The 144,179-nt window shown below is 37.1% G+C and overlaps 3 protein-coding genes across 3 annotated transcripts in view; 2 read left to right on the plus strand and 1 right to left on the minus strand.

The window, feature by feature from the left end:
- Positions 1 to 7,864: 7,864 nt before the first annotated feature.
- LOC140145016 (uncharacterized) lies at positions 7,865 to 8,815 on the minus strand. The gene has a single exon (XM_072166806.1). It carries the CDS (start codon positions 8,813 to 8,815, stop codon positions 7,865 to 7,867), a length of 951 nt encoding a protein of 316 aa, XP_072022907.1.
- Positions 8,816 to 44,029: 35,214 nt separating this feature from the next.
- On the plus strand, positions 44,030 to 101,897 carry LOC140145015 (uncharacterized). Its single transcript, XM_072166805.1, has 5 exons — positions 44,030 to 44,165; positions 75,392 to 75,471; positions 79,528 to 79,635; positions 84,061 to 84,153; positions 101,328 to 101,897. Exon 5 carries the CDS (start codon positions 101,343 to 101,345, stop codon positions 101,874 to 101,876), a length of 534 nt encoding a protein of 177 aa, XP_072022906.1. The 5' UTR covers positions 44,030 to 44,165; positions 75,392 to 75,471; positions 79,528 to 79,635; positions 84,061 to 84,153; positions 101,328 to 101,342; the 3' UTR covers positions 101,877 to 101,897.
- A 4,758-nt stretch (positions 101,898 to 106,655) lies between these two features.
- Positions 106,656 to 144,179, plus strand: part of LOC140145017 (uncharacterized) — a 44,835-nt gene continuing 7,311 nt past the window's right edge. Inside the window, exons 1-6 of the mRNA XM_072166808.1 lie at positions 106,656 to 106,725; positions 107,267 to 107,320; positions 108,740 to 108,793; positions 128,748 to 128,801; positions 137,341 to 137,394; positions 143,680 to 143,721. Coding sequence (XP_072022909.1) covers positions 106,656 to 106,725; positions 107,267 to 107,320; positions 108,740 to 108,793; positions 128,748 to 128,801; positions 137,341 to 137,394; positions 143,680 to 143,721 — 328 coding nt within the window. The remainder of the gene's footprint in view (positions 106,726 to 107,266; positions 107,321 to 108,739; positions 108,794 to 128,747; positions 128,802 to 137,340; positions 137,395 to 143,679; positions 143,722 to 144,179) is intronic.

Raw genomic sequence — 144,179 nt, forward strand, 5'->3', positions numbered from 1 at the left:
TTCCCAGTTCCAGGGGTCTGGGAGCCAACGACAGCATCTTGCCATGGTCTCCCAGCCCCACCAATCTCCATACAAATTAGGGTATTAGGCAGGTGCAGTGTTTTGGCATCCTAATATTCATGTCCATGATTGCCGTATAGCATGTATGGCTCCAATAATAGTCTAGTATTAGATGAAATATTATTGGTTAACTAAATCTAGTGAATGGCATGTGAAAGTGAAATCACCACTTTTTTTTCCACACAGTTTTTTTTCTTCATGTGCAAGGACAGCATAACTATATAGAGCCATTTCTCCAGGAATTGGGGCTAGTCCATGTGTACTTTGTTTTGAAATCCTGAATTTGATTGTTCACTTTCAAATATTATTAAATAACAGTGTACCTTTAATGATTGTTAGTGGGATTGAAATGGATCTAATTGTCAAAATAAGTTAATTAAGTTTGGTTGGCATGGTAAGCTAAAGACTTTCAATGCACACAATATAATGTCAACTGTAAAGCCACTTACTGTAAAGGAATTATGTATCGGTACATTGATTTTTTATGATTGGTTCCCACATTTTTGGCCTCTGTTGATCATGTAGAAATAAAAAGGCACCAGAAATTTCACGAATTGTTTTCCATACAATTTGTTTGTTTCATCACCTATTCATATAAGAAGTAGAGAATTCTATAGTTCATATGCCAAGAAGAAATCAAAACATGACTCGCATACAAGCAACTGCACAAAGAAAGGAACATTTTCAAAATGTGGATTTAAGAAAATTAACAAAGGACTAAATGCATGTAAATGAAAAAGAAGGGGTTGATTAGTAATACTGTCTGCTCATGAAGGTGCAAAACAATTGATCCAAGGTGAACTGAAGACTGGCAACATTATTTTTTTCCGGCTGACAGGTAGCCATCTTCATTCTTCAAAAAATAACAGAACATATTCAATATTCAATGGCAAAGAAGAACAAAAAAAATTGAAGCCAACCAGCGGTGTTTTGTGTACAAAGCACGAGCAAGAGATAATGGAGCAGACTAAAACACTGATAATTGTCATTCTACAAAAATGACATAAAAGTCTGACTACTAACAAAAGCCAACAGAGAACAACACAAACACACAACATACAAACAAAAATACCGCTTCATTTCAAAGTAGGGAGCCATATAGTAGTGCTTCACATGATATAGATGGAGAAGATACAAGAAGTGATGATGGGAATTTAAGCACTGCCAACTGACTTCCCATACAACATGTACAATTCAAAAGTCAGTCACACAAGCCCACACAAAAACCAAAAATCAAAACATGAAAAACGACTCATTCACTCACACATTCAAACAAACTAGCCAACCATGTTATGAACATAATAAAACTTACTTGAAAAAAAGCAGCAATCAAATTTTACCAATGTTGAAAGAAATTTTTGTGATGACAATTATGACAAGATTGCCATTTTTCTCAGCAATTTTGTACTCAATGTTGAATTTAAGCTTAACAAAATTATACAAGTTCTAAAAAGAAGGAGCAACCTGTTGAAATTTGCATTTATGAAATTCACTTTTTATTTCTCTTTTATATTCATAATATGAATATAAAAGAGAAATAAAAAGTTCATGCAAAGTACTATGAGGAGAAACGCCCTTAGTAACTCCAAATAATCTCTCAAATGTGGAAAAGGTTTGATTCCCCTTAGTGATATCATTGAGGGAAACCCAAGATATCATCCCAAAGAGGAGTGATAATAGTACAATCACAAAATAGGTGCACAAGGGTTTCAGTAGACCGCTCACAAAAGCAGCAATTGGGAGAGATGATTTGGTCAATCTGATGCAATTCATTAGTACAAATAGCCCTGTGGAATATTTTGAAGTAAAATGATTTGATTTTAGTATCCATTTGAAACAACATTTGAAATTGTTGGCATGAAATATATCGAATCAATATCATCCTCAGATATATCGCAGGACTGTGTCCAAAGGTTTTCAGCATGTTCAGCTTTACTGCTTTAGTAGCAATGATGATTTGTCTTGTCAGCTTTAGAAGGATTGTAGAATATTTAGAACCAGTCAAGAAGGATACCATTCATTAGGGAATTATACTTTCTCCTGTGTTTGATGAGGACATTAAAATTGATCACTAGATCCTCAAATGTCTTAACAAAGTTAAAGCCCGATCCAGATCAGCAAGCGTATAAATACCCTTATCAATCCATTCAGGATAACAACAAAGCTCCTACTTTTAAGGCAAATATCTTTATTCCACCCCAGCAGATCCTGCAAGTGATAATTATCAAAGTCCAAATTATGCTTAATTTTATCCCTGTAAATATACCAAGTCCTGAGGGTTTCAGAGAGCTGGCAGTTTTTCAGAGAGGACAGAACAGCTTTTGGGGGCATCAGCTCTCCATAAAGAGAGATGTATTTTCATGGAATTTACTGAGAATGTTACGTTCAATACGTTTCCAAGCAGAGACTAGTTTTCCCCAAAAAAGTTATTGAGCTTGTGAAAATGCTTCAATGTCCACCTTTCTCAAGCCAGCTTTCTCATAGACACTATAAATCAAGTTACGTTTGATGCGATCATCCCCTTCTTTCCAGATAAATTTAAAAAATAAAGTGTTTACTTTTTTGAAGAAAATAGGTAAAGCACTTGGGGAAGCAATTTACTTTACCAAGCAGAGACAAATTTCCCATTCTCCAGCAATTCACAATCTGTTCGAGTTGATGAAATTTGGGAACAAAGTTGAGCTCATAAAGAGCATAATTTGTATTCAGAGAAATGTTAATACCAAGACTTTTAAAAGTGTTTGACTTCCAAAACAGACCATTGTCCTTAAAAGGTCTAAAATCACTGCTTTTGAGAGAACCAACATGAATAGCCTCAGATTTAGTCAAATTGATTTGTAAGGCTATCAAAAAGGGTCTCAAAGGAAAGCAGGATACCATGAATAAAACAAGTGGTATCATCAGCCACCATTCACTCGGTCGGACATCCGGGAACATTGTCCCCTTCGTCCCCTTTGCACAAGCGCGTGCATGGCAACCAGGTCGAGAAAGGGGAACTGCACATGCGCTGCACATGCGCACACTGGTTTTACAAGGCTATTTCTCCTTTGTGACGTCAGCCCGACCAAGAGAATACTGACCTTTTCCTCAAAATCATCAATAATGCCCTTGATGTTAGTATTACTACGAATCAAAATAGCCACAATCTCAATGGCATATAAAAACAAAAGTGGGGAACTCGGACAACCCTGAAAAATGCCATGAGTCATTGGGGTGGCTTCTGATAGGAATCGATTATATGACATAGCTGGATTGATTGAGTAATAAACCTCTCATCCACTGTATGAAGGTTTCACCAATATCAAAACCTCAAAGAGATAATTGTGTTCCACACTATCATGCCTTTTTGTGCTCTCTGAATTCACATCAATTTGACCTGCTTTTTGATAGATTTTGTGCTTCATTTTTATATCATTTTACTGCTTGTAACACCAGGATGCTTTCTGTATAATTTATTTCATCAAATTGTTTCCAGTTTTGATGTATTTTGCAAGAATTCATATTAAATTTTGAATTCTGGACATACAACTTGAACAGTATATTGGGGATCATTATTGATTTTTCTGAATGGTCACTTCCTGTGTGTTGGATACAATGGCTGATATACACAATTCAACTGATCTTGACTCTTCTTCAATTTTCTATGGATTCACCAATGAAGAAATTTGCTATGTTTCTTCTGATGTATGGAAAATTCAACCCAAACTGAGATCCTGTTCAATTAAGGTTCATCATGATGATACTTTTGACAACCTAGAAGCGGAAGTGAAAGACTTGTATGGATCGCCTCAAAATATGGCTAATAATGGGAACATTTACAGAGGACTGTTAGATACAACTACTGGAAATATGGCACAAGTGACTATCACCTTTTATAGGTCAACCTTGTTAGTACGTGTTCAAGGTTCTGCATACGCCATGTGGATTAACAAGGTACTTCCATCACTTGCAGACAAGGTTGTATCTTCCTCCAAGAATTCTCAATCCAATGATGGGGATGTGTGTCCATCAACTCCAGTGTTACATAATTCAACGCCATTATTACATACTTCAACTCCATTCAATAGTCTTAGGTCTGCAATATCTACACCAGCAATCTCATCAGATCATTGCAGCCTACATAGTGATCTACTCCGATCAGCTTTGAATGCTGCTGAACTTAAAGCAAGAACAGAGAAGGAAAACCAAATGCTAAAGGACAGAATAAATGAACTCAAGGATGAGAATGCAAAGCTGCACAAAATGCTAACTGAAAAGACAGTTCAAACAGAAATGATGATGACAAGGATAGCAGATGTGAACTTGTTAGAGTTTGAATCTGCCAGTAACCTGCAGCTACTGAAGCCAAATTTGCTGACGAGCGGGAACAATTGCTAAAACAAATCCAGGACTTAAATAACAACTCTAAACAGGATTGTGTAAATTGCAGACTATCCACCTCTGTTGATCTCCCTCCTGTACCTACTTACAGTGAGGTTGTTAGGTCCACAGTAAAACCTAGGAGACAGAGGTCAGTTGAGCCTAATACTACATGTACACCAGTTGCCAACAGATATGCAGCCTTGGAAGATGAATATAATTCGCCTGAGTCCTCAGAGAGTACAGCACTGCCTGCAGAAAAAACAGCTCCTCAAACCGGTGATAAAAGAGACAATCGCGCACGCAATCATGCTACCGGTAGCACTCGCAAAAGAAGAGCTGAGAGTATATCATGCCCCAAAGTTGTGTTATTTGGAGACTCCATTGGAAGGAGGATTGATCCTCAAAGTCTCTCTAGAAAAGCTGAAATACAAAATCTTTGTGCTGGAGGTCGCAAAATAGAACGCACATCGCAGGACATTAAGGAGAGTAATTTATCAGATGTGGACTCTGTGATAGTGCATGTGGGCACTAATAATTTAGTGGCGGATTCTGAAGATACCATTTCACAGAAGTTAGATGACATGTGTGATCATCTCAAGCGCAAAGTGCCAGAAAGATGCGAGGTTGCTCTTTCTTCTATCATTATTAGGAATGATAGACCTGCACTTCATTCTAAGCTGAAGGCAGTAAATCGAAGATTGGAAGATATTTGTTCGCGTAATAATTGGACATATATTGACAATACAGCTGTCACAAGTCTTGGTACGGATAAGTTGCACCCTGATAGAAAGGGAATGAGCTTCCTGGCTCGCAACTTCCAGGTTTTTCTACGCTGCGCACATCCTTCGATTTTTCAACAAGGTCGCAAGCAGTCTTACCCGGGAAGAAGTGTCTCAAGTCGGCATCACTATCCAGCATGGTTGAAACACCTGATGTCGACAAGGATGCAGGCATACTAACATTTACTTTCAGTGATTCAGTTATAATTAATGCGAATGCTTTTTCTAATAACAATGATGTTAAATATGATAATGATTCTCCCTGTAAACATGATGATCTAAATGTTGTTGGAAATTCTAGCATTGCTGATTGTAACGTTATATGTACCTGCTCTTCAAATAGTAACACATCTGTTATTTCATTGCATGATGTCAATTCTGGTTCTAATACCAATGATTATGTTTTATCAGACACCAGTCCTTGTCATAATGATCTTTTGTTTTCTTGTAAGGATCATTTAGTAAATGATACCTTGTCTACTGAAGGTGATGTTCAAAATTATGCTCAAAATTATGGTCATAACAACTTTGATAATCATTCATCTGTTCATGATTTTCTTGGTAATAATAATAATATTGATTCTGATCAAAAAAGTTCTGGTATTATGTATAGGAATGTTACCACCAAAGTCAATGACTCACAAATCCCTATTGTCATCAATCCTATTCATTCATCTCATCATCTTGTCTCAAGTGCAATTAACAATAATGGTGCTCTTGAAGTCTCTGAATCTACTTTTCATCCTTCTACTCATCCTATTCATTCTTATTCTGATGTTGATGATGTTATTGACAGTGGTAACCAAATTGAAAAGGCAAGTGTGTTCAAATGTGACGCTGAAAATTGTTTGTTGAATGACATAATTGATATTGCTGAGGAGTCAAGTATTGTAAATAACAATTTTGATGTATATATAAGTACAGATAGTGTTGATTCAAATTCAAATTGTATTAATATTCCTTGTAATGTTTCAGATTCAAATTGTAGTGATATTTCTTGTTTGCCATGTGATATGTCAATTAATTCTATCAGTAATAATGTGAATGAATTCAAAGAGTCAAGTCATAATCAAACTCAAAGTACTGCTTTCTGCATCGATGTTCACATGGAGTATTCAAACGATGATAGTATAGATACTCACAGAATTTTTGATGCAAGTGAAGATAATTTTGATTCTGTTTCAAATTGTTCTGTTATTGCTGCTCAAAATGATTTAATTTGTGAAAATGTTGCCTTGGTTTCAAATGTAAATAATGTTTCTTCTACTTCTACTAGTTCTCATGTCAATTTCCACGATAATTCACATGAGTGTACTAATAATGACTCTAGTGTTAATATTGATTTATCTGATTGTTCTGTTGATAATCATCAAGCTAAAAGTAACAATAGTAATAGTAACTTGTCTATTTTGTACTTTAATGCACATAGTATAAAGAATATTTTTCCATGCTCGCGTGGCTTTTGATAAACCAGACATTATTGCTATTACTGAATCTTGGCTTGATGATTCCTTTAATGATGGGGAAGTGTTTCCTTCTGATTATAGTATTTTTCGTAATAACAGAAATAGGCGTGGTGGCGGGGTCGCTCTAGGTATTAAAAGTAATCTTAATGCTACTTTGAGATCTGAGTTTTTATCCAAAGATCTGGAAATTGTTTGGGCAGAGTTTAATACTGATCAAGGGAAATGTTTATTTGGTGTGTATTATAGGCCTCCATCTGAAAATAAGTGTGGTTTGGAGATTTTGGATGATAACCTGAGCAAAATTCAAGCTTCAAATAGATCCTATAAATTGTGTTCTCTTGTTGGTGATTTTAACATTCATATTGATTGGATTAATGAGCATGCAACAAAGGGCTCTCTGCCAAATAGTCTTCTTGATGTAATGCACTCAAGTGGTTTCACACAAGTTCTTAAAGAGCCTACTAATAAGACTCTTAATGGTATTGATCACTTTCTTGATTTGGTATTTGTATCTGATCCATCATTTGTATTATCCTGTAACTCCACTTATAATTTGCATGGTTGTGACCACTCAGCGGTTAATTGTATATTGAATATGTCTCCTCTTAAGAGTAAGCCAATTAATAAGGCTGTTTATTGTCTTAATAAGGCTGATTTTGATCAAATGAAGTATATGCTTGTTAATAGTCCCTGGTATTCATGTTTAGATGATAATGTTAATATTATGTGGAATAAGGCTGAGTCTATTATTATGTCTTGTATAGACAACTCTGTTCCAAAGAAAGTGGTTAGAAGAAACAATTCACTACCTTGGATCAATAGGGATATTAGAAAGCTATGTACTAAGAAAAAAGATGCTGTATAAAAGGTCTAAAGTCAGTAAATCTCCTATTGCGTTGCAGCAGTTTAAGGACTGTAGTAATAAGTTAAAAGCTGCAATTAGAAAGAGTCATAGAAATTATACTTATGATATTTCCAAAAATGTTAAAAGTAATCCTAAGAAATTTTGATCTTATGTTGCTTCTTCCAAAAAGTGTTTTGAAAATACTTGTTTTACTGTTGATAATGATGTAATTACTGATCCAAAGGATATTGCTGATTGTCATAATTGGAGTTGATCCCTTAAAATAAAAGTGGATTGTTTTCTGGGTATTTCACCTTAATGTCATGATCCCTTAAATCTAGTTGCAGTTGAACTTACATGAACTTACATGAAGTGCCACACCATTCCTCCCTCTTCTCACTTGGTCGCGAGATCCTTTTTAGGGGAGGGTCATAATGTGGCTTGGGTGAGTGGGCTTTTTCGCCCTTAGTAACCCAAAAGGTTTGGAGTTTGCTTTTGAAGTCGTTGATGGTTGGAGCTAACACTGTAGAATTAGGTAGCCTATTCCAGTCTGTTATAACTCGTTGGCTGTAGAAGTATCGTCTTGTATCTACTCTCATGTGTTGTTTTTGAAGTTTCATTGGGTGGCCTCTTGTACCTTGGTATTCTGCTAGTTGGAACATGTCTGTCGGTTTTATGTTGTCAATTCCTGTGAATATTCTGTACGTTTGGATCAAGTCTGCTCTCCTCCTTCTATCTTCTAGTGTCATAAGATTCAGTTCCTTTAGTCTTTCATGATATGGTTTGGATTTCAATTCTGGTATTATCTTTGTCGCTCTTCTCTGCACACCTTCAAGCAGCTTGATGTCTTTCTGTTGGTATGGTCGCCAGGCTTGTATACTGTAGTCTAAATGTGGTCTGATGAGGGACTTGTAAAGCTGTAAAACAATTCTCTTGCTCCTGTACTTGAATGTTCTTTTTACCATCCCTAGTGTTCTGTTCGCCTTCTTTGTTGCTTCCGCTACCTGCTTCCCTACTTTAAGTGTATTTTCCGTCCAGACGCCCAAGTCTTTTTCTTCTGTTGTACTTGCTAACGCTTTATTCTTCATTTGGTACTGGTGTTGTGGATTGTTGTGTCCAATGTGCATGACTGAGCATTTGTCTACATTAAAGCTCATTTTCCACTTGTCAGACCAGTCCATGAGCTTGTCTAAGTCATCTTGCAGTTTCTGGATCTCTACATCTGAGCCAACCTTGCTTGTCATCTTTGTGTCGTCTGCAAATTTACTGATCTCTGAGATGATGTTTATTTCCAAGTCATTCATGAATATGAGGAAGCAGAGTGGGCCTAGGACGGATCCCTGTACAACTGAACTTGACACATCACTTGTCTTGGATTTTGCTCCCTGAACTACTACCCTCTGTTTTCTATCAGCTAGCCACGCTTGTATCCATCTCAGTACTTGGCCTTCTATGCCGTGAGCTTTTAGTTTTGCAACAGTCTTTTGTGTGGTACTTTGTCGAAGGCTTTTTGCAGGTCTAAGTAGATGACGTCAACAGGGTGCTCTTCAGCAATATGCTTTGTTACCGTTTCTAAGTGCATTAGTAGGTTTGTAGTACAAGATCTGCCTTTCATAAAGCCATGTTGAGTGTCTCTGATGAGGTTATGTTTGTCAAGATGGGTAGTTACTTGGTCTTTGATTAGTTTCTCCATTGTTTTGCAGACTACTGATGTGAGACTAATCGGTCTGTAATTTCCAGCTGATGATCTTGGCCCCTTCTTGTACACCGGTGTTACATTTGCCATTCTCCATTCTTCCGGTACGTAACCTTCTTTGAGGGAGAGGTTGAAGATTATTGCTAACGGTTCTGCTAGCTCACTTGCAAGTTCTCGTAGCAGCCTTGGGGAAACGTTGTCTGGTCCTGCGGCTTTGCTGGGGTTTAGCCCAAGCAAATGTTTTTCAACTTGTTCTGGTTCAATTGTCATAGTTCTGAGTATTTCACTTTCTTCACCATTGAACATTCTTGGCGCTTCTGGTGGCTCGTCGCCTTCTTCTGTGAATACTGATGTGAAGAAATTGTTAAGTTCTTCAGCCGTTTCTTTGCCTGGTGGTATTACATTTCCGTCTTTATTCTTCAATGGTCCAACAGTGTCTTTCACTTTTCTTTTAGATCTGGTGTATGCATAAAATCCCTTGGGATTTTCTTTGATTGAGTCAGCGATACTTTTCTCATACTTGTACTTTGCTTCACGTATTTTCTTCTTCGCTGCCTTCTCACAATCTCGGTAATGCTCTTTGTCTGTTATGTGCACTGAAGCTTGCAATCTAGATGTGGTGTGTGTATTGTATGTAGTGGTCAGACCTGGATCCTAGGTCAGCCCATTTCTTTTGTGGACAATTCTTTAGGTATTGTCAATATTCAGATTTTTGTGTGTCATGTAAATTAGTCTTTGGCTTGGTGGATGCATGTTCACAGAAATTCTGGGCATTCAATTTTAACATCCGATTGAGATAAGATCTGCGGCCCATTTCACTGAGGAAAGTGAAATGTTGTTTTATTCAGCATGATGGATAGTTCTCTTTTCTAACATCGTATGGCTAAAAAGGCTTTACCAGTTTGCGATGCTTCATACAGAAAGATATACCAGGTCTTATGGAAGCTAGAATCAGCAATAGAAGCTAATTTGTGCCTTGTGTTGAGTCGGGTTTGGCGAAGTTTAAAATGGTCGTCGTGGTTGAAGCTGACATTTTAACTTTTCCAACTTTGTGAGAACCATGCTGGTTTAAGACATTGTTCGTGTAAGTAAAATAATATTGTTTGTAAATTATAAAGTGGATTTAATGATGAATTAGTTATTTAAAGAAAGCTTTGCTTGTGATAGTTTAAATTATTGTTTTGGCGGGAAAATCAAATTTAGATTTTCATAGTGTGATAAATTTTGTATTCAGCATAAAGTTCCATATTGAACATAATTAAATTGGTGCTGAACATATCAGGTAATTTTGTGTCGAGATTGACAATTTAAATCATCCTGCTGTAGAGACATAAACTTCAGGAATTTAAAACATATCTTGTGGAACTAGCCGTGTGTGAATGTTGTAAAGAAGTTCCATATCTTTCATTAATCAAAGAAAGAAGTCAGTAGTAAATTCTGTGGCTCATTTGGAAATATGAAAGTCTTCCAGATAGAATATTGTGTGAAGTTTATCATATGAACTTGAAAACAAATCCTAGTCACGGATTCATTAATTGTATTTATACAGCCGTATGTGTGTGTATACTCTACTCTTGGACTTGGACGTTGGGAACTGTTGTTTTCGTCGACATTCTGCATTCCATGTAATTAACCGTTGGTTGAACTAGGCGTGGCTACGTGTGTGGCATCATTGAGAATGGATTCAACGCACTGTATAACTGCCAACGTTGTGATGGAACTCTAGTCATGTAACAACGTTTAAAACGTATCCTTTCCAAGTGCACTTGGTATATTTTTTTTATCGCGAATGATTAAATTGAGTATACTCATTAATTAGTTTCATCTGACTAGTCATAATATATTTAACCGTTATTGCCATTGTGATATTTATTTATTTTTCATGCGTATAAAAGAACTTTTTTTTTGAAGTATTTATTATAATCCTTTTGTTGCGTGACATTATTTCGTCTCTTTGTTGTTCACATTATTTGCTGCGTGGCTTAGCTTAGCGTCGGTTGGGAATTTCAGTCCAATCCTGACACTGATGTATTTAATAATCATTTTTCAAGCAAGTTTGATAACATGTATGATCCTATTAATCTTGATTCTTTGCCCAATTCTATTCCTTCGCATGGTGCAGCCCCCCTTTCTTTTGAGCCTATTACAGTAAGCGAAGTGGTGGATATTCTTAATAATCTTGATTCATCCAAATCTCCTGGGCCTGACAGCATTCTTCCTGTCTTTTTGAAGGTCTGTTGTAATGAGTTAGCTCCAGTGTTATGTAATCTGTTTAATATTTTTCTGCAACATGGTCAAGTACCTAGTTCTTGGAAAAAGGCCAATGTTGTCCCTATCTATAAGGGTTCTGGTAAACCCAAGGATGATGTTAGTAGTTACCGCCCAGTTTCTTTGACAAGCATTGTTGGGAAGGTTATGGAAAAGATAGTTTCTTCTCGTATAATGAATTATGACAATGGAAATGGTATTTTGTCTGATAATCAATTTGGTTTTCGTAGTGGCAGAAATTGTGAGCAAATATTGTCAAAATTTTTCCATCTGCTTAGTAAATCATTGGATGATCGTAAATGTTGGCTAGTTGATGGTATCTTCTTAGATTTTAGTTCTGCGTTTGATAAAGTCGATCACAATCTTTTGCTTGGTTAACTTCATTCTATGGGAATTAGAGGTCAACTTCTTCGGTGGATTCAAAACTTTTTGTACATGCGTAAGCAAAGGATTATTTTCAAAGGTGTAGTTTCTGAATGGTGTAATGTAACTTCAGGTGTTCCTCAAGGCTCTGTTCTTGGTCCAATTTTATTTCTTCTGTTTGTTAATGACTTAAATGATGTGGTTTCTTCTTCTCTTTTCCAGTTCGCTGATGATAATTCAATTGTCCGTCCTATTTATGGTGATTTAGACCATAAGATTCTTCAGCAGGACATTGAAAACATTTTCAGTGGTCAATTTGTAACAAACTTCCTTTGAATCTTTCAAAGTGTTCCACCATGCACATGACTAGATCTAAGTCTCCCAAATTCTGTAGTTCTTATATTATGGGCAGTGATGAGCTTAAAGAAGTTGATGAATTCAAGCTGCTTGGAGTTAATTTCAGTAAGGACCTTTCCTTTGACTCTCATATTAGTAATGTCGCTAATAAGATTTCCAAACTCTCTGGTTTCATAGTTAGATGTACCAGGAATATGACTTCTGATGCTTTACTCAATCTTTACAAATCTCTTATTTTGCCTCACATTGTTTATTGTGTTTGTGTCTGGTCTCCATTTCAAAGGAATCATATTGATAGGTTAGAAAAAATCCAGAGGAAAATCACTGCGTACTTTGTTCTACAAAGATTTTCCTGAAGTTGATTTTGAAGATCGTCCATCTTATTCTGAGAGGCTTGTAGACCTTAAATTGATTAAGCTTGAGGATGTTTACAAGTGTCAAAGATTAGCCTTTGGATATAAAATAATCAATGATTTTGGGCCTGCTTCTTTTAGTTCTCTGGTTCAAAGAAGTATTTTGGATAATTCTAGACTATTGCACCAAACTGCCAAATCTTCTTCTTTCTTTAATTCCATGTTTGTTTCACTTCCACGTCTTTGGAATGGAATTCCCTCCGAATTACATCATGTTAACAGCCTTGTCGTATTTAAGTCTGAATGTAAATCGTTTTACTTGAATATGCTTAAATGATTTTATGGTGTCACATGTTTTGGCTTATGTATTTTCAAATGCCTGTATTTTTCATATTTATAATATTGTTTCAACATTTCATAATGGTTTTATTTTCCAAAATGTTGCTTTTCTCTATTTTATGATGTATTTTATGATTTAATTTTAAATTATTCTTTTATGTACGGGATGAGTGGGCACTTCTGTGTTTGGACTTTTCAGCCCATTCACTCATCCTGAATTACTTGCTTTTGTCATGTGTAAGAAATGTAGAGTGTGTTTAAATCTACTGTTATTTTGTTACTTTTGTATTGCAAGTAATTCAAATAAATATTATTATTATTATTATTATTATTATTATCAAATGCCTTTTCAATGTAAAACATTTGAACCAGGCATATTATTGATATCACAATAGTCAATCAGATCAATAACATTTTTTTCCTGAAACCATTAGCCTTCAAATAAGACTTTTATTTAATATCAAAAACATCAATTGTAATGAACATTTTTGATGCAAGGAAATAATACAAATTATGTAAAAATGTGTATTTTTGGTTTTGAAACAAAATTGGTAAAATTACCAAAATTATGCATGTTATGACAACCTTCGATTTTCAAGGAGTCTAAGATTGATAGTTCAAAAACTGTTGATCTCAAGAAAGATGTCACAATTGGCTTTTGTGATGCAAACATCCAAAGCAATAATACAATACTTTCTATATCAAATATCCAAAAAATATTTATATATATATTTTTTTTTGGGGGGGGGGAGTAACAAAACCACCAAAATGATCCATTTTCCAAATACAGCATTGAGGTATAGCAAGATGCATATTTTTTATGATACAAATTTTGAATATAGTAGTCTTGTTGTATGTATTCTAATATTAAGTTTGTGTTCAATTTACTTTTTAGGCTATATGTAAATATTGACATATTTGACATTCACCTAAAAATTATGTTACACCATTGTGGTGTCTTCATTCAGCGTAGTGTTTACAATATCCCCTGATATTTTGATAAGGGGATGGTCCATAACAACCCCCTCCAATGCTGATGCCTATATGCGGTTTCTGACTAAATTAACCTCATATTTGGCCATTTTAGCCTAAAAAGTACCAATTTTGGCACTCTTCGCACACATTTGTTCAACTTTTGCACGATATTTCACTATTTTAGCAACAATATGGCAATTTGTTTCACATAATTGGTGCGCATTTATAACAAAACATATTCTGTTGCCAAAAGGTGCTATACATGCATCATTTTCAGGTCGTCCAGAGGAAAATACCATATGGCATCAAGAGTCGTGTGTCAGGAGGAGTGTCTGTCAGTGTGTGTCGGTTGGTCGGGGGGTGTGCGTGTGTCTGTCAACAATGTAAGCACTGTAACAACTGTAAGCAAATTATAATTTCTAAGCATCGCAGAATAATAAATTTTGGCTCTTTTGAATTACTTTGGAGTGTAAAAAATTAATATAAATTAGAGCAGCGTAATTTAGATGTTGTAGTATGGAAGAATTTTGGGTACCCCACAAGTTACCTGATTTACATATTCAAAGTTGGAGTCGTAGAATGACCCAGTGGCGGAATCGGAAGTGGGGTGGAATCCCCCTACAGAAATTTTCAGGGATGAAAATGGGGACGGCAATGATTAAAGTGTCATAAAAATATTGACAAATGGGGATGAAAATTTGGCTTTGCCCCTCACACTAAAAGGCTGGCTACGCTATATACTGGAAGGGCCCATATTTGTTGTCCATGTTACATTTTTTGAATTTCCGTATTTTGACCTCATGATGTTGGTACATTATACCTTTTTAACATGAAATACCAAATGAAAGTTAAAGTTATTACAACATGTATTTTTTTTAAACCCACTTTTTGTGAAAATTACCGGATATGATAACTTTTTTAAAATTGGGTCGTACATGTATATACATGTACACAAAACTCAAACTTGAAGGTATGTTGATCTGTGATGGGGTGTGGGCTATTAGTGTGTTAACAGTTTAGCACCAGAGAGATTGCAAAATTTACGTGAAACGTGACACGGGAACGCCAACGGCAAGCTACATTAGTCGAAAATCGGTTAGTATGCCCTCTAGAGGGTGAAATCTAATTGGTCAGTCGTGGAATTACAGTAAGGCGATTACGTTGCGTTTGGTAGCAAAAAATGACGCTCCAAAATGACAAAAAAATGCATTATAAAATGCAGAAAAATGTCATGTTTATCATGTTATGAAGCGAATCAAAGTATCCTAATAGAACAAGTAGAGTCCGACATGTAATAAAATCCATTTTGGGGGTTAAAATTTAATCTCGTATAGACAAGAAGAAGTGAACAAATTTCGATTTTTTTTTCGACGCGAATTCGAACGGGCAGATTGCCTATTCATTTGGGAAAATCACTCTACGCCACTATGTGTTGCGACCAATGATATGCACAGTTTATCCCTTAGATACAGATCATACACTCTGTCTTGAATAGCTGTTGTAGCCCACCAACCCTGTGGTTAAGAGGCTAGGAAATAATTCCTAATATCTCATACCCTCGTTTCTTTAACTTTATCTAATCCTGCCCCACATGACAAGGATTATTTAGCCTATCTAATCTTGTATTGAGACCGTGGCAGTTAAGAAAATTTTGGCCTTTTTTCTGAACATGGAGTGCCATTGGCTCCAGTCAATCACGTGATTATAATAGACTTTACTGATTGGGGAGCAAGATCAGTACCAATTGTTTACCAAGTGATAAGGCTAAGCATATATCAATGCATATAGGCAAAATACGCTGGATATTTTAAAACAACCGATTTACTGCTAACCCGGGCTGCCAACTGAAACTTAGTCCCTATTCTTGAACATGATAGTTATGTTAAGAAACCAGTAATCTCCATGCTTCATAGAAATGAACTAGACTAAGCTGTGGTCTAACCCACGAACACAGCCGTGTTGTTACCCCTAATGACCTTTGACCCCAAAATATATGAAAACGGCCATAGACATTGGCTAATGTCAATGCATGGGTGCATGTGGCACCACTTTGTTACTTGTGGCAGAAGGGGCATTTTGAAGGTTTTTCGTCTCAGACCGGAAGTGACCCCTTAATGACATTTGACCCCAAATAAAAAAATACCACATATGAATTAGGTACCCATAATTCATGTGTGAACATACCGTTACTGTCCTATGTTTTTCTTAGCAAATAAAAAATTTTGACGGTTTTTCGTTTTATACCGGAAGTGGCCCCTTAATGACCTTTGACCCTAAATATAAAAATACCACATATACACAGGATAACTACAATTTATGTGTGAACATACCGTTACTGTCCTATGTTTTTCTTAGCAACAAAAAATTTTTGAAAGTTTTTCGTTTTATACCGGAAGTGACCCCTTAATGACCTTTGACCCCAAATCTGTGAGGACCCTATAGACACTGGATAATAACAATGCATGTGTGCAAGTGGTGTCACTGTCCTACGTAATTTGTGAGAGAAGAAGCATTTTAGTTGAAATCACGTTTTTGACCCCTATGACCTCTGCGTGACCTTTGACCCCACGAGTTTCATATGACATGTAGGGGCATGGTCAATGATGGTTGTGACCAAGTTAGGTCAAAATCGGTATAAGCATGTAAGTGCTAGAGCAAATGTAGTGGTCGGCAGAAAGAAAGAAAGAACCTGTAAGAAAAAAGACACAGCCGTGACTAACGTCACGGCTGTGTAAATACATCTCTTCCCAGTAATGCTTGTGTATAATTATTTTCGCTTAATAATTAGAGCCCTAATATTAATGACAAGTTCCATGTTTTTTTTCTCATCTGCCTGGTTTGTGAAAGTTTAGGCCTATTGAAAATAAATCTCCATGTGTAAAGAACTATGAGTAAACATCTTATCAAGGCTTATATCTCCGCTTTGTGAAAGTAAAGCAGTATGCAGACTCCAAGTATTAGACGTACAATATTGTATGTAACATATCTACGTTATTTAATCTATTGCCATTCTATTTCCAGTAATGTTTAAGTTCTAACGAATGTTTGATGACGAAAAATCGATAATATGTTACGTATAATATCTGGTAGAAATATATTATCGATTTTACGTCATCAAACATTCGATAGAACTTAAACATTACTGGAAATAGAATGGCAATTGATTAAATAATGTAGATATGTTACATACAATATTGTACGTCTAATAAAAAGTCTGCATACTGATTTAAGGCCTATTGAAATTAAAGTGTCCATGTATGAAGTAATAATGAGTACATCTTATTAAGGCCTTATCTGCATGGTATAATTGAATAATGATATTTGAGTGATATTTGATTAGAAAGCTTATTTTGTTTGAAACCTAGTTACAAATGCAACAGGATCCTTTTGCATACTGCATGTTTCTATATCTTGTTGACAAGTTATAAAGTGTCATTAAATGCATCATGGGTGTGATATAGGCCTAGAATGTTTTAATCTGGGCCTGTAGCAACTTCTGTATACCATGAATAAAGTTCAGTACAGGCTAAAAAAATGTTTCCTGTAGGTGGCTTAAAACCTAAATGCAAAATGAGGTTTTAAAAAAAAAACTTATTTTCCAAAGTCAGGATCATTATGCCCCCTCAAATCACTCATTTAATGTCAAGTCAGTGCACAATTAGTTAGACTAGCGGTCACCCGTCTTTTGCGGTCAGAGTCTTTCGTGGTTGGTAAATTTTGTATATTTTGTGTACATGTAAATGTTTTATTTAATGAGATTAATGGTATGAGAGGAGATTATCATTTAGAAAAGTAGTATGTTTTTGCCGATTCTAACACATTTCTGTATTTTTTCGTGTAAATCGCCCCCAACCATCAAATACACATAAAATCACAAAAACCCGTGTAAATCGACTCAACCACCAAATACACAGTAAAATCACAAAAACCTGTGTAACTGCCGTGTACACAGGATTACACAGAAAAACATCCTTGCATTTTTAATTCACCCCAATCCAAATTACACACAAAAATTCCCCTGCATTTCAACTTATCCAAAAAAAAAAATGCAGGGAAAAAATTCTGCATTTCAAATTTAAAAAATTGATATTCTACACAAAAAAAAATCCCCTGTATCTCATATCCTGTCTTCAACTATTATGACCTTGAGCTGACCCAAGTAGGGGAACAATCAATTTGTCTGACCGGAAACCTAGCCTGGAGGCAACTCACAAATCCTTGACTAGCACACTTATGTACACTGTTGAGTTGCAGGAAGTGAGACAAAGTGGTTTTATGCTAAGCGGGAAGAATCCAGTTTGTTTTGTTTACTATAGGCAGAATGTTTATCTAACTCCAAACCTATAGCCTGGAGGCATTTACATTTTTATGTTTAAGGATGGGTATGATTATTCATCCTGAAAGCATCATGGGTAATATTTTTAATCAGCTAGCAGCCGATGCAGTGGCTGCCAAAGGTTATATGTCTACACCGGAAGTAGCAGCCAATGCATTGGCTATCAAAAATCTACTTGTGTGTATTGGAAGTAGCAGCCGATGCAGTGACTGTCAAAGGTTACATGTCTACACGGAAGTAGCAGCCAATGCATTGGCTATCAAAAATCTACTTGTGTGTATGGTAAGGTATGAACAATCATCCTAAAATTATTTTAATTTTTTTCCCGATTAATAAAAAATAATTTTTGGTTTAAGAAAATTCCAATTAATAAAAAACAAAATGGAAAAATTACAAACGTTGGCTGGGATTACAAAATTCATGGATGAAAACGTTCATCGGTCACCGGAGTCACTTAGCCAGGGGTTATGGTGCCCTGTAAAGAATGATAATGATGAAACAGTTTACGTCTTATCAAAGGGTTATAAAGACATAGATAAAGTCTGTAAAGAATTGGGCGCTACCAAATTTGACTTTGGGATGATAGGTGCTGCGATAATCGGTAATGAAACCTTTGTCAGACTCTGTAAAGAATTCGGTGCCACGGAGTTTGACTCCGCGATGATGTATGCCGCATTCGGTGGATACGAAAACATAGTCAGACTCTGTATAAAATGGGGCGCTACCGATTTTGACAGAGCGATGGAATGTGCCGCATACTGCGGGCACGAAAACATCGTCAAGCTCTGTATAGAGTTCGGTGCCACCGATCTTGACAGCGCGATGAGGGTGCCGCATTCGGTGGATACTGAAAATACTGTCATACTCTGCAAAGAATCTGGCGCTACCGATCTTGACGGCGCGATAGAAAGTGCAGCGTTGAGTGGACGCAAAAACATAGTCAGACTCTGCAAAGAATGGAGCACTACCAATTTTTGACCACGTCCTGTATTATCAAAAAAAAAAAAAAAAAAAAAAAAATGCAGGGGAAAAAATTCCCCCTGCATTTCAATATCGTTTCCATAGACCCTTGCAACAGAATCGTGTTCGCAACCAATGTAGTGGCTGTCACTTCTGGTGTAGACATGTAAAGCTGATTCTAGTTGTAGCCGATGCATTGGTTATGAAACTCAAAAATTAAATTTTTTGTAATCAATATCTTACCTTTACAATAGTCGGTTGAGAAATCTTGTAGATAAATATACGTGTCTAAAAAATAAAAGCAGTGCTAATGAAACACAAATGGAAGATCAATAGAACTGTGTTTAAATTATAAACAACGTGCACTTGTACTGGCTGCAAAATGTCGAAATATATCCACTTCGAGTTGTTTGTTGTGTACTGCAGTTGACCTTTTACCATACTAACTCATATAACTGCTCACACATACAGTGTGTGTGTGTGTTGTACTACATGGCGTGGCCATTGCTTTTCACATACCAAAATCGTTTGTTTATTGCTGTTAGCAGTCATATTGCTCGGAGTTACTCACAAAGTTGCTTTTGATTTTCACTGTCCCTAAAAACTTTTGAATTCACGATCACTTTTATGTGATTTTGTCTTAAAAAACGCGATTTAGCTGTCACCACTACATCAGTACATGTAGATTACACGTCAGCAATTCTAAAAATAGGCTGCGGTGTTTCTAGTATGTTGTTGTGATGGCGCACTATTTGTTTTTTTAATCTGCCGTTAGAGAGAGATTTTTGAAGATAAACATTGTAGATTTGTTTGTTTTTAAATAACAGATTTTTTGGGTAATATTTGAGGCTGATTTAGCCAGTTTTTGAATTTTTTTCTCATTCTAAGGTTTAAATACACCAATTTCCTAATTAATATTCATGAGATCTGCTAGCTTAGTGGTTTAGATTCTTGGTTCTGTGGAGCGCGTGACGCCAGAGCAGCGTGAGTTCGAGTCCCTCGGGGAAAAAATTACAAAAAAAAGGAAGGGTGAATGAAAGGACGAAAGTCACAAATGCATTCATGAAGGAAATGTACAAGAAATAATTGTCAAATGGACCTCAAAAGAGAGTGAACGGAATTGTTTCTTAGGATTTCTGACCTACCTTTACAGCACATATGAAGAGGTGAATGAAAGGGCGAAAGTCACAAATGCATTCATGAAGGAAATGTACAAGAAATAATTGTCAAATGGACCTCAAAAGAGAGTGAACGGGGTTGTTTCCCAGGATTTCCGACTCTTCAAAAACACAAACAGGGAGGGGGAGGGGGTTTGGACACACGTTGAACTGACGTCACACGCGACATAGTCCAAAATCTAAATCGCTAAGCCAGCAGATCTCATGGGGGAGGGAGGGAGGTAGTTAGATGTAGATGTAGAACTAACAAAAACAAACCCTAAGGAACTGACATATGCCCCGTTCTGTAGCTCTAAGGAATTGGCCCTCGAGTTTCATGCGACTACAGAATTGGAAGATGGTGCGCAAACAAGCCACTTCATGGGTGTCGGTTTCTCTGAAGATGTTACAATGGTTAAATGTAACTCAAATCTTCAACAATTTTTGAAAAAAATCTCATTAACTTATCCAAAAAAAAAATGCAGGGAAATTTTTTCCCTGCATTTTTTTAACCTCTTCATCAAAATCAAAAAATTTTTAATTTTTACTTTTAATATATTATTTCACAAAAATTATCCACAAGACCAAATTTGTCTTGATAATTTTTTAACATAGTCATATCTTTTTTTTCAATCGGTGGTTCGTTCGTAACAAACTCAAGAGTCTTTTTTAAAACCTTGAACTCCTCTGTCCTTTCAGGAAAAATCCAAGGTGGTCTTAAACACAATCTCATCCTGTATCTATCCTTATACCACTTAATGTAACACATCAAAAGGTTGATTGCCTGAATTCTTACTTTGTTTCCGTTGTAACCGCTGACAGCAACAAACAGGTTTCCGAGACTAGTACCATTCCACATATAAAAATCTCCTTTGGACGAGTCTTCCAGTTTTTGGAATATTTCATCATCAGCGAGCTCAAAATAAATCGAATCTGCCATCTTTTATTCAAATAAAAGATGATCGTAGCATTTTGGATTTTTACTAGTGCTCTTTTGGATTCTCCCGAGAGAAGAATTAGGATGGAAGCTAAACGCATGACAGAAATTTTAAAAGCCTACAACGATGCTAAAAAGACAGAATGAGTAGGTCGTGCAGAAATAAAAAAACCTCTTGTGATTATTAATCACAAGAGGTTTTTGTTATAGTTACCACACCCAGTTTAAAATGGTTGTAATCAAGTAGGTTACTACAAATGCGGCGTATCCAGTAACTAAAGGATTCCGTCCAGCACAAAATTCCCACGGTTCTCTAGGTACACCATCTTTGTATCTACCTTCAGCTTTTACTAATCCTAATCCGTCTCCTTCTTTTTGTAATAATGCGTATCCCATTTCTCAGGATCACGATCGTCAAAAACCAGCTCGCCCTTTATATTTGTTTTTTTCTCATCGTAGTACCATCTCCAAACGTTGTGTGGGTTTCCCTCCCACCATTCTCTGTGATACTCTCCATACGCCTCCAGGTTTATGTCTTGGAGGCGTTGGACTAGGTCTGAAAGGTCTACCTTAGACGGTACGGCTACTGATTTGGTTTTTTGATCACTCATCTTTTATTATTAGAAATTTTGAAAGCAGAATGAGTACAGAAATAAAAAACCTCTTGTGATTATTAATCACAAGAGGTTTTTGTTGTAGTTACCACACCCAGTTTAAAATGGTTGTAATCAAGTAGGTTACTACAAATGCGGCGTATCCAGTAACTAAAGGATCCCGTCCAGCACAAAATTCCCACGGTTCTCTAGGTGCGCCGTCTTTGTATCTACCTTCAGCTTTTACTAATCCGTTTTTGTACCAACATGTCATATACGTGGGATAATTGTCATCAAACTCCAACTCAGCCTTTATTTTTGTTTTTTCCTCGTCATAGTACCATCTCCAAACGCCGCATGGTTTTTCTTTATCATCCCACATTTCTTTTCGATACTCTCCGTACGCTTTCAAGTTCTCAACCCAGTTAACATCCGTTAGATTTGGAAGATCCATTTTATTTAAACGTGGTTATTTGTACAAAACGAACTTAAATTCTATCTTAGGCAGAATGAGTACAAAAAATAAAAAACCTCTTGTGATTAATAATCACAAGAGGTTTTTTTTTGCCATAGTTTACCACTTCCATTTCATAAAGGATGTAGCAATGGATGTAGCACCATACCCAGCTATAAATGCAGTTAATACAACAATCAAGGGGTCACACTCAGTACAAGAGTCCCACCATGTTTTATGGCGAAAAGAGTAAAAGCTGGTACACCATCTTCTCTGTATTTACCTTCTGCTTCTACTAATCCGTCTTTTTGCGCCAACTTGTTATATACGTGGGAATGTTGTCATCAAACACTATCTCAGCTTTCATTTTGTTTTTTCTTTGTTATGATACCATCTCCAAACGCCGTATGGTTTTCCTTTATCGTCCCACATTTCTTTTCGATACTCTCCATACGCTTTTAGGTCCTCAACAAAGTTGTTATCCGTTAAATATGGAATATCCATTTCTTTTTTATTTATACAAAACAAGTTTGATTTCTAATTTTTTATTTTCTACGGCTTCAGAGTATCTCGGAGGCTCTCCAGGGCTTCTTTTTTTCCCCTTTCCAATCCAGCCTGTTCTGCCTCTGTGCGAATTTTACGTTCTCTATCAGCCGTAAGTTCAATTAGATCCGCTCTGGTTCTGTGCTTGATTCCAGCCTTGTGACCTCTGTAGTTTTCCAGCTCTCGCCGAATTTGGTGGAAGTCTTCGTTGCTGACCCGTCCGTCTTCTAGGGCTTTGGACACCAGATCATTTACCGTATTCAAACTGGACTCAGCCGTTCGTTTTACGCTTTCGTGCTTTTCCAATTTTTTCATGGTAGCCTTTCCAAGAGCTACGCATGCCGCGCTAACTAGACCACCAGCGATGGCGATTCCACCGAGTGGAATGCTCACGATCGCGCCAATTCCACTGGCCAGCGTCCCCACAGCCCCTGTTCCAGATCCGACCGCGATGAGCCCGGAAACTTGAGCCGTGTTGTAGAACATGTTCCACGCTGCCTTGTATTTTCTCCTCAATTTTTCCCTCTCGTTAACCTCGTTGTCCAAGAAATTCCTAATCTCTTCGATATTTTTTAGTCGAATTCAACTCCTCGATCTTCGCTTTCCTGAGGAAGATCGGGATAAAGTGGCGATGCGTTAGGTTTCTTCATGCTTATTTATTTATATCACGTTAGTCCAGCAAAACTTCGTGCTCTGTAAAATTCGAGATGTGATTTTCAACGAAATGCTGTATGATTTCTTGCTTGGTTAAATTTTTTTTTTTCGTAGAAGCTAAGTATTCCCAGTTGCTCAAAATTCATGTTGATTCCAAGGAGACTTACCAGGGCTTGAGTTTTGTAGACATTTGCTGAAACCCCGTTGATCCAAAAGCAAAGCTTATTTTCAACGTACTCGATCGAAACATGATGCATAATCGTAGTGTCCGTTTGAACGGATGTGGAAAAGAGGGTTTGCAGCGTTATTTAGCACTTTGAACGATATCGAGTCGTCGGTCCAAGTAATATTTAGGTACATGAAGAAATTCTGATTAGACTGAAATGTCAAAGAACAAGCGTTAAGCTGGGGCGTTCATGGTTCACTCCCGATTTTACCGAAAAAGAGAGGTTCCAAGGCTGAGCAATAAAATGTGGGTTGTTGAAGAAAATTTCTAAAGGTCTAGTGAGTCGCATGGGGTCAAATCTTTTCCGGGATTCGCAAATTAAGTAAACCCAGCAGTGATACCAATTTGCATAGGCCTAGCGTTGAAAGTGTTGTTCATTCCGTTTTTAATTTCGATCAACTTGTCTCTCTCCAAGTCGATGTTTTTTTTGGCTCGGATGGAAACATAGTGCGTTCCGTCTTCGTTCATCCATACCATGAATCTCCCCAAAACATGCAAGCTGGTATCGTGCTCGTGTCCAATTTGCCGGTCTCACGTACTCTTTTCGTCACAGCGTCCTCGTTGTCCGTGGGAGTTCGAGACCCGTGACTCTATTGCCGCTCATAGCGAGTTCGCCGGTCATCGAGTCGCCATCCTTGAAACTTTTCTGTCGTTTAACCATGAGGTTAGGCTGGTCACGGAACCCATAGTAGCTGCATCTTGCGGCTCGGTTGGATTCATCAACCCGTTATTTTTTCCTCCCATGTTAATCCTTCCGGTCATTCGCGCTCCAGTTTTTTTGACGTACGCGGAAAGATCTACATCTTCGCCAGCTATTGACGTTGATTTTTTTTTGATCGTTGGTCCCCGGATAGACATTCTTTCTTTTATTTTATTGGATTTCAAATTCCAAATCCAGCGGTTGATCGTGATTATCGAGCTTTCTCGAAGAATTTTTCCATTCTACTTTGAAGTTGAAGTCGAGCTCGTGGATGGTTCCGTTTTGCAGTTTTTTGAAACTCGGCTTTTCGTAGGTCGAAACAAAGTATTCCCCGAACGTGGCGTTTGTGAGATCGAAGGACCCAAGAACCTGACCTCCCTGCAGAACGTCGTCGTTGTCTACGAGATTACCGGTGGTTGACAGCTGATTCAGGTATACGAGAATTCTTCGAGGTAAAAATTCTATCGCCCGATCTCCCGTGTATTCACCATCTGCTAGCCACCCTTCGTCGTCCAATCCGAACATTTCTCGAACGCGGTCCGGAAACCAAATCTGATACTGCTCGTGAATTCTCATGTTGAGTTTTCCATCGCGGTCGTCGACTTCGAATTCGAAACCGTCGATTTGACTCGTGAATTCTTTTCGCGAGCAGGTCAAAATCATACAGCCCCGGCTTATTTTTATCGCTTCTTCAGGTCCCTGCCCTCCTTGAGTGTACCTCCATTCGAGTTCTTCTTCGACGTTGAACCAACCTACTCGACCCGAGATCCTTTTGATTCCAATTTTTAAGTTTTTGCCGTTATTATCTATACTTTGCAACGGGCGATAAGGTTTTCCTTTGCGGTGCCGGTAATTGTAACAAACATTTTTCTTTTATCTTTCAATAAAATGAGAACCGGAGGAGTATTCGAACCGACGCATTGCGGTTTCAGTCTCGTGAATCAAGAAATTCAAGTCAGCAAAAAGGAAAATTTTACGTAAGATTTTCCAGTTTGTGGCAAAAGTACAAACTTCCGAGAGTCACGGAAAAAGAGGTGTACGATGACTGGCTCTCCAACCAGATGCAATTTTGGCAAAACCAGCTGAACTTCGCGGTCTGGTGCGCCACGTCAGGATGCGGGTGTCCAAAGAACTTCTCAGTCACAAAGATCCGATGATTCGATCCGTGTTCAGATTTCACGCATATTATCAGATCAGAAGAATCCTGTCGTCAATGTCCTGTCCACTACCCTCGGAGGAATCCTTCAATCCTCTGAACAACGGGATCGACACCCACGCTTACGAAAGAATTTGCAACGAATTTGGAGTGTCCGCGAGAGCTAACTGGAGACAAAAGTTCGATCTTTCCAACGGAATGGGCAGTTACTTCTTCAACAAACAATTTTACGACTGGAAATTCGTGACCACCAAAAATGGTCGAAGCTTACCAACGGAGGAAACTACAGTCAGTCTATGGACTGGAAAGTTCACTTTGACGCGGACAGCTTCGGAGGTGTGGACAATCAGACTGACAAGATTCTATACATTGAACAGCTGTTCGATCACGATCCGGATATAACCGACAGATCCATTCGGAAAGGAGATGCCATGGCTGCTATCGGCAGTTTTTTTTTTAATGCTACGGGAACGAGGGTCTCACACGTGCGGGAGTTTCGAGAATCAACGCTCTCCGTCAGGACATGTGGACGTGGGCAATTCTCGGATCCCAAGCTCAAGCCAGATCCGACATCTTGGGCTCCGGCAAGGCGTTCGACGCTCAGAAACAATTTCTAGCAAACGTCGAGGATGCGATCAACTCGGTCGTGGATCTTCCGGACTCGATCGACAGATACCAAAAAACTCTTCAGTAAGCTCAAAGCAAACTGGATTTTGTCGTGGGTCACGGACTTTACTTGCTCCCGAGCAACATGGAAATCCTCGTGGGATCCGTGAACGGATACAACAATTTCATCCAAATTGCCACGGATGACATGCAGATAGGGCTAAACTCAGACGTAAACACCGACTCTCGACCGAATGTTGAAGACAGTGCTCCTGAGGAAAGTCCGTTGTTTTTAGAGGAGGTTGAAAGTCCACCCTTGACTGAAAGTCCACCCTTGACTGAAGAGCCTCTAATGCATGATGAGAAAATGCTTTCTCGATTTTTGGCAGCCGCTGCAATTTTCTTATTTTTCTGGGTTTAAAAAAATAAGTTGGACACACACAAAAAAGTCTTCTCACTAAATTCTAGTGAGAAGATTTTTTTTACTTCTTTTTGACAAATTCCATAACTGTAGTGTACAACAAAATTCCAACACCCAAAGCTAATGTCCATATGTGATCAGCTAGAAATCCAGCAACAGACCCCGCAGCTTTGAGACAGAAATTCACAACAGCCCGATGATCCCTGGAAGTGCGATCAAAGCTTTGTCTCCGAGTTTCAAAAGGAGATTGGCTATTTTCTTGAGCTGATCCTTAATCCAGTCGGTCCAAGTTTTAGGCTTTGGTGGGGGTTCGGGTCCTGGTGATGGTCCAGGTTCAGGACCTGGGTCTGGTTTAGGAGGACCTGGTTTTGGTTCTGGAGGCTTCAGTGTGATTGCTGAGACTGTGGATTTAGTGGCTAACAGAATACCCTCGACGACGGTTGCTATCGTCATTCCGATGGCTGTGAGCAGCGAAACTATGGTAACACCCTCTCGTCTAAAGAGTTCTCGAATCCGACTTCCCGTGGTAGCATCGCTGTCTATGAAACTTTCGATCGATCTTCGCAAACGCTGAAGCGAATTTCTGACCTTGGCATCTTGATCCGCGATGGCGTTGTCAAACTCTTTGATATCGCTTTCAAGCTCCCTAGCTCTTTCAGCATCTTCTTCGCTGACAGGTAGCAGAGGCTCTTCTTCATCACCTTCGTAAGTTGGGTTAGTAAAACTGACCGAACCGCGTCCTTTAGACTTTAATTCTTTCAGTTCAGTTTCCTTTTCATTCCTTCTTCGGACAAGGTGCTCATAGACATCAGACAGCTTCTTGAGTTGTCCTCGTTCGGTTAAAAATTTCGGATTTCTTCGTGAGGATCATTTGGCAATTCATTGGCTAAACCTTCCATGTCTTGGTTTGTTTTTTGAAGACCCTCCAAAACTCTTTTTAGTGTTGTTTGGTCTACCAGCGGTGTAGTGGTTAGGGGTGATACATCTCTCGCTAGTTGGCGCTTTTTCGGCACTTTCCTGCACTTGCGGCGTTAATCCTCGTTTGAAATCCTTGATTCCGAGACCTACTTTGACACAATTGGTACCTCCTGGATCTTTGCCTTTGACTTGTTTAGCTATCGATTCTAGGGGTAAAATTCGCTCAATTTTGTTTGGTTAACCAAACTTGTTTTTTCTGTAACTAACTTTGATTCTTCCGGTTTCATCTACCGCAAAAAACCGCTTCAGTAGCAAAGATCGTTCCTTGTTGCGTGTATCCTAAGCGTTTCACGTAATCCGAAACTCATCCCTAGCCAGTTCCGCTTTTTGTCGATTCAATGTTTTGATGGTTCTCCTCAGGGAAGGACTGCTGTCGCGCATTTTTAATAGATCGAGTCGTTCGTTGAGATCTTCGATGGAATTTCGACTCTTATCGGAAACGAAACTGATATCGAATTTTCCCAACCGACGCTTCCTCGTCGTCTCTGACCCTCCGTTTGTATTTGCTCATCACCAAAATCAGTCTCAGCCGGTGTACCACCAACTGCTCCCGTGGTATCTCCGATCGTATCTTCGAATTCATCGAAGTCATCCATCTGAATGTCTTCTCGAGGATTAAAATCTGCCATCTTTTGGTTTTATTTTACGTATAAATAAAAGATGGCGACTGAATACTGGATACAAATTGGACCCATACCGACAACTTCGTAATGCACGAGGAATCAATGGTATTCGACGCAGCATTCGAAACACGCACGTTCCAAGTACTATCAATCAGGGTGAAATCCTCACAGTGAGGTTCCCAGACCTTGGAAAAATGATGTCATAGTCCCTGGAACTAGCAGACTTTCATTCAATGTTGATTTGAATTCTGCGGCTGGTGGAAACCAAGATGTTAATCGAACAATCGTAAATAATCTTGGAAGAGCGATAGTGTCAAAATTGAGGTCAAATTGGAAGGACAGAGCATATACACCCTGAACGATGCTGACATTTTCCTGTGCTATCAAGATCTTTGGAAAACAACCAAGGAGCGATCAAATGCCGTCTATCAGGGTATTCAATCTGGAGCAGGGCGTAAGCACAGAATAGATGCCGGTGACAAAGGTGCCGACGCCAAGGATATTGCCGTGGACAAGAATTATGGCAACATGTTTTGCATCCCGTTGGACTTTGAAATGCTGAGTTCCCACAACCCATTTTTGGCTCTTAGCGTAGCTAGGTGAGCCTGAGTCATTGCAGTCAGTGAGGACTGTATTTTTGCTACATATTTTGGCCACTTACGTTTCTTTTGTTTATGATATTTGGCTTTGAAATTACGTTCCAAGGTTTGCTTAGTTATTTAGCAATCGATTGCACTCCTTTAGAAGTGAATTTGGGGTGGGGAAAGTACTTATTTTGAAGTGAGAAAAGTCAAAAGTCGTCATGAGAAACAAGTCATTTCTATCGTTTTGCTTGGTTCCCTGTATGCGCTAGAGATTATTTTGGTCTGAGTAATTTAAGTTGTGAGATCATGGCGGGAATTGACGGATTGCACTATTTTTCTTTGGGAAAGTGACCTTTTATCATGAATTTTTGCGGTGATCTCACATGGATAGAAACGTGATTGGATGATTCCTTTGTCCAGATTGTTTATTGAGTTCTCGGGAGTTTTGTTACCATGGGACAACACTTCAAAATATTTAGAGACCAGCGGCGTAGTAATTTAGCTAAATTAACGCTAAATAACCAGGGTTGCCAACAAAATTCAGCCCGAATCGCAGGTCAAATAATCGAAAAGTCGCCCAATTTTTTCTTTACCCTTTGCATTCTATGGGGCAGGAAATTGTCCCGGGGAAATCTTCAAAAGTCGCCTAATTGGGTTACCAAATCGCGGGTTTGACAACCCTGAAAACAACGTCTCGACAGCGAAGGTCACATCTGGCTATTCATTATCATTGTTTGTCTGGCACGCTTTCTACAGCGTGGGTTGGGAATTCTGAAAATCTGTAAAAATTACAATTTTGCGGAATAAAGGGTGGGTTTCTAAAAAGCGTGGGACCAATATATAATTATAAAGCGTGTGGGTAACGCTACCAATTGCAAAAAAAATATAATAAAGTAATTTGATGATCTGTTCTTGACCCCAGGCAGAACAAGTTTGTATTGGTTAGTGGGTCAAGGACACCTGAGGTCATCCAGGGTCATCTGAGGTAAAATTAGCAAAAACTGCCATATGGTATTTTGGGGTCATCCAGGGGTCATCTGAGGTCAAATTACTAAAAACTGTCGTATGTGCATGAAACTTGGTGCGTACAGTCAACATTTAGAGTCAAATTTTTGGAAGCTCATTTCGAGTCAGCCAGGGGTCACCTGAGGTCAAATTACTAAAACTGTCGTATGGGCATGAAACTTGGTGGGTACAGTCAACATTTGAAGTCAAATTTTGGAAGGTCATTTTGGGGTCATCTGAGGTCACCATTTAGAGCCAAATTTTTGGGAGGTCATTTTGGGGTCGTCTGAGGTCAATTTAGATGAATTCTAATAGTTGCCAAGTTACTAAAAATACTAAAAAAGGGATTTTAAAATTTTGCAGAACAAATTATTCTTGCTGGTTCAGTAGTAATTTGCACAATAATGAATTATTTTCAGATTTTGCAACTAATAGTAATGCGGCTAAAATAATAATGCGGCGGAGGAAGATTGACCCCCGCATCGAGTTTCAAGGACCGTATTGAATATTTGTGGGGAATTTTTTTAAACCTTCAGGCCGACCTACCCAACCTTTCCATACAGCTACCAACCTGTTGCGCATTTGACTCCAAGAACAATTGCTTTCCCACAAAAAAAGCGTAGAGCCACAGCGCCATTGGTGCTCTTGTTCCAATTCGAGTTAAAAGACAGACTCTCTTACGAACTAACTTTTAACAACTATGGGAAAGTGATAGTTTCCACAGACACAGCTGCCAGTTACTCCATTTCTAACATTCACCTGGAGTTTGATGTGGTAAGCTCACAAGAGACGGCGATGATGATCAAAAACATGTACGATGGAAAAAGCGTGGTTATGTACGATAGAGTTATGAGACACAGCAAGGAGTCGCTGGACAAATCAAACACCGTCTGGAATATTGTCCTGGCACCACGAGCAAAGTCCATGAAAGGCATTTTGATTCTTTTCGTAGATCCCGCGGATGGAGGAGCCGATTACGCTCGAGATTCCGAGAAATTATACAACCCAAAAATCAAAAAAGTCTCAGCCACTCTAGACGGAAACCCAAACCAGCTGTATGCAAGCGGAATGTTACCTCACAACCATTTTGAAGAAATTCAAAAGCACTTTGCGGATGGAAAATTCAGAACCGTCCCACACATAATCAAAGAAGCGGAATTGACCGATGTGATTTTACCAGATTATCTCACAACCAAGTATGGACTCTGGTTGGACATGAGAACCACGGATGATGGCACGTTGCATGGATCTGGTAGGAAAATTGAAGGAGCTAGTCAGAGTATTCAAATCGAAATCGAAAAAGAAGCCGAGGCTGCAGGAGCGTTGAACGCTTACGTGTACTACATACAGGATGCAAAGGTGAATATCGAAGCCGGAAAATTGCAGAGCGTGAAATACTAGAATAAAAGATGTTTCCAAAACACGCGCACTTTCGGCTATAATCTGCGGAGCCACCGGCTGTGGCAAGACTGAATTTGTTTTGGATTTACTCGAGAGGGAATACAAGAATTTCTTTGAATACATCATAATCGTTTGCCCTACCTGGACGCCATAACAAAGCGTGTAAACAGATCCTGGTTTTTAAGGACGTTGATGTCATTCCAATGGATCCTAACTGGTGTCCAAAGTCCGACGATTGGCTGAACGATTGTTTGAAATTTGGCTACAAAACTTATGGAATACAAGACGGACACACACTTTTCATTATCGACGACTGCAGCTCTGACAAATCATTAACCAAAAAGAAACAGATGCTTTCTCAGCTAGCATTCTCGGGAAGACACGATAATTGCTCCGTTTGGGTGCTTACACAAAAATATAACTCCATCGTTACCGATCTCAGAGAGCAGACAAAATGGACAGCCCTGTTTTACACAAAAGATCAAGATAGTTTCGGCGAGACTCTAAGGGAGAACGATATAATCCCAACTCTAGAAGAGAAAAAGAGATAAAAAAAAGCTAGCTAAACAAACACATTCCAAACTAATTCTAATTACCGAGCAACCGACTGAGTACTGGTGGCAAAAATAATCTTAAGATAAAAAAGCAAGATGACTGAAATTGAAGATATAGTTAACGAGGCGATGACCGTGGACGTTCTGCCCACCCTGAGCGAAACGCCTACCATAGGCGGAATGTCTACCTTAGACGGTGCGGCTACACGGAAGGAACCTGTCAACACGGACTTTGCGAAAACGGAACAGCTGCGTGAACGGTTGATCGGCGTAGCAGAGGCAGGAAAAAGCAAAGAGTATTTGGGAAAGACCATAACCTCCGCTGAGATCGATAGGCTTGATCAAAAGAGTCTGATGAGACTCTCACGCCAGATACTGAGGCTCACATGGGTGGGATAGTGACCAGGTCAATGAAAAAAGCACTTCGTTACCGCTTACGTAAATTTGGTCGGACTCTTCCTTCCAAAAAATTTGGCGATTACCGATCGCGATGCTCTGGAAGAGTCTCTGAACGAAGGGCCCTTTATTGATTTAGCTTTAAACAAATGGACCTGTGGGCTGTATCATAGTTTTGGACGTATGCTAGCTCCGTTGGAGGCTATTCTGTTAACTAGCAACGGTGTTAAAAAAGTTGACTTTCCACCAGAAGCGAAGTGCACAGTAGACGACTCCCCAAGTATTGATGTGATTGATTAACCTTTGAATACTAACGGCGACTCAAAGGGTTAAAAAAAAAATGCTCGAGAGGAACGATTCCTCTCGAGCATTTTTTTTTGGTTTGACTAAACTTTAAAAAAAAAAAAAAATATTACAAAAGTTTCAAAACTAAAAAAAAATGTTCGAGAAAAATATCCCACGAACATTTTTTTTATTATTCTCTGCAACTACTTTATAATTTACCCTGTAAATTTTTACACTTTTTATTTTTTAAAATTTACAACTCTTTCCAAATCTACATTCTTGTTCAAAATCTCTGGGAGAGTGAGCGTCTTTGCATTCTTTAATGTTAGGACATTGCTTATTTTGCTGGTAAAATTTGCACAGTCGGATTATTACCCTGGGGGCGCGTCGTTTTTCGCGCTCGAGCCTTTGGAAAGGGGATACCATCCCAGTTGAGCTTTTTGGATTTTGCTTTTAGTTTTTTGTCTATCCGATTTGGATTTTTGGGAACTTTATTGATTTGCGGCGACAGACCACTTGAAGCATTGGTTGTCCTCATTTTTGAGATTGATGATCGCTTTCTTTTTGGCTAAATCTTTTGGAAGCGGAATGTATGACGAACCACTCATCGGTTTATACTTCGCGGTATGAATCTCCAGATCTACGATGGACTTGAGACGTTGCCGTTCTAACCTTTTTGCGTTTTCCTCCCTTCTTCTATCTTCCTCCGCGATGGTGGCCTCGGTCTTGAAGAGGTTGCTCCACGTCTTTGGGCAGCTTTTTTGGATCACGATCGCCGGCTCGGGTTTTGGAATACTGCGCGATTTTTTATGCAGATCCGGTCTCTTGCAGTCGCACTGTCTTTCCCAGGTTATCTCTTTTTCGTAGCCCGAGTTCTTGCAACCGAACGAGAGGAAGTGAACCAGCGTCACCGGGGCTCGTTCTCTTTGTAGGGCATTTTTTCCTGGGAAATTTGCTCTGCGCGATCTCTTCCACCAGAAGTCGCGTCTTTAGGAGCTCGACCTCTCTTTTCTCGGCAATCCTCTCTCTGCTTCTTTTTACCCTCTGCGATAAGGTGAGATGCTCCCCTTTTGAATCACAGTACAGCGGATCGAACGCGTCGCATTCGTCGCTGAAATCTGATTCTTCGGAGAACGAATCCGTCATCTTACTGAGTTTCCGTGTCCGCTATTAAAACACCAATCTCGGTTCCGATGATCAATGCCTGATTTTTGTTTATAATTATTTATCAAAACTTTAAAATGAAGTTTCAAAGAAAATTTCAGCTTTCGCAAGAGTCTACAGGTATCTATAGATAATTTCTACAGGTATCTATAGATGATTCTACAGGTATCTATAGATAATTTCTACAGGTATCTATAGATGATTCTACAGGTATCTATAGATGATTCTACAGGTATCTATAGATGATTCTACAGGTATCTATAGATGATTCTACAGGTATCTATAGATGATTCTACAGGTATCTATAGATTTTTTCTAATAATAAAAGATGAGTGATCTAGAAACCAAATCAGTAGACGTTCCAGCAGCGGACACGACGCCTCCGACAAAAGTGACGGCAGGAGTGAATCAAGCAAAAGTCAAAAACCCGAACCGGGTTGCCGCTGGAAAAGCATTAGCCGCAAGAAACAAAGAAAGGGCAGCAAAATGAAAGCCTTTGAAGCAGAGGAACGACACGGAGAACCCGTCCACCATAGACAAAACGTCACGTACACCTTCAGGCGTGTCAAACTGGTTGTCAGGTCCAGTTCTTGTTGGAGGAGCGGTCGTCGCCGTTGGAGGGATAGTGGCATATGGGTATTCTACCTTAAACGGTACGACTGAAAGCCCACCCACCGTGACCACAGCGGTCGATCATCAACCAAAAGTCGATCCTTTCGATGATTTTTAGTTACAATAAAGAAGATGGCAGAAACCAATCCAAACGTAAAAATGATCGTGAATGGCGGTGCGTATCACGCAACAACGATAAGCCTCGGTATATGGGCTAACTCGTTCGTTATGAAAAAGTTCCTAAAAATGAAGCCGGCTAATCTCTCGCAGCTTGATGTGGAGGATATCGTAAAGTTGACTTTGAGCGTCTATTCGCCTACGATGCTCAGAGATTGGCTCGTGAATCAAGGAATTCTTCCGGATCAAATTATGGCTTAGTCCAAGGGAAACATTCTGTCAAGGTAGGTATATTAAAACCCTCTTAGCACTATCTGTGCTAAGAGGGTTTTTTTGTGAAAATAAAGAGAAAAATGGCGTCGATCGCATTCATGGTTGGTGGAGCCATGGTTAACGCTTTGGCATTTTCAGGGAGCAATTATCTGTTCAACTCTCTCAGTAGTTCGGAAGAACATAAAAGACACGATCTCGCTCTCGAAAAACTTCAGCACGACCAAGACTCTTGGAATCTAGCGCGTCTTTCAAGAATAGATTACATCAACGATCAATTAAAAAACAGAGTCACGCTGGAGAGAACCTTTTTAGGACGTCGATGGCGCGATGAGACAGTATTATAATTTAACGGGAATTTTGATGGATTCTTTTCCACCCGAACCACAACTTTATGATGGAGAGTATCTCGACGAAGATCAAACAAAATCGATCCAAAACGGGGAATTAGCTTTGCTCGGACTGGGATTGCTCGGAACCGGTGTGGTCGCTATCAAATACTTTGGATAAAAGTATTTGGGTGGGAGCTGAGCCTCTAATCTCTGGAAAATCATCGAGAGTTACTGAGATAATTTCTTCGCTTTGAGTAGGTAAAAAGAGTGTAGTGGATGTTAAAATTATTTCTCTTGGGTTTATTTTGTAGATAAATTTTCAGTATAATATCAAGATCGCATAACAAATTAGCTCGATCATGACAAAAATCAACGGGAGAATTGCCCGTAACTTTGTAGTAAATCTTGTGAACGGCTTTTGGGTCTGATCTCAAGACTTTTAACAAGTCTTTTTTACTCAGGGACTCGAACAATTTTTTATTTTTTTTAAACAAACTCGTCGATCAAAATCTCAGAAGTACTCGTAACATTTCCACTGTATTTTGAGTTACAATTTTCACATTTTGATATGCTTTTCACGCGCTCGGGTTCTTTAAACAACTGATTAAATTCAGTACCGTATAGACAAATCGGTTTTTGTTCTGTTTTCGAGGCGAGTTTTCTTTTTACACAATTTGCAAAAACAACGCTTATATTTACTCGTACACTTCATTTTTGTAACAAACTCGTCGATCAAAATCTCAGAAGTACTCGTAACATTTCCACTGTAGATTTCGATGTATTCTTCAAACTGGTAGGTCTTGGTTTCGCAGTACTTTATCGATTGTCGAATTTGGTCGATGTTAACTCGGGGTGAGTTCTCGTTAAGAGACGCGTCATTTTCCAAACCACAATCATAACACACATCGTCTACTATGTATTCTGAGTTGCAATTTTTACATTTTGGCGGAACTCTTTGCTCCACTCGTGCGGGTTCTTTAAACAACCGAGTGAATTCGCACCGTATAGACAAATCGGTTTTTGCTCTGTTTTCAAGGCGGGTTTTCTTTTTACACAATTTGCAAAAACAACGCTTGTATTTACTCGTACAATTCATTTTTGTAATAATAAAAATCCCTTTAGACTGAATGTCTAAAGGAGATTTTTTTTGTTGGTTATAGTAGACTGTACGACTAGTCTGAGTCTTCATCATATTCCAACTCTTTCACTACAAGGTCAAAACTGTGGTACATGTTCCCGGTTGTTTTGCTTTCTTTTTTGCCCGTGGGTCTAACAAGAGCTATTGATTCACCGAAGTCCAAGTCCAAGTTCTCTAGCCTTTTTGTTAGAGTAGAACAACTCCAAACTCGAGTGTTATCACTGAGAGTGATAACTCCGGATTTTCCAACCCTGGTTTCCATGATCTCAAAATTGGTAATTTTGTAAATTCCACCTTCTTCTAGTTCAACCCATTTCAAAATTGAGGATCCTTTTTGCTCTTCTAACAAGTGCTCAAATTCCACCTTCAGTATGCTTGATTGTTTTGCCATTTTGTTTGTTTTTTATTAGCCGGGATTTTCTTAAACTCTTTTTTTTTTTTTTTTTTTTATTAGCCGGATTTTCTTAAACTGTTTTTATTTTTAAATCGGGCTAAAAATAAAAGATGGCTGAAACTAAAATGTCTAAGGTTTACTACAGTCCAAGAGGGTATTGGAAGGGTGTTTCTGCGATAGACAAGCTGGCGAAAGAGGCTGGAGTGACGAAAAAAAAAGCTAGAAATTTTTTAAAAAGCAGACTCAGTGGCAAATTTACCTACCACCTCAAGTACATTCCCAGAGCAAAATTTAACGTAAGTGTACCTAATGAAGTTCATCAAGCCGATTTGTTGTTTCTCCCTCACGACAGACCGAGTAAAGGAAAAAAGCTTTACAAGTACGCGTTGACTGTGGTGGATGTCGCGAGCAGATACAAAGAAGCTGAGCCTCTGAGCTCGAAGGAATCTGGGGAGGTGGCTAAGGCATTTGAAAAAATTTACTCTCGAGTTTTAAAGTGGCCAAAGCTTCTGCAGGTCGATCCTGGAAGAGAATTCATGGGCAAAGTGAACGAAGTGATGAAAAAGCACAAGGTCGATATCAGAAGAGGGTTGCCTGGTCAACATAGAGCTCAGGCAATTGTTGAAAGATTCAACAGAACTTTGGCTGAAAGACTGTTTGGCCATCAGTACTCGCAGGAAATACTGATGGAAGCTCGTGGTCAGAAAAATGTGAGGTCTACCGAGTGGGTGGGTAGGCTTCCGGATGTGATCAAAGCTTTGAACAGCGAAGAGACTCGGCTGATAGGAATGAAACCGGTTGATGCTATCAAGAAGAAAAAGATTGAAATGATGTCTTCAGCTCCACAGAAGTTGAAAAATGAGATTAAAATTCCAGGTAACGTGAGATTGAGGTATTTGTACGCTCCCGGAGAGTTGGAGGGAGGTGAGAGAAGACGCGCGACCGATCCCATTTGGTCTCTAGAAACTTACAAGGTTGATAGTATCGTGAGGACTCCGGGTGATCCAATTTTGTACTATTTGAGTGAAGGTGCACCAAAAAGAGCGTTTGTTAGACAGGAGCGTATGATAGTACCCGAGGGTACACAGTTGCCACCGACAGAGTTTTGAAGTAAAATTTCTTATTCAAGTTTTTCAACACAGTAACCGTGTGCATGTGTGTGAATTTTGTCCTCAAGTATGCTTCTCTTATCATCTTTGGAATCGAGCACGACTTTGTTAACGGTTTCAGTGTACACCTCGTGCTTGTAACTCCTAATCACATTCATCGTTCTCGTCTGAGGTTTCTCATCGAAGAGACAGCGTTTGTAGTCGTCGAAGGTAATCTTTCTTTCGACGACCGCTTTCTTAACGCCTTTGCACCTCTTTTCCTCGCTTTCCCTCGTGCATTCTGAAAGAGTACAACTTTGCTCTCAGCCCAAGAAATTCCACTAGCTGCTTTCCTCCGGCTTCGTCCTTGAACATGCCGGAACTTTTTGTTCTTTCCAGTCGGAATTCTGACGGATGATCAGCTGGGTAGTTGGAAGTGTCAAAGTAGCGGTCCACGTCTTGAGCGATATCCTTGTAGAAATCTTCGGTCTCGATTTCATAAAGTAGCGAGTCCGTGTCTGTCAGACAGAGCTTCGCTTTGTTTCCGTACTTTTTCTTGATGTAATTGTAGTGGAAGTCGTACATCATTGTCTTTGAGATATCCAGGATGCTCATTCCGAGATAGATCGGCTTGTTGAAGTACAGTTTGATTTTCTTCATGTGAACCGCTATAAGATTTTCATCAAAGATTGTGTTTCGCTCGTAGTTGGGTTTCGCGGCTAATTTGATGGCTTTGTGTTCGAATTCACGAGATGGATATTGACGCGATTTCTGATGTTTTCCATAGTTTTGCCAAAAACCGAGTTATTCATCAATTTGAAAAAATCCTTTTCAAACTCCGAGTTTGCATTTTTGCGAAGCTCGGTATTCAGATCGATGTACTTTTTCATAAAAGGACTCTCATTAAATATGATTCCTCTGTGAATCTTGGTTAATTTGAGTCCAAGGTCTAGACATTGTTTCAAAGCCGTGTGGTGAATGACGTACTTTTCCTTATCTCCAAGATTTGGAATGAGTTTTTCCACCCTGTTTACGGTAACTCTCTCAGGAGCTAGGGGATAGTCGTTATGGAGGTCGTGTAGCTTCTTAGGGTATTCCAGATCCACTTCAAGAATGCATGAAATTTCATCCCAAGAGTCTAGCTGTTTCGGAGTCATCCACTCAAAATCTCCGGTTGGCAATGGTTGACTCATCGCCCAGCCATAAAGGTTATTATTGTCGAGGTATTGGATATACTTGGAGGGCTTGCTCGGATCGTAATCGGATCCCATGTATTTGTTATTTGCTTCTGAATATCTGGTTGATATCATGGAAACCCCACCTCTGATCCCTTTTTTTTTTTTTTTTAGCCATGTCATAATCCACAAGGAGTTCCAATTTTACACCTGTCGTTTTCAGCATGGCGTCAGAGGAAAGTCCAGGAGCTGTGTAGTACCAACAAGGATCTAATTTGTAATTTTTCAAGCATAGTTTCCTAAAACTCTCAAAAACATCCGCTAGAAGAAGAACGTCCGACTTGAGATACAAATCGTGGTACTCCCTCATGGTTTTCATCTCGAAGGCATTCCAAACATTCTGTGCGTGTTCATAATCCTCATCGGAAATGTGTTCTTCGTTGAGTTTGGAGTAGAAGGTGTCTTTGGGTGAAAGACTAGTCTCCTGGAGTTTTTCCAAAGAGTTGACGTGATCGTACGGATACACCCCTTTTCTCAAGAGCAGCTGAAGTTGTTCATCCTGATAAAATTTCGTAATTCAGAAAACTCATCCAAATTTTCGACGAGTTTGCCAAGTCCAGCAGCCATGAATTTGAAGCTGTCGATAAATCTGAGATCACGCTTGACATCGACTTCTTTTCCTTCCTTATTGGTAAAGGTGTCAACCAATATCTTCTTGGTGAATGAGATGTACTTCTCTTCGTTGGAAGGAATACAGTCGATCTCTCCCTCGGTCTTGCCAAGATTCTTGATGAACAGATGAGCGTCATATCCGGCTAGATTATGAAAAATCACGGAAAGAACTTTGGTTTCCTATATTTCATATTGCAGATATTGTGAGCAGCTCCTCTAAAGGTTCCCTTATAGTGACAGTGGTCTCTGGCGTTGTAATTATCTTTATCATCGGAGTCAGTGGATCCTTACAGATGTGGCAGTGGGTGGATTTTTGAAGATCTCTCGCTCTTGCTCCCGAAGATCATTTCCTTTTGGAACTTGAATTCTTGATAGATCTCTTTGATGTTTTGCTCTAGAGTTTCCACAAAAATCTGAGCCACATCTTGGTCCTCGGATTCCTTGGTGAAGATCACTGGTTCTTGAGTGTACACCGAAAGTCATCGAAACACTTGATGTAGTAGCAAAAGCCCGAAGGTTCGTGCTTTTGGTATTTCGTCGTCTTCTGAGAAACTTCCGGTTGGCAGGTTTGTATCGGCGCCGTCAAGGATTCAAAGTCGGCGTACCGCGACAAAGGGGACGTTCTGAGACTTAAAATGATGTTTAAAATACTGAGATGAATCCTTCTCTGGATCCGGCATTTCAATTTTCACGGTTTCATTATTTTGACATAGCTCTTTATGTTTCACCAATTTTTGTTTGGAGATGTAGGACGTGAGACATCGCATACAATAATATCTAGCATGACCATTTTTACTCTCTCGTGATGACATTAGTCTGCTCATACTCTTGATGACGCAGTAATGTTGGGTGTCATGGCCATCCTTATTTTTGCCCGAAATTAAAAGAAGAATAACTTCGTGTTTTCGATTGCTAGCACCTACTCTCAGCGGGTAGACTTCATTTTTGTACAACCTCTTGGATGAATTTTTTTCGGCGTATCCCAAGACATTGACGGAAATTGATGGATTATTCATCTCAAATTTGTCAATATCTTTAAGGGAGGTTGGAAAGGGGATACCATCCCAGTTTAGCTTTTTGGCTCGTTTTATAAGCTTGTTGTCTACCCGATTTGGATTATCGTCAACTGGATTAAGAGCTCGAGTGATAGACCACTTGGAGCATTGGTTGTCATCATTTATGAGATTGATGATCGCTTTCTTTTTGGCTAGATCTTTTGGAGTCGGAATGTATGACGAACCACTCATCGGTTTGTATTTAACTGTGTGAATGCTCAAGTCTACGATCGATTTGAATACCCATCCGCTTCCGCTGTTTTGAAATGTCTCAATGTTTTCCAAAATTCTTTCAGACCACCTTTTGTATAATTCATCAAGATCAGTTGCCTCCAGATTAACATCCGTAGTGGAGGTAAATGAGGCTTCTTTGGTGATAAGTTCTCCCGTTTGGAGATTCGTCTTTTCCATCATGCAGCGAAGAACTAGCACAACCTTTGTTTGACGATTGTTGGTTAAAAGGTTCACAACAGGTTGTTTAGTTGCTGCTAAAAAGGTTCTTGGTTCATAACGTGATCTTCCATCAATTTTGTATTGAGTAGTAAATCGATTGAGAGCAGATTCGGTTTCTTGAATTTTGAAAGGTTTTTCCTTCTGTTTGTAAAGCTTTGCAATCTTTCGTTGAAATCTGGTTCGTCTGGGAGGTGGTTTGGGGTATCCAAGAATGACCAATCTTGCGTTGGCTTTATTTCTATCTGGGGTGGAACGGGGTGGTGGTATACGGCGTTGGTTCAAGAATGGGTACATCGATATTTTGTATCGAGCATCCAGCGGTGGAGCGGGGTGGTATCTGGCGTTGGTTCAAGAATGGGTACATCGATATTTTGTATCGGAGCATCCAGCGGATCTAAGACATAGTTTTCTTGAAGAAATTTTATCAGATTGGTTTTGCGGGTGTGTCTCCAATCTCCTTGCAGGCCAAAGCATTTTTCGCAATGGCTCGTAGATCCTTTACCGTATATTCACTCTTGATTTTTTTTAAACGCTCCCATTCAGCGTTCGATGAAAATTTTAGTATTCTTCTCATCTTCTTTTATTATATACAATGTTTTTATTTTCTTAAACCCTTTTTTTTATTTTCAAAAAAAAATCAATATCAAATTATTATGAGGATTTCATTTTTTCGTAATATTTTTTTGAAGCCATACAATACTTCTCTCTATTTTTTTTTTATTAATTCCGAACTATATTTTTTACCCTTATTTGTCGAATTCCCAACTCTTTACATAGACCGACATTATAACGATTCTGCAATGTTACGGGTTTGTAAAATTTGTTTGGATTTTTTGACTGAGTTGAACCCACTGGTTGTTGTAAAATCTGAACAGACGGTTATTTTCTACTTTCGATTCGAGAGTTATTTCTTTTTTAACGTTGTAATGATTTTTGAATGATTCCATTTTTTATTATATTTATTTTTTAAATATTTTTTCTTAAATGAATAAAATGAAGAGGTTAAAAAATGTAGGGGAATTTTTCCCTGCATTTTTTTTTTTTGGATAAATTGAAATGCAGGGAATTTTTTCCCTGCATTTTTTTTTTTGATAAGTTGAAATGCAGAGGGAATTTTTTCGTGTAATTTGGATTGGGGTGAATTAAAAATGCAAGGATGTTTTTCTGTGTAATCCTGTGTACACGGCAGTTACACAGGGTTTTGTTATTTTACTGTGTATTTGGTGGTTGAGTCGATTTACACGGGTTTTTGTGATTTTATGTGTATTTGATGGTTGGGGGCGATTTACACGAAAAAAATACAGAAATGTGTTAGAATCGGCAAAAACATACTACTAGAAATAAAATATTTAGTATCTTGTCCACATATTATAAATCAATGGCTTGAAATTGCAATTAGATCATGATCGAAGCAAGTCTTCTTGCCACCATATCATATCCACCGTGAGAAGTCTGTTTGTACATTTTGGGCAAATTTGTTGTACCTTTTAGTCCATTTTGTACCATTTTCGTCCAAGTTTGTCCCCCACCTTGAAATGTACCTTGCTGTTCCCCCTGCAATAGTCCTGGCTACATCACTGAGCAGATGAACACAATTTTATCCGGATCACTTCCCTCTTGGCCCCTTGTGGTATGCTGGTTGACCTGATATTTAAGATTTGTATGCATTTGTTGTACATTTTAGCCCATTTTGCCGATAATTTGTTGTACTTTTGTACTTTTTAGCCCATTTGTGACAATTCCCCCCCCATGAAATTTGCCTTCCCCTCTCTCTCTCTGAAAAAGTCCTGGCTACACCACTGTGTAGATGAAACAATTTTATTCACATTTCCTTACACTCTGTTTCATATAAAGTTATGATCATACAATGCTGATAACACAGCATTACCACAAAACAGAGTAGGCCTATTCATGGTAAATAAAATTCAGTGGTTTGATAAGGCAAATAGGCAATTGGAGCATATTATAATTAGCACAATTAAATTACAATGCCCTGCTCACTTTGCTACACCAACAACCCCTATATAGGTATGAGATGTTCATGTTGGCAATCTTGACCTCCAAAAAGGACATATTGACAATCTTGACCTCCAAAAAAGGACATTTCACCCTTAATGTTGACATTTATTGATGTGGGACTAATTAGGTGTTCATACACAGTCCATGGTATTATATAATACTGTGTGATTGCTTATGGTATAATAGGTAATTCAATGACCGTATCCAGACTACAGGCATATTGTCTTCACACCGATGACAGGACAGAAGGCCTATTTCAGGCTGTGTCAACATTAGTGTATTGTGTTGGTGTGAAAAGTTTTAGCTCGCAGGGGGCTTTCAGTGCTTTTAAAACTAATTAACATTATTTGACACCATTAACGTCAACAAAAACAAAATTTGACGTTTTATTGGGGTGCGGACAACCTTACTCTACGCAATGCAAAAATTTGTTTTCCAAAATAATGTAAACCGTAGAAGTTTTTAGCCTTACCAATTCGCAAAACTCAGTAATTTATTATAGATAGAAGATAGATATGAAAGTTGGAACAAATTACTATACACCATTTTTTCCAAATTTCAAACTGTCATTATGATAGTATTTCCCATGATTCTTATTCAACTTAAAAAGTCCATTTTTACGGAATCAACACTGTTGCGATATTTGGATGTTACCCTCTGTGTTTTGTTGAGGCACCCACATCTTATCACATACGGTACCCGGGATACGGTACACCTGCTATAAATGTTGTACATCATTCTAGATCATCTTTTTACTTTTGCTATATGTTATCAAGCTCTGTGAAGATGAAACTTTGTTTTAGTTTGAATAAAGATAAAAAGAATAAACTTAAATTTGAACTTGAATTGCATCTTGCTTACGTGTGACCTTAAAAAATTTAAATGGAGTTTATATTCACAGCAACTGATGACCTAGTCCAATGTATTAAAATACACATGCATGATGAGTGCATGGATACACTGTGCTAACCATTAGTCCATGAAGTCACCTGTTGCAGCAAGCCCAGCCTACCATAAATGTATAAAATAATAAAATGGTAAATCAGACATGCGTAGAACTATGTATTCATGCAACTGATAGTGACTTTATATGCTATGTGTCGTTATTTTCAGCTCTCATACAAACAGCTAAATGCAGTAATTTAGTTTTGTGGAAGACATTCACACTGTTGGGCGTTGCTCACTTTCACCAGATATACCTGCCAGGAAAGGACACTTGGGGAACTGGACTCTTTTAACACACGGGTAAGTTTGCCCTTTATTTATTTTATTTTTAAAAACAATAATTAACTTCTTGATATCTACACTGTAATTTATGTAGAGAATTTGGGGAAAAGGTTGACTTCCGTTGTTCTCCACAAATGAAAAACTTGCAGAATAGTTTCAAAACTTATGTTAACAAACATATCTGTACATACTGTGGTTATTGCTTAGTGGTTTTACATATATTCTACTGAATATGACATAACCAATGTGCGTAACAAGTGTAATATAGTTAATGTTACATTTTTGTCCAAAACGTTATGCTTAAAATAATTACTGTACCGTTTGGACCTAGCCCTTCAACTTTCATTATAATTTTGTGATGTTTCATTATTTTACAATAGATATGTACATGTAAATATGTGGGAGGAGAGGTGTGTGAGTGTGACCTCATCTGCAGGTAGTTAACCAAAAACAACTTTTTGCCAATTGTGACACAGGCTACCCACCCTCTACTTTCTTCACTAATTAGCACTAACCCGTCTGGTACATCCCTTTAGCAGGGCGGGGCGGGCAACAAAAATTACCTGCGACCAAACCACTCTGAGCTTAGGGTTAAAGAGGAGTATTTAAGGTTGTATGGTTTTATTTAGGACAAATTGGCTGTTGACACCAATTATTCAATGTTAAACTCCCAAAATGGAAATCATTCTATTAAGTGAAACACAAGCTTCATTAAAGCACAATGAGTTTGATATCAATGTTAATGTTGCCACTATGAATATGAAAAAGCTAGAGTATATGACTTTGACCCAGCAGTTTATGTATTTGTGTGGGTGAACAACAGTTGATTATGTAAAGCATTCATTAGGAGCATTGATGTGTGAATGTAAAAAGGGTGTATCACAAATAGTGACGGGCCAATGATTCCATTTATACCTTGCCAGACTATCAAACCAGAGGTCCCTGATCAAACATTAGATAATGTTATGTTGTATTAGATTATGTAGCGCATGTAACTGAAGACTTTTCAAGAAGTAGCTCAACCATTATAAATATGCATAGATAACTTTAAAACTATTAGTCTAATTAACTATTTGGTATTTGAAAACACCAGGTAAAAGCAAATTTAGTTATGGTAATTTTGACACCTCATTTGTTACAATTGGTTGAATATTGTGAATATGAATAAAAAATTTAGGTCTTTTTGGAAATTTCATGTATATCTTCAATATGATACGTCAAAATTTTCATATGGTGGTTGGCTTTTCCTCTTTTTTTTACCGACTTTGAAAGTCCAGTTTCAAATTGTGCGCAACCGATCAATTTCCCTGACTTTCACTCCTCTATTGACCAAACCTTCAATTTATGCACACCACTGGTGTAATGTGGTAAAAGGGCACTGTACCAAACCATTTTATCAGTTGTGATTTTAACGCCAGTGATCAGTAGAGGCATTTGACTGGAAACTTGCTTTCAAATATTTTTTTACATGTGAAATAGAGGTAAATCAATTAGGCCTATATGCCAATTTAATGTTATCCCCTTTTATGGTAAGGTACGTTTTCCCACACATTTTCAAACTTGCTTTCATTTGAATTAAGTAAATGGTATATGATTTTGGTCAAATTTTAATTTTGTAATTCTTTTCCCAATATTTTTACATACTTTTAGTAACAACTGTCAAGGAGGTTTATTCTGATCATTTGAGCCGAAATAATGAGGTAAATTTAAGAAGCCCCTTTTTAACTGTCGAGCTCAATGGGGGAAATGGTGATTAAAACCGTGACTCCCCAGTTTTATTATAAAAGCTCTCAATTTTACTGTAATAGAGGCCCTGCATGCTTTATCGATTGGCTCCAAACAAAGGATTTGAACCTGTGTCCTTCACCGTAATCATGGCGCAGTGCAGGCCATTCAATCAAATGTTGTCATCAACCTATCTAATCATAGTGCAATTTTTGTTATGTGTGTGAGACGAACTGTCGCGGTAGATTGCAATCATGCTTTTGTTGAATGCATTTGAGTAGTCCTCCATATTAACGGTATGATATGTCATATGCACAGCCTCTATTAAATCACTTCAGGCTTAGTCTTTCACATGGTATTGTTGGTACACCATTGGGCATTTTAAAAAATCATGCAAAAAGTAGAAATTCAAGAAAAATTGAGGGCGTTACTGTGGATCAAATCACACATTATGACTTTAACATATACTTAGTGTGCTTTAAATGATTTCCATTTTGGGATTTACATTGACTTGGTGAAAGTAGTTAAAAATCAATTGATCCTAAGGGGCCATCCATAATTTTCGCCATTTTCACTTACGTACAAAGCGTACATAACTTTTTACCCCCCTCCCTCCCTCGAGTTACGTACAAATAAAATGGCGAAGGATTTCCACGAGTACTAATAGCGAAATTGAGAAGTTGGATTGGGGTTAGAGTTTAGGTTTAGGGTTCGATTAGGTTTAGGGTTAGGGTTAGTGTTCCAGGAGGACAGCTTGACAGTTGGTTCTTTATTAATTTTTTTACAGGTGAGTTGAGAAATGCTGAGATAAACTTCCTTTAAACCATATTTTCATGAAAACGAGAGCCATCAATAAATTGAAATAGCTTAAAATGTATAGTCTGAATCTAAACTAAATGACTAATGCACCCCAAAATCTGCTGAACATCCCAGTACTGTCTTTTCCACTAAGAGCCCCAGGGATCACATCATTTATAGGGGGAACCAGGAAGACATCCCTTGGTGTGCGGCAATTAAATATATGGGTTTCATGTCTTTTATCGCAACAGTGACAATCCACACTTGAGCCCTTGCTGCCATTGATCCTAGCACAGATAGAAAACACTTTTATTATTTGTATTTTGGCATGAAATAAATTAAGCATTTATGTCTAAAAGTGCATATTAGACTCAACAATAAAAATCATTGTTGGCATGTTATAGAAATTGTTAAAAAGAATTGAACAAGTCCATTTTCTTAGGTCAATTGGTTATGAGTTATGAATAAAATATTGGAAAATACCATAATTTTTCACTTTTATTTTTTTGTATTGCTCAAACAAATCGCCATTTTACTTACGTACACATGCCCAGAATTTTTACCCCCTCCCTCCCTCTTACGTACGCTTTGTACGTAAGTGAAAATGGCGAAAATTATGGACGGCCCCTAAATCAAACCATACAACCTTATTCATCTTTAGCCATAATACTGTTGAGAGTGGTTTAGACAGAGTCTGCTCATTAATTGATCCTAAATCAAACCATACAACCTTATTCATCTTTAGCCATAATACTGTTGAGAGTGGTTTAGTCAGAGTCTGCTCATTAATTGATCCTAAATCAAACCATACAATCTTATTCATCTTTAGCCATAATACTGTTGAGAGTGGTTTAGTCAGAGTCTGCTCATTAATTGATCCTAAATCAAACCATACAACCTTATTCATCTTTAGCCATAATACTGTTGAGAGTGGTTTAGTCAGAGTCTGCTCATTAATTGATCCTAAATCAAACCATACAACCTTATTCATCTTTAGCCATAATACTGTTGAGAGTGGTTTAGTCAGAGTCTGCTCATTAATTGATCCTAAATCAAACCATACAACCTTATTCATCTTTAGCCATAATACTGTTGAGAGTGGTTTAGTCAGAGTCTGCTCATTAATTGATCCTAAATCAAACCATACAATCTTATTCATCTTTAGCCATAATACTGTTGAGAGTGGTTTAGTCAGAGTCTGCTCATTAATTGATCCTAAATCAAACCATACAACCTTATTCATCTTTAGCCATAATACTGTTGAGAGTGGTTTAGTCAGAGTCTGCTCATTAATTGATCCTAAATCAAACCATACAACCTTATTCATCTTTAGCCATAATACTGTTGAGAGTGGTTTAGTCAGAGTCTGCTCATTAATTTTGCAAACATTGAACATTTGTCAACAAATTGTTCAATCATGCCATGAGTGTTTAATGACAAACTTGGAATAAGGTAGACAAAAAAAAAGGCTCGACCTTTCTGTAAGAGAATTGAGTATTTTTCTATATATTTTGAAAATTGCAATAAAACCCCCATGGACATTTTTATTGGGACACCCTATAAGTTAAAATTTTAGTACTGTACAGTCGATGTACTATGCATTGTCGTTACAGCGACACAACAAACACATCTTTCTTATTTTTAATTCTTGGAAATGGGCTTGAAACCTCTACTTTGTGTCAGGATAGGATAGTTGCTGCAACCCATATGTGCCACTTTATTTTAAACTAGGTATAAGAGGTATATTTGAGCCATTTAGTTACAGTTAGTTGCTTATTTAAGTTAGTTTACTTTTTAGTTTATTAAGTTTGTTTGTTTGTTTGTTAGTATTTGACATGGAAAGTGTTTTTATGCGGTTAAAGTTTTAATTACTGCTTCAAAGCAATGGTGCTTCATCTTTTGGAACAAGTTTGCAATAAGTTTGAAATATATCATACCAATAAATCTGAGAGGAAACTTAAAAAAGATTGATATTCTCAAGGTCCCATACATTATTAATGCTAACGCACCTTAATTGGCTATAACAATAAAAGTTATCCAACCCCCGCTATTCGTACCATGACACTATACGTGACACCATGTCCTATTCTGTGATTGCATTTTGCTCAAAAAAGTTTGATGTCAACAGAAATCCTATTTCAATAGAGAACCATTATATTCATTTTGCTTGATAGCACATTTTTCAAACTGTGTCGAAGATTGGGACTGCATAATAATGTTACAAAGTTCAACTTCTTTTAATGATTAGATTCAGTAAAAAGTTAAAACAAAGTTTTTGACATGATCCCTAGAATTTACTGTTGTTTATGGGTGAATCTGCGTAGACTTTGTGAAAAGAATATAATGTCATAAGCTTTTAGGCAAATCTTATGGGGAAAACTGGGTTAACCCAGTGCTAATTGGACCAGAATCCATTTCACATGCATCTATCTCCCAAAGCTCACACCAAAACATATCAAAAGTCCTGGTTAATCCAAGTAGTGGAACAGTGCCTAATTTGATTAAAATCCAAAATGGCTGCTTTTGCCGGGTCAAAATTTCAAAGTTGGTCAAATCTGGTCAAAATTATACCTGCGTACATTCTTCTCATCATAAGGAATCAGAAAAAGTATAGTTTGAACTATCTCAGGTGTACACTGCTTGAGTTATAGGCAAAACGGTAATTTTTTGCATTCCACAGGGGATAAAATTACACATTTTCGGATTTTGATAAAAATAGTCTCAGATTGTTCTGCTTCCAAAACATTTTAAATAAGAATAGTTTGTCATATCTCAGGTGGTTTAATTGTTATATATGGGTTACACTGCAAAAAACATCAAAGTCAATTGAGCCCTGTTTACCATAACCTGTTTTATGATGTTACCTATGCAACAAAACATCCAAATCAATGCAACTATTCTGATGACCCCATTTTATGTCGTCTGAAGGAGAGGCCTTATGGCAGCATTGTATAGTTGTGGGGTTGTATGCCCAGCAGTGGCGTAGCTGCGTGGGTCTTCATATTGGGGGGCACCAATCATGATTGGGGGAACCGGATCTGATTGGGGGGCGCAAACCATTTTTCTGCAATTTTCCTATGGGATTTTCTAAATTTTTAGATCGATGGGGGGGGGGGGGCACAGTCATGTTAGGGGTCAAATGAGGTCATTGTTGATTTAGATTCACTTGGATACCCTTTGAAAAACCAGACTTCAATGTCAACTTTACTTGATTACAATAATCTCTTGGTGGGGGCATCATATTGAAGATGTTTGGGTTCAAAGGTCATCTAGGGGTAAATTTTAAACTACAAGGGCTGGTTCAAATTTTAAAAATTGCTCCGATTGGGCTAAAAGTTGGTGAACATAAACCTGAGGAGGAGGGAACATGTTGAAAATCAACCAAATATCATTTGAGGTCAAAGGTCAAATTTTTAAACTGCTCTGATAGGGCTCAAAAGTTGAGGTAGAGGAAATCATGTTGCAAATCAAGCAGAGGTCATTCCAGGTCAAAAGTCATCTAGTGTCAAATTTTAAAATTGCTCTGCTTGGGCTCAAAGTTGGGCATAAACAGGAGGGGGAACATTTTACAAATCAAGAAGAGTTCGTTTATTTGAGGTAAAAGGTAATTTGTGTTAATTTTTGTTTACAATGGCTCCAATTGAGCTAAAATTTGGCAGAAATAAACTTGATGCCCACCAATATTCTGTGAATATAATGATTACAACAACAGAGAACCACGCAAGACAAGAACCTCAAATTTCTAGTGGCCCAATGACCCCCTACTGAAATAGTGACTTTCTATATCAAGCATATCTAGGCATTAACATTACAATGTACAATGCACACCAAGCAATAAAGCAGGCACATTATGTGACCCTCCACCATGAACCTGTTGTAAAGTCGGCCTTTGGCCAATTTTGTTTTATTTCATATTTAGAAAGTATATTTCATACGCTTTGAAATGACATATCATTTGCCTTTATACAATGTCCAGAAGCTGAGTTATGGTTGGTTGAACTTTGCAATTCATGCACATATGAATACAACTTCCATGCACATTTTACACTGTAACTCACATAAATCAAATTTTGCTGACTTCAATGAGGTTTGTGGTGGACGGTCACTTAATTGCACAAAAATATTTAACTCATCATGGCGTATGGGAATTGTAACCTCTCTTTAGGTACCAGAGCCAAATTTTTTTAATCTTTGGATTGACAGTCGATGCTGCATGCTTGGATGCTTGTTAATGAGCTATATAACTAATTAATCAGAAGTAATGGAAAATTCTTTGTAGGGGTTAGTTACTTCTTATGTAAATATTCTAAAACTGCCAAAAAGGACACTATTCCCCACATATGCATGTTGTTGTTTTTAAAAAACCTTGACTATATTTATATGTATTATTATGTGCTATTTATATGTATTATGTATGTGCTATATTTTTATATTGTATATTATTGTTTTGTCACTCATAAGCCAGAATTGGCTGGTCTCTATGTGAGAGTGTGACGTTAATAAAGATTAAACTAAAAAAACCAAAAACATGTTCATCTAAGGTAGATAAAATTCATTGATGAATTCATCTTATATAGATAGCACACATTTATTAATCTCAGGTAGATAGCACTCATTGATGAAGTCATCTTAGGTAGATAGCACACATTGATGAAGTCATCTTAGGTACTAGGTAGATAGCACTCATTGATGAAGTCATCTTAGGTAGATAGCACACATTGATGAAGTCATCTTAGGTACTAGGTAGATAGCACTCATTGATGAAGTCATCTTAAGGTTGGTCTGAACCCTGGAATTATGAAAACTTTCGGGCCTCATAACTGCTAAATTATTAGTCTAAATAATATAAAAGTATACATTTTTAGAATGGAAATGACGATGAATTAATCTGTGAGGTCCAATTTGGGTCATAATGCTCATTTTTGGAGAAAATCCCAAAAAAAGGTTATTTTGGCCCAAATTTTTTCGTGCAACGTAACAAAAAAAAAATGTTTGGCCAAAAATCTTTTTTTATTAATTTTTAAAAACTAGATAAAAATATCTAGGTAGATAGCACTTGTTGATTTTTTTGGCCAAACAATTTTTTTGTTACGTTGCACGAAAAAATTTGGGCCAAAAAACCCGTTTTTTGGGATTTTCAAAAAAAAAAAAGCATTTTGGCCCAAATTGGACCTCACAGATGAATTCAGTAAGTCATTTCCAGTCTAAAATGTATACTTTTATATTCTTTAGACTAATAATTTAGCAGTTATGAAGCCCGAAAGTTTCCATAATTCCAGGGTTAAGACCACCCTTTAGCAGGGAGCACTCATTGATGAAGTAATCTTAGGCAGATACCACTCATTGATGAAGTCATCTTAGGTAAATAGCGCTCATTGATGAAGTCATCTTAGGTAGATAGCACTCATTGATGAAGTCATCTTAGGTACTAGGTAGATAGCACTCATTGATGAAGCCATCTTAAGTAGGGAGCACTCATTGATGAAGTAATCTTAGGCAGATACCACTCATTGATGAAGTCATCTTAGGTAAATAGCACTCATTGATGAAGTCATCTTAGGTAGATAGCACTCATTGATGAAGTCATCTTAGGCAGATAGCACTCATTGGTGAAGTCATCTTAGGTAAATAGCACTCATTGATGAAGTCATCTTAGGTAGATAGCACTCATTGATGAAGTCATCTTAGGTAAATAGCACTTATTGATGAAGTCATCTTAGGTAGATAGCACTTGTTGATGAAGTAATCTTAGGTAGATAGCACTCATTGATGAAGTCATCTTAGGTAGATAGCACTCATTGATGAAGTCATCTTAAGTAGAGAGCACTCATTGATGAAGTCATCTTAGGTAGATAGCACTCATTGATGAAGTCATCTTAGGTAAATAGCACTCATTGAAGTCATCTTAAGTAGGGAGCACTCATTGATGAAGTCATCTTAGGTAGATAGCACTCATTGATGAAGTCATCTTAGGTAAATAGCACTCATTGATGAAGTCATCTTAAGTAGGGAACACTCATTGATAAAGTCATCTTAGGTAGAAAGCACTCATTGATGAAGTCATCTTAGGTATGAGGTAGATAGCACTCAAGTCATCTTAGGTAAATAGCACTCATTGATGAAGTCATCTTAGGCAGATATCACTCATTGATGAAGTCATCTTAGGTAAATAGCACTCATTGATGAAGTCATCTTAGGTAGATAGCACTCATTGATGAAGTCATCTTAGGTAAATAGCACTTATTGATGAAGTCATCTTAGGTAGATAGCACTTGTTGATGAAGTAATTCGTCGGGTGTATTACATAGTGACGGATGTTAAACTTTGTGAGAAAAAAGTTTTTGAGTTAGACGCGATCAAAGAGTACGCCGATTTGTGATCAACCATAGCAGAACACTGTCAAGTAAAATCCTCCAAAAGTTGCTGTATTTTAAAAAACTAGTATCTAAAGTATCTTGAAACATCTATCACACAAATGATTACAAAGTTATACGTCAGTATGTAAAAACGTGAAAACGTTGCACCCTAACATCCGTCACACATCCGTCACTATGTCTATTTACTAGTACTCACTCTCATGATATAGCTAATCGCACAAGCTGTAACTTCTTTTTACAAAACGCCAATGATTGTATTCAGTTTTTACCAATTTACACTGTATTATCTGTAAATTTGGAGCCGCCTCTAAACGCCTCTGAACATATTTTGATCATCTTTCAATAACCTACTCATTAAAAAGGATCATATTTTCATTTTTTATTACTTAATCATCCCTTTTATATTGTAAAGCTATGAAATAATGTCTCTAAATAATTATCGAATCAACTCGAACCATTAAAAATTTATTAAAAGTGATATTTTACTAAAATAATGATCCATTGAATATCTGCTCTACGTAAAAGTTTTTGGTTTATACCCAGTTATCAACATCCGTCAAGAAATCATGTAGGTTTCAATGAACAATATTGAATTATGTACGTTCAAATTGAAAAATAATGTTTTTACATAGTGACGGATGTGACAGATACGCCATACAATTTAGTTGTTTTTCCGAGTAAAGGCGTTTTACATAGTGACGGATGTTTAGATACGCCACTATGTAAAACGTCGGGTAATGAAATATATCAACATCCGTCATTTGCATAATTAATTAACTAATTAATTATGCAAACTTGAGCTTCAAATCTTGGTAATATTATACTACTCACTATTTAAAATACATTGGCCAATTTTCATAAAAATGACAAAAATCAACATACATCACTATGTAATACACCCGACGAATTGTAGGTAGATAGCACTCATTGATCAAGTCATCTTAGGTAGATAGCACTCATTGATGAAGTCATCTTAAGTAGAGAGCACTCATTGATGAAGTCATCTTAGGTAGATAGCACTCATTGATGAAGTCATCTTAGGTAGATAACATTTTTTGGGGATCGGGCATAACCTAGGTACTAGGTAGATAGCACTCATTGATGAAGTCATCTTAAGTAGGGAGCACTCATTGATGAAGTAATCTTAGGCAGATACCACTCATTGATGAAGTCATCTTAGGTAAATAGCACTCATTGATGAAGTCATCTTAGGTAGATAGCACTCATTGATGAAGTCATCTTAGGCAGATAGCACTCATTGATGAAGTCATCTTAGGTACTAGGTAGATAGCACTCATTGATGTCATCTTAAGTAGGGAGCACTCATTGATGAAGTAATCTTAGGCAGACACCACTCATTGATGAAGTCATCTTAGGTAGATAACATTTTTGGGGATCGGGCATAACCTAGGTACTAGGTAGATAGCACTCATTGATGAAGTCATCTTAAGTAGGGAGCACTCATTGATGAAGTCATCTTAGGTAGAAAGCACTCATTGATGAAGTCATCTTAGGTAGAAAGCACTCATTGATGAAGTCATCTTAGGTATTAGGTAGATAGCACTCAAGTCATCTTAGGTAAATAGCACTCATTGATGAAGTCATCTTAGGTAGATAGCACTCATTGATGAAGTCATCTTAGGCAGATATCACTCATTGATGAAGTCATCTTAGGTAAATAGCACTCATTGATGAAGTCATCTTAGGTAGATAGCACTCATTGATGAAGTCATCTTAGGTAAATAGCACTTATTGATGAAGTCATCTTAGGTAGATAGCACTTGTTGATGAAGTAATTGTAGGTAGATAGCACTCATTGATCAAGTCATCTTAGGTAGATAGCACTCATTGATGAAGTCATCTTAAGTAGAGAGCACTCATTGATGAAGTCATCTTAGGTACTAGGTAGATAGCACTCATTGATGAAGTCATCTTAAGTAGGGAGCACTCATTGATGAGGTAATCTTAGGCAGATACCACTCATTGATGAAGTCATCTTAGGTAAATAGCACTCATTGATGAAGTCATCTTAGGTAGATAGCACTCATTGATGTCATCTTAGGCAGATAACATTTTTGGGGATCGGGCATAACCTAGGTACTAGGTAGATAGCACTCATTGATGAAGTCATCTGAAGTAGGGAGCACTCATTGATGAAGTAATCTTAGGCTGATAACACTCATTGATGAAGTCATCTTAGGTAAATAGCGCTCATTGATGAAGTCGTCTTAGGTAGATAGCACTCATTGATGAAGTCATCTTAGGTACTAGGTAGATAGCACTCATTGATGTCATCTTAAGTAGAGAGCACTCATTGATGAAGTAATCTTAGGCAGATACCACTCATTGATGAAGTCATCTTAGGTAAATAGCACTCATTGATGAAGTCATCTTAAGTAGGGAGCACTCATTGATGAAGTCATCTTAGGTAGAAAGCACTCATTGATGAAGTCATATTAGGTATTAGGTAGATAGCACTCAAGTCATCTTAGGTAAATAGCACTCATTGATGAAGTCATCTTAGGTAGATAGCACTCATTGATAAAGTCATCTTAAGCAGATATCACTCATTGATGAAGTCATCTTAGGTAGATAGCACTCATTGATGAAGTCATCTTAAGTAGGGAGCACTCATTGATGAAGTCATCTTAGGTAGAAAGCACTCATTGATGAAGTCATCTTAGGTAGAAAGCACTCATTGATGAAGTCATCTTAGGTATTAGGTAGATAGCACTCAAGTCATCTTAGGTAAATAGCACTCATTGATGAAGTCATCTTAGGTAGATAGCACTCATTGATGAAGTCATCTTAGGCAGATATCACTCATTGATGAAGTCATCTTAGGTAAATAGCACTCATTGATGAAGTCATCTTAGGTAGATAGCACTCATTGATGAAGTCATCTTAGGTAAATAGCACTTATTGATGAAGTCATCTTAGGTAGATAGCACTTGTTGATGAAGTAATTGTAGGTAGATAGCACTCATTGATCAAGTCATCTTAGGTAGATAGCACTCATTGATGAAGTCATCTTAAGTAGAGAGCACTCATTGATGAAGTCATCTTAGGTACTAGGTAGATAGCACTCATTGATGAAGTCATCTTAAGTAGGGAGCACTCATTGATGAGGTAATCTTAGGCAGATACCACTCATTGATGAAGTCATCTTAGGTAAATAGCACTCATTGATGAAGTCATCTTAGGTAGATAGCACTCATTGATGTCATCTTAGGCAGATAACATTTTTGGGGATCGGGTATAACCTAGGTACTAGGTAGATAGCACTCATTGATGAAGTCATCTGAAGTAGGGAGCACTCATTGATGAAGTCATCTTAGGCTGATAACACTCATTGATGAAGTCATCTTAGGTAAATAGCGCTCATTGATGAAGTCATCTTAGGTAGATAGCACTCATTGATGAAGTCATCTTAGGTACTAGGTAGATAGCACTCATTGATGTCATCTTAAGTAGAGAGCACTCATTGATGAAGTAATCTTAGGCAGATACCACTCATTGATGAAGTCATCTTAGGCATATATCACTCATTGATGAAGTCATCTTAGGTAAATAGCACTCATTGATGAAGTCATCTTAGGTAGATAGCACTCATTGATGAAGTCATCTTAGGTAAATAGCACTTATTGATGAAGTCATCTTAGGTAGATAGCACTTGTTGATGAAGTAATTGTAGGTAGATAGCACTCATTGATCAAGTCATCTTAGGTAGATAGCACTCATTGATGAAGTCATCTTAAGTAGAGAGCACTCATTGATGAAGTCATCTTAGGTACTAGGTAGATAGCACTCATTGATGAAGTCATCTTAAGTAGGGAGCACTCATTGATGAGGTAATCTTAGGCAGATACGACTCATTGATGAAGTCATCTTAGGTAAATAGCACTCATTGATGAAGTCATCTTAGGTAGATAGCACTCATTGATGTCATCTTAGGCAGATAACATTTTTGGGGATCGGGCATAACCTAGGTACTAGGTAGATAGCACTCATTGATGAAGTCATCTGAAGTAGGGAGCACTCATTGATGAAGTCATCTTAGGCTGATAACACTCATTGATGAAGTCATCTTAGGTAAATAGCGCTCATTGATGAAGTCATCTTAGGTAGATAGCACTCATTGATGAAGTCATCTTAGGTACTAGGTAGATAGCACTCATTGATGTCATCTTAAGTAGAGAGCACTCATTGATGAAGTAATCTTAGGCAGATACCACTCATTGATGAAGTCATCTTAGGTAAATAGCACTCATTGATGAAGTCATCTTAAGTAGGGAGCACTCATTGATGAAGTCATCTTAGGTAGAAAGCACTCATTGATGAAGTCATCTTAGGTATTAGGTAGATAGCACTCAAGTCATCTTAGGTAAATAGCACTCATTGATGAAGTCATCTTAGGTAGATAGCACTCATTGATAAAGTCATCTTAAGCAGATATCACTCATTGATGAAGTCATCTTAGGTAAATAGCACTCATTGATGAAGTCGTCTTAGGTAGATAGCACTCATTGATGAAGTCATCTTAGGTAAATAGCACTTATTGATGAAGTCATCTTAGGTAGATAGCACTTGTTGGTGAAGTAATTGTAGGTAGATAGCACTCATTGATCAAGTCATCTTAGGTAGATAGCACTCATTGATGAAGTCATCTTAGGTATTAGGTAGATAGCACTCAAGTCATCTTAGGTAAATAGCACTCATTGATGAAGTCATCTTAGGTAGATAGCACTCATTGATGAAGTCATCTTAGGCAGATATCACTCATTGATGAAGTCATCTTAGGTAAATAGCACTCATTGATGAAGTCATCTTAGGTAGATAGCACTCATTGATGAAGTCATCTTAGGTAGATAGCACTTGTTGATGTAATTGTAGGTAAATAGCACTCATTGATGAAGTCATCTTAGGTAGATAGCACTCATTGATGAAGTCATCTTAGGTAAATAGCACTTATTGATGAAGTCATCTTAGGTAGATAGCACTTGTTGATGAAGTAATTGTAGGTAGATAGCACTCATTGATCAAGTCATCTTAGGTAGATAGCACTCATTGATGAAGTCATCTTAAGTAGAGAGCACTCATTGATGAAGTCATCTTAGGTACTAGGTAGATAGCACTCATTGATGAAGTCATCTTAAGTAGGGAGCACTCATTGATGAGGTAATCTTAGGCAGATACCACTCATTGATGAAGTCATCTTAGGTAAATAGCACTCATTGATGAAGTCATCTTAGGTAGATAGCACTCATTGATGTCATCTTAGGCAGATAACATTTTTGGGGATCGGGTATAACCTAGGTACTAGGTAGATAGCACTCATTGATGAAGTCATCTGAAGTAGGGAGCACTCATTGATGAAGTCATCTTAGGCTGATAACACTCATTGATGAAGTCATCTTAGGTAAATAGCGCTCATTGATGAAGTCATCTTAGGTAGATAGCACTCATTGATGAAGTCATCTTAGGTACTAGGTAGATAGCACTCATTGATGTCATCTTAAGTAGAGAGCACTCATTGATGAAGTAATCTTAGGCAGATACCACTCATTGATGAAGTCATCTTAGGCAGATATCACTCATTGATGAAGTCATCTTAGGTAAATAGCACTCATTGATGAAGTCATCTTAGGTAGATAGCACTCATTGATGAAGTCATCTTAGGTAAATAGCACTTATTGATGAAGTCATCTTAGGTAGATAGCACTTGTTGATGAAGTAATTGTAGGTAGATAGCACTCATTGATCAAGTCATCTTAGGTAGATAGCACTCATTGATGAAGTCATCTTAAGTAGAGAGCACTCATTGATGAAGTCATCTTAGGTACTAGGTAGATAGCACTCATTGATGAAGTCATCTTAAGTAGGGAGCACTCATTGATGAGGTAATCTTAGGCAGATACGACTCATTGATGAAGTCATCTTAGGTAAATAGCACTCATTGATGAAGTCATCTTAGGTAGATAGCACTCATTGATGAAGTAATCTTAGGCAGATACCACTCATTGATGAAGTCATCTTAGGTAAATAGCACTCATTGATGAAGTCATCTTAAGTAGGGAGCACTCATTGATGAAGTCATCTTAGGTAGAAAGCACTCATTGATGAAGTCATCTTAGGTATTAGGTAGATAGCACTCAAGTCATCTTAGGTAAATAGCACTCATTGATGAAGTCATCTTAGGTAGATAGCACTCATTGATAAAGTCATCTTAAGCAGATATCACTCATTGATGAAGTCATCTTAGGTAAATAGCACTCATTGATGAAGTCGTCTTAGGTAGATAGCACTCATTGATGAAGTCATCTTAGGTAAATAGCACTTATTGATGAAGTCATCTTAGGTAGATAGCACTTGTTGGTGAAGTAATTGTAGGTAGATAGCACTCATTGATCAAGTCATCTTAGGTAGATAGCACTCATTGATGAAGTCATCTTAGGTATTAGGTAGATAGCACTCAAGTCATCTTAGGTAAATAGCACTCATTGATGAAGTCATCTTAGGTAGATAGCACTCATTGATGAAGTCATCTTAGGCAGATATCACTCATTGATGAAGTCATCTTAGGTAAATAGCACTCATTGATGAAGTCATCTTAGGTAGATAGCACTCATTGATGAAGTCATCTTAGGTAGATAGCACTTGTTGATGTAATTGTAGGTAAATAGCACTCATTGATGAAGTCATCTTAGGTAGATAGCACTCATTGATGAAGTCATCTTAGGTAAATAGCACTTATTGATGAAGTCATCTTAGGTAGATAGCACTTGTTGATGAAGTAATTGTAGGTAGATAGCACTCATTGATCAAGTCATCTTAGGTAGATAGCACTCATTGATGAAGTCATCTTAAGTAGAGAGCACTCATTGATGAAGTCATCTTAGGTACTAGGTAGATAGCACTCATTGATGAAGTCATCTTAAGTAGGGAGCACTCATTGATGAGGTAATCTTAGGCAGATACCACTCATTGATGAAGTCATCTTAGGTAAATAGCACTCATTGATGAAGTCATCTTAGGTAGATAGCACTCATTGATGTCATCTTAGGCAGATAACATTTTTGGGGATCGGGTATAACCTAGGTACTAGGTAGATAGCACTCATTGATGAAGTCATCTGAAGTAGGGAGCACTCATTGATGAAGTCATCTTAGGCTGATAACACTCATTGATGAAGTCATCTTAGGTAAATAGCGCTCATTGATGAAGTCATCTTAGGTAGATAGCACTCATTGATGAAGTCATCTTAGGTACTAGGTAGATAGCACTCATTGATGTCATCTTAAGTAGAGAGCACTCATTGATGAAGTAATCTTAGGCAGATACCACTCATTGATGAAGTCATCTTAGGCAGATATCACTCATTGATGAAGTCATCTTAGGTAAATAGCACTCATTGATGAAGTCATCTTAGGTAGATAGCACTCATTGATGAAGTCATCTTAGGTAAATAGCACTTATTGATGAAGTCATCTTAGGTAGATAGCACTTGTTGATGAAGTAATTGTAGGTAGATAGCACTCATTGATCAAGTCATCTTAGGTAGATAGCACTCATTGATGAAGTCATCTTAAGTAGAGAGCACTCATTGATGAAGTCATCTTAGGTACTAGGTAGATAGCACTCATTGATGAAGTCATCTTAAGTAGGGAGCACTCATTGATGAGGTAATCTTAGGCAGATACGACTCATTGATGAAGTCATCTTAGGTAAATAGCACTCATTGATGAAGTCATCTTAGGTAGATAGCACTCATTGATGTCATCTTAGGCAGATAACATTTTTGGGGATCGGGCATAACCTAGGTACTAGGTAGATAGCACTCATTGATGAAGTCATCTGAAGTAGGGAGCACTCATTGATGAAGTCATCTTAGGCTGATAACACTCATTGATGAAGTCATCTTAGGTAAATAGCGCTCATTGATGAAGTCATCTTAGGTAGATAGCACTCATTGATGAAGTCATCTTAGGTACTAGGTAGATAGCACTCATTGATGTCATCTTAAGTAGAGAGCACTCATTGATGAAGTAATCTTAGGCAGATACCACTCATTGATGAAGTCATCTTAGGTAAATAGCACTCATTGATGAAGTCATCTTAAGTAGGGAGCACTCATTGATGAAGTCATCTTAGGTAGAAAGCACTCATTGATGAAGTCATCTTAGGTATTAGGTAGATAGCACTCAAGTCATCTTAGGTAAATAGCACTCATTGATGAAGTCATCTTAGGTAGATAGCACTCATTGATAAAGTCATCTTAAGCAGATATCACTCATTGATGAAGTCATCTTAGGTAAATAGCACTCATTGATGAAGTCGTCTTAGGTATATAGCACTCATTGATGAAGTCATCTTAGGTAAATAGCACTTATTGATGAAGTCATCTTAGGTAGATAGCACTTGTTGGTGAAGTAATTGTAGGTAGATAGCACTCATTGATCAAGTCATCTTAGGTAGATAGCACTCATTGATGAAGTCATCTTAGGCAGATATCACTCATTGATGAAGTCATCTTAGGTATTAGGTAGATAGCACTCAAGTCATCTTAGGTAAATAGCACTCATTGATGAAGTCATCTTAGGTAGATAGCACTCATTGATGAAGTCATCTTAGGCAGATATCACTCATTGATGAAGTCATCTTAGGTAAATAGCACTCATTGATGAAGTCATCTTAGGTAGATAGCACTCATTGATGAAGTCATCTTAGGTAGATAGCACTTGTTGATGTAATTGTAGGTAGATAGCACTCATTGATCAAGTCATCTTAGGTAGATAGCACTCATTGATGAAGTCATCTTAGGTAAATAGCACTCATTGATGAAGTCATCTTAGGTAGATAGCACTCATTGATGAAGTCATCTTAGGCAGATATCACTCATTGATGAAGTCATCTTAGGTAAATAGCACTCATTGATGAAGTCATCTTAGGTAGATAGCACTCATTGATGAAGTCATCTTAGGTAAATAGCACTTATTGATGAAGTCTTCTTAGGTAGATAGCACTTGTTGATGAAGTAATTGTAGGTAGATAGCACTCATTGATCAAGTCATCTTAGGTAGACAGCACTCATTGATGAAGTCATCTTAAGTAGAGAGCACTCATTGATGAAGTCATCTTAGGTAGATAGCACTCATTAATGAAGTCATCTTAGGTAGATAACATTGTTGGGGATCGGGCATAACCTAGGTACTAGGTAGATAGCACTCATTGATGAAGTCATCTTAAGTAGGGAGCACTCATTGATGAAGTAATCTTAGGCAGATACCACTCATTGACGAAGTCATCTTAGGTAAATAGCACTCATTGATGAAGTCATCTTAGGTAGATAGCACTCATTGATGAAGTCATCTTAGGCAGATAGCACTCATTGATGAAGTCATCTTAGGTACTATGTAGATAGCACTCATTGATGTCATCTTAAGTAGGGAGCACTCATTGATGAAGTAATCTTAGGCAGATACCACTCATTGATGAAGTCATCTTAGGTAAATAGCACTCATTGATGAAGTCATCTTAAGTAGGGAGCACTCATTGATGAGGTAATCTTAGGCAGATACCACTCATTGATGAAGTCATCTTAGGTAAATAGCACTCATTGATGAAGTCATCTTCGGTAGATAGCACTCATTGATGAAGTCATCTTAGGCAGATAGCACTCATTGATGAAGTCATCTTAGGTAAATAGCACTCATTGATGAAGTCATCTTAGGTAGATAGCACTCATTGATGAAGTCATCTTAGGTAAATGGCACTTATTGATGAAGTCATCTTAGGTAGATAGCACTTGTTGATGAAGTAATTGTAGGTAGATAGCACTCATTGATCAAGTCATCTTAAGTAGAGAGCACTCATTGATGAAGTCATCTTAGGTAGATAGCACTCATTGATGAAGTCATCTTAGGTAGATAACATTTTTGGGGATCGGGCATAACCTAGGTACTAGGTAGATAGCACTCATTGATGAAGTCATCTTAAGTAGGGAGCACTCATTGATGAAGTAATCTTAGGCAGATACCACTCATTGATGAAGTCATCTTAGGTAAATAGCACTCATTGATGAAGTCATCTTAGGTAGATAGCACTCATTGATGAAGTCATCTTAGGCAGATAGCACTCATTGATGAAGTCATCTTAGGTAGAAAGCACTCGTTGATGAAGTCATCTTAGGTACTAGGTAGATAGCACTCATTGATGAAGTCATCTTAGGTATTAGGTAGATAGCACTCAAGTCATCTTAGGTAAATAGCACTCATTGATGAAGTCATCTTAGGTAGATAGCACTCATTGATGAAGTCATCTTAGGCAGATATCACTCATTGATGAAGTCATCTTAGGTAAATAGCACTCATTGATGAAGTCATCTTAGGTAGATAGCACTCATTGATGAAGTCATCTTAGGTGAATAGCACTTATTGATGAAGTCATCTTAGGTAGATAGCACTTGTTGATGAAGTAATTGTAGGTAGATAGCACTCATTGATCAAGTCATCTTAGGTAGATAGCACTCATTGATGAAGTCATCTTAAGTAGAGAGCACTCATTGATGAAGTCATCTTAGGTACTAGGTAGATAGCACTCATTGATGAAGTCATCTTAAGTAGGGAGCACTCATTGATGAGGTAATCTTAGGCAGATACCACTCATTGATGAAGTCATCTTAGGTAAATAGCACTCATTGATGAAGTCATCTTAGGTAGATAGCACTCATTGATGTCATCTTAGGCAGATAACATTTTTGGGGATCGGGCATAACCTAGGTACTAGGTAGATAGCACTCATTGATGAAGTCATCTGAAGTAGGGAGCACTCATTGATGAAGTCATCTTAGGCTGATAACACTCATTGATGAAGTCATCTTAGGTAAATAGCACTCATTGATGATGAAGTCATCTTAGGTACTAGGTAGATAGCACTCATTGATGTCATCTTAAGTAGAGAGCACTCATTGATGAAGTAATCTTAGGCAGATACCACTCATTGATGAAGTCATCTTAGGTAAATAGCACTCATTGATGAAGTCATCTTAAGTAGGGAGCACTCATTGATGAAGTCATCTTAGGTAGAAAGCACTCATTGATGAAGTCATCTTAGGTATTAGGTAGATAGCACTCAAGTCATCTTAGGTAAATGGCACTCATTGATGAAGTCATCTTAGGTAGATAGCACTCATTGATAAAGTCATCTTAAGCAGATATCACTCATTGATGAAGTCATCTTAGGTAAATAGCACTCATTGATGAAGTCATCTTAGGTAGATAGCACTCATTGATGAAGTCATCTTAGGTAAATAGCACTTATTGATGAAGTCATCTTAGGTAGATAGCACTTGTTGATGAAGTAATTGTAGGTAGATAGCACTCATTGATCAAGTCATCTTAGGTAGATAGCACTCATTGATGAAGTCATCTTAGGTATTAGGTAGATAGAAGTCATCTTAGGTAAATAGCACTCATTGATGAAGTCATCTTAGGTAGATAGCACTCATTGATGAAGTCATCTTAGGCAGATATCACTCATTGATGAAGTCATCTTAGGTAAATAGCACTCATTGATGAAGTCATCTTAGGTAGATAGCACTCATTGATGAAGTCATCTTAGGTAAATAGCACTTATTGATGAAGTCATCTTAGGTAGATAGCACTTGTTGATGTAATTGTAGGTAGATAGCACTCATTGATCAAGTCATCTTAGGTAGATAGCACTCATTGATGAAGTCATCTTAGGTAAATAGCACTCATTGATGAAGTCATCTTAGGTAGATAGCACTCATTGATGAAGTCATCTTAGGCAGATATCACTCATTGATGAAGTCATCTTAGGTAAATAGCACTCATTGATGAAGTCATCTTAGGTAGATAGCACTCATTGATGAAGTCATCTTAGGTAAATAGCACTTATTGATGAAGTCTTCTTAGGTAGATAGCACTTGTTGATGAAGTAATTGTAGGTAGATAGCACTCATTGATCAAGTCATCTTAGGTAGACAGCACTCATTGATGAAGTCATCTTAAGTAGAGAGCACTCATTGATGAAGTCATCTTAGGTAGATAGCACTCATTAATGAAGTCATCTTAGGTAGATAACATTTTTGGGGATCGGGCATAACCTAGGTACTAGGTAGATAGCACTCATTGATGAAGTCATCTTAAGTAGGGAGCACTCATTGATGAAGTAATCTTAGGCAGATACCACTCATTGATGAAGTCATCTTAGGTAAATAGCACTCATTGATGAAGTCATCTTAGGTAGATAGCACTCATTGATGAAGTCATCTTAGGCAGATAGCACTCATTGATGAAGTCATCTCAGGTAGAAAGCACTCGTTGATGAAGTCATCTTAGGTACTAGGTAGATAGCACTCATTGATGAAGTCATCTTAAGTAGGGAGCACTCATTGATGAAGTATTCTTAGGCAGATACCACTCATTGATGAAGTCATCTTAGGTAAATAGCACTCATTGATGAAGTCATCTGAGGTAAATAGCACTTATTGATGAAGTCATCTTAGGTAGATAGCACTCATTGATGAAGTCATCTTAGGTAAATAGCACTTATTGATGAAGTCATCTCAGGCAGATAGCACTCATTGATGAAGTCATCTTAGGTAGATAGCACTCATTGATGAAGTATTCTTAGGCAGATACCACTCATTGATGAAGTCATCTTAGGTAAATATCACTCATTGATGAAGTCATCTTAGGTAGATAGCACTCATTGATATAATAATAATAATAATAATAATAATTTATTCTTATATAGCGCATTACAAACAAATCTCAATGCGCTTTACAAAGCATACATAAAAGCATAAACACATGGCAACAATATTTAAATATACAGCATTAAGATACGAACTAACATTTTAAAATTAACAAAGAAAATAAGTTGATGTATATTGCACAGTTACGCCAGAGGCGAGCAAAGGGGGACAGTAGCATGAAATATACAACAATAAACATACAAAATTCAAAGCCAAAAGAACACAAGATGCATATTTCACACAAGGAGGAAATCAAAAGAAGGCACACGCAGAATCAGCAAAAAATGGAAATGTGAAAATATACATAATTAAAATACAAACCAGCTTTATAAAAATGACTGAGGTAAAAAGTTGATGTATATTGCACAGTTATATTATAAAGATGTGTGAAAGTCCACATCAGTGGCGAGCAAAATAAGGACAGATTAACATGTGAAATATACAGCAATGAAAATACAAAACAATTATTTAGGTCCATGCCAAGATAGTGTGTCGCGTGTGATCGTGAATGGATCACAAAAGTGAGCAAAAAACATAAACGACACACAGCACGGGATTGCACAAAATTATTCTAAGCGGATATTACCTACTATTTTTTTTCTATTGATGAAGTCATCTTAGGCAGATAGCACTCATTGATGAAGTCATCTTAGGTAAATAGCACTCATTGATGAAGTCATCTTAGGTAGATAGCACTCATTGATGAAGTCATCTTAGGTAGATAGCACTCATTGATGAAGTCATCTTAGGTAAATAGCACTTATTGAAGAAGTCATCTTAGGTAGATAGTACTTGTTGATGAAGTAATCTTAGGTAGATAGCACTCATTGATGAAGTCATCTTAAGTAGAGAGCACTCATTGATGAAGTCATCTTAGGTAGATAGCACTCATTGATGAAGTCATCTTAAGTAGGGAGCACTCATTGATGAAGTAATCTTAGGCAGATACCACGCATTGATGAAGTCATCTTAGGTAAATAGCACTCATTGATGAAGTTATCTTAGGTAGATAGCACTCATTGATGAAGTCATCTTAGGCAGATAGCACTCATTGATGAAGTCATCTTAGGTAAATAGCACTCATTGATGAAGTCATCTTAGGTAGATAGCACTCATTGATGAAGTCATCTTAGGTAGATAGCACTCATTGATGAAGTCATCTTAGGTAGAAAGCACTCGTTGATGAAGTCATCTTAGGTACTAGGTAGATAGCACTCATTGATGAAGTCATCTTAAGTAGGGAGCACTCATTGATGAAGTATTCTTAGGCAGATACCACTCATTGATGAAGTCATCTTAGGTAAATAGCACTCATTGATGAAGTCATCTGAGGTAAATAGCACTTATTACTGAAGTCATCTTAGGTAGATAGCACTCATTGATGAAGTCATCTTAGGTAAATAGCACTTATTGATGAAGTCATCTCAGGCAGATAGCACTCATTGATGAAGTCATCTTAGGTAGATAGCACTCATTGATGAAGTATTCTTAGGCAGATACCACTCATTGATGAAGTCATCTTAGGTAAATATCACTCATTGATGAAGTCATCTTAGGTAGATAGCACTCATTGATATAATAATAATAATAATAATAATAATTTATTCTTATATAGCGCATTACAAACAAATCTCAATGCGCTTTACAAAGCATACATAAAAGCATAAACACATGGCAACAATATTTAAATATACAGCATTAAGATACGAACTAACATTTTAAAATTAACAAAGAAAATAAGTTGATGTATATTGCACAGTTACGTCAGAGGCGAGCAAAGGGGGGACAGTAGCATGTGAAATATACAACAATAAACATACAAAATTCAAAGCCAAAAGAACACAAGATGCATATTTCACACAAGGAGGAAATCAAAAGAAGGCACACGCAGAATCAGCAAAAAATGGAAATGTGAAATAGGCACCAGTGCAAGAGGCAAGAGATTGGAAAAGCATACAATGCATATTGCACAGAAATGGAGTGCTTTAAAGCACAAAAGAACAAAACAACAAACGTAGAATATGCATCGTAGACTTTGACAGAGGAAATTCACAAATTTATCCTATAAAAAAACAACAAAATCAACTGAATCATTAAAATTAATTACTTGCATGCAAAAACGCATATAGTAAAAAAAACTGGTTTTCATAGCGCTTTACAAAACAACATAAGAGCATACACACATGGCAGCAATATCTAATATACATAATTAAAATACAAACCAGCTTTATAAAAATGACTGAGGTAAAAAGTTGATGTATATTGCACAGTTATATTATAAAGATGTGTGAAAGTCCACATCAGTGGCGAGCAAAATAAGGACAGATTAACATGTGAAATATACAGCAATGAAAATACAAAAACAATTATTTAGGTCCATGCCGCACAGTGTGTCGCGTGTGATCGTGAATGGATCACAAAAGTGAGCAAAAACATAAACGACACACAGCACGGATTGCACAAAATTATTCTAAGCGGATATTACCTACTATTTTTTTTTCTATTGATGAAGTCATCTTAGGCAGATAGCACTCATTGATGAAGTCATCTTAGGTAAATAGCACTTATTGATGAAGTCATCTTAGGTAGATAGCACTTGTTGATGTAATTGTAGGTAGATAGCACTCATTGATCAAGTCATCTTAGGTAGATAGCACTCATTGATGAAGTCATCTTAGGTAAATAGCACTCATTGATGAAGTCATCTTAGGTAGATAGCACTCATTGATGAAGTCATCTTAGGCAGATATCACTCATTGATGAAGTCATCTTAGGTAAATAGCACTCATTGATGAAGTCATCTTAGGTAGATAGCACTCATTGATGAAGTCATCTTAGGTAAATAGCACTTATTGATGAAGTCTTCTTAGGTAGATAGCACTTGTTGATGAAGTAATTGTAGGTAGATAGCACTCATTGATCAAGTCATCTTAGGTAGACAGCACTCATTGATGAAGTCATCTTAAGTAGAGAGCACTCATTGATGAAGTCATCTTAGGTAGATAGCACTCATTAATGAAGTCATCTTAGGTAGATAACATTTTTGGGGATCGGGCATAACCTAGGTACTAGGTAGATAGCACTCATTGATGAAGTCATCTTAAGTAGGGAGCACTCATTGATGAAGTAATCTTAGGCAGATACCACTCATTGATGAAGTCATCTTAGGTAAATAGCACTTATTGAAGAAGTCATCTTAGGTAGATAGTATATGAAGTACTTGTTGATGAAGTAATCTTAGGTAGATAGCACTCATTGATGAAGTCATCTTAAGTAGAGAGCACTCATTGATGAAGTCATCTTAGGTAGATAGCACTCATTGATGAAGTCATCTTAAGTAGGGAGCACTCATTGATGAAGTAATCTTAGGCAGATACCACGCATTGATGAAGTCATCTTAGGTAAATAGCACTCATTGATGAAGTTATCTTAGGTAGATAGCACTCATTGATGAAGTCATCTTAGGCAGATAGCACTCATTGATGAAGTCATCTTAGGTAAATAGCACTCATTGAAGAAGTCATCTTAGGTAGATAGTACTTGTTGATGAAGTAATCTTAGGTAGATAGCACTCATTGATGAAGTCATCTTAAGTAGAGAGCACTCATTGATGAAGTCATCTTAGGTAGATAGCACTCATTGATGAAGTCATCTTAAGTAGGGAGCACTCATTGATGAAGTAATCTTAGGCAGATACCACGCATTGATGAAGTCATCTTAGGTAAATAGCACTCATTGATGAAGTTATCTTAGGTCGATAGCACTCATTGATGAAGTCATCTTAGGCAGATAGCACTCATTGATGAAGTCATCTTAGGTAAATAGCACTCATTGATGAAGTCATCTTTGATAAATAGCACTTATTGATGAAGTCATCTTTGGTAGATAGCACTCATTGATGAAGTAATTTTAGGTAGATAGCACTCATTGATGATGAAGTCATCTTAGGTAGATAGTATTTGTTGATGAAGTCATCTTCTTAGGTAGATAGCACTCATTGACGAAGTCATCTTTGGTAGATAGCACTCATTGATGAAGTCATCTTAAGTAGAGAGCACTCATTGATGAAGTCATCTTAAGTAGAGAGCACTCATTGATGAAGTCATCTTAGGTAGATAACATTTTTGGGGATCGGTATAAAGCACTGCTGCACCTGTTGCTATATTTCATTGTAGGTATAATTAACTACGAGGGGGTATCCAAAAGTTTTTGACATCACATAGAAGCGAAGAAGCTATATCGATGAAATTTTGTCAGTGTAATTACTGGTCCTTATGTACATTATGGTCCAAAAATGGTCTCATAAGTATGTTTACTTTCTTTACAGGTGCCGCTAGATGGGCAGTAGGCGCATAACCTGTAAAATGGTGAAAATTGAGGCACGCAGGCGTGATTAAGTTCCTGCATTTAATGGATTAGGCCTACAATGCTCAGAAAATCTATGATGAAATGAAAGCTATCTACGGTGATGATTGCCCATCATATGGCATTGTTGCTTTTGAAATAGGAATTTCCAAACTGGTCACATGTCCCTCACAGATGAGCCAAAAGTGGACGTTCATCACTTACGGATGATGCAGCCACAGTGAAAAAATTCAAGAAATTTAAGGATCTTATCATGAAAAGGTTATGCGCCTACTGCCCGCCTAGCGGCACCTGTAAAGGAAGTGAACATACTTATGAGACCATTTTTGGACCATAATGTACATAAGGACCAGTAATTACACTGACAAAATTTCATCGATATAGCTCCTTCGCTTCTATGTGATGTCAAAAACTTTTGGATACCCCCTCGTATATGTACCCCATTGGTTGACAAGATTTATGCCATTTTAACACTAATGGCATCTACCAACCTCCTGGGAATTACTTGAACTACTTGATATGCGAATAAATACCGTATGTCCTCTAATAAACACCCCGGGTGTGAAATTTTTGAAAAAAAGGGGAGGCATTTATTAGAGGTCATTTTTGCAACAATAAATAATTCACAGAAAAATCAATGAAAAGTCATCAGGTAAACTTAAAAATCACTCCGAAATGGCAAACTATGAACTTAAGATCCATGACTTCTGGTTCATTTCCGGGTATATGATGTACATTGTATTTTGCCAATATCAATGCCATTCCAATTGTGTGTGGACCGTGGTAAGCTTACTTTCACAATATAGCATGAAAGTTGTTTGTTTCAGGGGGATTTAGGGAGGTGTTTATTTTATTCAATTTGTCAAAAAGACTGAAGGGGTGTTCATTAGAAGAGGGGCGTTTATTAGAGGATATACAGTACTCAGATTTTTGTTTCTTTGTATGACTACACCATAGTCACATCAAATGCTATCATTTAGGTATATTTATATTTAGATTTATAAGCAATTTGATATGAATTGGTAGCGGTGCAATAACACAAAAGGACATTTTGAGCAAATTTATATGTCAAATTTGACATGTGTCATGACAAATTGATGGGATTTTCATTCAAATTCATTAAAGTAAATAAAATGAAAGGCCACAATTATTATATAAAAGACATGGCCACAATGGGCATAGATTCTGTAGATCAAAATGGTACAATTTACATACTGTTAAAATGTGTGACATGATATTGTGAAAGGAACAGGGTGGGTCCGCTAACTATTGATGGCCGAGCGGATTTTTGCCACATTTTTGGAGCAGCGCCACCCTTCCTTTTAGGGGAATAAAAGTAGCGAAGGCAGGTTTCTAAAAAGCGCAGATTGCCACCAGTGTGAAAGGAACGCACCCACCATCAGGGTAAGTTGGTGTGGCAGAACACACCGCGGTATCCGTCAAAGGAATCCCGGATAGGCTTATAAACACAATAAACAATGAGCATTATTATTTGTCAACAAGTTTTATTAAAAGTTCTTACTCTACAGAATGCATCTTACCTTACTACATGAACAACAGTTTATGTCATAAATGGCTTACCATATCTGGCTGACAAAAATCATTTGATTTTACAATGCACAACTGTTTAATTAAACAATTAGCAACAGTGTGTTTTTATCTGCTATGTTATGACGCAAATGGCCTACCATACTTATGTTATGACGCAAATGGCCTGCCATACTTTGTTATGTTTTAACACATTACTTGACACATTACATCATAAAGTTTCACAGTTTACATTACACAAATTGCAAAGAATACTTTTTTTTATAAGGTTCATCAAAGCATCTTACACAATGACAATACAATACATTGTTTCCTTTTTTTTATAGATTCATTAAAGCACATTTTCATGTATACACCATGAACAAAGGTTACTGCACTCTCAAACTTCATGCACCTGTCCCACTATTTCAAATGCCGAACCTCACAATTGACTTTTACCTTACTCTTGAACCCAATTTGTCTACTACAACTGTACACTATTTCTTTCTACTGGTATCTCCTGAGCACCTTTTTTACCATGAACTCGCCAGCTCTCCAACTATTTTAATCTCACACAATCACGATGAGCAATACACATGACACTAACACTATACACAAATGTTAACTCACAATTTAAGCGCCTCAAACCTTCGCGTCCCTAAACTCTCACAAAAGCTCTCACAACTCGCCTAATCTGCAACTCCTAAATGCATAAACCACAAAAGTGCAATTGCCAACATTAATATTACATTTTACAATTATTTCACAAAAATGACATTATGAATGCACACTGGCAGCATTATTTTTGAAACCGTATCACGCCTACACGCTGAATACACATTTAACGAATGTTCTCATGGAAATCTATGTTGCACACAAGGCAGATTTCCACTTGAAAGACAATCTTTTTATATAAAAACAAGCTTTTTATACTTTTATACAAAACACATTAGGGCCACTACAGACTTCAAAGTGCATGAGGAGTCTGCATAGTCTTTAATGAAACACAAACTGTTTACTCCACACATTTTTGAGTTGGTACACAAACCAGTGTAATTTTAAGTACAATATTTCAACAATGGCTGCATCATCTATCACATTAAAATGATCTATTTTTGTCACACACCAATCATCAATTTCAATGCTAATTTTGTCAACAATGACTTGCCATAACGAAGTTAATACACAATTGTATTTACCAAAGTGTTTTACCAAAGTTACACAACATAGTTTGTTACTTCTACAAAAGTTATTTACAAAGCATGAATACACATTTTTATCAACACATATTTTTATAGGCCTACAAATCTTGAATCAAATGGTGCACTATATAATTTTACACAAAGCATTTAGCATAACCCGAAATATGATTACGCAATCAGCATGCACAAATCTGGTAAATTATGCAACTACTTGTTACTCAAAGTCACACATTGTTTTAACCTGGCCTACTTTACGCAAAGTGCACAAAATCTGAACCATGTTCACAATCGCAATTATGACTTCATGACTTCATAACTTCACAATGATACATACTAAATACAAAAATGGGCAGGACAATAGTTTGCTCATTTTGGTTCACTTCTGACAGAAACTGACTATTAAGATGGTGACTGTCTTCCTTTTTAAGAATTTAAAAAGGAATTAATTTAAGAAAAGATATGATAACTAATTAACTTTACATGGCGATATGCTCAAGCATTGAAAACTCATTTTCTAAACATGTTTTAGATTCCCTGCGAATACGAGTGAAGAAATGCCTGTACTATTGACTGATTATGTATGTATTGATGTGGTAGGGGTGGGTGTGGGGGTGGGTGTATGTGTGTGTGGGGAGGGGGTGAGTAACCATATGGATTTACTTTGTTGTTATTTTGCTTTGGATAATTTAGGTTTTTTTTAATATTTGAGAATTTAAAGCCATATTATAACATTTCTGTAAAAATAGATTAGTATTTATTTTCCATAAAATGTTAGCTTTTACTGTCAGATATGTCCCTTTTAATTTTGAGCCGAACAAGTAAGGTAAAGCATAGAAAATTGGAATTTACTACTTGTGCCCATGCATGTTACTCCCGCGGTTGTAATAATAAAACACCGGTTCCATCGTTTTATTCAAAATCTCGGATTTTGACAAAACTACAGCACCTAAAGTCTTGATTTTTGCAGAGTATCTTTATTGACTAAAGTTGGGACTAAAGTACATTACAATCATGTAAAAACCAGAATTTAAAAAAAAAATTCAGGGCGTTCTTCTCAGCAAATGTTATAATATAGCTTTAAGTTCAGTTTACTCTGATAATTGTATTATTAATATTGCATTTTATTCTTTAATATCCGTATACTGTACAGTTTTATAATTGTTTTTTTTTAAGCTTTGGACCACTCTCAGTGAATGGTTCCAAATACTAGGGTTTTTTAAGGTCAAACTCGCAAACTCGCATTTTACCATTCTCATTAAATTGTTTAAGGCATTGAAGTACAAACAAACTTAATCAGATACTGTGAAAATGGACAGTTTTTGATATGCATTTGAGCATCCCATAGGATGGGTCATACAGCACTCTATGCGCTGCAGGTTTCTCTTCATTGAACTATTTCTATAGTTTAGGCTGATGGCTGTTTCATAAATCCTGGACCACCTGGCATAATAGTGTGGTCTCAAAGAATTAGTCACACAACATTTTTTTCAGACCTTCATTTTATTTATAGGGAAATGAAATTGGAATTAAATAAACTTGGATGGTCCATGCAACCATGCAACTGGATACTGAGAGCTCTTGCATTGTGGATGATTGCTCTGTCCATATATGGATATGTAGCTGGGCTTCACTTTACCAAGTTTGGACTTGTGATTTCCTAATATATGTTTCACTCATTGTTAAAGAAAATAAATTTAACATAGCCACAAAAGAGCAATATTGCAGCTCTAATGTGATTGATGTAATTTAGAACTTGTCCAGTGCTGATGATATATCATTGACATAAATGGAATTTAAGGCAAAACCTAGCAGTAAAATTCCCACCAGAAAATATGGGCACGGAACCTTAATTCTTGTTGGGATTTCAGAGAAGTGAGCTCTCTATTTTACCATGAAATTTACTCCAAGGCAACGGAGCCTAAGTTCGCCATTAGGCGAATCTTTATGGTAGACCCTCCCAAGCACCATCCAATTGCACTCGATCCAGTCACCACCCACCCATGTATTTGCTGAAAAGCGCCCATGTGTAGAAACCCTTATAATTGGCTGCACAATCGAGATCCCATGTTTGAAGTTCAACACTTCCCAGTTTCATTTTTCAACAAAATATTTTTGGGATCTTGTCGGCAAACTTAGTTAACAGAGGTCAAGGTCAAAATTTCTTATTTCTGTACATATTTACATGCCTGTATTTCTGTTTGTCAACATAACCATGATAACTTGACGTTCTGAATAGCATAGGTTCTTTACTTATTCATTATTTCTAAAAATGAATACAAATTAGAAATAGAATTCTATGAAGAAATGTTTAGTCACCACGGGAAATGTTAACATGCTCACTTTTATTATGTATCTTGACACTTTACTGGAACAGAATGTTGGAAAAAAAAAGCTATAATGGCTATTACAGAAATAATGTAGTGAAGACAATAAAGTTATGAAGTTTCCTTTGATTTTGTTTTAATTCAGAGTGGAAAGGAAAGGGACGTGAACCAACACAGAACAGACATACCACACGTGTCTTCAGGTCCTTGTCCATGTGAAATGGGGTAAGTTATAAGATTTGGTTTATTTGTAGGATACCCTTAAGCCATTGTCTTTTTAGAAATAATTATTGACAAAATACGAAGAAAACTCAAATGTTACGTCCGTTTTTGAGATCATGTTTCCTGTTGAATTTGCACAGATGCGCATTATTAATGTCCATATTATTATTATTATTATTATTATTATTATTATTATTATTATTATTATTATTATTATTATTGATTTTCAAAATATTTGGTTCTGTTCAGTGAGGCCAAACATGCACGGGGGGCTTAGTAAATATTCTAAAACTGCCAAAAATTATGCGTCTCTGAGTATCTCTTTGATAATAAAAAAATTAATAATAATAAAGTAAAAAGAGCTGTTGGGAAATTGCTGACCCAACAATAGCCTGCATATAGTACAGCTCAACTGATCATACTTTTCCTAAATTCGACCTTGCATGATTTTTGAGTTGACACAGTCATGAAAATAACTATAGATACTTGACAGACCATTAGTAGCCCAGTTCTGAACCTTTTCATTGATCATTCATAACAATAGGTATCTGATGGATCAGTGAAGATAAGAAGGGATTATAATATATCCGTAACCTTGATATTATAGTACATCTCGAGGAAAAAGTGCAATGGACATGTTTTCATTTTATGTTTCAAATATCAAGCGCATGAAAATTGAGTATTTAACCCAAAATGGAAAATGGAACAATTTATTGGAAATCTGTTTTAACAGATTTTTTTGAAATCTTTTTCTGCACTGTATTATACCTAAATTAAGAAATTTGATAAATATTCAAAGAAAATATAGGTCATCAAAAAAATGTTGATTTTTACACATTTTGGGGCAAAAAAAAAGGAAAAATAAGCAAAAATATCAAAATCTGTTTTAACAGCTTCATTCATCAAGTCATAACAAACGGCCTACATGCTTAATTTCTAATAAAATATTGAAATTGTGAAAAATATAGGTACAGGGTGTCCCAAAAGTCTCGATACCATTTTAAACATTCATAACTCTAGTATTCAGCACGCGATAATAAAAGTGAATGTATCCTTGAAAAGAAAAAAAATTGGCAATTTTTTTGACACCAAATTTGACATATAACATCACTAACATAATAAATAATCTACGGTGACATAGTTGGGTATATTACACAAAAAACATACAATAAGTTTACAGCACATCTCCGGGTCCCAACTATCCACTATCTCCTCTCAACTTCAAGAACAATGTCTCCCCATTCAATTCAATTGCAGTTCTCTGATTATAAAAAATAGACTATCAAGATGTTATACAACACCAGGAATTGTGTACTAATGCTTTGATTTTATTCAGAAATCAAGCCAGTAAAAGCTATCTTCTAAAGTTGTGCAATATTCCATTATTCAATAGTGCTCTCTCACAACCTGCACAAAATTCCTGCACCAGGAATGTAAGGACATAACTCTTAAAAATTCGCAGTGGATATTTAAAATGAAAGACGGGGAGGTCAGCATTAAAGTATCGTTCTTCATAATAATTGTAATTGCAAACCCAAGGAAACAACCAGTGGTTTTCCATTACAAATGTTCCAAACTCAAGGCATTTTCTAAACATTAATTGTCACATTTGATCTTCAGTCGGTGCTACATAATCAGTTTGATCAGGGCCAGGGTTGAAACTTCTATTTGAATATATAACCATTGTTAGATTGAAAATTCTATGAAGAAATGATTTCAATATATCATCATCAACCATATCTGAGACTATTAGTCTCAGACCATATCATAACCGAATAAGATAAACTTTTTCTTCAAAATTGTATTAGAATTGAAGGCGAAGAGCGAAGTCTAAAAATCGTTTTTATAATTCTCAACGAGAAACACATATTTTTGGTTACCAGTATTGACATGTTGCATATGAGTTGCATTGTTCATTGGTCATGTATGCCTTGTTAACGAAGGAAAATGTATCATGTTTGGTATCAAAATAATTGCCGGAATTTACTTTTTCCAAATATGTATTTTGATTTCCCATCGGTCAATCCTAGCGAAAGATATGACGGTTCAAAAAGGTATCGAGACCTTTGGGACACCCTGTATTTATTGATTTTCATGTTTTTTCTTGCAAATATGCTAATAATATACAAATTATGAAATTGCAAAATAAAGTTTCTACATAGCATACATCTTTCAAGTGTGATGTTCAAAATGACAGACATAAAAAAGAGATTCGATGAAATGTAAAGGTGTAGTAACAATTTTGGCATGGACTGTCTGGTTAGGCAAAGTACGGTAAGTTGAGCTGTAGCATTTAGGGTTAATTTGGTGGCTGAGCTTTCCATCTTAGCATAATTTTTATCAAAGGCAAAGTACAGGTTTCCGTTTCCACACACTGCTTTGGCGCTCATCTGACATTGGAAGTCTGCCACTCACTGCGTGGTGATCCTCCGATGGTGGGTTTCTTCCACATTTGTGGCAAAGGTCATTGCCACATACCCAAACATAGCTCAACATGTGTATAGTTGATAACTTCATATATAAAAGATACATGTAATCTAATGTACATTTAGGTGCTTAAAGGCCAATATTGGAATGTCATCTTTCCCTGGGTAAGATCTGACACCAGGCCAGCCCATGGCCAGAGGGTAACATGAGTAGGTTTGTTTCACCTTGAAGGTAAGGATAATCTTGCAAATATGGGCCAACTTTCCCCTAGGCCATCTAATATGCCATGAATTAGTTGGACTACAACTGGTATCTACTGGTCAGTTTATACTCCTATTTCCACATCTGTTATTTTTATATGGGCCTTTAAGAAACAAATGACAATGATTGTACTAAGACTAAAGAGCATGGATTAGCACTTGTAAAAATTTAGAATAAAATTTTCACTCTAATTGGACAGCAAGGGAGAACAGTGCTTCTCACAGATTGCTTGTCCTTGAAGAAGAAATAAATAAGTGATTTTTGTTTTTCACCCAACTCAGTATTAAATGTGTCTTTCATGAACTTCATGTCTTTCGTGAATCAAGATCACAATCATTATGATCAAATCAAGGACAAATTGAAGGTCTTTGATCAATAAGCATAGATTTGCAGCCCGGATTTGCAGTTGGTTATAAATAGCATGTGGATGCAGGCCTTCTGTTCCCTAATGGCGCCATGCACTTTTTACAGGAGTAGTAGTCTGAGCAAGCCTCCCCCCCCCCCCCCGAGTCAGAATAAGAAGGAATAAAACAGCTATTTCCATATATATAATCAATTTTTCCTACCCATATTTTGTGTTCTATTTGCACAAAACCAAAAGAGGATATAACACAAAAGTTTAAAGGGGGTAAAAGTGAACATGAGGAAAAGGGAAAGAAACAAAAAAAATGAAAAGATAGGAAGGAAATGCACAAACCATCCTAGTTTACGGGTTCAGTTCAAAATTGAGATTGTGACTTGTCAAGTATTGGGGAAGAACATGCTCAATATGCTTAAGAACGAGCCAGTGCAACTTTAACTTTTATTTATTATTTTGGTGATAAGGAAAAGACTCTTATTATACAAATATTGAATGTTTATGACTTCAATGTTTGAATATTTTCATGAGGTGAAATATGGACTGTCCATTCAACGAGGCTTTGCCGAGTTGAATGGAACAGTTCATATTTGACCGAATAAAAATATTCTTTCCATTGAACGAATAAAAACATTCAATATTTGTTTTATATAACTCATAAATAAGTTCCCTTGCTTCCACTTAATTTTATAAATCACCAGGAAAACAAAATAAATTAAAAGATATCTAAATGCATATTTATTTTTAAAGCAACACCCACACCTATAATTGGCGAGTCGAGGTGGAAACCTCGCTATATGCTCACAGATATCTGTCAAGCGTTGCTATGGTACCTCCAGCGTCCGTGCAATGGAAAAATAGATATTGCACGGACGCGGAGTGAAATAGTCCTTTTGCAGCTGGCCGCTAAAAATAGAAGAAATAATCAATAGTAGTTGGCCAATCAAATGACAAGAAACTTTGTATGAGTTATATGAAGATTAATATTCTCTCTTTTTATATTTCCAAAACAGTTGACCTACATGATACAAGCTAATCAGTAATAGCCGGGAGAGGGCCTCTTTCCATGTAGAGGCCCTCTCCCATCGGAATTCAAGGAACATACTACCTGAAAAGAACAGGTAAGTGCACAACACATTATTTGAGATTATGTCAACAACCTGTTATCCTGGAGCACAACTACTTTACTAACCACTATACTAGCATGTATAGCCTGATCTTAACTTGATATTTGAATTTAGTATTTCTGGTCTCTATAACTTCACCCTACCTATCTACCTTAGAAATTGTAAACACATCCAGAAAAAGAAAGTCCCTACTACTTTGAGGGGCAATAATTAACTTGAAGCAAACAAATTTTTACCACACATTTATATCAATTCTATTGCTTTAAGTTCATTGTGCTCGAAGTAATGGACCCTCAAAGTACTGAGAACTTTCTTTTTTGGATGTGTTTATAAGAGAAAGAATCAAGTGAATCATTGAGATCTGAATCAACAATTGGTAAACGAATACCGGCTACACCACTCGACCACTCAATCCGAGCCGGTATAAGTTTGCATAATAAATGGCACGACTAGTGCCTCTTTGAAGTGACAAAACAAATTATGCTCCAGAGGCACAGGTTGTTGGCGTCATCTCAAACATTTTAAGTTCAAATAAAGGGAAGTTAAAAAGAACTTGTGGAAATAAAAGCCTATGTGGTTGAATTCACTACTTTTTCAGTAGGGGGGGGGGCTAGTATTTTACAAAATTACACTTATTATTTTTTACCCTCCTCAAAATATGTACCAACCCTAATAGATAATTATTCAAGAAAAAGAAAAAAATGCAAACTGCTAACCCCCTGTACATACCCTCTGAAAGTTTCAAATTAAGGTTTCCAATTCAGCAGACTTACACTGCTTTTAACACGGAATTTCTGACTGACAGACATGTATTGCTATAACATAGTTTATCACTGATGAAATGATAATTTAAGTGTCCACATTATTGTTAGCTTACAATAGCTAACAATAATGTTGAAATCTACACCCTATGTGTGGGAGATTAAGGTCATATCTTCTATGGGAGGTGTAAGGATTTCAACTGGAACAGCCCAATATGGGTTGAAAAGTTGAACACTGACTGCATGGGTATGGGCTAGTTGTAGTCCGTGCCCCTATAATATAAATATGTCTTACTTGTCACCAGTACAAAACTGCTGAATCAGCAGACTTAAGTCATGTAGGCCTATTAACCCTAACCGCCTAGGGGCTTTTTGGCGACGGGAAGGGAAAGAAGGAAAGAATAAAGAGAGAAAAGAAGGAAAGAAGTTGTTTGCTCTGGGTGGGATTCGAACCCGAGACCCCTCGCATGCCAAGCACTCGGTCGGCGACACTTTGCCACGGTCTTGGGCTTCGCTGGCCAGCTTAAAACCGTGCCTATATATCACTTAGGGCGATTGCGTCATCACACCACGTGGGATGCATGCACTGAACAGCGCATATATAGAGTAGTATTTTGTAGTATTCAGGAGCGTTGGGTTAAGGAAGCCTATACTGAGTTTCGATAGTGGTAACCTAACCCTAACCGCCTAGGGGCTTTTTGGCGACGGGAAGGGAAAGAAGGAAAGAATAAAGAGAGAAAAGAAGGAAAGAAGTTGTTTGCTCTGGGTGGGATTCAAACCCGAGACCCCTCGCATGCCAAGCACTCGGTCGGCGACACTTTGCCATGGGTCTTGGGCTTCGCTGGCCAGTGAAACCGTGCCTATATATCACTTAGGGCGATTAAGTCATCACACCACGTGGGATGCATGCACTAACAGCGCATATATAGAGTAGTATTTTGTAGTATTCAGGAGCGTTAGGGTTAATAGAAAACGGACCATCAGGCTCATTCAAAGAGAACAGCGAATTGTACAACATAATAGGCCTATAACTTAGGTTTGGAACATGAAACAGCTAGGAGGACAAGGCATTGGAGTTAAAGAGATCTCAAACATTGCAGTTGAATGTAGGAGAATTAAGGACTTACACTCACTCAAAACTATGAATAGAACCTTTACAAGTGCAGGTGGTGTAGACAAGAAACGAGATAATAGAGAACACTGCAGCTAAATCATGCCAAAAACAAGTGATATTTCCTCCTATGAAGCATTATAAAAAACCAGCTATCACTTATTCACCTTGAAACTTTATTTGAAATGTCACATCAAAGGCTGATGATGTAAAACATGATGATTTCAAAAAACTGCAGTCGCTACTACTCACCATATAGGTTGCTGCCTACATGTGGAAAATATTACACAGCCCCCCCAGATTGACACCACCCTATGCCACTATATAAAATTAAGTACATACTACATACTACCCATAAACTGCTCAAATATGTGAACTAACAATTGTGGACACTAAAATTACCATTTCATCAGCGATATCCTATGTTATAGCAATACAAGTGTGTAGGTCACTGAGTTCCCTGTGTTAAAAGCAATGCAAGTCTGCCAAATTCGGCAACCTTAATTTGAAACTTTCAGTGGGTATGTACAGGGGGTCAGAACTTTCTAAAAAAAATTCATTGTTGTTTTCATATTTAGATAGGTCATCTACATATTTTAAGATGGGTAAAACAAAAAGTTGGTGCTAATGACCCCCCTATTACTATTGGCCTGAACTGTATTTAACAAGCAAGTTTGAACACTTGTCGGTCACAACACTTAGTGGCATAGGATGATTTTGGTCATTTTTATGAAATTTGGCCCAATGGTTTTAAATATCAAGTTCTTCAAGTACAGCAGGTAAGAAAGGTCAACTATACTTAAGGCGTGGGGTATGAGCGACCTTGAAGTACAGGTATCTGGAGAAGGGAAGCAACGAGTTACCCCAAATCACAGCGCGACAGGTAGTGACTTGGCACCGAGTGTTAATATATATTTATTTTGGAAGGTTCGTGTTTGTTTTAAATTTTGGGCGTTTTCCAAAATTTGATATTTTTGGTGATATTTTAAAAAAGCGACATGCCAAAGACAAATCTTTTTTCACATACTTTGTTATTGCTAATACAACTCTTTTCTGCATACCTACGTTACAATTCGTTTTGGTGATTTAGTAATATTATAAATTTTGTGACTGCATTTTGGCGTTTTTCGATGCGATTTTAGGCTTACCGTGATTTAACGTTGATATCTGGTCTTGCTCCTTTTATAATTTCACTTTGATCGTCGGCTTTTGTAAATAACAGAATGTAGATCATGTAGATTGGCTCTGAATAAGTCTCGTAGTGCTCTTGGTGGGTTTTTTCATGAAATATTTAGTTTGTATTTGCATGTAACAACCCAAAACCGACCTCTGATTTCAGGGTTGAAGGCTGTTTTCGGAATTCCTGTGGACTCAAACAAGTGCACGAGTGGCGACTATGGTTTTATACTTCCCGCATTGATGGTTGCGTCTACGCCGAACAATATACTTCTTTTTATATGTTGACTGTAGCTGGTATATACACTGGTATACAAAGAATTGGTTACATGTCAATGACCATTAACTTCAGGGATAGACCCTTAGATTATTTATGCGCCTTTCTATCATGCAGTATCTTTACCCGCATACATGTGCCCGTGTCATGTGCCAATATTGCGTAACGTTAAAGGTTAATACATTTCTTTGACTTCGAAGAAACTGTGATTCTATGGCCTAGCGGTCTAAGGCATTGTGGTTTCTAAGTTGCTGTTCTGGGCGTCGCTTGTTCGAAACCGTGCGTCTGTCACTTTTCTTATGCTGCTTTTTTTTCCAACGTTAGGGCCTAGAAAAACTAATTCATAATTTCTTTTTGTATTATTTATTTATTTATTTATTTATTTGTTATTTATTTAATGACGTTTTTGGGGCTCGAGAGAACGGACACATTTATTTATTTATTTATTTATTTATTTTTCGATTGATTATTTGATGATTGAGTGAGCAGATTTATCGATTGCTACTTTAGTTGTGGGATTTCTATTTGATTTTGAATGACATCGTACATTAGTATTGATTTTTTCCGTTAAGCATTATCAAGAATTAATATCACAGGTTTTAGTGCAGATAGAAAGTTGGCTTAGTGATACTATCCGTTGATTCAGAACCGGAAGGTGCCGGGTTCGATTCCCACGTATGCCTATTTTTTTAAAGACTTAAAGAAAATTTATGCAGTAAGTTTATTTGGCGCGCGATCTCAGTTATTCATTTTCTGATGGCTGTGCCTCTTACAGACACCCTCCCTCTGGAATCCAAACCACGGTTCGCTCATTACACCTCCCTTAATTATTAACTTTAATTATTTAATTGACCTATTTGCTTTTTGTTTGCTGCAAAAGAGGATTACTGAAAAAATGTACAAAATAGCACCTTGTCCAATGTTTATATTTCCTGTTGAACAATATTTTTGGGAAGCAGGATAAAGTACCAAGGTATTTAGGATTTCATAATATAGTTGATTTGATAGATTCTTGTGTAAAATGTACATTTGTTTTATTATTTATTTAATACTATAACATAATATCAAACCTGTATTTTCAAACATTTTAACAGCAAGCAAACCTAAAGGAAGACTACCGAGCAAAAGCACAAATTGGCTGCAGTTGAAAGCGAAAGCTCATTGGAGTTCAACTGATCGTGGCAAAAGTAAGTACATTATTATAATACTAGGTGGATGACCCCTGGTGACCCCTAAATGCCCTTCCCAAAATTTGGCTCTAAATGGTGACTGTACCCACCAAGTTTCATACCCATCTGACAGTTTTTACAAATTTGACCTCAGATGACCCCTTGTGACCCCAAAATGACCTTCCAAATATCTGGGTCTAAAGGTTGACTGTACCCACCAAGTTTCATGCCCAAACGACAGTTTTTACTAATTTGACCCCTGGATAACCTCGGATGACCCTGAAATGACCTTCCAAAAATTTGGCTCCATATGTTGAACCCACCAAGTAACATGCCCATATGACAGTTTTTAGTCATTTGACCTCAGACGACCCTTGGGTGACATTGGATGACCCCAAAATGACCTTCCAAAAATGTGACTATGAATGTAGACTGTACCCACCAAGTTTCATGCCCATACGACAGTTTTTAGTAACTTCACCTCATGTGACCCCTGGTGACCCTGAAATAACCTTCCAAAAATTTGGGTCAAAATGTTGACTGTAGCCAACCGACAAGACACGACCAATCACCTCCCCTACCCGAGACCCTCAGACATCAACAATGGACCAGTCAGACACCAATCCATCCACACCACCAGATGACCAAGTAGCACCCTCCAACACCCCTAATGCCCTATTAAAGCCAGTGATAAACCAAGCCAAAGCTACACCCCCTACTACAGCATCATCACCACCAGACCACCCCTCATCTTCAGGCCAGTTACCGGCACCCAAGACCACTCCTAAGAAGCACCCTACCCCCCTTCTACAACCATTGCGCCCTCCATGCCTGGAACTACAAGACGACAACCTACAGCCAAAAAGACGCAGATTGGAAGATCAGCTTGAAGTGGCAGAAGATACCACACAAATTTATGTTATTTATGATCGCGAAGTCAATTGATGAACAGGCTGCACGGATTGACAATTAATTATATATAGCAAAAAGAAAAGTTTCCCGGTGACCACCCGATGACCATTCGGTGGTCATCAGAAACCTTTCGGGTACCTTTTCCAGAGTTATCCGAAAGTGTCCGCTAGCGGATACCTTGCGGATACCTAATGAAGTTATCCAAAAGTTTTCGGGTAGACATCCGGAAGTCTCCCAAACTCAAATACTTCAAATGAGTTACCCAGAAGGTTCCCAGAAACTTATATTCTTTGCAGGAGTTACCCGGTGGTAATATCCGCTTTTAATTTGACCTTGAAAATAGCATTAAGCATCTTAAGAATGCGTGGGTGGGTATATGGTCAAAGGTCACTGAATGAATTCAAATAATGGAGTAGCTAGCTGTTGGCAGTTGGAATATATTTGTGCAGAATATTCAAGTTATTTGTGGTCCAAAATGTATGGATTTACATATAGGACATTACAAGATGTTTACTAATTAATCTGGAACATGCTGTAGCAATTATAAAGCATTGAATGCTTGATTTCATATGACAATGCAGGTAGGAAAATTTATATGAAATGATTTGTATTGATGCAGTCATATACACTGATATACCTAATATATGACACATTTGAATGTTTTAGTTTATATCTTTCCTAGTAAATCATACATGATTTTGACAGTAAATTAATGTCAATTAAATTACTAATCATCAGCTAATGTGTCAATTATCTGATCAGCTTTATGTTAAACTATTTGTTGTAAATAAATTATAATATTTGATATGAAAATTATTTATGCTGTGTCAGTGATGTGATCACATTTAGGTACTGTAATACATGTATATGAGCTTATATGCTGATATCATAACAATTTGGTTGTACATTAATTGAATGGTATGCACCTTATAAAGGTGTGAACCAATTAAATTAAATCAGGAATATTTAAAATTACATTGTACACTTTCAAGTTTCTAAAAGCAAGATAGCACAAGCTCAACTGCCATAAACTGCAGAGTTATATTTCTCCAAAATCTACAATTCAAATAATAAGCTAAATTGCCTAATAAATTTGTGCATACTCATGAATTTGTATTTCTGCATTCCCCAAAAGGTCAACAGGAAGTCTCCAAAGAGGTCACCAGGTATATCGTCACCAAAAGTTATCCGCTAGGTCCCCAAAAAGTTATCGGGTAGTTATCCGCTAGTTCCCCAAAAAGTCATCGGGTAGTTACCCGCTAGTTTCCCAAAACAGTCATCGGGGAGTCAACCCCCGGGAGTAATCCGGTACCTATTACCTGAAAGGTATCCACTATTGTTTCCCAAAAATTTATCGGGTAGTCACCCACTACCTATCTAATTTGCATGTGAAATTTGCCGATGTCTACCCGGTGACTATCGGGAAGTTATCCGAAAAGGTCTCATTTTTTGATGGGTTAGAATCGTGCCTGAAACACAAATTCAAAGAAATAAGTTACGACCAATCCCGACATCTTGTGGGCATGATCCAGTCAATTACTCAAACAGAGGCATTTAAAATTAAGTCTTATATGCGTGAACTTTTGGTTTCGCTTCAGAATGATTTGGTCACCATGGGTAAGTAAGCAAGAGTATGGAGTTTACTTTCTCCTCCCTATTTGTTGATTTTTGGTCATTTTGCTTTATACTTAAATTTTACATTGAAATGTTACTTGCTTAAATTGTGAATACATTGTAAACCAAGTCATAATTGCTCTTAATTTGCTCTCCCTAAAAAAAATAACTACCTCCCCTATAATTTATTAGTCTTCAGGCACATTCAGATTGTCAGTCTGTGACAATACCTTGTTCATCCATTGTCTTTTAAAATGTTCACCTAGTAAATGTCTAACTCACCATTTTATGTATTTTGGATACTTGGACATTGTACAAAAAACAAACAAGATATATGATAGTGACCATATTGGATCTTGCATCACAGTCCAAAATGGTGCACATCAACTCTCAAGTTGAGATATTACTCCTAAATTCCAAATTGTTTCACATTATGATTGTGTGAATATTATTACAGTAACTTCCAAGTAAATTTATGATCTGTTGCTGGTGTTTATGGTCATTCAAAATTTTGTTTTATGTTGTATGTGCTACTTAACTGATTTGTCCAAATTGTTCAACTTCGTATTTTTGTTGTTGTTGTTCACAGTACAGTTTGCCTTTCATAGCCTGTCATGAATTTGTAGGCAGTCATGAATAGTGATGCTTTTGAATGTAGCAAGTCTTTTATTTTTTTAAGTGTGTTAAACTTTTGTTTCAGTTTGAGGAATGTGAAATTGTGAATATATTATTACTGCATGCATGTGTACTTCATCATTCTCTTAAAACTTCATGCAGTAAACAAAATACATTTTTCAAATGGCCACTGCCAGTTGGGAATAAACTAGTTAACCTAAAATGAACTTTATTGGGGTAATAGTTCAACCTTGGTTAAATTGATTATCCAGGTATTCCCTGCATTTTACTAATTTTTAAGAGCAGTAGGAATTTTGGCATTTCTGGGAAACCTTTAATATTGCAGGCATTCTAGCAATGATGTCAACAAATTTTTAATGTATGATGATTATAGAGACCTTGTAACTTGTATAATTAAAATTGTATGGATGAATTGTAAATAGCAAACATGTAGAAACAAAATCTTGGGGCTTCCAAAATTTACCATTATATAATTATAACAATTATGTGTTTAGGATTTCCTTTAAAAAGCACTCATTGTCAACAGAAAAATTGCTTGAATCAGTGTGAACCATTGTAATTAGTTTTCACATAAAAATTACTGAACTCATATTTGCAATTTACAACTTTTGGATCATTTCTTCAATTTTGTCAGGAAGCCAATTGCATTTTTAGGATATTTTGTTGAGCAAATTTAACCTATTTGTAAAGTTTGTTCTTTGCTTATTTTTGTATTGAAACCTGCGGAAAAATTGTTAATTGAAACCAATATTTCTTCAAACTGTACTTATCACTGTTCTACTTGAAAGTGCTATTACTTGCCTGTAAGATGTTACCGAGATAGACTTACATGTTGGTAAACTTACTCAAAAACAATTAGTATGTCTAAATACTTAAACTATTATGTACACTCATTAGGTTATATACCTGTTATGTACAGCAATGTAAATAACTTTTAAAACAATAGTTAGAACATTATGATTGTATTTAGATCTGTATAAATTCCATGTATAAGTTGAAAGTGACATTTGGCCATTTCATTTTCACTGTACCAGGAATATCATGTTAGATTGTTTTACATAGTGTGATTTTAAAGTTAACAAAAACAAAAAAACCTGTAACCTGATTACCTGAATATATTATTTAGCCACAAACCTACCATCATTATGGTAACAAATTATTTAGAGGAACATGTATATGAATTAACTATATCTACAATAAATTTGTGAATATTCTCAGTCATCCAGGTAGATAAACATAATCAAATGAATATTAAATCTGTTCATCTGGACTTACTATTTTTGATAGCGACAGTATCGCGTCTCATCCAAGACGCATCATCAGGCTGACTGACCAGGTTGTTGACCAAACAATTGTCGTATATCATTGGCCCTTTAGTTGGTAAATCATGCCACCACGTAGCCAACTCCAGTGATTTGGTGGATAAGCTTAAAGACATTCAAGTGGAAGATGACGAGACTTTAACATCTTACGACGTATCCGCCCTGTTTACATGCGTCCCACCTGACGGTGCGGTTGAAGTAGTCAGAGAATTTTTACTTGCGGATACTTCACTCAGTCAACGCACAAAGCTTACCACTGAGCAAATTTGCTCCCTTTTGGAACTTTGTTTGAACTCCACCTATTTTGTGTACAACGGAAATATTACAAACAGAAACATGGCTGTGCGATGGGTTCGCCAGTTTCCCGATCGTCGCAAATTTATACATGGAACGTTTGAGCGGTTAGCACTACAGTCCTACAACGGCACACCTCCAACGCATTGGTTTCGTTATGTGGACGATACTCTTGTGAAGCTTAAGAAAAGCGAACAAGCCCCGGGACAAGCCCCCTTCTTTGAACACATCAACGCTGTTGACGAAAACATCAGGTTCACGCAGGAAGGTTTACATGACAACAAACTCCCATTTTTGGATTGTTTGGTCACAGTTGAGAACAATGGCTCGTTAAATACCACAGTGTACAGGAAATCCACTCATACGGACCAATACCTGTTGTTCGATTCACACCATCCGCTCATTCACAAACTCGGGGTAATTAAAACCCTATTTCATCGTGCAGAAAAAATCCCATCTACCGAGGAGGCTAAGTTGGAAGAACGTAATCACCTCAAATCTGCGTTAGGTACTTGTGGGTACCAGAACTGGACATTTGAGAAAGCTCTCAAACCTCACGAGAAATCAAAATCCATCTCGTCCTGATTCCTCTGCCACAAGGAGCACTCGTCCAAGGAACATCACCATCCCATACATTGCTGGGGTTTCGGAGAAGCTTAAGCGAATATTCGGAAACACAACATCCCCGCCTCCTTGAAACCGGGCAATACTTTGAGACAGAAACTAGTGCATCCCAAGGACAAACCCCCATAATAAACAAAGTAATATTGTTTATGCCATCCAGTGCAAAGACTCTGACTGTGAGGACTCCTATATAGGGGAGACTAAACAACCCTTGCACAAGCGTATGTATCAGCACCGTAGACCCAGTTCTACAGGTTTGAACGATTCGGCAGTTTACGCACCTCAAATTTGCCAATCATTCTTTTGAGGACAAGGATGTGCTAGTGCTCGACAGAGAACATAAGTGGTTTGAAAGAGGAGTTAAGGAGGCAATACATGTCCGGGGGAGGAACCTTCGCTCAACAGAGGAGGGGGACTTCGCCACAACCTGTCCAGGACCTACGACGCAGCAATCCGGAAGCTACCCGGCGACTCCTGTGACGCCATACCATCAAGTACGCCACAGGTCAATAGTCAACAACCTGGTCAGTCAGCCTGATGATGCGTCTTGGATGAGACGCGATACTGTCGCTATCAAAAATAGTAAGTCCAGATGAACAGATTTAATATTCATTTGATTATGTATATCTACAATGTATTGTACACATTTTATGCTCGTAAACCACTTGTTAATTTAAATTGTAAGGTACTCTCAATCTCTGGAACATATTGCTCCTTATCAATTGTCCATTCCTAGTCGACCCGGAGCTCGACCTTTTTCAGAGAGGGGGGATAGTGTTGAGATCCCAAATGGGGTTATTTATCAATTTCTATGTTTCTTGCACAACCCCAACTATTTTTGCGGGATCCCGTTATTTAGCGGGCTCTGTCCCGTTATTTTGCGGGATGAGTCATCCCGTTATTTAGCGGGCCCACATTATTTTGTGGGATGAGTCCTCCCATTATTGCGGGATGACTCATACCAAGCTATACCAGGATGTATGCCCATAGTCCCATACTCAACACAGACTCCACCCACGCTTTAGCGGGCCCCCAGCAGAGCCCAAAAGTGTATATAAGGAGCAGTGGATCAGAGCTGAGATTCATTCAGAGCTTGGCTTTTGACCAGACAACATCTATGTCATTTACTCTGTGTGTACATGTAGATACACTGAACAATAATAACTCTATAGTAACCTACAGCTTTGTGTGTGAGACTTATTCACTACTAGTCATTTTCTATACCCAAGAACTCAACAATATGATAAAATGCATTTGAGCTAAAATAAATTGCAATTTTCATTGTAAGCTATATACAGACCAAAGAATGTTTATTTACTGATATACTAATTTATTAAGATCAATGATAATCATTTGCAGTATAACATTTAAGTTAAGTCCATATAAAACATTTGGGTAATTCTACAAAGTCATGCCGGTCCAACATTAATGGTCCATAGAGTTTTTAGCCTTTGGGCTTGGAAATCTTACTACATGTACAAGTATATCTGAGTTCCACTCAGAACACCATGGTTTAACATATTTTCAGGTTGATATTCACACTGAAAGGCTAAGAATTAAAGCTTTCACAACTTAAGGTCCAATTTTTTACACTCTTGTTTAATAACATTTTTACTGGAGGTAACTTACCAAATTAGCTGATGTATCAAAGACACAGTCACATTTTTTTCTACGAACATATCAATCTGATTGTGCAATTTGAGCATCAAATATTTACTTTCCACAAAAAGTATGTAGTGTACATTTATGCACACCTGATATATTATTTTGAACTCAAAATGATAATCAATTGTTTATGAGCAATGGTGTAGCAAACCTACCATAATATTGGAATATTAGCATGTGGGTAGATCTGCAACTGTTCAAATCTGTGCCGCTAAAAGTCTGTTGCAGCAGGTGATGTCAGGTGTTGTACTCAAGTACCTACTTGGATGCTGTACTGTAAAGCATTTTATAGGTTATAGAAAATATTTGAAACAACTGTTCTAGGCTTGTGAAAAATGTTATCAAGGTGTCTCAGTAACTTTGTATAAGTATTCTATAATTATTCTATTCACTACATGCTATTTAGTATTATATTGTAGATGGTGCTTTGAACTTCTTTCACTATTTGTATTAGAAAATTTGAATTGCAACCATACAGTTTGTAAGAGCTTATAGGCCCGAAAAAGGGAGAAAGTGTAATCAATTCAAGGAGAGCAGCGTGGCACACTGGTTAAGATCTTTGCCTTTGGTGCAAGAGGTCCCGGGTTCAATTCCCTGCAGGACAAAAAAAATCTTATCCGCTCTCCCTGTGGCTCATCTTGTAAAGGCGGGGCAGATGACCCATGATAAAATACCTCGTTACAGTCGGTTCCGATAAGGGTAACAAGCCCGATTGTTGGCTACACTTGACTGTCCTGTAAAATTTTTTCTTTCCTGCTATGGCCGGCGCCCCTTCATTCACCAGGTCACTTGTGCCTGGCCGAAGATTCGTCAGCGTTATCTCCTAGATTTCACCTGTTAATGCCTTGATATGCCCGACATTAAAAAAACTGTTATTGTGAGCTACGTTATCCGGCCACTGAGATAGAAAATGTGTGTATTCATAGGCATGTGAACCTGTCCATCATAATTTAATATTGTTTTAATTAGTGTGCATATGACATGTATCTTTACAGAGACCCTAATAAATTACATGTTTCACATTAAATCTGATGACTCATCAAGCTAAAATTCAGTTTTTAAGAACATTACATGAGCTTTTCTCAGAGCTTTATTTTTCTGATAACCCCATCATGATTGGACTTACAGTTCCAGAGATATGACCATTTTGCTCAGAACAATCAAATACAAAGGCAAAGTTAACATTCCCGACATCCAGGACTGTCGCCATGGGGGGGGGCAATCCCATAAAAAAAAGGAAAAGGGAGAGAGAAGGAAGAAAGAAAGGGAGAGTGAAGGGGGAGAGAGAGAGGGACAGAGAGAGAGAGAGAGAGGGACAGAGAGAGAGGAGAAATAAGATGGAATAAAAACTACAATAAGTTCGTAATATGGCCCGCGGCAGGTTGGGCCTGTATATTGGGCCGACAATGATGTTGGCCAGGCGATGAGGTGATGCATCCCATCACCTCTCAACACCGCGCCCTTCATCAACAGAGGATAAATCCCCCATCCCAATATTTTGCTAGGGGGATGGCTCATACAATCATCCCCCAATGTTGACGCCTGTATGTCAGTTTTCTGACCAAATTAACCTCATATTTGGTCATTTTAGCCACAAAAGTGCCCATTTTTGCGTGCTTCGCAAGTGTCAAAATCTCAATAGCCATATAGGGCAGGGTGACAACCCGGGTGACAAGTCAGTCCCCTCCCCTGCTCAGTTGACAGATATGTTGTGACAAATAATTTACGGCTTACATCATCCTTTTGGTCTATTTTAGACCCAAAATTAACCCCATTTTGGCCTATTTAGTAAAATGCCAAATTACAGGGCGCTTTGCCCTCTTTTATCTTGGTGAAGCAATTCTGTGAGTAGATCTGCGAGATGTATGTCCCATTGGAAATTCCATTTTTTTCATCTTGAAGTTGAACACAAATCTCAAAATGAGAGTTAAAATCCAACATATCTATAATGTAAATCATGAATAATAATGAATGCTATAGTGCAGCTCCTCTGATGTCTGGAAAAAAGCATAAAACTTGTGTACTGATCAAAATACCGGGACTAAATTAGCCAAAAGTCGTAAAAGGCCTATGCATCTTCCTTTGGCACGATTTTATGGCACATATTGTCCTAATTACCCCAAGACAGAGAATATCCAAACTTGGACTAAAATGTGCGATATTTGTCTGTCCTCAGAGAGGATCATTTATTCAATACACATATACCAATATTTCTACATAAAGCAATAGTTTGAAGTACTGATCATTTACATCACATAATTGGATAAATATCGAAAACTCTTTATAATATTAACAGTATATAATATAATATTAGGGCTTGAATAAATTATCCATAGCCACTACTTCCCGGTAAACATACCACTGAAAGCTAATTAACCGTATATAATATAATATTAGGGCTTGAATGAATCGGAGAGCAAACATTATCCATAGCCACTACGTCCCGGTAACATACCACTGAAAGCTAATTAACAGTATATAATATAATATTAGGGCTTGAATAAATTATCCATAGCCACTACTTCCCGGTAAACATACCACTGAAAGCTAATTAACCGTATATAATATAATATTAGGGCTTGAATGAATCGGAGAGCAAACATTATCCATAGCCACTACTTCCCGGTAAACATACCACTGAAAGCTAATTAACAGTATATAATATATATTAGGGCTTGAATAAATCGGAGAGCAAACATTATCCATAGCCACTACTTCCCGGTAAACATACCACTGAAAGCTAATTAACTGTATATATTATGACCTGGTAAATCATACCGATAGCCACTACATCCCGGTAAAACTACCACTGAATGCTAATTTAACATAACATAATATTTATCAAGTTAACCTAATATTAATTATTAGGCCATATGATCAGAATTGGTATCATTAACATGATTAAGAAATAGTATAAAGATCAATAAACCGCCCTTAAAGAAGTACATTTTTCACATCAGGGCTGGGCGGGAGGGAAATTTCATCTCGATCCACTCTGATCAATTGCAGACAAACAAGTGACGATTCAAATGAGCTCGGCAGCCAACGTCACAGTGCACAAACAAAGAAGAGAACGCCCATTGGATGAACGGAAAAGGCCCATTAGCATTGACAACAATACCATAATCAAAGGGCTCAACCATTCTCTGCTGGGGTAAATTGGTTCTATTTAGACAAGCTAAATAAAACCGTAATTTGAGCATTGAAATTGCAATTTTTTCGCTCGCTTTGCACGCATTTGTCCTGGTAACCCACGCGAAAAATAGCTAGAAAATGCCAGAATAATTCCAGAATATCCTAGAATAAAAACCCAGGATAATCCCAGCAAAAAGCTGGAAAAAACCAGCGGTAATTTGGACGGGATTAGCTAGGATAAGCTAGAATAAATAAAGCTGGAAGAAAAATCCTGGCTTTCTGCAGGAAATTAGAAAGCTTGGATAAAGCTGGCTTCTGGCGGTAATTTGACGAGATAAGCTAGAATAAATAAAGCTGGAAGAAAATTGAAATCCTGGCTTTCTGCAGGAAATTTGAAAGCTTGGATTAAGCTGGCTTCTGGCGGTAATTTGGACGGGATAAGCTAGAATAAATAAAGCTGGAAGAAAAATTGAAATCCCGGCTTTCTGCAGGAAATTTGAAAGCTTGGAATTCCCGGCATTTTCAAGGAAAAGCTGGCCTCGGGCGGCAATTTGAAAGCTTGGATAAAGCTTGAATTCCGGCATTTTCTAGGCTGGCCTGTGGTGGTTGAATTTGGACATTTGGAGCTTTGATAAAGCTTGGATTATCCAACAAAAATGATCAAACAATATGGAGAAAAAAGATAAACTCTGCCAGTTCAATGTCATATTTGTACTCTCCAAAGGACCCTCCTACTTCCAACTAACAACCCCAATGCATTGAATTACCACACCACATCTCAGCTTTAATTACCAAAAATCTTATTGTGTTGAAGGTGACTTGTAACTCACCATATTTGAACTCTCTGAATAACAACTCACCATATTTGAACTTTCTAAATGATCCTCTCCCAATTCAAGGTGCAAGCATCTCCAAAAACATTGACATAGTACACCACATGCCAACTTTATCAAACAAAAGTCGTCCAATTATATGCTGGAGGTGACAACTCGCCATATTTGAACTCTCCAAATAACAACTCACCATATTTGAACTTTCTAAATTTCACTCTCTAACTTCTAAGTACAAACAACCCCAATATATTGACATAGCACACCATCTCCCAACTTTATCTTGAACAAAACTCTTACAATTATGCTAGAGGTGGCAACTCACCATATTTGAACTCTCTGAATAACAACTCACCATATTTGAACTTCCGAAATGACCCTTTCCCAATTGAAGGTGCAAACATCCCCAATACAACAGAGCATTCCACATACCAACTTTATAAAAAACAACTTGCCCAACAATATGCTGGCAGTGATAACTCACTATATTTGAACTCTCCAAATAAGAACTCACCATATTTGAACTTTCTAAATGACACTCTCCCACTTGAAAGTACAAACATCAACAAAGCACACCATATCCCAACTTTATCAAACAAAACTCTTATAATTATGCTGGAAGTAGCAACTCACATTTGAACTCTCTGAATAACAACTCACCATATTTGAACTCTCTAAATAACCCTATCCCAATTCAATGTGCAAACATCCCCAATACATACATGTACACCACATGCCAACTTCATCAAAAAAAAAAAACTCGTCAATATGATTTTTCAAGGTGACAACTCACCATATTTGAACTCGCCAATTAACAACTCACCATATTTGACTTTCTAAATGACACTCTCCCACTTCAATTCAAAGTACAAAAATCCATACATCATATTCTTCAAAGTACAAACATACATACATATCCATGCACACCATATGATCCACAAATATTATTCCAATTCAGTGAAGATGTGACAACTCACCATGTTTGAACTCCCTATTTGAAACCTCTCCCACTTCAAAGTACAAGTACAAACATGCCCTGGAAACATGCTCAGGACTGAAGACATCAACATAAACCCCAACAACATCAGCATGACCAGTAACACTTTTTACCAGGGTTACCCAGATCACTAAATGATCCAACCACTGCTGCAGTAGGGGCCTATGTATAATGCAGTGCATGTCTGCTGAATTCAACAACCTCTAAGCCAGAATGTTTCCTAAAAAAAAAGAAGATCAAAATACAGCCTTATAAACTTATGACAAGCTGATCTTTCTTCCAGCTATAGTCTTGGTATACTACCCATCAACTAAACACTGTTGAAAATCTGTAAAATATCCTTAAAACTTTGAAATTTTTGAAATTAATGGTAGCTTCTGAGAGTATTCTAGAAAACTCGCCTTGTCAGTTGGTGACCTCTGACCTCTAAGCTCCCATAATGCACTGTTCTTAAAAGCTTGGACTTTAAAAGCTTGGACTTCTGTTAAAGTTCAAGCTTTCCATGCTCATAATGTTGGAGTTCAAGCTTTTCTCTCCGAATTTGAGATGTCCAAGCTCTTACAGGTAGAACGAGCTGGAAAAAGCTTGGATTATTTTCATTCCAGCTTTTATCCTGGCTTAAAACCAGAATATTCAAGGTTTGAATTTAGCCGGGATTTTCCCCTTAGCCAAAGGTTGGATAAGCTTGGTTATTCAAGTAAAAGCTGGAAGTTTCCAGCAATCCTGATCAAGCTTGAATTAATTTTCGCATGTAAATGTTCTTTCATTGGGACGATTTGGAAATTTTGCCCCCTGGTTCGGTGAGTCTGTAAATTCTGTTCCCTGTAGGTTGATTTACGATGACTATTCAAAACATGGTTAGTAGATAATATTAATACACGTAGACGAATTCACACAGACATTTATAACAGTTCCAAGCCTCGGACAGCCAAACGGCCGTCTTTTATTTCCTTAGCAAGCCATCTTAATAGTATTCTTACACAGGTAGATAAATATTGCTCCGTACGAGAACTGACCAAGATCTGGGGAGAAAACTCCCCTTATATAGTTTTTGCCCGCATTCCTTTCCAGTCCTATTCCTATTGTTCTGGTCAGGATGCGGGTGTGAAATGGGCTTTTGGTATTTTTAGTAGTTTTTAAGGGAAAATACAATAGAAATGAGGATCATGTTTTGACAACCCGATTGTGTTGTCCAAACATGATCGCAATAATTACAAAGGGGATGAGCTAAGTCACAAGGCTGTGTTTGTATAACTGAATTCCTTTATACAAACACAACCATGAGTAAATTAAAGAGAGTACTTAAATGGGGTAACTTCGGCAGGATAAGAGAAAATTTATTTACTTTAGCACTTAAAGATCCTGCCGATTGAGACTTAATGTCTGTTAAGTGATGGGTGTTGGTAGGTATTGTTGACATAAAACATGTTAACATATTAATAATATTTGGACAGTCACTCGTTATGGGATTAGCTAATAATACTATTTTGGTAGGTTTGTACCTCTTACAACTCCGGTACATCCCCCTTTGAATTTTAGCATTAGAATAGCAAATGTTCGCGCGCTACCTGCGCACTTTGCCAAATTTTTGTGCGATTTTCCCGGTAAAGGAATTATGAGGACAGCTTGAAAAAAAACCTTGGGTTACAAATTATTGTGGGGTAGGGGTGTCTTTTATCCGAAGAGACAGAGGTGGCAATCATGTTGCTGTGCCTAGGGGCCATCTAAAGGTAAATCCGGCCCTATACCAGCAAAAAAAATTTCTCGACACCCCCTTGAGAAAATGGTCTAGCGACGGCCCTGCCAACATCAGACTCATTTTGCTTGATCACAATTTAATTTCTCCCGTCTCGCAATATTTACATCTTCGGATAATGTTGTTCATAAATTATCAAAAATGTCTGTGTACGTGTACATCAGTATCCCTTAAAAAGCATGAGAGGCTGTCAGTAACTTCTCACACAGGAATAACAATTTCGCATTTTCTTGGATTTTCAGTTTAGATAATGCACCTGTCAATTGCAACCCGGCCCTTGGGTACCCGACCTGTGGATGGCCAGAACTTGGACTGGGGAATTCAACTCCCCAGCTAACACCCAGCTAAGTAACGTACCACCCAGGCATAAATCTTGAGCAAATCCCCCCGAACTGGACATCTGATACAAACCCTGGTATTACTTGGCCCATTTCCCGGTCTTGGGCATCGGATATAGGCCTAGATTTATGGTTTTAATATCGCGGCGATCTTGTGCTTCGTAGTCAGACTAGTGTGCTTCTGCATGCATACATCAGTTCAAAATTCGCAGGTATGTCTTCAATAGATTGGCTAGCTCTGGGTGGATTCTGAATTGCTTCTAAAGAAGGCCTATACATATGCGTTCCATTGCAAATGCGTCAGTTACTCATCTTGTTGTGGAACCTCTAAAATAGGCCTAAAATAACGAATAAACTGAATAGGCTATCACCTAGATGCGCATCAGCGCAATTTCTTCAGTCTGATAATGAGTTTGTATTTATATCCTGCATATTAAAATACGGAACCGAGCTGGTCTTTGAAATTTATGCTGTAAAATTCTCTTGCCTGAATATGAAAAAAAAAACCTGTATCAATATATTTTTACGTGAATGTACCGACAAACATTTTCACTATTTTTCAGAATGATATTTCTGTGAAAAATGCATGCAAAATTTTTCAGTAAGTGCCAAAACTTAAAGATAATTTTGAAAACGGCCAAATGAAAGAAGAAAAGCACATAGGCCTATTTCGGCTCTTTTTGTTAATATGGACTGTTCCCTACTGTTGGTACACATTGCGATGGCACCGTGACCAACACATTGTGCACCAACGACCTGTATACCAGAGAAGATGTGTATACGTATTAACGGCCCATGAAAGTGGGTGACCAAGAGGACTGGCCTACACTTGATTTTAAGATGTTGAGTGCATGTCTGTAGCAGTTGATCACAGATGTCACAAAAGTATCATTTGTCATGGTCAGTTTTGTTTTTGAGTGAAACTTGAAAGATAACATTTAGATAAATAAAAACCAATATATTTGGCAAAAATAAGCATATAGCAGGCCCGCATTTGCACATGCATGCCAAGAACTTGTGGCAAAAGCAGAGGGGCAGAGAGACAATAAGCACTACTTGATAAGCCTACTGCAGAATTTGGAAACAATACCCATGATGTGGCAGTATAAGCCTACGTCCTGACCCCAATAGAATCCCAGTGTTTGGAATCGGATATATGAACATTAACAATGTGGTGACTCAGTGGATTGTTGTATTTCTACGGCAAATCCAGGCTCAAATCCTTTCAGCAAACCACATGAATGTTCCCGGACCAAATCCTGGCTATCGCCCGGCTAAACTCTCTGCCTAATTTCCAGGGGCTTTGGCAAATGTCAATTCTTATGCCAATCCTGGCCAACGCCCGGCCCTGCGAGGACAAATCTTGAGTCAAATCCCAGGTTACCTGATATAAAGTCCCAGGCCAGGGGCTAGGGTTGCAATTGACAGCTGCATAACGTTGATCAATTAGGATTTGTACACAAATTTGTACACAAAAATACCATGGTTTTGAAGAAATATGAGTGTGGTATTGACAACTTGCTATATCCAATATCAGGTTCATAAAATATGATCGTATGATCAAGAAAATTTAAAGCATTTTTTGTTCCAACTTTTTGACCTATTGCATTAATTTGGACCCAATTGTATAAAATGATTAAATTGTTTACTTTTATTTGTTTGTTACTTTGTCTGTTTATACACATTTGAAACATTTACAAAGATTAAAAATGTACAATAAATACTGAAAGAATTTCATATAAGCTTTCACATGTATCTTACTATAATTCACCGGATCTCTGTCTGTCTGTCTCTCTGTCTGTGTTTGTCCGCAGCTTTTCTCGGAGACTAGGGGTCGCATACGTTCCTCAAACTTGGTGGGTGGGTGCAGCTTGATATGAGAAAGAACCAGTTTATATTTTTCAAGGTCAAAGGTCAACGACTGGGTCAAGTCCAATTGAAGTCTAATTTCAAATTGCTCCTATAATTCACCGGATCTCTGTCTGTCTGTCTCTCTGTCTGTGTTTGTCCGCAGCTTTTCTCGGAGACTAGGGGTCGCACGTTCCTCAAACTTGGTGGGTGGGTGCAGCTTGATATGAGAAAGAACCAGTTTATATTTTTCAAGGTCAAAGGTCAACGACTGGGTCAAGTCCAATTGAAGTCTAATTTCAAATTGCCTCTATGAAGCTCAAACTTGGTGGGTGAGTGGACCTTGGACTAACAAACAAAAGTTTCTACGGTGACCTTTTTGTCAGACCTACGGTTAAGAGGTCAGTTCAAACTTGGTGGGTGGATGGATCTTGGACTAACAAACAAAAGTTTCCACGGTGACCTTTTTATCAGACCTGCGGTTAAAAGGTCATAGGTCAAAAAAGGTAGAAATTTCAAATTGCATCTATGGAGCTCAAACTTGGTGGGTGGGTGCCTCCTGGACTAACAAACAAAAGTTTCCGCGGTGCCCTTTTCGTCAGAGCTACGGTTAAGAGGTCATAGGTCAAAAAAGGTAGAAATTTCAAATTGCCTCTATGGAGCTCAAACTTGGTGGGTGGATGGACCTTGGACTAACAAATAAAAGTTTCCACTGTGACCTTTTTGTAAGACCTACGGTTAAGAGGTCATAGGTCAAAAAAGGTAAAAATTTCAAATTGCTCATAATTATAAATGGAACTCAAACTTTGTGGGTGGGTGTAACTTTGTCCAAGGAAGCTCAGGTTTGCGTTTGTTAGGTCATCCATGGTCAAAGGTCAGGTCAAATTTCAAATTAAGGGCGAAAGTCAGGTCAAATTGCAAAAAGCTGCAATTGAGCTCAGCTGTGAGGAAAGTGATCCCTGCTAAATGCAGAGACTGCAAAAGCCAATAACCATGATAGCCAAAAACCGCGAAATACGGGTAACCGGAACGCTGCAATTGAGCTCAGCTGTGAGGAAAGTGATCCCAGCCAAAGGACACACCCTGATTTTGAGATCTGCAAAAGCCAATAACCATGATAGCCAAAAACCGCGAGATAAGGGTAACCGCCTAGTAATCATTAATTTGCCTATCCAACCAATTATCTCGTTGCTATTTTGTTTTTGTTTTCATACCATGCAGGATTACACTGCCAAGATGGCTGATGTAATTGGACATGGACTTACTGTATTGGAGCTGATAAATATAGGATTAGATGTTGCAGAACGGCTGAAACTAGTGAAAGGAAATTTCAAGGATGGCATTCAACAACTTACTGAAGATCTGATGAGGACGAAGAGAATACTCGACAAGTATGAAGAACTAGTTGGAAAAGGAACAATCAAGGAAATGGAAGAAAATCCTAAAAAGATGAGTGGATTAGACAAACAGCTGAACGAAGTCACCGATTACTTACTGAAAATTCAGGGACTAACTCCACCTGATGAGAAGCAGAAAATTCAGGGAAAATCTCTTACGAAACTGATGAGGCTCATAGAACCACTGGAAAAATTCTGTAAAGCCCATGATATCAATGCAAAATTTGAAGAATTCAGTGAGGGCTTGGATGCAGCATTGCTACGCTATTCAACAGCAATCAAACCACATATCATTCAAGAGACATTTGACGAGTTCACCAAAATACTCAAAGGTAATAAAAACAGATGCATTATTATAATAATTATGCCATAGCCATTCATAAACACAAGTGATAGGCCTAGACCTGATCCAATTTGGTAGACCAGTAATCTTTATTCAGGCTTCCCTTAGAAAGTTTACAATTTTAGACCCCTTTGTTAAAGGCACTATCAGTAAAAGGAATAAAAATATTATTATTTTACAAATGGTTTCAAAGTTAAGGATGAGTCAATAAAATTGTCAATAGTTCTTTTTCATATGAAAAAAATTGGCAAAAAGGACGAAAACGGGATCAAGTGTTGATGAATATGAAGCTCTATTCAATTGCATGTAGCTACAAGTGTTGGTATATGGACAGACTCTCCCAACTATGACCCTGTTCACATTAGCAAATTTCTTCATTCGACGAAGATAAGTTAATCTTGATTAACTAATTAAGAAAGCGTACACATTACGCTGAACGAAGACCGAATGAAAACATTGCACTGTACACAATTCATGAAAATTAACGAAGCTCAATGAAGCTATTAACGCCCGGCTATTATTAAAGCCGGCGAAGGTCACTTGTCACATGATCACTTTCCTTCGTTGAACAAAGCGAGCGTACACATTATGAAATTATTCCTTCGTCGAAACAACCTTTTTAGCTTCGTTGAACGAAGCAATTTTAATCTTCGTCGAAGGAGGAAAATTGCGTACACATTAGGAAAAAACGATTTTTAATCTTCGTTCGAGGTTCGTCGAAAGAAGAAAATTTCCTAATGTGAACAGGGTCATTGTCTAACATGTCACCTATAGCTTTTACCGTTGTTAGATTGTGTTCGGTCTTATAACTTGAATGGTATGTGAAAATGCCTATACTCTTTATAAAAATCTGATTTTTAATAATGTTTTTGATTTTCTGATTTAGTGAATCACTGACAGTGCCTTTAATGTAAATAAATAAAATGTTGGTATTTATACAGCACCTTTCACATGTGCACATGTACCAAAGCGCTTTTACATTTGTGACCCATCATATCGAAACATGGCGTCAAAAATGAACTTACAGGTTTCTTTACCAGATTAAAGGACTGCTTTTAAGCTTTAAAATGACACCTCATCCGTTGATGTCGCATGTAGAATGGTGATTTTATGTGACAAAAAGATTTCAAATTCCTTATTATTTCCTGTATTTTTTGGGACACATTTTCTTTATTATCTTTAAATGTGGGTTTCCGACAACTGCCGTGTTTCGATGTGATGGGTCACATTTATTCCGCTGTTGTTAGAATATGTCAGCTGCCATACAATGCCCAAAGCATGCTCATACCTTTGGGCAGTGCTCAAAGGACAATATTCATAATAAACAGCTCCCTATTTCACCCCTGGGTAGAGAGAGGCAAGTAAGGTAAAGTGCCTTTTCCAAGAGCACAACACGGTGGCACTGCTGGGGCTCGAACTCGCAATCCACCAATTGCAAGGCAGAGCCCGTACCGCTGCTCCACCGTGACCTATTAGGTTTGTTCATCAGCATTGATTAAGTTTGTTCAACACATACATCTTTTGTATGAGCAAGAAATGCAAGTTATAGAACTGGGCTGCTAATGTTTATGGCTCTGGTTTTTTTAACATGTATCAAAAGTGTGAACTAAGAGGGTAAAAATGAAATTGACAGAAGACACTTAAAATATGTCATTTCTCAAAGCAGATGACTTGAATTTTATGAAAATGCAAAACTTGGAGCTTAATTCTGTTCATTTGGTCTGTAAACTTTGTAGACCCTTTAGCCAAATGAGATTTTTTTCTAAAAAAGCAACTTGTTGCCAAAGCTAGATATTGCTTACTGTAATGCCTATTAGTTAGCAAATTAGTTGTGATAGGAAAATAATGAGTCCAAGTTACTATTGACCAAATATGGCCATTCTGCGATCACTTTTAGGTAACTTTTCAGGCATATGAAACTGAAAAATGGGCAAAATAGCAGGTTTTGTAGTAAAAAAATATGCTCTAATAATGTAATATTTCATCCACATATATTGCTAATCCATATGTGAACAAGGTAATGATAACCGAGTACTGACATATCAAAATAAGTTTGATAATGCCTTTATAGTAAAAATGTAACTCTCTATACTCGTGAGTTTCGGATGTTACATTATTATGTTAACATGCATTATTTGCAGGTATCTGGCCCTATTTCTAAGCACATACTAGTTCAAAAATGTAAGTGATAATCACTGTCAGATAATTAAACCTATCACTTGCAAATGTAATCATCATAAATGATATTTTCATCTTCCTGAAGAAATTTTTAAAACTTGGATATATACATTTACTTATATCCACATTTATTCATATACATTGTTACCCGCATCCTTATTGTAAATGTGCACTGGACATCATAATAAATCAAATTAATTAGCTCCCTGAAGCATTAAGTTGGTAATACAAAGGGCTATACCTTTCTTACAAGCATAATCAGGCTCTCGTTTATGTCTTCTCAACTTCAGAGTGTTTCGGATGTTACATTATGTTAACATGCATTTGCAATCTAATTTAACTAATTGAGGGAAACATTTGTGACATTTCATTATTTTAGCATAAATATCAATCACTTTGAATCAGAAAACCTGTTGAAATTATTCAAATGATTCAAAATATGTACAAATACTTGTATAATTTAAGGCAGTGATTCGGATGTTACATGCTGTTAACATTTTACATGTAAGTTTGATGGTTGGAAGTTGAATTAACAAACATGAGATCATTATACAATAGGTATGTTGCCACCATGGACACTCAGAAATTTTTTAATGCAAGGCACAATCATTTATCATTTGCACATAATATAAAATATGCAAAACTGATGTGTAATTAAAACAGCTCATAAATCTGCGTTAACAAATAATTCCCTTGAAATTTGTTCTGTTGTTAAGAGTATTTTTCTTATTGGTTATTTTATTTCCTTTGTTAATTTATAGTTTTATTGGACATAATGAAGCTGTATGAAGCATAATAAGTATTTCTCCTGCTTTATTTCTGGCATATGTGCATAGTGATTCCAATATAGGCCTAACACATGTACATGTATGTATATATTTTATGTTAAAATGATCACTTTTTTATGAAAATGCAGATTTTTTTCAATTTTGAAATAAATGTTTTGATAAAATTGCTATTTAATTATTTTCAATAAGTTTTAGATATCATCTATTGCTAAAATCTTATAAATTTCAGAAATTACAACTTCATTTTGGACTTGTTAACCAAAAATAGGTAACATCCGAAACACATTTTAAATCAAAGTATTTTGCTAGTGTATGGAGAAATACTCAGTGTAAACTGCTTTTCAAATTTAAAATAAATTTCTTAGGAAATGCATATATGTCAGTAATGAAATTATTTGAAAGGAAGTAACCAAATCAATTATATTGCTTTTTATTTTATTTGTTGTGCATAGAGACAATAGATATTGTAGAGCTATTAACTTGTAATTTTTTCCACTAGCAAGGTTTTCAAAGGTGAAATGGAGTCAGCAATATTAGGAAAATGAGAATGTACATCATATTTACTAGAAATTCATATTCATTTACGCGTATATTCTAAAATCTTCTTACAAAGCCCTGTCATTGGCCTCACTTTCCGTTAACATTTTGCCTTGTAACATCCGAAACAAACTTGACATGTTAACGCTTTGCACACTCAAAGAACAAACCCAGGTATGGTAGAAAATATTTCTACTATGGCGTTCCCTTGATTTCCAATCCATTTGACCTTTTCATTTCCTCTCAAATTAAATTTCTTCAATAATATGTCACTCTTTCTGTCTCGGATGTTACATTTGATTCGGATGTTACTATTGTTAACGGAAATGTTGTGTGGCCAACATTTTACATAAAATCAAGAGGAAGTAAAATCATTTTTCATTTAAATACTTGTTGTCATGTCTACTTCAACTTAATAATGAAAATTCAAAGCTGGTATTGTTCTTCACATAATTATAAGACAATATGTATTCTTTCGGATGTTACAAAACTGTTAACGGAAAATGAGACCCATTTAAGTATTGCTTCACCATAATTTGAAAACATTCAACCGATACAAAATGTGCACTTGCAATTATTTATATTGCCCTGAGGCACACATTAAAAGTATTTGTGCATGTTTTACTTGATAAAACAATCACTTAGACTGTGTTAAAAATAGAGCAAGATTGTTAACGGAAAATGTAACGTCCGAAACATAATTTTCAAGTGCTCTAATTTTTTTCATGTTCGAAATTATTTAGGTAAATCTTGTATTTCTTTTATCTTGTACTACTACTAACATGTGTTCATAAAATATTGAAGTGAATTCTCAGAGCTGATCTGGTTTTATTTTGCAAACAAAACAAATTAGCCACTTTTGTTAGGTTTCCAAATTTCCGTTTACAATTGGACATTTGGTCTTGTCACAAGTAAAGAAAGAAAACTGGGACAAATTTTGTTAAGCTATGGGAGATTAGCCTATGTCTACACTACATAAAAATGTAAAAAGTTATCCTGAAATATGTCATGTGTTTCTGCTGGGGTCTCCCAAAGTGTCATTAAGCCTTTTGATACATGTTAAAAAACCAGAGCCGTATACACTTCAGGGTCTAGGTTTTTCTCAGTTCTTTGCATTGCGGCACATTTGAATAGAAGCATATGTCACCGCATCTTTCTACCTATAGTCAGGCTGCACTGAGCCAGTGCTAGCCTGTAATTAACCCTGCCCAGTGAAGATGCCTGTTTGAGCTAGGTTCGCCTCCATTCCTGGACAGCAATACCCCAACCCTCCTTAACCCTAACCCTCACCCTAAACCTAACCGTTATGGGTATTGCAGCCCATTATGGTTGTAAAAGGAAATTGAGCTTCCTGGACATGGAGAAAATTAAACAAGGTATGTTCCCTATTCAAGACAGGTGGATACGCTGCAGAGCAGGGTTGGTGGTTGTCAATTATGTAATGGATGTGGACCAGCAGCACCATATCTCCATTTCCTTTAAATTATACCTCTGCAATCACCTTAATTGCTAGTGCTATATATAAATGCCTAGAAACCCTGTATGGTGTTTTTGGCCAAGTATTTTTTGAACATAAGGGGCTTATTAAGCCCAACACATCAAGGTTGGTTTAGTCTCAGGTATCGTACCCAATGTTTGTAGTATGTTGCGAGGGGGGAGCTTGATCCAAACGGCGTACTGCATGCATGGTGTGCTGTCAGTGGGTAAAAATCAACCAAATCTATAGCAGCAAATTGTAAACAATTATATTTAGTAGCCTCCAAAATAATAATGAAAAAAAGCCCATTTTTGGACTTATAATTATCATAACCATATGCCAGAAGTTTCATGCAGCACTAGTCTTTTAGACCCTATTTTGTTTTTTAATACTATCAATATCAATAGTAAGTTAAATTTGTTAATAATGATTTTTTACAGCCCAAAGACATGCAGAGGAACTTGCTAAGAAACAACATGAGGAAACTCAGGAAGGTAAGACTTGCTTTTATTGGTACCATCCTACTTTCAGTATATAGCATGTTCAGAAGTACCCCTCTTGGTATATAAGTGATTATATAAAGATTTCTAAAGATAGGGATCATTACTATGCAAAAGCACACAAATCCAATAATTCTCATGATTGGATGATGGATGATGTTATTATTCATTATATTTGTTAACTCTCTACCTGAGTCTGTAAATTCTAATTGTAAGTGTGTGATGTATGCAGATGATACAACTCTGTTACTTAGTTCATCTGATCCCAATATTTTGCAACATGATCTTAATGCTAACCTGAATAACATTGCTGATTGGTTCCAGGCCAACAATTTAACTCTAAACATAAAGAAAACTAAACTGATGTTATTTGGTACAAGACAGACTCTTCATAAGTTTAACAATGTTTCTCTTATCTATGAAAATGAAAAAATCAAAAGAATTGAAAGGTATAAATATTTAGGAGTTACCTTTGATTCACAGCTGTCATGGAATGAACATGTTAATTATTTATCTTCTAACATATCTAAGCACATAGGAGTTATTCGTAGAGTAAAGCAACACCTTCCATGGAAAACTGTCAAAATGCTTTCACAAGCCCTTGTTGTTCCTCATTTTGACTACTGCAGTTCTGTTTGGTCAAATTTCAGTGCCTGTCACAATAATGAGCTCCAGAATTTGCATAATAGACTGGCCCGTGATTTACTCTCTGCAGACATCAGAACATCAATAGACAGTATGATGAAAGACCTGGACTGGGTTAAACTTAGCTGTAGATGGGAGCATCAATTTCTTATTTTAACGTTTAAATATAAAATGTCTCACACGAACTGCTCCTGAGTATCTTTCTTCAAACTTTACCTTCACTCATTCTACACATTCCAAATGTACAAGGGGTCAATCTCAAAACAGCACGTTTGTTCCAATATGGAAAACCTCTTCTGGAAAGAAAACTTTCCTTTACAGATCTTCAGTTGCTTGGAACAAGTTTCCTCCCAATCTTCGTATCTATACCATGTATTTAATGCCATGCTGTGTATTTTTGGTATTGATACTGTGTATTTTTAATTATTCTAATTGTGCTTCAGAATGCTGCGCATATCTGGTTTAATCAAAATTTTTGAAGTAATTAGGAGTATATTTTACCACATTGTGATATATTGTTGTACTTAATGCCATTCTGTGTATTTTGATGTATTTTTATTTTCTTTGTACAGCGCATTGGTCCATGGGAAATGCGCTTTATAAGTTCTTTAAAATAATAATAATAAATAATACCGCAAAAAAATGAAGTATCACTTATTTCTGTGCCTTGTACATTAATTGCATTCAAAACAAGTCTTTTAGACCCTATTTTGTCTTTGAATACTTTCAATATCAATAAGTATAATTTGCTTTCATGATTTTTAACAGCCCAAAGACATGCAGAGGAACTTGCTAAGAAACAACATGAGGAAACTCAGGAAGGTAAGACTACTTTTATTAGTACCAGGAATCCCAGGATACCTACTTATAATTATATACCGCCATTTTCCACAAGTTTTGGTGCAGTTTATCGCTATAAACAATGAAAGTTCGGATATTTTAAAGCAGAATTAACAATAATCATTAAACTCTAAATAAAGGGTTGAGTTTATGCTGGCTACTTAAGTGCAATATCAGATATTTATTTAGTAGGGTTGGCCACAGTCAAAAAATTTTTTCTTGCTGAGGTGAAAGGACTTTGGTTGGAGGTTACAAAAATGCATTTCGAAAATTCAGCTGAAGTCCGTTGCCATGGCAACGCCCAATTTGTGTTTTTACAATTTTACCTATTTTGGAGCTAAAAAGTGGAAATTGCCCTTAAAAGGACGCGTTGTTGCCTTAATATGCAAGTTGGTATTTAAAAATAAATTGTAAAATAAAAAAGCCCCATTCTTGTTCTATCTACAAACGAAGTTGTGTTTAGAGATTCGTTTTCTAAATATCAATTTCGGACCTGGCAACACTGCAAGTTTTTCAAATTTGAAAAATGCCATTTTTTACCGATTTTGGCGATACGAAAAATTAACTTTCGCGCCCACCTAGGATGTTGTCGTTATGGTTATTGGTAGAACATACCTTGCCCCCAACATATATAATAAGAACAGCTTGGGGAAATTTATTTCTCTAAGGAAGGTGTTGCCAGAAAAACATACATTTTGTAAAAATTCAAAATTTTCATAAAAAGAAAATTCGCTGCATTTTGCCCACATGTCGTCGGTCGCAACACATAATGGCGTAGAGTTATTTTCCAAATTTTCCGTTTCACATAGTGGCGTATAGGTTTAGAGCTAGCTATTATCATATAATAGTAATCCTTGTTAACTATTAACGATGCAGTTTAATAGTTTGAACCTTAAACTACAATTTCAAATGAAATCGGGACACTGAGAGTTGATAGGGGAGATGTATCGACTCTGTTACTAGTAGCATATCCCTCAAAAACGATTTGCTCGGAAACGTATTTTGTCCTTCACGTACGCCACTATGTGTTGCGACCGACGATGTGATGTAATGTTGTATGTAGAGTCAGTTTATCATCATGGTCAACTATTCTGAATGTTTCGAAACAATAAATGAAGTTTAATTTTAATGCGGTGTTGCCAGATGCCCAAAATTATGAAAGCTACATTACGCAAAATAGCCCAAATAGGTCTAAGTTTTCATGTATCATTAGGAAATAATATTGGAGAAAACCTCGCATTATTTATATCTTATGTGGACACAATGGTGGCTAGGGGTCCGCCTGATAAAGACATTCAATAGGAGACATTATCAGGCAAATTTGGCATAAAGTATTCAGCAGACGCCAAGCCTACCTAGAAGAAAGATAAAACATTTTAGTGGTGGTAGGTGGAAGGGGGGGGGGGTGGATTTCCCATGATATACACATCACCCCCAGCGAATAAGATTCGAACTTGTTAGTTCTGAATCAATTTGATTTTTTTTTTAATGCATTTTTACTGGGGTTGGGGTAGGGGGGGCGGGAAACCTTGCCCCTATGACACTTCGTCACTGAAGCTTATGGCATCAGTTTATTGTCATCGTCGGTGGGGGGGGGCTAAACCAACCTGATCAGATTAGTAGGCCAATTATATGACTCAACAGTTCAACTCAGTATCATGTACAGTATCATGTACATATTTCGCGACAACGCTGTCGAATTCGGCACTAGAGATATTCCCACTGATAAGAGTTTGGAAAAGAAAATGGTCGAAAATCATTTTAAAAACTACTCGATGCTATCTCACCTGTGGACTGTGGTTATACAATACATGCAATAGGTGATCCTAATTTTAGCTACAAAGTATGGGCAATTTTTCAGCACGCTCAAAGACCATCGATCATTTTAATCTTTCTTCAGGGGAATGATTTTGTCTCAAAGTAGTTCCGAGAAGGGGGTACGGGTTTCACTATGAAAGTCACTATTGAAATACATGCGCTGGTCCTAAGGAGATACCCTAGGGACAACATGACCATCTCTTCTTTTACATAAAATTATAAAATGAAATCATACACACATTTTGGGTGCCAATTCGTACACAATTTGCCTAAATTTTAAGTTTTATATGGAACTACTAACGGCATTGCACGCACGCCATTGTAAGGTTATCTTTCAGTGTGCTGGGTGCTCAGACAAGAAATCGCGCGCCAGACAGTGTCTGCCGAGGATCTTGAAATTTGTATTTGCAATTAAACTCCCATTATTTTGCTTTAAAGTGGGGGGGGGGGACTTGGAACATAATTAGGCCTTCTATGAAAAAGATCAAAATGAAATTAAATAGTACTTTATTTTCAGTAATAATCACTTTTCTTTTAACGCTTTTAGAATAATAACCTTTGCATGCTCTATTACTAAAACACCGATCCACAGAAGGACATTTGTTTTATTAAATTTCCACTTTTTCTCATTTTCTACTATATAATACTCATACGCGCGAGATTCAAACATTCTAATAATAGGCTTATTATTCACTAAAGGCAAAAAATGAAGATGATCAGTGACTCTATTACCCCCAGATGAAATGAGGCACATTTTACTCAAAAGTTTTGCTGGCATATCTGTCAGGAGTATCTCCATTTATTTGTAAACCAGAATTGGATTTAACTTCAGCTTATCCAATAAAATACGGACCCAAAGGGTACCGTTATAATACATCAAACTTGGCTTAACTTTTCAAGAGAAAATTTCTCCAGAGAAGTTTACATACATTTATTGAGTCAATCCTTTAATATAAATTCCTTAGAAAAGTGCATATACATTAATCCTACTTTCCTGAAGCCGGAAACATTCAGGAAAGTAATCTGATATTTGACATATTTCGCTCAACTTCTCATGCACTATTTCTCAAATTTATTAGTTACTTAATTATTACTATTTGTAAACACTTATACAATTACCTATGGTGATCCAATTATTTTCATATAATTGGATTCAAGATTAAATTTGTGGCCCTGTCCCTTTTTTACCGCCACAATTTCTGACCTGGATAATCTTTACTTTCCCCCTAAATACAGACCCTGTCCCCGTCTACACACAGTGTTTGCTCACCCGTGAAGATACGGGCCCTCCCGGAATTTCCCGAGCCAATTCCTAAATTACTCGCCCGTAAGATACGGGGCCCTCCCGGTAATTTCCCGAGCTCATGCCTACACTACTTACCCGTAAGGTACGGAGCCTCCCGGAACAAAGTGTGGCCCAACTTCTCGCAGAGAAGTTAACCCAACTTAATTCCTTGTATAAGATACGGACCCTCCAGGAAATTTCCCGGCCCTTTTGCACACACACAAGTGTGGCCCAATCTTATCTTATCATAGATAAGTTAACCAAAATTAATTCCTTGTAAGATGCATAAATGAAATGCAATGAAAAATGAATGAATGAATGAAAATGAATGAATTTAATACGTGGCCAACTTCTCAGAGAGAAGTTAACCCAAGTTAATTCCTTGTACAATACATTTTAAATGCATGAAAGAAATGAATGGATGAAAATGAATTAATGAATATGGGGCCCTCCAGGGTATTACCCCGAGCCCTTTTGCGCACACGCAAGTGTGGCCCCACTTCTTGTCTCGCAAAGAAGTTAACCAAAATTCCTCGTAAGCTACGGGGCCCTCCAGGGAATTTCCTCGGCCCCTTTGCACACATGCAAGTGTGGCCCCACTTCTCTTTCGCATAAGTTAATCCAAAATAACCTCAAAGATACGGGGCCCTCCGGGAATTTCCCTGGCCCACACACAAGTGTGGCCCAACTCCTCTCCTTGCAGAGAAGTTAACCCAAATTAATTTCATGTAAGATAGAGACGGGGCCCTCCAGGGTATTCTCAAGCCCTTTCCACACTCGCCAAGTGTGGTCCAACTTTTTAAAGAAGTTAACAGCAATGTATTAACCAACAAGCTACAGAACCCTTTTTAAAGGGATTTCCTGAACACCTAGATCTGTATACCCAAATGTGGCCTAACCTCTCCAAGAGAAGTTAAAATGTGCACTTATTGAATCCTCTCCCTTGGTCAGCTTAACCGCCCTCTTCCTGGTAATTTGCCCATGCCCAGAAGCTACCATTAAAACGCAGACTGCAATACCCTTTAGGTCTATGTACCTCTAAACCCGTGCGATATCGATGCCTTCCCAGCCAACTAATGCTCCCAAGTGACTGTCCATAAAGGTATTGAATACTGGGATATGACCTAAATTTTTGGGTGTGGTGGGTGGGAAAATTTTCTTCACATTGGAGATCCAACCTTCTCCTTCCATGACAGATAAAAATGTGCCTAATTCTTGACCCACTGGCAGTGTCAGAGGGTTATTAACCACTTCCCATTGGCTACTTCAAACAATAGACCTTAAACATCATTGGTCCTTATACACCTGCTTATATAAAGCCATTACTAGGCAACCAATCAATAAATCAATCATATTGATTTGTCCAAGCACAAGCTATGGACCAGGGCTAGACTCTTTCACAGGAGGTAAATTTGTTTATTGTATGGATACAATAAACTTTATTACCCCCAGATGAAATGAGGCACATTTTACTCAAAAGTTTTGCTGGCATATCTGTCAGGAGTATCTCCATTTATTTGTAAACCAGAATTGGATTTAACTTCAGCTTATCCAATAAAATACGGACCCAAAGGGTACCGTTATAATACATCAAACTTGGCTTAACTTTTCAAGAGAAAATTTCTCCAGAGAAGTTTACATACATTTATTGAGTCAATCCTTTAATATAAATTCCTTAGAAAAGTGCATATACATTAATCCTACTTTCCTGAAGCCGGAAACATTCAGGAAAGTAATCTGATATTTGACATATTTCGTTCAACTTCTCATGCACTATTTCTCAAATTTATTAGTTACTTAATTATTACTATTTGTAAACACTTATACAATTATTTATGGTGATCCAATTATTTTCATATAATTGGATTCAAGATTAAATTTGTGGCCCTGTCCTTTTTTACCGCTAAACAAATTTATGGCACAGAAATTTGCCCAACCCCCCTTTTTTTTTTTTTTTTTTTTTTCACTTGTGATTCTATAAGCCTCCTCATGAACCCTAGCTATCCTTTTTGACAGCTTAATTCCCTAGGCTTATTAACGGCGTTAAAAACCTTTACAGAATCACTTGAAAATGTGCGCCCTTGATGTCATTGACAAACACAAGGATATTTTAGATAATTTATCTCAACCTTACAAGACACCTTTTGTGTAAGGAAGAGGTACGAGCTGCAAACCTGTGCCTATTTTTGTTTGTGCACCAAATTCCTGAGTTTATCCTCCCCTATGTACAACATATACTATACTTGTAGATTTTAGACTTACTTGTTAAGGCTTTGGGCCTAAGAAAAAACAATCGTGGTAGCAGCGGGCTACGAAAACTCGAAAACTCCTATTATATTTTTGGGAGAAAAATTGAGAACGTAGGATGACCCCTGGCTTACTACCCCATGGCACCCTGGTGATTGAATTCCTCCTATTATGAAGCCTAATTTCCCTGTGCACCCTTGCACCTCGATACCTTTACCATGCTGGCAAGTTGAAGGCTTGCGCAACAGCTTATCCTAAGCTTAATCACTGACGCCCCGCCTGAGCCCGTGCGATTGACTCCTGCTGACGTAACAAGCAAAATGCTGTTTTCGCCAATGCGCAGAAGGCACTCAATTGTATATATTTTTATTCACTAGTTATAAATGTAGTTATGAAGTGAGCAGGCCGACTATTAATTAGCTGGGCAATTATTTCCAAATGTGCACAGTACTACTGCCCAGGAAGTGAAGTAAAGTAAATTGACTCCATAACAGTGATCATTGTAAGGGCGTAGAGCATTCAATGTATAATAAAAGATAGAAATGGCAAGAATGATACTAGCGAGTTAGGCTACCTGCGGTGCCTAACTCAATAATTACACACAATATGGCAACTTTTCTTTGGCTGCGAAGCCAACCCATTTTGCATACCAGTATCTACGTATCGATCATTTGTTCCCAAAGAATGAGATTGTCGGACATTGTAACGATATAATTAATGGCATTCAATGGTCATATATTGCTCAGACAACATCATATCATTGGCAAAAGCTAATGTTTTGAGGACAATGAAAATAAGACGTTTAAAATTGATATTCTGCAAAACCAACTTAAGCGATGAGTTCCTTCGAACAAGACAGATTTGACCTAGAAAAAAGTTGACATCGTGAATTGACTGTGCCTGCTTTGCCAAAAGGGACTATAAACATTCTCAATGCACATAACGATACTGTTGTTGTTCACACAAATTTTTTGAAGATATGGATAAATCAGCCGCTTCTTTTTCTTATATATTAGTCAATTGTGATATTACAATTCATATGTATATCAATATCATAATAAATATTTGGGCTAAAGATAAAAAATATAAAAAATTATATTAATTTCAGCGCGATCAATCTGAGACTAGCATATAAACAATGTTCAGTCCACAAACTGGTGTACCTGATTTCCCTGTGCAATATTGCAATGCTACTTTATTATAGTTTCAGTTGGATGAAATATTACAAAGCGAACACATAGTAACAATACTGTGTGAGGCTTGTTTCCGAAATGAGAACAAAATAGTCTGCATATTGTTATACAGCATTGTCATGGTAAATAATATATAGTACAACTCATTGTTGCAGCAACCATGTGGCTAATGTCAAACTTGTCAAAGTGATTGTGATTGTGTCACACAGGTATTAAATGAGAGTATGATATAGTGTCCGCTTCATTTACTTACATAGTCAGCCGGCTACCTTGAAAATTAATTCCGCTTCAAACGGGGGACGAACCCGTACGAACTTCACCCACGCAATTTCTCTTTTTTCCAGGAGAAATATGCATAAAAACTTGCAACAAGTGTCAACTTGTAATTTAATAATTATTCTCCTCGATAGAGATGAACTTGTTTTTGCAATAGACCTGCCCTTTAATACATAATGTTCGCATTGTACACTGAAAGTGTTCCCGTCCCACTTTGTCTTGTCCTGCCATACGCTTGCTTCGGATATCATTAGATGTGGTCTAAATGGTCCAAATAATGTCCAGAAATGTATTACATGTATATCATTCTTTATATCTTCTCCGTCATGTAGCCTCCATTATTAACTGCGACCACCAATATGTTGATTCGACCAGAAATAAATCAGAAAAAGAAAACAGAAACTGGGAAGCAACTTGCCAGTCAACCTTACCGCTATGCAAAATTCCTATTTCATTTCGCCGTTACTACACAAAATTCCTTATCCTAGGAATGAGAGGGACAGGAATTTCCTTACTGTTTAAGTTACCCGGAAGTTACCCAGACATAGAACAGGAATTTGTTATTTCTATTTGATTTATTATGGTACCTAAATAACCTGATGAAATGCAATATGCTTCCAACTTCCCGAAACCGATTTAATTGATCTTGTGAGTTGCCTGGTGAATTGTTAACTTTCAATGGGATCATTCTCCAAGCCTCATGAATACCAACATTGAATGACCTCCCATTGATCTCCCAAATTACTACTTCACTTGATGTTACTCAAATCCTGCCGCGTTCCCCATTTCCCCTGTCTTACATGTACATACTAGACTCCAGATGCCCTTGAGTAAAGCCAACATCTTGAACATTTTTAACCTCCTATGCTACGTACCTCTTTTTTACCAAGCTCCGTAAACACCGATACTATTATCTATTGCCTGAATCTGCTGGAACCCCTTTATCGAGTTGCGTGACCATCTGACCTTTATACAATGTCTTCAGGTGACCCTGATAAGCCTGACCTGACCCAAGAAACTGACTTTGACTGCTCCTCCATTTCCCCAAGTTCCATGAAAAACTCCTTGAGCCTTCTTATTTTGCCCTCCAATTACCTCAAATTCCAATCCCATATTTTTCAACAATCCATACCTTCTGACCTACATTATGACCTTGAACTTCTTAACCATAAACGCTCAGAAAAGAAAGGCTCATGCTTCCCTGTCTGAACAAAATCCTTAAGCACCACAAACTTCAACAGTCATAAAATGAAATGTCACATGCAATTGTTAACCAGTTCTGCAAAAATCCAACAGTCGGATAACGGTGGGACAACCTATGGCGATCTGACCACGAATAACCCCAAACTAACCCTAACCAAATTTCATGAACCTACTAAATTTTTATTTTTTTTCCAGTTTCCGTGGTCACCCCCCAATTTCATGAACCAACGACCCTCCATGGTGTTTGATTGACCCCTAATGATCTCCCGTTGACCTTGACCTCTGTTTGCCCTGTTGGGTGTTCGCTCTGCAAATTTATTTTGAATTCATTCAAAACAGGGAAAAAAAAAAAAAAAAAAAAAGGGTATTTATATGATATCTCATGCCCCTGTCGATCTTATGAATGCATCTAATTACCTATACATTCACTAATTTGGTAATGTGGCAGTGGCACCCCTTTTAAATGTTTCCTTGCCCAGTTCTCCAAAACCCTGGCTCCAAGGCACCCCTTTAATTGAAGGCACAAACTTCACCCTAGCCAAAATGTTTGATTACCAAACCAATATAAAATATTGTCTGGGTGCTTAGTCAAGTACTTCATTGTTTGATATATTCTCTCTACCTGACAATATGAATTATTCATGCCACAAATAATTTGCCCAATATTTTATTGTTATCCGATTCATTTTTTTTTTTTTTTTCCAAGCCACACTGTCATGATCACATCCTGGGTTGATTGCCTGACAAATTCTCCCTACCTGACACACACTATGACTTATTCATGCCCCCAATAATTTGGCCAGTATATTTTATTTGAGATCTCATTCAAATTTTTGATCCAGTGGATCACATGATTGCAACTAATTAAATATTCCTGAATTCTGACAAAACAATTATCACATCAGCAGTGGCACCTGCACCTTTTTAATTTTGCCACGCCCATGTTTTCCAAGGCCCCTCCCTAGCCAATTCGATTACCCAACCAAATTTCCCTACCTAAACCATCCAAATTATTCAGGATACTAATCGTCCATTTTTTTATTTATTTATTTATTTTTATTTTTTCCATTCATGATAATTTTTATCTCTCGTACACAAAGTAAAAGGATGTTATGATCACATGATCGCAACTAATTAATCACTCATGAATTTGAAATTGATCAAGAGTAGGGCCTACTTATTCCAGCAACTTTGCAAGTAGTGGAGTATCAGAACTTGATAGAGTCCATGTTTATAATTAATTTTAACTTTACTTAAAATTTGCTCACCCCGCTTCGACGTCCATGTCCAAGCAAGTATCCATATTAGTACATAATCACAGTTGTTTCACCGTTGTTTGCCCAGCTGGTCTTCCCAAATTGCAATACTTGATCCCAACACACAGATTTCGCCATCGTCAGACCATGATCGACAAATCGATCCATCATACCTTGTACCTTGTAGAATTTCTCCCCGTAGACCTCCTCGTGGAAGTGAAACACAGGGCTGACGAGAGTGTGGGCGCTAATGTTTACTTCTGGTCGTCATGTCGTGAGGTCTGGTCCACTTCTGAAATAGCTTGTTTAAAGGGTTCAGTTGTTTTGATGTCTACAGTCGATTGGGGTAATTGGTTCCAAGATGATTTTGTTAGGGGGATAATGATGTAGCGAACTGGCTTGTTGTGATGAAATTAGAGTTGCTCTGGTATTGTTGGTTGTGCGTCCGTCTTGGTCTGTCAACTTTCTTGGTGGTGTATTTATTCAATTCAAGCTCAAATCCACCATGAATTATTTTGTGAAAAGCACATAAACGTTGCTTTTCACGTCTCTGCTCCAAAGTGTTCCAATTTAAGGTTTGAAGCATATTGTTCACACTTGATTTTCTTCCATAGTCTCCTAAGACAAAGCGTGCAGCGCATCTTTGCACCATTTCGAGGAGTTTTGTGTTTTCTTTTGTGACTGGATTACATGCTATCGAGGCATACTCGAGGTGTGGTCTAACCAAGGTTAGATACAGCTTCTCTTTAACACCTTTGGAGCAGTTATAAAAGTTCCTCCTGATGAAATTGAGCACTTTTGTTGCCTTAGTAGAAGCATGTTTTGTTTGCTTGTTCCATTTGAGATTGTTTTCAATATGCACGCCTAGATACTGATGATTTGTAACTTCTTGAAGATGTTCCCCCATCATGGTGTAGTTTGCACTCCCTGGAGTTCTTTGTCTTGATATTCTCATGACATTGCATTTTGCGGCATTGAACTTCATGCCCCATTTATCAGCCCAATTTACCAGGCTATTCAGGTCTTGTTGAAGAGACTCTTCATCCTTCTGGTCTGAGATGGTACGGTAGATAATGCAATCATCAGCGAATAATCTTGCCGCCGCTTTTACGGAGTCCGTGATGTCATTAATAAAGAGTATGAACAGGTGAGGCCCCAATACTGTGCCTTGTGGGATACCACTCAATACAGGCATCCAATCTGATGTTTTCCCATTCACAACAGTCCTTTGGTGACGGTTTGTGAGAAAAGATTCAATCCAGTTGAGCGTTTTATTTCTAACCCCATAGTAGTTTAGCTTCTGTAATAGCCTCACGAAAAGCGGAACTACATCGAATGCTTTGCTAAAATCAAGTATAGCAATATCACAAGTCTTTTTGTCGTTGTGTGCTTCAGTCAGGTCGTGAATCGTGGCGATTAACTGCGATTCGCACGATGTGCCGCTTCTAAAAGCGTGTTGGAAATCAGTGATGATTGAGTTTGCTGTTAAATACTTCATAAGTTGGCTGTCCAGGATATGCTCCATCAATTTACAACACACGCAGGTTAGTGAAACCGGCGTAATTTGCAGGGTCACTCTTTGAGCCCTTTTTAAAGATGGAAGCTATATTTGCTCTGCGCCAGTCTTCTGGTAAAATACCCTGGTCGTATGATTGTCTAAAGATGAAGCTAAGAACAGGTGCAATTTGTTCAGCAGCCAGCTTTAAAGCTCTGTTTGGGATTTTGTCAGGTCCTGTGGCCTTTGAAATGTCTATGTCTTTTAGCAGTTTCGCGATGCCATTCACAGAAAAGTCAATATCAGGCATGTCCGGAAATGGGCTTTTTTGCATGCTAGGAATATCATTGTCCTCCCTTGTGAAGACACTTTGGAATTGATTCGCTAAGGCTTCAGCTTTCCCTTGGTCGTCAGTCACAGTCTGGTTGTTAATCTTCAGGCTTTGAACACCAACATTATCTTGCGACGGGTCTTGATGTATTTCCAAAATTCTTTGTTTCCTGCTTCAGAAATATCTGCGATATGTGCACGCTTGGCTTTCCTTAGTTCTTTGTTAACCTCGGTTTTGATTTTCTTGTATTTTTCCCATCTTCCAACACCTCCAAGTTTCTGTGCTTTATTATAATACCTCTCTTTCTTCCTACAAAGTTTTAGGAGTCTTGTTGTGAGCCATGGGACACGAGGATTGCCAGACACCATTTTAGTTGGAACATTTTCATCAATCAAGTTGCACATAGAGTCTCTGAAGGAGCACCAATTTTCCTCAACGGACTTGGACTCTGGTTGAGAATTCAGAAATTTGTCTGCAAAGTCATGGGCGTCCTTCTGAAATTTTTCTTCATCCATTTTCTTCCACAGATGTATTTCTCTCGGTGGTTTTGATGGAATGGGTGCCTTAATATTGAATTCAGCAACAACTGCACCGTGATCAGAAAAGCCAGAGTGCGGCTGAATATTCCTCACAAGTGACGGGTGCGTGGTGAAACAAAGATCTAAAATGTTTTCAGTTCCATTTGCAGCACGACGTGTGGGGAACATAACCAGTTGTTCTAATCCAAAATCATCAGCAATGTTTATGATCTCTTGTTGCAGAGAGTTGGTTGGAATGATGGGCGATTTCCATGTCATTTTGGGTAAATTGAAATCACCCCCTAAAATTATATGAGGGGATTTATTTTCTTCAGAAATCTTTACTAACGAGTCATTCAGGTTTTTAAAGTCAGTAGTCGCTGTCTGCGATCTATAATATGATCCAATGAACATACTGGTACCATCAACAAGCAATTGGCACCATGTTATTTCACCGTGACAGTTCTCTCCATTAAGATCTGGTCGTTCAAGTCTTGGTATGGTGTCTTTTGTTGCAATGAAAACTCCTCCACCCCTTGTGTTCTTTCTATCATTTCTGGTTACTTGGAAATGGCTGGGAAAAATTTCTGCTGATGCAACACTGCCATCAAGCCATGACTCAGATCCCAGGATGATATCCGGCTTTCAAATTATCAAATGCAGCAAGGTCCGCGGTTTTGTTATTTATACTTTGAAAGTTTGCAATGACTATTTTAACAACATTACCAAATTTCTTTGGAGGTCTACGAGGATTTTGATTCACAGTACAATTGTCAGCATCACATGCGTTTTTTCTGTTTCCAGCATTACGCTTATTTTCAATGTCTTTTTGTTTAACTGTCTTCCTTGTCCTAGTCAGTTTAGGGCTCGAGGTTTTATTTGCAGAGACCGAGTTCGTCCCAGAAATTAATTTGGTATCAAACTCAGCTTCCTCCTCTAAGTCGCTCAAAATATCAAAAGGATTGTGGCTCAGGCTACATTCTAATGACACGCCTGGCAGAGCAATGTTTAATAACTCACAGGTCGGGCAGAACCAAACTACCTCTGAATTGTTCATGTGGTATTCATAAGATGTATCAGTTACTCCCAGTACAGCTGTTGTGAGACCAGTTATTACAATGGCTACAAAGCATTCCCTTGTCAGCATTTTTTGACGGCACGATCACACATAGTACATGGGTGCTTGGGCTTTCTTCCTCTTTTAGCTGGCCCTGGGTTTTGTTCAATATCACCTGCTAAAATGTTTACAATCAGAATGGCTGCATATGTGCCGCTTTGGTAGTTTTGAGATAACATTTTTCGTATGCGAAGACCCTACCAAATCTCTGGTCGATAGCACAATAATATGAAATGTAATACTGGGTGGGTAGACTTATACTTGGTATTTCAACTTGATAACATAATGGCTGGCGCCAATATCAATATAAAATGGAAAATTCCTACCGTGAAAGTGAGTTCCTACTTCATTCCTAGGGTTGGCAAGCTTTGAGGCAGTCAGTAAAAATCCAATGGCTGAATAAAATCCCGATGATAAAAACAACATGGCTTCCGGTAGTGCGTAAAATGGCGCGAAAATTTAAATGAGTGATCCTCCCAAGACTTTCAGATTTCCATCAAAATATGTGACGTGTCATGTCAAAAGGAGACACTTTTGGGCAGGTTATGAATTTTGAGGTTTTTACATATCTTAAATGTAGAGATATTTTGCTCCACAACGCCGTTTTCCCCAATGAAATCGGACATTCCTAAGCGAAGATATTGAGTTCGGAAGTTGTGGTATTATAAAATTGGAAATTGAGATATCGGCCTTTAAAAATATTATTGACACAGTTGAGAGTAGGAATTACCTGGAATAATGTCTCAAAAATACAAGATGCCAGTTATATTCGGTCTGAAACTATCAGACAATATTTTTAACATTAATAACATCACAAATTCGCAACAAACCCAAATTGTGAAAAAATCACCCCAGGCAGATTTTTGGTTATTTCTCCATTTACGATCCTGCCCAAAAGTGTCTCCTTTTGACATGACACGTCACATATAACCTCAATAACATCAAACAGTGCTCCACAATGTTCACAAAAGTAGATTTTACACGATAATTGTAAAAATAACGAAGATGTGCGAGTAAAAAGGGGGAATTTAAGGCTGTGAAATTCGGATGATAAAACAACGCGACGTGACTTCCGGTAGTATGTGGTAGTGTGGCTAATTTCCGACGAATGATCCTCACAAAGTCTTTCCAATTTCCACCAAAATAGATTCTCAATAACATCAAAAAGTGCTCCACAGTGTTCACAAAAGTCAATTCCACGCGATAATTGTAAAACCAAACTAATAAATGCGAGTAAAAGGGAAACTTAAAGGGATAAAAGTCCAGCTCGGAGAGCTCTTTCAAAACACGTCCACTCTCGTCAGTGTCGCTCGCTTAAAAGCTTGCTGTGACTCGCTGCTAACTGCTGCATTGATGCTTGAATGGGGTTTCATTTACACCTCCATATAATTCCATTTCTGCTGAAAGATTCAGCATTCGGTAATTAACAGCCTTAATTGCAGCAGACTTTACTGGATGAGCGATGTCTTGCCTTCCCGATCGGTTCAAAATTCTGCACCTCTAAATTTCAAAAATCCATCAAGGTGCTAAATATTTTGTATTCCCATGACGGCTGCCATTCCTGTCATCAGTGTTTCTAGACACTAGTTGCCAACATATTTGCGATCATGCTTCCTTCGCTCAGAATAATTTATAGCTATTTCTAACTACCTCTGATTATATCATGTTATAAAAGCAAATACTATTTCCTTGAAAAGAATAAGTTTTCCCTTACATGGAAATAATTCTGTGTTAAAAATTTTCTTCACATTGGAGATCCAACCTTCTCCTTCCATGACAGATAAAAATGTGCCTAATTCTTGACCCACTGGCAGTGTCAGAGGGTTATTAACCACTTCCCATTGGCTACTTCAAACAATAGACCTTAAACATCATTGGTCCTTATACACCTGCTTATATAAAGCCATTACTAGGCAACCAATCAATAAATCAATCATATTGATTTGTCCAAGCACAAGCTATGGACCAGGGCTAGACTCTTTCACAGGAGGTAAATTTGTTTATTGTATGGATACAAAAAACTTTATTGTAATATAATAATGCTTGGTTTTTCCCATATCGTTTTGCAATGATGTCAGGCAACTTCTTTTATGTAGAAAATCTGTGTACTTATTACGTAACTTAATGTAAAGTAAATAAACAGAAAAGTCAAACTGATTCCATTAGGAAATAATATTGGAGAAAACCTCGCATTATTTATATCTTATGTGGACACAATGGTGGCTAGGGGTCCGCATGATAAAGACATTCAATAGGAGACATTATCAGGCAAATTTGGCATAAAGTATTCAGCAGACGCCAAGCCTACCTAGAAGAAAGATAAAACATTTTAGTGGTGGTAGGTGGAAGGGGGGGGGGTGGATTTCCATGATATACACATCACCCCAGCTTAATAAGATTCGAACTTGTTAGTTCTGAATCAATTTGATTTTTTTTTTTAAATGCATTTTTACTGGGGCGGGGTAGGGGGGGGGGGGGCGGGAAACCTTGCCCCTCTGACACTTCGTCACTGAAGCTTATGGCATCAGTTTATTGTCATCGTCGGGGGCTAAACCAACCTGATCAGATTAGTAGGCCAATTATATGACTCAACAGTTCAACTCAGTATCATGTACAGTATCATGTACATATTTCATGACAACGCTGTCGAATTCGCACTAGAGATATTCCCACTGATAAGAGTTTGGAAAAGAAAATGGTCGAAAATCATTTTAAAAACTACTCGATGCTATCTCACCTGTGGACTGTGGTTATACAATACATGCAATAGGTGATCCTAATTTTAGCTACAAAGTATGGGCAATTTTTCAGCACGCTCAAAGACCATCGATCATTTTAATCTTTCTTCAGGGGAATGATTTTGTCTCAAAGTAGTTCCGAGAAGGGGGTACGGGTTTCACTATGAAAGTCACTATTGAAATACATGCGCCGGTCCTAAGGAGATACCCTAGGGACAACATGACCATCTCTTCTTTTACATAAAATTATAAAATGAAATCATACACACATTTTGGGTGCCAATTCGTACACAATTTGCCTAAATTTTAAGTTTTATATGGAACTACAACGGCATTGCACGCACGCCATTGTAAGGTTATCTTTCAGTGTGCTGGGTGCTCAGACAAGAAATCGCGCGCCAGACAGTGTCTGCCGAGGATCTTGAAATTTGTATTTGCAATTAAACTCCCATTATTTTGCTTTTAAAGTGGGGGGACTTGGAACATAATTAGGCCTTCTATGAAAAAGATCAAAAATGAAATTAAATAGTACTTTATTTTCAGTAATAATCACTTTTCTTTTAACGTTTTAGAATAATAACCTTTGCATGCTCTATTACTAAAACACCGATCCACAGAAGGACATTTGTTTTATTAAATTTCCACTTTTTCTCATTTTCTACTATATAATACTCATACGCGCGAGATTCAAACATTCTAATAATAGGCTTATTATTCACTAAAGGCAAAAAATGAAGATGGTCAGTGACTCTATTGTAATATAATAATGCTTGTTTTTCCCATATCGTTTTGCAATGGAATCTAGTCAATCCAGTCAAATCACAGTCTATTATTATAAATCATTTTATCATAATTTTCACCTGTTTTGATTGTTTGGAAACAAAAAAGTTCATCATATCATACAGTGTTGCCAGATGCCAAAAAGGTACAATTCTGGTTTACCCTGTGCACCCTGTGTTTTTAATACCATTTTTGGTTTACAGTGCGCACTCTATTTTCATAAACAGATAAAAGGAAATTTTTTCCAATTTGCCCCGAATTTAGTACATGTGATGTAATGAATTGTATGTAGAGTCACGTTATCACCATGGACAACTATTCTCTATGTTAACTTGCAGTGTTGCCAGATGCCTAAACTATGAAAAATAGGACCAGTTTTTATGCATGATAAACAATTTCTTTGATGATGCATCTAGGGGGGGGGGGCTGAAAAAAATGACCAGAAATTTTCCTGGGAAAATTGAGTTTATATGCTTTTCTATGGGGTTGACCCATAATTTTCATGTCAAAAGGGGGGCACTGAAATTTGTGAGGTCTGTAAAGGGGGCCCTGAAAAATTTTCGCAATGAAATGTTTTTGCATCATGCCCCCCCCCTTACAAGTGTTTGTGAACGGTCCCCTGTTTTCAGACGAAAATTTGTATGTTGTTACAAGGAATTCAAAATAATTTTATCATCAAGGGACCCACATAGAGGAATACGACATCGATCGTGGAGCCAATCTGCATTCTGTTGCCTGCAAAGCCGAAGATCAGAATGAAATTCTGAAACGACCATGACCAGACATTTTTCTTAATTTCTTGGTAAACTTAATACGTATTAAAAACACCAAATTGCAGTCACAAAATTGATAATATTAGTAAATCACCAAAGCGAATGGTAACAAAGGTATGCGGAAACGAACTGCATTATCAATAACAAAGTATGTGCCCAACGATTTGTCTTTGGCATGTCGCTTTTTTGAAATATCACCAAAAATGTTAAATTTTGGGAAAAACACCCCAAAATTGAGAACAAACACGAACCATTCAAAATAAATACATAATTATTCACACTCGGCGGCCCAGCCACTACCTGCTGCTGTGATTTGGGGTAACTCGTTGCTTCAAGTACATCAAGTATGTCTTGTTAAACTCAAACTTATGTTCTGGGAACACTTTTTGATCAAATACCTGGTCATATAATCATGAAATTGGAACACTGGTAAAGAGTGTATGTGTATTGAAAAGATTTGATTGGCCAATTTCTTTTCCAACTTTTCAGCAATATCTGAAATGAAAATGAAAATTAGCGATACTGAGGACTTATATTAAAGTAATGAAATTACAATTTTGTTTGTAAACATGTTTACTGGAAAGTTTATGTCAATGTTAAAGTGGTTAAGGAACTGGAATGAGCGTTTTGAGCGCTTCGACAGCATTTTTGTGGGACATATGAGAGCACATCAGACATATCGAATTGCATTCTGAATACGAAGAATGTCTTTCTGATATCAAATAATTTTCATTTTATGAAATTCACGATATAATACAAATTTTATGACAAATTATTAAAATTTGGAGATATAACAGCCCTCGAAGTAAATTTTATAAATTTAAGGATATAGTCTTAAAGTGTATGTAACTGGGAGGAAAAGCCGACGATCAATTGAAAATTTTGACCTTTCATATTGAAGATATGGATTTATTTCCCAAAAAGTCCTAATTTTTTTGTGTTTTGGGAAAAAATCCATATCTTCAATACGAAGGTCAAAATTTTCAATTGATCGTCGGCTTTTCATCCCACCTACATACACTTTAGGTAGAAATCATCAGATTTATAAAGTTTACTTGAGTACTGTTAAATATCAAAAATATCAATTTTAATGATTTGCCATAAAATATGTATTACATTGCTAATTTCAAAAATTAAAATTATTTGATATCAGAAGGCCATTCTTCGTATTCAGAATGCAATTCGATATGTCTGATGTGCTCTAATGTCCCACAATAGATACTGTCCAAACGTTCATACCCCTTCCTTTAAGTAAAGTACAAGGTTTAAAAAGCTCTGAGATTGTATGGCATGTATGGTGTATTTTTTCAAAATCCTCCAATGTCTGCTAGTATTTGGCATCTGGCAACACTATGTTAAACATTCACAACTGACAAACAGATAGGTTAACATGGTTAAAGGGTCATATCGTAATTTATTATAAATTAATTGTATTTTAGATGCATCATCAAAGAAATTGTTTATCAAAAAACTTGTCATATTTTTTTTATAGTTTAGGCATCTGGCAACACTGCATTAAAATTAAAGTTTCAAAACATAGAATAGTTGTCCATGATGATAATGTGACTCTACATACAATTCATTACATCACATGTACTAAATTCGGGGCAAATTAAAATTCCTTTTATGAAAATATGGTGCCCAGGGTTAACCAGAATTGTATATATCTTTTCTACTTTTTGGCATCTGGCAACACTGTATGATGAACTTTTTTGTTTCCAAATATTCAGAACAGGTGAAATTATGATAAAATGATTGATAATAATAGACCGTGATTTAACTGGATTGACTAGATTCATACATGAAAACTTAGACCTATTTGGGCTATTTGGCGTAATGTAGCTTTCATAATTTTCGGCATCTGGCAATACCGCATTAAAATTAAACTTCATTTATTGTTTCAAACATTCAGAATAGTTGACCCTGATGATAAACTGACTCTACATACAACTCATTACATCACATGTGCTAAATCTAGTGCAAAATGCAGCAAATTTTCTTTTTATGAGAATTTTGAATTTTTACAAAATGTATGTTTTTCTGGCAACACCTTCCTTAGAGAAATAAATTTCCCCAAGCTGTTCTTATTAGATATGTTGGGGGCAAGGTATGTTCTAACAATAACCATAACGACAAAATCCTAGGTGAGCGCAAAAGTTATTTTTTTTCAGATCGCCAAAATCGGTAAAAATGGCATTTTTCAAATTTGAAAAACTTGCAGTGTTGCCAGGTCCGAAATCGATATTTAAAAAACGAATCTCTAAACACAACTTTGTTTGTAGATAGAACAAGGATGGGGCTTTTTTATGATACAATTTATTTTTAAATACCAACTTGTATATTAAGGCAACGAGGCGCCCTTTTAAGGGCAATTTTCACTTTTTAGCTCCAAAATAGGCGTAAAATTGTAAAAACACAATCGGGCCGCTGCCATGGCAACGGACTTCAGCTGAATTTTCGAAATGCATTTTTGTAACCTCCAACCAAAGTCCTTTCACCTCAGCAAGAAAAAATGTTTTGACCGTGGCCAACCCTACTAAATAAATATCTGATATTGCACTTAAATATTACCACCTAATTTGAGTATTTTTTTAATGTATGGGTCCTGACTATCTCACACGTATAAAACGTCAACCACCGTGACATTTTGACACTAAAAGGGTAAAATACCGTAATACACATGAAGAGCTACATGTACTGGTGGTATCTTTTGTAAGATGAATAGCCACCAACTGCTACACCTTGCTATTCTCCGTCTTACACAAACAGCAAAAAAAAAAAAAAATAGAAGTATAACTTATGTGCCATATATGCATTGCATTCAGCACTAGTCTTTTAGACCCTATTTTGTTTTTGAATACTTTCAATATCAATAAGTATATTTTGTTAATAATGATTTTTAACAGGCCAAAGACATGCAGAGGAACTTGGTAAGAAACAACATGAAGAAACTCAAAAAGGTAAGACTACTTTAGTACCAGGATACCTACTTATAATTGAATATATGAATACAAAACCCACCCAAATCCATGGGAATTTTCATAACATGACCACCTTTTTCTGACCACCTTTTCTGACCAGCTTTTACTGTGAGCCCTGTGGTATTTGATTCTAACACCAAAAATCAATAAGTGCTGGGCGATACTTTACAAGCTTAACATGTTTAAGGGTACATGGCTGTACTTTCTTCCTCACTTTATTTATTTGTACCTTTTGCTTGTCGAGTATCCTTTGATTTTGTTTGAATTGTTTAAAACAGCTTTGTTTGTATATTTAATGTCTTGGATTCACCGTCAGATAGATGAGTGCCACTGATGTAAAAGCGATTTCCAAATAAAAACTTGAAACTTGAAAACTACACTTTCATGGTAAATGAAATTATTAAAAACAAATAAAATTTAGCACACACACATCCAATTTTCTTGACTTAAGGGTAGATGGGGTATTGTTGGTCTTTTGTCGATTTTTATTGTCTGAATCAATATATTATTGAAAAATAACACTTTGATGTTTTGCAAAAGTTCATTCTACAAATCATATACTTTGAAAACTTGCTTAATTTATTGTTGTTAATGAGTTATGTACATTTTACAAAAGTGTTGTTGTTTCAGCCCTTTACAACATAACTCAAGAACCACAGGACCTATAAAAGCATTTCTGTGATATTTGAATTCTTCTATACGCTCGCAAGGAAATGAGCAATGCAATTTTTGCCGAAGCTTACTACTATTCGCAAGATGTTGTGAACTACCAAATCGCAACACTTTAAAATAGTGTATTACCTTAATATTTCGTACGAGTGCTCCCTTCAATCATCAGAACAGGGAAGTGCCACTAGCCTAGTGGCACCCCACCCCAGCACTTCCCTGTTCAGACTTTCTGTTTGTCTGTCTGATGAACATGAACATTTAACCCATATTCACATTCATGATGCACCCTTAATATACCAGGGCAGGTATTAATTCTGTTGAGTGGTTCAAATACCATGAATACAGATCTATGAACTTGTGAATTGCTAATTGTGTTTACTTTATTGATTATTGACCCAGCACCTGAAATGATAATTGCCCAATACTACATCAGCATTTTACACAATACCTTAGAAGTTAGAACTCCTCTCTGAAATGAGAAGTTTACTGCCCTGTGAAAAACAAAACAAATTTAACTAGATAATTTCAATTTCGTGTCACTTAACATCCACAATGGTACAACATTATTGTGCAAATTGTAAAGATCAGAAAAATGAAGCAAACAACAAAATAATGTCAAAAATGATGCATGGTCAAAAAAGATGATCAGAAAAGCCGGGCAGAAAAGGTGGTCAGAAAAGGTGGTCAGGTTATGGAAACACCCCAAGTCCATACTTTGGCCAAATTGAGTTAAGCATGGGAAATTGTTGCTTATATATAGGCCTATCATGTGTGTAAAAGCTGAACCCAAATCCACCCTCTTAAACGTGCCAATAAAAAAATAATTTTGTTTGTACTGGAAGCTGACCAATCAGCAGCTCTTATACAAACACACCCACTGCTGAATGCTTTGTTCTCATGAATTTTACCTCTAAACATGACAATTTTCATCCTATGATTGCAGAAAACTGTAGTAGGCTAGTTTTTCTGGTAACCATTAAGGCTTTTTTTAACAAATGAATAATTAATCTTAATAATGATACCATACTTATAGGCCGACTTTTGGCAGTTTTTTTCGACTTTTAAGCTAAAGGCTTTTACTTCCTGTTTGTAGAAAATTAATATCATGCACAGAACACTGCATTGTGTATTGGTGACCTTTGTTTGCTCCGCTATGGGTGTTTCCATAACCTGACCACCTTTTCTGACTACCTTTTCTGACTACCTTTTCTGACCAGCTTTTACAGTGAGCCCTGTGATATTTGATGGCCTTATCCCAATGCCATAGTCCAATAACATTAACTAAACAATCATAGTGCAAAATTTGACCTCAAGTTGTAGAGTACGAGGTTTTTGTACCCCAATTTTCAAAGGTCATTCAATGAATGTACAAATGTATCGGAGTTAAAGAACTGTGTACTACTAGATGAGAAAGTTTTGGATCCTAGTGTTTTACACCATAATCATACTAACAGTCCTGCTGGGTGATAATTTGCAACTTTTCTCTGGGACTTGTTAATAGATAAACAACATTTTTAAGGGTACATGGTTGTTATTTCTTTCTCACTTTAGATTATTTATTTGTACCTTTTGCTTGTCGAGTATCCTTTTATTTTGTTTTGTTTAATACAGTTTTGTTTGTATATTTAATGTCTTGGATGCACCATCGGATCGAGTGCCATTGATTCAAAGTGTCCCAAAAAACTGAAAGTTATGGCGATTGGGCTTATTCATAGCGAGCGTGTAGAATAATTCAAATATCACAGATATACTTTTGTATTAGGTCCTGTGGTTCTTAAGTTATGTTGTAGAGAGGGCTGAAACAACAACACTTTTGTAAAACGTACATAACTCATTAACAACAAATTAAGCAAGTTTTCCCAAGTATATGATTTGTATAATGAACCGGGATAATGAACTTCTGCAAAACACCAAAGTGTTATTTTTCAATAATATATTGATTCACATGATTCAGATAATGAAAATCTGCTTCGACCAACAATACCTCGTATACCCTTAAACCCATATCCACATTCATGCTGCACCCAAGGCTATAATATATCAGGGCATGTTTGACAAATATCATGAATATGACCTTGTGAAGTGGTAAGTGTGTTTACTTTATTGATTATTGACCAAGCACCTGAAATGATAACTGTCTCCTCTCTAAACTGAGAAGTTAACTGCCCTGTGAAAAACCATGGAAGTATGGAAAAACAAAACAAATTTCACTTGAAATTTCAATTTTATGTCACTTAACATCCAAAAGGTACAACATTATTGTGCAAAGTGTAAAGATAATAAAAATGAAGCAAACATCAAAATAATGTCAAATAAGAAGGTTAAAAAAGATGGTCAGAAAAGGTAGTCAGAAAAGGTAGTCAGAAAAGGTGGTCAGGTTATGGAAACACCCCTCAGCTATTGGTATCTAATGACCTTGCTCATAAAGCGTGGTAGTTTATTGATTTAGCCTATCCGCCACTCAATGGGGTTTTAGTGTTATGCATATGTTGTGTTTTTTAAAGAAATATTTATTTAAATATTTGCAACTGCTAGTAATTAAGAGGGACCCCACCTAACTATCATACATGGTTGGCCAAGGTCAAAATTTTTTTATGGTGTTGGTCGAAAGGGCTTTGGGTGTAGATTGTAAAAATCCACTTTGCTTGCTCATATGTTACCCGCTGCCATGGTAACGACCGAAATGTATTTTAGGTGATTTTAGCTCATTTCAGACTGAAAATGCTGAAATTTGCCTAATAAAGAACGGGCCATAGCTCCATTATTCGAGAAGATAGAAAAATTTGATTAGATCCTTACAATGGACCATCTTTCTACTTTCCAACAAAAAATAAAAATTATTCATGTGGTGTTCGGTTGTATCTTTTTTTGACCTGGCAACACTTATAGTTTTGCCCTTTTGAAAAAGTGACAATTTTGACCTATTTTTGAGGTGCAAAAAACTATTGGCCATGACTCCCAGAATATTGTAATTGTGGTTGTGAACAAAGCAGACCATGCCCCATTCAAAATTGATATAAATGGCTCGGGGATTATATTAGTAAAGCGGAGTGTTGCCAGAAAATAACACATTTATTGAAAAGGGCTATATTTGACATGGAGTGTTTTTCCCCTGTATTTAAGTAATACTAAACATATTTTTTATGCTTGTGCATCATGTTATCTCACAATTGAATGTTTTTGATCAAGATATTAAATATTAAACAAATTCAATTTCTATTTCGATATTTAAAGTGTTGCCAGTTTTCAAAAACTGTGTTTTAAGGTATTTTAGTCAAATAACTACATGTAGTAATTGGCACATATTTAAATGTCTAAAACCAAATGATAAAGTATAATCACTTGGACTATACGTCTGAATATTGATGTAGCAGGCCTTACGCCATTCAACAATAAGCTATGGCAACTGCAGTGTTGCCATAAAATAATCAAATTTAGTACTTGGTTACATTTTTATGTTGGTACCCCATTGGTGCACATTTGGAAATTTGGTTGAAATCACCTCCTTTTGCACCTTTTTGGTTATATCTCAAATGTAGTTCAAGAAAAATATCCAAACCCATACATTTCTGGAAATCTTATGCTTCAAAGATGGCCATTACATTAGTTAGCATTTGAATAATTATACAGGGTGATCGATAGGTAATATAGGTTGTAACAAAGTAATTTCACACAAAAGTTGAATAGTATTATGCCAATCTCATCATTTCCCAGTAACTGAAATTCGTTGGTTTTTTTTTTAAAGAAAGTACACAGTTTGCCCTTTCTAAAACTACAACATTTATGTCAATTACTTATCTGTACAATCACTATATTACAGGGCGTGCAAAAAAGCGAACATATGCTGCATATACTAGTCTGAAAATAGAATGATTTCATGAAACTACTAAAATGATTGCTTATTTTACAGGGTGTGCCAAATTTTACCGTGAGACTGAGTGAAATGCTATTCTTGAGTGGCCAAATTCCCAGCAGAAATGGTGACAGTTAAATCTACCACTTGAAATCTTGTTATTGCATTGTTTATTGTATTCAAGTCAATACCATAGATTTCATGTGTATTACAAATGAATAGAACATATAGGGTGTGTCAAAATTATTTTACTAACTAAATATAGCATGCAAGTTATAGTCGACATGTACAAAGCAGGGGCGTAGCAAGAGCCTCGGGGCCCATGGACAAGAAACAGTGGGCCCTTTTAGCAGGGCCAGTGTTACCATTGGGCCAGAGGGGTCCCAAAATTGCCCTGTGTATCTTCTTCTTAGCCCACAACAGCATGTTTGGGACCAAAATATGGCAAAATTGCAAAATTTTATGCACTTCACAGATATCATACTAGCACTCAGCCCTTCACACAACAAATCTCACCTTCATTTTGGTCTCATAAAATGGCCCGAAAATTAAAAATTTATTTCACGCGCAAATGTTCTAGTAAGATCGGAACAAAATATGCGTATCTTCCTCTAATTTGCAATGCTTCTGCAACCACTGTCGATCTTATAGAAGGCACCCAATTTGTAACCCAAACTGACCTCTTGCGTGCAGCACATGCCTTCCTCACGGTGAGTTTGGGGACTCCAAATTTTAGCCAGACCAAGGTAAATTCGGCCCTGCCTTTTAGCAGCTACTTAATCAGTGTTTATTTAATTTTCTTTTGCTTGGGCCCTTAACCCTCGGGGCCCATGGACTTCGGCCCACCCTGTCCCCCGCTTGCTACGCCCCTGGTACAAAGCATGTCAAGTACACTTTTATATATTCTAGGATAATTGTAAGAATTACAGAGAATTTTTTTTCATTTTAAAATTACACCATTTTTATTCCATTTTTATTACTTCAAACATACGCTACATTGAAGAAATGCATTAACCGATAGCTTCTTCCATTCTCCGACTAATTAGGAGTATTAAGTGACTGATTAATGGAAACGGTTGTGATTCTTTTGAAGAAATTAATATTCTTTCCCCATATGCTCCCCCCAAATACGCCCCCTCCCTCTGAACATATCCTGGTTATGCTACTGTATCGGCTGGACAAAGGTGGGATAGAGGGCAATGATACATCGATAATCATGTTACTCTTATTTTCTCTTATGTTCATGATATTCGCAATTTTTAAATTGCGAATATCATGAACATAAGAGAAAATTAAAATTCCATTTTTTTCTTCTTTGTTGCATGATTTTGCCAGTTAGGTTTTCAATAGGCCTATATTTCAAGGGTTCGATTTAGCATTAATTTTTAGGCTGCAGTTTCTTGCTTATTTCTCTTCAATATTTTCTCAATATATTCGCATGCCAGCGCCATCCGCACTACGATGTTTTGATGTTTTCAGATTATTGGTTTATTCCTTTTAATATATATGTTTTCCTAATGTTCATTTGAACTTGTTTTTCTTCAAAGTTGGAATGTTTCTACCGTTCCTAATATCTTTTTTTTCCATTTAAATGAAAAGAAGTGTTTAAAAGAAGTGTTTAAAATTTATTGGGAAATGTCTATATAGCCTGTGCTGTGTTTCAACCAAATATACTCACATTATTTAAACATAAATATATAGAGAGCCAATAAAATACAACGTAAAGCCGAATGATGCAAATCCGCGATTGGACAACTTTTGATGCTTTTCATCCTTTGGACAATTCATTGTTGAATAGAGGAATCAAAAATAAAATTATGTCGTTATGCACTAAAAAAACGGGGTCAACATTTTGTTCTGTTTACAGTAGCGTAGCTAGGGGTGGGGACAGGGAGAAGAGTCCCCCCCCCCCTGGGTGAGAAAAAAATTAAAGAGAAGTGAGAGAGCAAGAAAGAAAAGGAAAAAAAAAGAAGAAAAGAAACGGCGCAAGGAGCATGTTTTCCCGGGTGTTTTCCACCAAAATTCACCCCGATCATGAGCATGTTAAATAACTCTTGTTAGGAGAAATAGGGCAGACAAATTCATATTATTTGTCATGTTTGCAATGCAGAAGAGCTCAGAAGTGTGTCTTTTTTCTGTTAACACATGTCGTGTATATAGTACATTAAAACATAATACACTTTGTTTAGAATTGAATTCTCAAATTCCCAAAAATCAGGGCATAACAATGTAGTCTGTAGAAAGAAAGTACTAAATTTGTTTATTTTATGGCAACACTGCAGTTGCCATAGCTTATTGTTGTATGAGTTGAAAGGCCTGCTACATCAATATTCAGAAGTATAATCCAAGTGATTATACTTTTATCATTTGGTTTTAGACTTTTAAATATGTGCCAATTACTAGTCAGTTGACTAAAATACCTTAAAATGCAGTTTTTGAATACTGGCAACACTTTAAATATCAAAATAGAAATTGAGTTTGTTTAATATTTAATATCTAGATCAAAAACATTCAATTGTGAGATAACATGATGCATAAACATAACAAATGTTTTCAGTATTACTTAAATACAGGGGAAAAACACTCCCAGTCAAATTTAGCCCTTTTCAACAAATGTGTTATTTTCTGGCAACACTCGCTTTACTGATATAATCCCCAAGCAATTTATATCAATTTTGAATGGGGCATGGTCTGCTTTGTTCACAACCACAATTGCAATATTCTGGGAGTCATGGCCAATAGTTTTTTTGCACCTCAAAAATAGGTCAAAATTGTCACTTTTTCACAAGGGCAAAACTATAAGTGTTGCCAGGTCACAAAAAGATACGACCGAACACCACATGAATAATTTTTATTTTTTGTTGGAAAGTAGAAAGATGGTCCATTGTAAGGATCTAATCAATTTTTTCTATCTTCTCGAATAATGGAGCTATGGCCTGTTCTTTATTAGGCAAATTTCAGCATTTTCAGTCTGAAATGAGCTAAAATCACCTAAAATACATTTCAGGTCGTTACCATGGCAACGGGTAACATATGAGCAAGCAAAGTGGATTTTTACAATCTACACCCAAAGCCCTTTCGACCAACACCATAAAAAATTTTTGACCTTGGCCAACCATGTATGATAGTTAGGTGGGGTCCCTCTTAATAATTTAAATAATAAACTCTGGATCATGCTTCATATTTTCTTAGCATAGGCTGTATTTTTTGCTTGATATTCCAAATTATTTCCATTTACTTAACATGAATATCAGTGAACGAGGCTATATCATTTATTTACAGCTACTGTATGGGCAAGTTATACCGACGTGCGTCTATTGAGCATGTAAAATCCAGCATGGCCTATACCCAGCATGTATGATACGCATTCGTTTTTCAGTTTTCTCAAAATCACTTTCGATGGACTTGGGTGGGTTTTTGTATTATACCGCCATTTTTCACGACAAGTTTTGGTCAGTTTATAGCGTGCTCAGAAGTACCATTTCTTGGTTTTCAAGTATACTCATTAATACATGGTTGCTGTTGCTTCCATGCGTAGCAGTTCATAATAATGGATGTTTCAATATTTTAAAGCAGAATGAACATTACACTCTAAATATTACCACCTAACTCGAGTATTTTTTAATGTATGGGTTCTATATTAGACTTAATTTCAACACGGAAAGCCCAATTCAACAAAAATTGTTCTTCCTTGGGGCTGTATCTCACACTGACGTATAAAACGTCAACCACCGTGACATTTTGACACTAAAAGGGTAAAAGAATACACATGAAGAGCTACATGTATTGGCGGTACCTTTTGTAAGATGAATAGTAATCCACCAACTGCTACATCTTGCTATTCTCCGTCTTACACAAACCAAAAAAAAATAGAAGTGTGACTTATTACTGTGCCATCTGCATTAATTGCATTCAGCACTAGTCTTTTAGACCCTATTTTGTTCTTGAATACTTTCAATATCAATAAGTATAATTTGTTTTCATGATTTTTAACAGGCCAAAGACATGCAGAGGAACTTGCTAAGAAACAACATGAGGAAACTCAGGAAGGTAAGACTACTTTTATTAGTACCAGGATACCTACTTATACCGCCATTTTTCACAAGTCAGTACATAGCATGTTCAGAAGTACCCTTTCTTGGTTGTCAAGTATACTCATAAATATAATATGGTTCCATGCATGGCAGTGCATAGAATATTATGACAATTTTAAAATGTGACCTGTTCCGACAAAACCAGGAACAAGTTGCATTTTTGACATTTCAAGATTTGAATAAAAATGTAAGCACGGGACAATAAGCTTTAAAATGATACCAAAATTATATATTCAGATTTCAGATTCAGATTATTTTATTTTCACATATATCTGCAACATCACATACAAAATATATATGAAATAACTATAACATGGTTACACATATTAAATTATTACAATTAATACACTAATCATCATTATCATAGCATTTATAATAATAATACTACATACTATAAAGATAATAATAAAAAAATACAAAAGGAAAAGTATTATAAAAATTGGAAATAGTAGCAATGACAAAAATGTAAAATGGATATCACTTAATAATAATAGGCTACCATTGCGGATAAAAATATCACAATCAAAAGTATTTAATGGAGAGCTTGATTCCCCAAATCAATGCTAAGTTCACAATCACGTGCTTCTGATTTACCCGTGCCCACTGCAATAAGCCGTGATGGACAATGAATTCAGATAAATGAACTATCACAAAGCAATCAGTGGATGGAGACATTGATACTACCGAATGAGAACAATAGCATCAATACTTTTCAAGATATGGATAATTTTGTAAAAAGATACCTTGATATTTTTAACAGATTGCTATTCTTATTAATGGGCTATATATAGTTTCCTGCTTTAAAAAGGTAAAGGAGACGATCCTGTATAAACAGTGATCGGAGTGCCCATCTCTCTTTCATTGGCGATTGGACCCGACTCCTCCATGTAATGTTGCTATAGGGGGATCGCTACACCACCTCTACAGCGAGTCTGTTACCTTCCCAGCATTTAAGAATGCCGGTACCTATTTAAACACCTGGGTGGAGATCAGTAATCGAGATAAAGTGCCTTACTCAAGAGCACAACATGATGGCGTCGCCGGGGCTCGAACCCGCAACCTTCCAATTATGAGTCAGTGCCCGTTCCGCTAGGCCACCGTGCTCCCGTCAAGCTTTACACATGATTGAATAGGGATTATCATAGTTCAACTGTCAATTATTGATTAAATAAACCTCTTTTTAATAGGTACTTTCAAGGATTTGAAAGTCCACTTAGTCCCAAGGTCAAATACCATGAAATTAAGAATTCCACAATTAGATTTTTATGGGAATGTGATAACTCGAATGAGTTTTGTTGGAGCTGGTCACATATTTTAAAGGTTAATCACTACATGTGACATTTTAGGATGTTTGTGACACAAAAAGGGTAAAATTACATGTTAAAATATACTCCTCAAAAGGATCAGATGAATATATCCGCATTTTTCATAGGATATGATGATAATATATTGATTATTGTGCTTGATCTTTCATTACATCACTTGTACCCTAAGTTGTAGACAAAATTCACTCATTACAAATATCCGCTATCACCCACATCTTGAGGGGAGGAGGGGGGGGTAATGGAGGATAAAATTTCGATACGAGTGCCATTTTTCAAACGTCACCACGGTCAAGGTCCCCAAGTGATGTAATGAAAGATCAAGCACAATTATCAATAATATTATCATCATATCCTATGTTTTCCAAAATGCTTATATATTCATCTGATACTACTTTAATTCTTTTGAGGAGTGTACATGCGAAAGAGCTACATTATAGTGCAGGTAGCTTCATTCAAGAAATCATACTAATTAGGTCAAAAACCTCGAGATCAGTTTGGTGACCACTCTCTGGCTAGCAAGGTTTGACGATTGGACCATTTTATGGACCATTTAGAAAAAAATAGCCCCCATGTCCCTCGTGAAAATCCTGGCATTTTTGGCTAGAGGCCAAAATCCAAAATGGCCGCCGCCACCAGTGTGAAAATTTAAGTTTTGAACCAGAGCTCCTATAATCATGCACAAAGACACTTTTTCGGATATGTTGAGTACAAGGATTCCGATTCTGACATTAGTTTGACATTACGGCATCATTTTCAACCAGAAATCCAAGATGGTGGCCCCGGTGTCGTCACTTAACATTGACTATGTGTACGCATGATCGTTCCCAATTTCGCGAAAAAAGGGGTTATTTTTAAACTATGTTCGCGAACATTTTATGTTCGCGATGTTTAAAAAATAGGGTTGTTTTTGACGACGGTGTACTCGAAATTAGAAAATAGGGTATATTTTTGTGAATCATCATCATGATAATGTTGAAATCCCAAGAAATCTTACCATTTCTCGCTCAATTTCCGCCCGGATAGCACTTTTGTGAAACTTTTTTGACGTACCAATATCCCGGCTTAAATATTCAGCAACACGCTCGACTCGGTTTTATTTGTTTCATGGTTTGTTTACACCGATTACGTTACTGGGGACTTACCCAGTTTGGCCGCTGATTACATGAGACTTTTTTCATTGGCTTTATTAATGACACGCCCGGCCTCCGGAGCCTTGACAAACTGGGTACCCACAAACCGAGCCACAAACACTGATCTCTACACAAAGATCAGTGGCCACAAACTCTTCGAAATGGCACCTGAATCGACCTGATCATAAAGGAATTGTTCCTTCTGAACCTTCTGAAGTTGTAGTCAGCAGGGCGAAAACCGCAAATCGCTAACTATTTGGTGACCGGCAAGCTAGAGGTTTTTCTTGAAAATATCTAAAGATGGGGCTGAATATAGTGGTTTGAGTGAGGGAATTCGTGGCAAATGCCGCTGAGAGTTCGTAATTTTTGTCAGTCAGTTTATGTATTGGTCACATTCAAGCTTTATTTTGCAACAACAAAAAAACGGGAGTTTACATTGTTGATAACTGTATCATAAAAAACACATGATGCATCCTTGGATGTATTTGTATATATTTTTCTGTTATTTTCCTCATTTATACATGTATATTAAAAGGACAACAGAGTTCTCCTCAGAAAAGACAATGAATCAGAACAAGTGTTTTTGTGTGTGTTCTTGAAATGTTGAAAAAGGGGTACTTTTGTAAAAGTGTACTTGAAATGCAAAAAATAGGGGTATTTTTTAAGGCTAATTTGTACCCGTTTTCGTATAAAATAGGGGTAAAAAATGACGAAAATGTTCTTGAAACCGCGCAAAATAGGGGGGTATTTTTGACTTAGGGAACGATCATGCGTTACGCCTTTGAATGTTAAGTGACAACACCGGGATGGTGGCCGGCACCATCTTGAAAAATTTAGTTTTGAACCAGAGGACCTAAAATCGCGTACAAAGACACTTTTTTGCATAAGTCGACCAAAAGGATTTCGAATCTGACATTACTGCACAGAGGTCGGTATACACAAGAGTCGCACAAGTTTACATGTTCACGTAACCTCCTTCAACTCATTTGCATAGAACTGGATACCAGGATCGTATTCTGATTCGTCGTTCCTTCTAACCTGTTCTAATTAGCATACTTTTGGATACCTCCATATTTGGTATTACCTAATTAATTATTTATACCTCTATGTTGTTTACATAGTGACGCCATTAGAGCTGGTCACTTCGTCAAACATCCGACGAACGAACGTTTGCAGTTTTCTTTTTAATTACTGTTATATCGTGAAATACCATATTTATTTATTTATTTATTAGACTCTATACACTGGAGATTGCACAATATCATAATAACAGTAAAATATAAAATAGCAAAATACATTCTGAAAAGATTACAATAATATACATGTTTAAAATACGAATTAATACCAGTGCAGAGAATGGGACGAACAGGTGCGTATCACCTCTAAGACCATCCCACCTCAAGACCAAAAATAAGCCGCCCATGCCCAGTCCCTCCCCTTTAAGTAGACCTGCACATAGTGCAGCTACATGAAGAAAACCACGTGCACGCATTGTTGGCTTCAAATTTGAATCAAATTTTGAGTTTAAAAAAAGAACCGCATTAGTTTTAAAAATAGAAAAAGATAAAGAAGACCTAGTACTAGGAGGAAGCTGATTCCACAAAGATACAATGCGGTTGAAAAAAGATGACTTGAATGCCTCAGTCCTACAAAAAGGAACCTTAAGAAGAAGAGGAGCAGTAGATGATCTAGTGGTGGGATGCCCTTGTCCAGACCCAGAGTTGCAACATTTGACATATTTGTCAATGTCCAGGTCATACACACCTGTAATACACTTAAAAAACAATGAAAGGTCAAGCTGTTCCCTACGCATTGTAAGAGGGAGCAAGTTCAATTGGCACAAGCGCTCCCGATAGTCCAGATCAGGATAGTGCATAATGAATTTGGTAGCTCGCCTCTGGACACCTTCCAGGCACTCAACATTGTGTCTGGAGGTACCACTCCAGAGGCAGCTACCAAACTCAAGATCACTCCTGATCAGGGCTAGATACAGGGCTTTGGTGACTTTCACAGGTGCGTTAAAACCTACAGTGCGCTTAATCAGACCCAATTTTCTATTGCACTTTTTGACTACATTGTTGATATGAGTATTCCAGTCTAGTTTTGAAGATATTTCAATACCAAGATCTTTAATGGATTTAACAGAACTAAGTTTAATGTTGTTCATGAAATAGTCAAAATGAAATGGTTTTCGTTTTCTGGTGACCGAAATAACTTGACACTTGGAGGGATGAAAATTTAACTCCCAGGTGCTGCTCCAATCAACAAGTGCATTGAGATCATTCTGGAGCAATTGGCAATCATTTAAACTGTCAATATTCAATATGTTCACATTGGCTAAATAAGCTGTATTTTCGCTGGAAAGGGGCCGGGACGAGTCGGCCATTTTGTTTGCAAAAGGCATGTTCTTCTCCCGCGTTACCGGAAGTGGCAGCACCAGAACAAATGACGCCATTTCTGGATTTCAGCCGAACGGTTACGTTCACTGCCGTGCATCAGTATAGGCATCAGCTTATCTAGGTTTTACTAAAGTAAAACATCTTTGCATTACTGTGACATTACGATCTCATTTTTACCCAGAAATCCAAGATGGCGGCCGCCGGCGCCATCTTGAAAAAACTAAGTTTTGAACCAGAATACCAAAAATTAAAATTGTGTACAAAGACACTTTTTGACATTGACATCTGACATTAATTTGACGTTATAACACAATTTTTGCCCAGAAATCCAAGATGGCCCCCATTTGGTAGAGTGTAAATGTGATTTTTGAATGAGAGCAGAAGCATTAAGTGTGTCATTTCCGCTTTATCTGGGGTTCATGACCAATAGGCCAAAAAAAAAAATTGTTGTGTTGCCCTCAAGTGGGAAAATGGGAAAGTTGGGGGGGGGGGGACGGTTGGATTTCTTGTACTCGACATATCCAAAAAAGTGTCTTTGTGCATGATTATAGGTGCTCTGGTTCAAAACTTGAATTTTCAAAATGGTGGCGGCGGCCATTTTGGATTTTGGTCTCTAGCGAAAAATGCCGGAATTTTCGCGAGGGACATGGGGGCTATTCAATCGTCAAACCTTACTAGTCAGAGAGTGGTCACCAAATTGAGTTTTTTGACCTAACTATACTACCTCTATTCTTTAACCAAATGTCATAAATTAAATCACTATACTTTTTATCACTTCATTGAGGGCATCATGATATTGTCATTTATTAATTTTCTCTAGTATTGAAGAAACTAAAACATAGTTGGTATATTGGTACCTACTGAATTAGGAGGCAATAACTCAAAATCCATAGAACAGATTTCAAAACTGAAATACAAAAAACAAACAATTTTAGTTCTGCAAATTTCGATATGTCTGGATAGCACAAAATTTTTAGCCGTGGTAACTCCTTGAATGAAAAATTATGCAGAATCTAAAGTTGCACTAAAGAGCTACTCAAGTCAGTGTACCATTACATTCTCTAGCTACATGACTGATAAATGATGACCCGTGTTGACCACTCTGGCAACAAAAGCAACATTTTCAGTGGGTGCAGGTGCAACTTTTGAATCTGCATCTTTTTCATTCAAAAGGTAACCATTGCATCAAATTTTATGCTATTAAGACAAATGAGACATCAATATTTGCAGAACAAAACTGGGTTCCTTTTTGCTATTTTAGTTTGAATATTTGATGAAGAGTTTTAGTTGTTATCTCGAAAAGAAGTATTTTATGTGATGTGTTTAGCTTCATTATGTTGGTTCCGTTATAATAGCTTCTGATAACATCTGATTTTGTTTTCTATAGGGCAAGCAGGTTTAGCTTCTGATATGGCTGACCTAAAGCAAGGTAAGTTTGCAAGTCTTGGCTCATTAAACTCAAATTAATTCATTGCTTGGATGACAAAGTATATAGCGTATCACGAAAATGGCCATTTTCAGATAATCGCATTTGAAGTTTTTTACAACTTTTACACGTTTTTCATACATTACCTCGATTTAAATGTCTATATTTTGTTGAATAGATATGAAAAAAATAAATATTTAAGTTACATTTAATGTATAAAATACATTGCTGTCATTCACCAATTAATTGTAATTTACAGTCATTAAACTCATGTCCGTTAGTATGTCAAATTAAAAAAAAAATATTCTCCATTCAAAATTGACATACGACATGTGATATCCGTATTAGCTACACAGTTGTGATATAACGAAATAGTGCCGTATGTCACATATTTATGACATAGTGGTGTATGTCACTGATACGCCGCTATGTCATCCAAAACGTGGGGAATGTTGTACACA

Source organism: Amphiura filiformis, unplaced genomic scaffold, assembly GCF_039555335.1.
Source record: "Amphiura filiformis unplaced genomic scaffold, Afil_fr2py scaffold_114, whole genome shotgun sequence".
NCBI classification, from domain to species: domain Eukaryota; kingdom Metazoa; phylum Echinodermata; class Ophiuroidea; order Amphilepidida; family Amphiuridae; genus Amphiura; species Amphiura filiformis.

Excerpts from the sequence above, each read along its gene's own strand:
- LOC140145016 (XM_072166806.1), bottom strand. The coding sequence starts at position 8,815 with ATGAATGACTTGGAAATAAACATCATCTCAGAGATCAGTAAATTTGCA.
- LOC140145015 (XM_072166805.1), top strand. The coding sequence starts at position 101,343 with ATGGCTGATGTAATTGGACATGGACTTACTGTATTGGAGCTGATAAAT.